General features: G+C 38.2%; 1 protein-coding gene across 2 annotated transcripts; it reads left to right on the top strand.

The window, feature by feature from the left end:
* The first annotated feature begins 36,083 nt into the window (after positions 1-36,083).
* Positions 36,084-140,508, top strand: RIMS4 (regulating synaptic membrane exocytosis 4). 2 transcript variants are annotated; one of them, XM_026697310.2, is made up of 6 exons: positions 36,084-36,880; positions 97,735-97,873; positions 125,376-125,488; positions 127,675-127,776; positions 129,926-130,065; positions 133,068-140,508. In XM_026697310.2, the coding sequence occupies exons 1-6, from the start codon at positions 36,784-36,786 to the stop codon at positions 133,284-133,286; spliced, it is 810 nt and encodes a 269-aa protein (XP_026553095.1). In that variant the 5' UTR covers positions 36,084-36,783; the 3' UTR covers positions 133,287-140,508. The 2 variants fall into 2 exon arrangements, with proteins under 2 accessions (XP_026553095.1, XP_026553094.1); XM_026697309.2 differs by having other exon boundaries at positions 36,085-36,880; positions 97,732-97,873.
* The last annotated feature ends 3,671 nt before the right edge of the window (positions 140,509-144,179 follow it).

Raw genomic sequence — 144,179 nt, 5'->3', positions numbered from 1 at the left:
CAGGGGAGACATGATTTTCAATATTTGAGGGGCTGCCACAGGGAGGAATGGGTCAAGCTATTTTCTAAAGTGCCTGTAGGCCAGACAAGGAATAATGGATGGAAACTGAACAAGGAGAGATTTAACCTGGAAATAAGGAGAAACTTTCTGACAGAACAATCAACCAATGAAACAGCTTGCCCTCGGAAGTTGTGGGAGCGCCATCACTTGAGACTTTCAGGAAGAGATTGGACTGCCATTTGTCAGAAATGGTATAGGGTCTCCCGCTTGAGTGGGGAGTTGGACTAGATGGCCTACAAGGTCCCTTCCAACTCTGATTATCTGTTATCTGTTCTTTTTGTCTGCATGTAGATATGAATGCCCTTCTGGAATTCTTCACCAAATTTGGAATTCTTCACCAAAGAAACTAAGGACTCATTCTCAGATTCTGCTCACTATGGAACAGAGTTGCTCTACAACTCTGTGAGGGATATATCTTCATAAGAAGAGTGCCAATGTGGTCTAGTGGTTAAGGCACTAGGCAAGAAACCAGGAAAGTTGAGTTCAATTCTTGCCTTAGGCATGAAAGCCAGATGAATCTTTGGGCCAGTCACTCTCAGCACAGTTCATCATACAGAATTGTTGTGAGGAGGAGGAAGAAGTATTAAGTAAGCTTGTCACCTTGAGTTATTTATAAAAATAATAAAGGCAGGATTTTTTTAAAAATGACATCTTTTCTACTCCATTCACAAACAGCTGCTGAGGCAAATTTGAGCTGTCTTTAGTTGTCTAATTTGGAAAGGTGGGAATCTATTATAGAAACCTCTACTCACCTGGCCACTGTGCCTTCACAGCCATTTTATCTTTAGTTGTAAGAGAGGCTAAATGTTTGTTGTATGTCGTGATATGTTTATATAAGCAAGATACATACCCAGATAAGTAATCCATCCAAAAAATGTAGAGAGAAGGTCTCTTTGGCTGGCCAACAATGATTCATAGGAGATATTGTCCTTAGAGCCGTGGTGGCCCAGTGGTTAGAATGCTGTACTGCAGGCTACTTCTGCTGACTTCTGGCTGCCAGCAGTTCAGCAATTCGATTCTCACCAGCTCAAGGTTGATTCAGCCTTCCGTCTCTCCAAGGTCAGGTAAAATGAGAACCCAGATTGGTGGGAGCAATATGCTGAGTAAGAGAGGGCTGTAAAGCACTATGAAGCCGTATATAAGTCTAAGTGCTATTGCTATTAGAAGGAAAGAAAGAGAGATCTAGTAGCATAATAGCAGGGGGTGCTGTCAGGTTGAAATTTTCCACTTTGCATTTGAAATCATCTCTTTCAATCAATCAGGCAGACTTTGGGGTGGCTGTGTATTTGACATAGGTATATCAATCTTTTATTTCTCTGACAAATGTATCACTCTCCCAGATTAATAGTTGTACAAAACAATTGCATAGATGCTGCTACTTAAAGGCGATGACTTGGGAGAATAATAGTCCTGTCAGAAGCGCACACAGGAAATCATTTTCCTACTTGTAGGTGATACCGGATGAGTTAGTAAAGTTTGGAGAGAATCCATCAGTTGCTGCCATGAAACACCCTGTTCCAGTGTGTCGAATTCTTGGAGTTTGCCTGCATTTTTTTTAGCAAAGTTTTTCAGAAGTGGTTTGCCATTGCCTCTTTCCTAAGACAGAGAGAGGGATTGACCCAAGGTCACCCAGCTGGCTTTGTGCCCAAGGCGGAACTAGAATTCACAGTCTTCTGATTTCTGATGCCTTTAACCACTAGACTAGACCAACTGAAACTGCCTTTAGATTGTATAAGAACAGCAACCCCGTCAGCCTCATGGCTAAGGTGGGGGAAGGGCAGCCTGTAGAGGCCGTGCCATCTAAGTCAATAGAGTCTCTCTCCAAGAATAGAAGGAAAGTGCATTGATGTGTATTTCCCAAAGGTCAATGGAACTATCCAAGGGGTTGATAAATAATGGGGATTGTGGGGGATCATTAAATGGCCGGAGGAGAGTCAATACATGGTCAATAAGGGTTGATTAATCTTTTGGGATCTCTGTAGAGCTTCACACCAGTGTCTAATCATGAAGGTGAGATGGCTATGAGCAAGATTGTATCGTCAAAGGATGGATGGTCAGTGGCCAACAAGAGAAGCCTTGAATTGTCCCATTGTTGTAACTATTATTATTATTAGGACTATTAAAGTATTTACTTGTTTTTATTGTTTTAAAATGTTTTAGTATTTTGCATGTAATAGATTTTTTTGAATTGTAAGCCATGTAGAGTCACTGATTACAATGGGTAGCTGTAGAAATTGATGAATGAATGAATGAATGAAATAGAATATTTCATATAATAAATGTTTGGAGGCTGACGAACAGCCTGAAACTTCATGAAAAAACTGATAAGCTGAAGAGTTTTTAGCCCCCTGATTTGGGCAATCTTTCTACAATATACTGCAAGTAAAAGACTATCATACTCCTTAAATAGAATTTCACCCAATTATCTTCTGATCTAATTTCTAGATCAAATTCTCTTTCACCAAGGTGAACAAAAATTAACTGATAGGAAAAATGGTTTGCTCCTAGTTCAAATAGGGAGGCAGGCAGGACCAGGAGTAGAGGCTGTATGTACTGATTGGGTTTTCACAGCCCATTAAACTGAAAATGGTTTGGGTAGCCTAGTATATTCAGTGGATTCAGCTATTGTCCTAGTATGGCCATCACTTTAAGGTGTAATATGTTTTTGTGGCACAATGTGTTATCTGAATGCAGAAATTTTGTTAATCTGCATTTGGTATATTGTGCAAATTCACAACAGTTCAACTATTTGAATCTAGAAATAAACTCAAAAGTTTCAGTATGCCAAGGAATAGAAAAGGAAAGCTTCCTGCTGAGTCACATGTGCTCTGTTTTCTGGAGAGAGAGACACAGTTGCAGCCTTTCTCCTGCTGTGCATTTTTCGATGAAAACAGTGTTTGGCTTTTTACAAACGGAAGGAAAAAAAAAATCATTAAAACTTCCCAAAGGGCATATTTTATTGCTGTTTAAGCAGTCATCTAGGACTTTGCACTTCAGCTTGTCCTTTGTTAAAGAGCACGTGCCAGGTTGAAAAATAATTATCAGCTATGCCCTGTTCAGTGCCATTCAGTTAAGACTAGAAATGCCAACCACTGACCCTAACTTTATCACTCAAAGGCAGCTGCAGGCCTTGGGGCTGTTAAGCTGTGAAAAGCAATGGAGACTGAAGCACAGCAATCCGGCTACCTCTGGCATTTGCATTTCAGAGACATGCAAGATTTATTTCACTCCTCTTTTAGTTTTTAATTTATTAGATTGCATTTAAAGAAATAGCTGTTTCTGTTTAAAATGGGGAGGGGGGAGGGGTTAATCTTGACAGAATGAAGCATGGTTAACCTAATCTTACGTAGCTTTTTCTCTGGTAATATCACACTACTAACTAGAGCATACAAAACATTTGCTAGACCAATACTCAAATACAGCTCATCAGTCTGGAACCCACATTACGTATCTGATATTAGCACAATTGAGAAAGTCCAGAAATATTTCACAAGAAGAGTTCTCCACTCCTCTACTCGTTGTAGAATACCTTATGCCACCAGACTTGAAATTCTAGACCTAGAAAACCTAGAACTATGCTGCCTTCGGTCTGATCTAAGTATAGTATATAAAATCTTACATTGCAATGTCCTACCTGTCAATGAATACTTCAGCTTCAACCATAACAATACAAGAGGAAACTCAAGGTTAATTGCACCAAACTTGATTGCAGGAAATACGACTTCAGCAACAGAGTGGTCAATGTCTGGAATACTCTACCCGACTCTATAGTTTCTTCGCCAAACCCCAAAAACTTTAACCTTAGACTGTCTACTATTGACCTCACCCCTTTCCTAAGAGGTCTGTAGGGGGCGTGCATAAGCGCACCAACGTGCCTACTGTCCCTGTCCTATTGTTTCTTTTATTTTTCTTATATGTACCCATTTCATGTATTCATAACTATGTATACACTTATACTTATTATCTTGTAAACAATTGACAAATAAATAAAATAAATAAATAAAAAATAAATGGTAAAAAGGAGGATTTCCTTTAAAAATAACATATTTATGTGAGGCCATCCAATAACATTAGATCTCTGTGTCATACATGTATTCTTTGTCAGAATAAGAAAAGAAGACATAGGACAAATCCCAAACAGTTCACCAACTTTACTGTAAAATGTTACCTAAACATTAAAATATATTACCTCCTATGATCTTTCTGCTATTGATGCAAAAGAAGTAAGCCTTGATGCAAGCAAATAAGAGTATATAAACCTGGCCTAAAATTTGGGGCTCTTTTTGTGTTGAAGTTATAAAATAGTTGTCGCTGGTTTTGATTAGATTTCAACTTCCATAATTCTCAGTCCACATTGTTGCTGATCCTGAAATATTATTGCATTTAAGGTTAAACTGCTTTGGAAGACTGCAGGTTGGTGAAACCTTGACTGAAATAATTAAAAAAGATAAACAGGATCAATTTTAAACTTTGAAGGGAAGTGCTTAGAAAATATGCCCATGTGAGGTTAGACTGGGAGGTGTGTGTGTGTGTGTGTGTGTGTGTGTGTGTGTGTGTGTGTGTACCTTGAAAAGGACAATGACAAACAACAGTATTTCCATACTGTTTTCAAGAAATATCTGTATTTAAATAAGTCAGCAGGAGACAAGCTCAGCTTAAAAAGTACTTTGCCTTTGTAGTTTCACAGCTTGATTACAAGCTATTAGCACAATTGAGTCAGACCATTATGTGTGGGTTTTGCAAGCGCAAAATATGAATCCTGGTTAGTCAGAATTTCTACCTCTGTAAATTGGGGGTTCTTTTACACTCAAATCCATCTCACTCAGCTGAAGAGCATTACTAGCTTATGAAGTATCAGAGGATCCCAACATGAATTGGAGCCAAATATCTATGGAGATTATCAGTCATCCAGGTCACCATTGTTCCAAAGGTGATTTTTCAAAAGGCAACTGGACTTTCTTTGTTCCAGTTGGAGCCCGTCATAGGGAGGGACTGAAAGTAGGTAATTATTTTCCACATCATGAAAATATTTCCCTTCATTAGAAAAAACTGTGTATAAAATGTCCATCAGAATCTATATGATTTATTCACAATTTTGAACACATTTATAATTTGATGAACTGATGCTTTGGGACACATGCAAAATTCATAGAATATGTTACATCAAATTGAACAGCACAGAAGATGTGAAACTGCCTCATAATAAATGAATTTATGATGTTATTTAGTCCATTATTGCCAACTTCTGACTGGCTATAGCTCTCCAGGGTTGCAGATAGAGGAGATGTATATTTTCCTGTCACACATTTCCTGTCATTACATTTTCTGATTCTTTTAACTAGAGCTTTCAAACATTGAATTTGATACTTGGGCCAGTTACTCAATTTGCAAGTTCCATAACTGAGTGTATGTCTCCCCAAGGAACCACACAAACCATAAACACTAAGCTTCATTTAGCCAAGTTTTGAAACTCCAGAACTAGTTTTTTGATCTATTACTATTGAGTTGCCACTGTTATGAGTTCTATAGTTTGGAATTTCCACCTTATTGTAAAGGAAAGGAACTCTAATTGCTAGACTTTACATGAGACACAACAATAAATCTCTTTATAGAAACTGAAATTTATACTCTGTAGTTAACTGCAGAAAGATGCTAAAACTAGTGTTCGTTATGAATATGTTTTCCAAAGGTCTGTTGAATTTTTTTACATAAAAGTGGAGATTTATGCAGGACCATCCAATGAGAAAAATAAACTGAATTTTTACATTTAATTAGCCAATGAACTGTAAAAATCAAGAGAGTTCAAGAATAAGATGTGACAAAGCCAATTATGTTTTTATAAAGTAAATGCATCTAATTAAGAGTTTATTGTCTTGATATTATCTTGAAATAACAACTGTCTTCTTAAAATCTAGCATGAAGAAGCTCTTGTCTATGAATAGGCTGGCACCACTTCTTAGCAGCTGACAGAAACGTTGGCTTCTCTGTATCTGTGCTACCTATTCACCCGTGCCTTCAGCTACTCTTGTGTAAGGCTATATTCTCATTAGTGACTTATAGCAGGGGTGTCAAACTTGATTTCATTGAGGGACTCATCAGGTTTGTGTTTAACCTCAGGAGGCCAGGGTGGGTGTGGCCAGGGTGGGCATGGCCAGCATGATATCATTTGTGTTGGGGGCACCTATGGTGGCCCAAATACTCTGCCAGCAAAAATGGGCTCCCAAGCTCATTTACTGGCAGAGGCATCGTGGGCTGGTCTTTTGCTATTTCCAAGGCAGCCCTGCAGGCCAGATCTAAGCACCCTGCAGGCTGGATTTGGCCCTCGGGCCTTGAGTTTGACATCCCTGACTTATGGCATCTTCCCTAGCATCACTCAGTATTGCAAATCTTGTCCCCCTCACTATAATTTAGGACAACAAGATTGAAGGATGCTAGAAGCTGCTATAAATGGCCAGTAGGAAAATGATCTAAGACATATCTTAGATGCTGCTGGACAATTGTGAAATAATAATTATTAATTCAACTCTCTACTGATGGAGTAAGGCCACTGGCTCTTGCAAGATTATACACACCAAACATGCTTATCAGCATAGTGAAGCAGCCTTTTTCAGTGGTGCTCTTCCAGAAGTGATGGACTCTAATTGTTAGTATCCCCTGGTAACATGGCCAAGCTGAAAATTCTGGGAATTACATTCTCAATTTAATGGGAAGATGATAGATAGGAGAAGGTTCCTGTAGAACCTGTGAACATCGTCACCTGGCTATAATAATGTAATATTGAATTTGAGAAGAAAAATAATCTACCTAGACATTTTGTACCTATGCCACCAGGAAAATGCATAAATGTAGGAATTCAATTCATTCCTGGTAACCCATTACTATACAACATATTTATTATTACATCCCTGTTTTTTCTCAATTACATCTATGTTCTTTTTCAATTACTCAGTAGTTTTAAATTCCTAAAGGGTGAACATTTATTTAAAACCCAATAAAAGAGCATAATACTTTGTGGTTCAACAATCCAACATGTACCTTTAAAAAACCCCATCATTTTACTATAAATTGAGAAATAATTTTATAAGTTGTCTTCTTTTTGCCTGGCTAGATTCTTAAACAATTCAAAATACTATTAAAAATCATCCCTATGGCCAAACCCAGTTCTTTGTATATCAAGCCAGACTTCAAAAAGTACACGAGGAAGAACAAGATAGCGTGAAAATCACTCTTAAAATATAGCAAGAGATTTTCAAAATATTTTTCTGATTATATCCAATCCATCAAAGAAACACTTTTTAAAAAAATTTGGTTGACCATTTCAGTAAAACTAAACTGATTTCAATCAAAGGAATTATATGGATTTTGACTGATTGAAATCTCTTATTTAAAGTAGCCTCATACTAATTATACTTAGGAAAGAAGTGGAATTTGGGGAAAAATATATTAGCTTTCTAAAAATGCTTCTTGGAACATGTCTGATTTCTGAAAAAGTAATTTATCTTCCAAAAGAATAGGCTGTTTTCACATTTGGGACACTTACTCATTCTGATAACCAGCAAGTAGCAGTCGCTAATTTTTCCATGATATATATTAGCTAAACTTCCAGGTAACTCATCCAATTCACTCTAGGATATTTTGATGTCTATTCAAATACCTAATATAATATGCTATCTGAACTTATTTAGGAATAGTATTAATGAAGTGCAGGTGCCCCAGTTTTAAGCCATATATGATCAATAGCCAAATGTTATATAATATGAAAAAAAGCTGGTGACTGTAAGAATTCATCTTCATCCCTACAGCCCATAAGCCATTAAATGTCTGAAGTAATAACTTTTATGTAGATTTCTTTCGGAATATAGATGTCAACCATCACATGCATATGGGCTAGGGGTAATATACATAATTGAGTAAGTATCCTAAACTTGTAATTTCCATTTTGATCAAGCTGAGGGATCTTCAACATTCTAGTAAAAATATATAAAGTAAAAAACTTTAGCCCTAGTTTTGTATGGTCCCAGCCAAGATTCATTATCATACCCCTCCTTTTTTGGAAAGTTTATGTGCTGTCAAGTTGATGTTGACTATTAGCAACAACATATAGTAGATTTTCTCCATGATTTTTCAAAATACTGTTCACTATTGAATTTTGATAATAACATTATTGAAAATTGATGGTGAGGCTTCCAATTATTTTGAGCAAGAAACTGCAAAAAAACTGTAGCATTATGCCTTAAAATAGCTTTTAAAAAACCCCTAATCAACCAAAGGAAAAAACCTACTACAAAATGAACAACCACAAAAGTTCAATCCAGTTCACTGTGTGACAAAACTTAGCTTACTTTTACACCATCAATCCAACCGGTACCATCCTTCCCCCAAATGTTATCTCGGATTCTGAATCACCAGAAGCTAGTCCATCCTTACTATAAGTCATCAATACTAGCAGAAGCAACATACATTTCAATAACGCAAAAGACTAAATATGCCAATGACTTAATGCTTAAGATAAAATTTTCTTTTATCTTCAGGCACCTATTTGTTTACTTCCTCTTATTTGGAAAAGCTGGATGAACTATGGTTTTTTTCCATTTCAGATGCAAACATTTAAGAGAGAGAGAAAAAAAAAACCCCGAATTACCACCATCCCGTATTTTTTAAAATTAAATTGGGCAGCTGTGATATAAATAGATTTTGGCCCAGATGAAACTTTGCTGTGATTTATAATTAGCCTGAACCATCACATGCTCTATTTGTACTTTGAGCAAGGGCACCATTAATTATTACACGGTCGAAGCAGACAGCACTGGAAGTTATAACTAAGCTGTAGGTAAAGAACAAGCTGAAGAAAGCTTAAATATAGCTTGTTTGCAGACATTTTGCTGAATACGCTAGATGCTGTTAAGTCTTGCCTGATACTTAAAGCTAATCTGTATTTAATTTGACTTTGTTTGACTCTGTGAGAATACATACATGGTATCAGGATAAACGTTAAACTGAGACACCTCCTCCAAATCAAGGTCACTCTATGCAATGACTTGTTAACTTTCATTTGATAGTAGTCAAATATAGTCATTAAAATATTTTATTATTATCATTTTGTTATTCTGTAAATATTTTATGTTTTACTACTTCCTGTTCTGCATAATTCAGAAACATTTAAGAGGATAGAATCAAAATAACAGAATAACAGAATTGGAAGGGACCTTGGAAGTTCTTCTAATCCGCCCCCCTCCCCTGATCAGGCAGGAAATCTATACCAGGGGTGTCATACTCACAGCCAGTGGTGGGATTCAATTTTTTTTACTACCGGTTCTGTGGGCGTGGCTTAGAGGGCATGGTGTGGCTTAGTGGTGGGTGTGGCTTGATGGGCATGGCAGGGGAAGGAAACTGCAAAATCCCCATTCTCTTCCCACCCCACTAACCTGCTTTCCAGCTCTGTTCTCCTGTGCAGGGCAAGAAAAGAAGACCCAGCTAATCAGCTGGGACTCGGGAAACAGAGAATAGATGGGGTCAGTCAGAGGTGGTATTTGCCGGTTCCCCGAACTACTCAAAATTTCCGCTACCAGTTCTCCAGAACTGGTCAGAACCTGCTGAATACCACCTCTGATCACAGCATCATCACGTGACATATCATGACTTCCCCCCCTATGCTAAACTGGGTATGGGTGTGCCCAGCACATGATGCATCTGGTCCGTGGGCCATGAGTTTGATACTCCTGCCCTATACCATTTTAGGCAAATGGTAGTTCAATCTCTTCTTTAAAATCTCCAGTGTTGGAGCACCCATATTTCTGGAGGCAAGTCATTCCACTGATTAACTGTCAGAAAATTTCTCTTAGTTCTAGGTTGGTTTCTCCTTGATTAGTTTCCATCCATTGCTTCTTTTTCTGACTTCAGGTGCTTTGGAGAATAAATAGAATAAGTTGATCCCCCCTTTCTTTGTGACAGCCCTTAAAGATTGGAACACTGCTATCATGTCACACACACCCTTTTTTTCATTGAATTACACATATTCAGTTCTTTGTATGTTTTAACCTCCAGTCCCCTAATCATCTTTGTTGCTCTTCTCTGCACTCTTTCTATAGTATCATCAATTTTCTTTATAACGTGGCAACCAAAACTGAATACAATATTCCAAGTGTATACCAAAGCGGCATTATACCATTGCTATCATTATAAAGTGGTAGTAACACTTTATGTGATCTTGATTCTATCCCTCTGTTAATGCAGCCTAGGACTGTGTTGGCTTTTTTGGCAGCTGCAGCACACTCCTGGCTCATATTTAATTTAATAATTTAATTGGATATCATGATTTGCGATTAGAGATATATAACCTTTTGAGGTTATCTTCTGTTATCTTAATTTAGGATTAGGATTTAGAGTTTTAGAGCTCAACCCCAAATATTTACAGATCTCTGTAGTTTACATTCCTAGTTCCTGAAAAATCTAATCTTCTGTAGGACAATAAATTCCATTTTCAGGACTCTGTTAACTATAGATCGTAGACTTTCTATCTATAACCAAGACAGAATCATCAAGCAGAATCTTATTCTTGCAAATGTCGGAGCTTTAAAAAAAAAAATCAAGAGAAGACTCTTTAACAGTCCAGAAGTTTCCTTTAGAATCAGTTGCATCTTTAGCAACAGCAGTTCCTGGATTCTGTTAATAGAGACTTTCCATCAGCATCAGAACCACCCAGTTGAAGCAATTCATGGTGTTTTGTCCCATTTTGACCAGAATCAGGGCAAAGAAGTTGAAAGAACTATGACATAATCCACAATTTTACTTTAATTTGCATCCAAATGTAATTAAACTAATATGTAATTCATTAAAACAGATTTCAGATCATTTCGGTGTTAATTTAAGCTGAAATAATTCTAAACTGGTGTGTCTTGCTCCCCTTTGACTTTTTAAGCAGACTCTCTAAATCATGTCATGAGCCCCATATTTTATTTAGGGTGGAAAGAAACAGTCTTACTAACAAATTAATGTGTTTGTTTTCACTGCCCTGAATCTGAATGCTTTCATTCATATAGAGATGAAAATTATCACATGTATACCTGTTTTGGACAAACCTGAATTTTAAAAAAATTCTTGCAGAAGCTTACCCTGTGTTTCAACACAATTTGTGGACAGTTTTATTTTAACAACAAGTTTATAAGAAGAACAGTAAGCAATAGAGATGTAGGCTGGTCCTAACAATATTGAGAAAGAAAAAATATTGATTCCACATTCCTAATCCAGACAGAAACAGTAAATATTTCCATTGATCACTGACTTGATTACTGACTTGAAAACAAACAGGCAAATCTTATTTTGTTTACAGAATGGAATTTCTTGATTCAAAGCTGAAAGCAATTTCAAATAACTCTAATCATTTAACCCACCTTTGCTTAAATATCTTTCAGCAGCAAGTAATTGAGGAACCAAATTAATACAACTTCAAAGAGGAAAATTCAGATGGTAACAATTACCAGCATTCATATGCTTCTTTTTTATCTATAGTCAAGAATCTTAAGTGATGCAGTTCTTTTGATGGCTGTGAAAATAATCCTTTTATTAAGCTGGCTAAGCTCAAGGTTTCTCTACCATAGAAATAAACATGATCATTTGATGTTATTAAAGTGAAATATCAAATTGCTTAATATTATCAGATATATAAACCAATTCAGTGATCACTATCCTGGTTTAGATATAAACAGAGAGACTAGTCACATTGTTCCTCTATAGTCCCATGGAATGAGGCAATGTGAAGTCTGTATCTCAAGAAGTCAAAGAATATTCAGTACCGTGGACAGCACACAACACGGCCTACTTGTGACAGCATTCACTAAGTCTGGGTCCTTAGAGTCCAACTCAATCCAGACCCCAAAATGAACCTTTGTGTGCAGTATGCACTGTGCCTGCACACATCACCTTTTCCACTGAATGAAATGTTAAATTGATTCAACACTGTTCATTTTTCATTTCAAGATCAATTGAAGTTCAGAAGAAATTATTGAAGGCATAGTCCTTTGAATTCCAAACTGAGGCACTGGCTTGCATCAGATTGCTATAATGGTCTGAATCAAGATGGTGCCTTGAAGAAGAATGGCTTTCTATAGTCTAAATCTAGACCATGCATAAATTTTGAGACATCCATAGAAAATAAATTACAAAAGGCTACAGCCTAATGTTTTGTTTACAAGTATATTAACCTATCCAGAAGGGTTTTTTAAGATTAAGCTGAATAATAGCTAAATAATACACTTTGGGAAGGTAGAGGTCAGGGAATCAATGAAGCAACCTCATTTCTTTATGTTCAAATAAGCAGATGTTGTTTGTCTGGCCCCTCCATTCTGATAGCCAGCTTGTGAGACTGTGATAATATGCTCGCAAAATTCAAAAAATGCTAATAGCCCTAGTATATACAAAGTAAGTAGAGGTAAATGGAGTTTGAATGAATCTTCTGTAGTCCAAAATACATATAACACTTGGTTCTAGAGTTAGAATGAAGGGAAATCCCTATATAAATTGACTTGTGCTCCACAGAAAAGATGGGATATAAATCAAGCCAATAAATTTGAAATTAGAAATAAGGTTACTGCTTCTCCTTATGTTTGAAGAGATGAGCAGACATTAACAACAAAAAGGGAGCTTTAAGGCCAAATGCACAAGGCTTAACAGCAGATGCAATAAGTGTCTGGTGGCATTCCATCTTGATATTCAGTCTCACCAGAACTTACATTAAGCTTCTAGGATTTAAGTTTATTTCATCTACATATTTTAAAAGTTTCTCTTATGATCGAGAAGGCAGTCTGTGCATGCTGAACATTCCAGATAATTGGAAAGATCTAACATATCTCTATTTCAAATAAATTAATGGGCTGTTTTGCAAATTCTGACATATCTGTTTCTTATTTTCCAATCTCAAATAGGATTTGTCTTCTTTGTGCTGATAAGTAAGTTTCTAATAGCTTGTATAAATATTTAGATAATTATGTGCATTTTGAATACATACATGTTAATGCCATTCAAAATGACCAATCATCTCTTGCCAAGAAAATTTCAAAGACTTACCCAGGTGGTCTCCAAGAATGGGACATAATGAATGGAAGGGGGGAAAGTTTACATTAGTTTCTCCAAGGTTTAAACTTTTGTGACTTTTTTTAATTGAAGAGACACATTGCAAATAGTATGAATTCTGAAGGGTAAATGAATGTCAGATTATGTATTCTTTCGCAACACTAATATTAGATAGTATCGAAAGGCAAACCATCCCCTTTCCCTGGTTTTTAGGAAGTGGCTCAAAGGTGACATGACTACTTAAAAACTGTTGATGTTGGCACGCTAACACTGGTAAACTGATGCCAGCCATTCCAAAATGCACTGCAGAAAATCTGGAGCAAATATGAAATTGGATGAGATTAGCAAAGCAGTTAAATTATTCTAAGCTAATAACAGACCTAGTCCAGATGGCTCATATACTAAACACCATTATAAAAGTGATGTTGCTTAAGTGAGGAGATACAAGGCCAACACTTTTCATACAGATCAAGAAATATCTCAGGCCCACACATCTATGGAAGCCATGCCCCTATTTTAGGAAGTTGTCCTCTAGCTAACAGTTGCTATTTTGCCTTTGGGAAAGACTTCGATTTTTATCACCCAAGCCTATCTTTCCAAAGAATAAATTACAAACATTCCAATACTAGTAAACAGTTGATAGGGGTTTTAAGTTTTTGATTGCTTTTTTAACATGTGAGTCACATTAATTATTCTGATTTCACTCTTCTGTGAAATGTTTGAGAATTCTGAATGGGCAAGAAAAACAGAGCCATGTCGTAGTATCTTGTGGCTTCCCACCAATGATGTCATACCAAGCTGAAGTCCTCTACTTATATTGAACTATAGCTGTCATCATCCCGTCTACCTGACCGTTTGGTGTATGTGGAGAATGCTGCTATCAGCCCTGAAGCCATATTTTGGGAGCATCTTCAGGGCTGCCACAGCGAGGCTAGATGGAGTTGTGGGAATGTAAGTGGGGAGGTAGAGATAGCTGGGGGGATGTTAGCCAAAATAACATTTTTTCCCTTTGGTAGCCAAAGACACTCTACCAGGTGTTGGAAGGGTGTGGACCAAAGCTAGCTGGAGTTGGGACTGCGACCTGATTGGACCATGAGATGGACATGTGACCTGGGGGGCAAGAACTTTGGGTTTTGATTTGAGTGGGGAAAGCCCTGGGTCCTTCAGAGTCAGGTTTTCACCAGCTGTGCCAATATGACATCCCAAATACAATTGTGCTTTGAGGAAACTCTAGGTTTCTGAGTTTTGATTGCTTTGGGGTTATTACATGGAACCCTGACAGCTGCTCTAGACTGAAACAATTTTATTCATCTAACATGTATGGTTCATACCCGCTAGGGAACTTTCCAGGAGTTGAAGGTTCAATACATCTTTGTGGAACCAAATAAGATAATGCTAGTAACTGAGAAATAGAGCGGAGAAAGGTTCCTTTTACAAACCCAGGTCAAAGTCTTGCATCTTCCCTTTCATGAAATCCATGATTATCTGATCCCAGCTGAAATTGCCTTTTCCATAGTGTACAGTCCTTGGATTCAGTTACAGAGAATTGTCTAAGCATTTCTTTCCAGGCTTTTTTTTTAAAAAAACAGCAACAACAAAACAAACACTTTAACTTAATTATAACTAATTACTGTGATACTCAAATGCCTTAGAATGCAATATTATTCCATTTATGATATGTCATTAGACAGTAGGTCTAATCAGTGTGGTGCAGTTCCATTAAGAATGTAGCTTCCAAAACAAACCCAATATGGGTAGATATTTGCCAGGCCATTGACGTATCTAATGCTTTAGCTTCTTTACACTCATCTTGATGTTATCTTTCGCTCTTTAATCATGATTTGTATGATATTGGAGAGCCCTCTAGAGAAAAAGAAATCACCTGGTGCATTTTTTTATTCCAAAATGCTACAGAATTGAGAAAAGCTTCATTTGCTAGTATTTTCATATCAATATTTGCATGTAACAAGTTTTTTTACCCTCTGAAGCAAAATGTCAAAAATATCTCTTGAAGTTAGCTACTATATTATTGATTAATTATCCCAGTCTTTTTTCAAAAATCTCAGGCTGGAACATATTCTTTTTTCCTTTGTCTCTTATTTTATCCATGCAACAAATTTTGTCCATTGAACTCCATCACTGAATGGGAAATAGAACTCAAGGCTTCTCACTTTGTGTGTGTGTGTGTGTGTGTGTGTGTGTGTGTGTGTGTGTGTGTGTGAGGCAAACTGCCCATTTTTATTTCAAACTGCCCAACTCAAGAAAGGAAGCTGAGCAAGCCCGTTCCAAGGAATGAGATCTGGAGAAGGTGCCACGTCCCTGAAGGACACGTGACATGGTGCCATGTGGCCTTGGCGAGTGGCTCTTAAGTGCTTCCTGCGCTAAAGTGTAAAAAGAGGACAAATTTTTTTTTTTCTTTCTCTTGAGACGATCCTTCCCTGCTCTGGAAACGTGGAAATGCTCCCACTGGACACGTCCCATGCCATGTGGAACCTTCTCTTGCATCTGTGGACACGGCAATGTCCATCGCCATGCCACTTTCTGGCCAATGTTGTCCAAAGTGGAAAAGTCTGATATAAAGTTTCCCACAGCGGGTTTGGGTTCGTTCGGCATGCTGGGAGAACGAGTCTTTTGTCAATAAATAAGAGATGGAGGGGGGAAAATAAGAAAAAATAAGAATAAGGGGAAAGGGGGGGGGGTTATTTACAAAACTATCCAGGGTTCGCTTTGGAGATGGGAAGGAAAGGAGCTATTCTCTAACCTCCCTCCATCCCGCCATCTTTTCACAGCAAGGCTTCTTACTCTTAAGCACTACACCATAATGGTTTCATGCGTAGGTTCTCTAGTTTCTATTGAATATTTTCACACCTACACAATACATAGAAAAAGGACAGTACAAACATAGGAATAAAGCATCACAGAGACCCAAATAGCAATTCTGGCCTTGCCTTTATTTTAGCAGCAGGTCACAATATAAATTCATACGTGGATTCATCCTCCAATGAGATGTCCCATCATCTGCCAGCACAGCCTTTTTGTATTCTTCTTCTTCTTCTTAAAGTTAAGGAATAAATGGTCACATATTTGGGATCAGAAATGGCAATGTTCAAAAATCAATAGGGAAACATTTGACTCACCTACAGAAATCTCTCAATAATATTTGAGATCGGATTTGAAATGCATTTTGAAACTGAAATAGCTTGCCTACAATGCATCAGGTGCTTTGATTCAATTTGCTGTGATGTGAATAGGCACAAATAATATTTTAAAGTCACACTACACTTGTTAATTAGCCACTAGTAAAAAAGTGTTCATGAAATAAACATCAGTCTCTTCCCTGTTTTCTCAGCTTCTTTTCCTAGTGCCTCCTCATCAGAGCTGTCTATCTTTCATTTGCCTCTTTACTTTAACTCCAGGACTTTGGTTCTGTTTATTCAACCTCTTCTTTGCCAGTGTATGGCTGAAGAATTCCCCAGAAGCCATCTTGTCTTCCCCCCACCTCCAGTCTAATGCTGCTTTTGAATATTAGCTGTTATTTTTGATTGGCAGCTTAGTCATTATGATGATAGGGGACAGGCCAGTAAGGAAGTGGGAGGAAGGCACCTAGGGGTTTTTTATCTGCTCAAGCAGGCTGTCCTTTCATGCTCTGGTTTTAATCTATAAATTACAGGTAGTTCTTGTTTATCAGCTACAAATGGGAACAACAACTCTATTGCTAAGTGAAATAGTAGTTCACTGAGAAATCACAAATTTGACCGTACTTTCCTTCTACTCACTCCCCTGCCCTTTGGAATGCTCAACTCGATGCTGGAATAATTGGCAAGAAGGGGATTAATTTGTGATTACATTAATTGGGGAGGGAGGGATTACAAGAGAATAAGCAAGCACACAATAGGGAATATACCAGGCTGTTTGTGAAGATACTTAGGGCTACTAGCAGCAGTGCATTGCTTTAGATGCATATTCCCCATTGTGTGCTGCTTAGTCTCTTGTGATTCTTTCCTTTCCGATCTCTTCACTCTGCGAATGGGGAAAAAGAGAAAAACACAGATCCTGCACAGGACAACATGTACTAACTGTAATGGCAATTGCACAACTCGGGATGCTACAAAGGTTATAAATTGGGCATTGGTTATAAAGATATTTTTTCAGCACCACCATAACTTCAAATGATTACAATGAGGCAGCTGGTAAATGAGGACTTGAAGGGGAGATAAATACTTGAAGGCCATCTTTTTTTTTTAAACAAATTTTATTCAGTTTTTCACATAAAAACAAAAAACTCTTTTTAGTGGACAACATATTTCCGGGTCATCACTTTTACATACAAATATGGCAGCAGTTATACATTCATATATGCATACTTAATTCTATTATTACCTTTTCCATTCCAAATTTTCAGTAAGGAGAGAAACAAACAAATTAATCCTAGCCTCTTTCATTAATCTCAATCAAAACATCTTTGTTTCATTTCAATTATTTCAAATATAATCCTTTAATATTTATTTTAAAAATAAAGATAAACAATATATGTTTGCCTAATAATAATAATAATAATAATAATAATAATAATAATAATAATAGGTTACCAATGTCTCCCCTTCCTTTTAATAGTCTATGTTAACTCATTAATATAAGTCGTTCTTTAAACTGTCATATTCCCTTTCCATCACACATTCTTTTTATAGATTCTAGATTTATACAAGTTAATCTAGTAATAAAGAAAAAAAAACTAGTATAGGTTTCCCCTCCTTTTACTGCTTTGAGTGTGACACCTCAGTGGTTAAAATATACCTTTATTCCCTCATCCTGATTCCCAATAAACCATTATTTTTAAAAAGTTACAATAATAATCATTACATCTTTTCATTTGGATTCCGCAACATATTTTCCCCCCTTAATTTTTAATAAGAGTTATCAGTATCTATCCCTTCTTTAATGATCTATATTACCCTATTTTCTAAATATTTTTAATTGCAGATATATTCTTGTTACCCCTTGTCACTCTGCAGAATCCCCTTTTTAATTCATCAACCATTATCTCTGAAGAAACTATTTCTTTTCATCATTTTACTATTTCTGTATTTCTTTATTTCATGCACCTGTTTCTCACTGCTTCTCCTCCCCCTCTTTTCCCCATATCTTTTCTCATTCCAGTTTATATCCCTCTCTTTCTTGATATCTTCCTTTCCCCTTTTCTGCTGGATCTTTCTGCCTCTCCTGACGTCACAGGTATTCCCCTTTTTGATTACCTTCTTAAGTCTCAACTTTTTAGCCTTCCTTCTTTCCCCACGTCTTTGTAGTGTTCTTTGTGTTAATTGTCTTTTTAAGATGTCTTCTCCTTGAATCGACTCCTCCTACTCTGAAGCTTTCTTCTTGTTCTTCAATCGCCATTTCCCTTTTTTCTAACACAGAGCAAAGTGATTCGCCTCTTTCCTGAAGTAATTCTCTCATATTTTTAAGTTCCATTTTTAATTCCCGAAGAGATATCATCATTACACACTCTTATATTTTATGATCATTAAACTCCACAAAAGTCCACAAAAAAACCCACTTTTACTTTCTTTCTTCTTTCAATTTTCTAAAGTTCTCAATTATTCCAGCCCAGGGTCTATACCAAAAACAACAATCAATCCCACAGTCAGTCTTTCCTTGCTTCTTTCTTTATTCTGGTTCTGCTTTCTCTTTCTAAGATTCTTACTTTGTTTCAATATTTCTTTAGTGTTATATCCACACAAGTTCATTCAGAAACAGGATGCTTTCCCTTTTGTTTGAGCTCAAGTTTTTGTCAAAAGGTGACACTCTCCATTATACAAAGTCTTCACCTTTTTATTTAGGGTTTTTCAAACCTCAATATTGCAGCACAATCCAGTCTCCAGTTTGTAAACTTTGTTATTATTATTTGACAATCTTAAATCCAGCTTTGTTTTATGCCTGTTTATTGCCAAAATATTTTAGTCCGATTTAATTAAATCTTTAGTTCCGGCTTCTTCCTTTCCCGGTTTGAAGCCCCGCTTAGCTGTCAAAAATAGTTTCTTATTTTTTTTCCTGTCACTTTGTATTTTCACTGCTCACTTTTCTTTTCTTAAAAGTTCAGTGTTACCTTAATCCCGGGGTACTTTTGTTTAGTTGTGTCACCCAATTGTCCCAGTTCAGATGTTATCCACCTCTTTATTCCCTCCTGCACAAATCTTAGTCCAGCTGAGTCCTCCTCTTCAGGGTGGCCATTTTAGACCACCGCTTCAGTCATCTTCGGGGGGGAAAAAGACCAACCCAGGAGGGGAGATGCGGCTCCCCTCAACCTGGCTTGCAGCTTCTCCTTACTCCACCACCCGTCCAAGGCAGCTTCAGCCCCTAATCGCAATGATTGGGGCTCTCCAATGAAAGAGCACGGACCATAGCCGCAGACAATCGTGATCTACAGTCCGTCAGTGAGGAGGGCTCAACCCGGAAGTCACTTCAAGGCCATCTTTATGGATCAACATTAAAATGTTTAATCTGCTTATTTCTGTCTACAAGGATGCTGCTTTTCTGTTTCCCTTGAATACCTTGCTTTTTAAGTTGTAATAGGGGGAGCACTTTTGATCACTATTCTTTGCAGTTCCTTACAACCCAGAGATGAATGTGCAAAGAATGGGAAAGCAAGCATGAATCATCCTGGTGAAGGTGTTCTGATTGCTTTTGTTTTCCAAAAACTGATCAGTTCCATTTGACAATTATAACTGAGACATTCAGTTTTCTTTTTTCTTTTTTTTTAGAATAAATAGCAAAGTTCCCAGTTATATAGTGAGCAGGGTGGTTTCATTTATTGAGTTCTGAAATGATATTGTGAAGAGGCCAGAAGCACAAAACAAATTAGTGAAATATTATGTAATCAATTATGGTGGATTGGAAATGGATCTTGTGGAATATTATGCTAGCCAAAGTCAGGGCTCTGCATGGGCAAAATCTCCAGTTTAAATTCCCACAGCTCACTTTCAAAATATAAGACTGCAGGTAGGATTGATGGTAAACATCAGTGTCTGAGACTTTGAGAATATATTGATAGACAAGTAAGAGAAGGATTTATTGAGTTACACTCTATTGTTTTGTTGGTGTATTTATTTATATATGCTGAGAAGACAATATAACCCCAATCCATAACTGTGGGGTTGTAGGAGAAATCTAAAATCATGACTATTTTGCTTACTGTTCCATTTTCTCCTCTTGGTTGTTTTCAGTGCAATACAAGAAAAGCAATGTCTGTGAATTTTTGGAATGTTAGATAAACAATCATTCAGATGACCCATATTGGTAAAAGTTACTAAATGCAATTGAAACAGTGTGGCAACAACTGCAAATGGAACAAAATCTATTAATTCATTCATTGATCTGGATGATACCAAATCAAGACCTCAAAGTAGAGTATATAACTAATTCTTGGTCGGTTTGCTTGCAATTTGGCTAATACAGTATACAACATGATCAAAATCCTAAGCCATTTCCCAGAAGGAAACAAATACAAGTTGCTCCATTAGCCCCAGGATACTCCCAAATTACTACTTGGTGGTAATTGCTCCCAGTTTAAGAACAACTGATCTAAGTGTGAACATAACCCATTTGATATAAGCATGCTTTTTAAGAATATTTGAAAAAAAGAAGGAAGGAAGGAAGGAAGGAAAGAAGGGAGGGAGGGAGGAAGAGAGAGAGAGAGAGAGAGAGAGAGAGAGAGAGAGAGAGAGAGAGAAAGAAAGAAAGAAAGAAAGAAAGAAAGAAAGAAAGAAAGGTCAAAACTGGTATAGTAACTAGGTGTATGACTGAACTATGATTCAGAACAACCCTGCTGAGAACATGCATTATTTAAACAAATCACTCTTTCTGCTTCTCAAGACTGAGGCTTTTATAAAAGGATTTTTCAAATAAATAATGCTCATGAGAGTCTGTTTGCTATAATAGTTAAAGTTACCAATCTAATAATATTTAAAGTTACCACTACCAAGAGACTATAAATTCTAGTCCTGCCTTATGTACAGAAATCAGCAGAATGCTTTTAGGCCAATCACTCTCTCTGACCACTAGGAAGAAAGCAAGGCAAACCACCTCTATAAATATTGCCACTTGTCTAGGCAATCACCAGGAGTCAAAACTGACTTTAAGACACACACAAAAAAGGAAATGAAAGAGTTCAAAAGAACTGTGAAAATTGAAAAAAAAGATATTTATATAGTTTTATTGCTCAGTTTTCAGATATAAGAAATCAAGCATGTACACATGCACAATTAAATTCAAATCTAACTTGAAAAGTTGCTTTTTGAAGCTCTGTTTATTTGGCATAAAAATAATCAACAATAAAGATTCTTTAGAATCCAAACAAGTAACTAAATTGTGCATGAATCAACCAAGATTTACAGCTAACAGCATGCTTGTCAAAATGTTTGTCTCTGTGTAAAACTCTTGCCACCATTCTCCTTGCCTGCAGGATAATGCAAATGTAAAAGCTATTAAGCCTTCATGAATGTACAAATAAATATTCTGCATGGTTAACATTTCATTGTAGTCTATTTAATACTCAGGAGAGCTTGTTGAGAAAAGGTCTGTACCTTTCTTTTGCCTGCTTCTGTATTATTTTCCTGCTCTTGGCTTTCGACTGCACTTTCTCTTCTCTTGGGCAAGACCACAGCTTGGGATTCTGTTTGAGACTTGACCAGCAAAAAATTAAAAATATCTCTTGAAAACCAGTCAAATGCCCAGCACTTTGCACAATTCCTCAGAACAAGGAAATGATATCATCTCTCAGCAAGGTAGAGATACGATTGGCATTTGTTTTTGTGAGTGTCATTATGCTGTTTCTATTGCAGGATAATATCCCCCATCATTATTGCATTAATATTATTTAACAAATTAAACAAATTTATAGAATTTCCCAATTCACACACAGTGATTCCAGGAAGTGTCCACATTAAAAGCCCACCGTTAAAATTCACAATTTAATATCCACTCATCCCCACTGGTGACAACAGAATCAAACAAGCCACATGAACAGCTATGGATGGGGGGCAGAGGTCCACTGACAAAAGCATGTCTTCAAGGCCTTGCATAAAAGAAACAAGATGGGGACCAATTATATCTTTGGGGAAAGAATATTCCACAGGGGCGGAACCATCACAGAGAAGGGCCTTTTCCTAGGTTCCACCAGATGTAGTTCCTTGATGGTTGGATCCACCCTGCTCTGGTGGGCCAGATATATATAATTGGGGAGAGGCAGTCATTAGGCATTCCCCAGACTCACAATATTGGTCCACATGATAGCACAAATATCTTCAGAAAACACAAATCCAGGGCAGAAGCAAATGCCACAACTCATGGCCAAAGGTGTTCCGGACTAGCAGGCTCAAAAGCCTGCAACTCTGATTGGCCCGCGAATAGCAGATCGTGATTGGTTACCGCAGACTGATCCGATTGGCTAGTAAACGGGCTGCCGCGATTGGCCCTGCCAAGAGCGGCAAACTCAAATCGCTTTCATTGGCTTCCTAGCTGCAGCCAGCCCTATATAAGGGGCTGCTGCAGCTGGGATTCTTCGCTCAGATCTGAAGTCACTAATAAAGAGCTGTTGTTGTTATCTGAGTCTTGCCTCCGTTTCTGAACCATCCTCCCAGATCTAACACTGGCGACGAGGATGGGATGTGGAGGCAATGAAGTCTACTGGAATTGAGCTAGCTAAAGGAGCACATGGCTGACAGAGCGCAACAACGGCAACATGGCCAGCAACGCTATACCACCCGCCCCATACGATCCAGCTAGCGAAGATTGGGACTCATACATGGACAGATTTCAAATGTTCCTAGAGTCCAACAACCTCAAAGATGCCACGCCCAGCAAGAAACGAGCCATTTTTCTAACCCATTGTGGACCAGCCATTTTTAAGATGGCTAAAGCATTAGCGAAACCAGCTGAAATTAAAACGATGGATTGGGACACCTTTACTCCCATCCTGCGCAACCATTACGCCCCAGCAGTACCAACTCTTATTCGCAGACACGAGTTCTATCAGAGGGACCAGCGTGAAGGTGAGAGCGTTGGGGATTTCGTGGCAGACCTGAGGAACCTGGGCGGTTTATGTGGCTTCGCCAATCTCGAAGAAGCCATGAGAGACCAAATCGTCCTTGGCCTTAGAGATCCAACTGTCCAGAGCAAGATCATGGCCAAGGGAGACATCTCGCTTGCAGATTCCATAGCAGACGCCACTGCAGCTGAAGCCACTCGTAAATCAGCAGCACGAATGCGCCGATCCAGCGGAACCAACTGCCAACCCACCAACGATGCTGGGAAACCTTCAGACAAGTACACATCAACCACCCATCATGAAGATGTCGAGTCATCCTCAGACAGCGAGGAGGAAGAAGTCCACAGACTCCGGTCAGAACGTGAGCAACGGGACCAGTGGAGTCGTAAACCCAACTACCAATGCGCCGGATGCGGGGAAAACCATCCTCGATCTGAATGCAGATTCTTAGACGCCATGTGTCATTTTTGCGAAAAACGAGGGCATATTGCGAGAGTATGCAGAAACAAAAGAAATTCCAGCCCCAGACGGAGAGGGAGCAGCCCGAAAAGGAATGATGGCAACTCCACCACACAGAGGGACTGCCCTAGCAAACAGTGGAACCAGTACAGCAGACCCCGAAGGTTTAATGGCACACCCAGACGAGAAGAGGCTCATCAAACCATCACCATTGGCCACGCTTCATCCCTAGATGCTAAAAAAATCTGTGTAAAGGTCACCATCGAAAATAAACCTTGCATCATGGAAGTTGACTCTGGGTCCTCACTATCCATGGTATCCTGGAAAATGCTCAAGCAACTGATTCCCAACATCTGACGCCAAGACCTCAGCAGTCAGAGACTCATATTGAAAGATTATCAAGGCAACCAGATTCCAGTCACAGGTACCCGCCATTTCCAGGTCTCTTTCAAAGGACAAAATGCAATTCTACCACTCACCATTGTAGACAGAGACCGACCAAGTCTATTGGGCCTTCAGTGGTTCGCGCCATTAGGAATCGGAATGGCTGGCATCCATCATACTGAAGATGATGACTGGGAGGCAGCCCTCGTCCACGATTTCCGAGAAGTGTTCAGCGAAAACTTAGGCAAGTACAAGGGGTCCCCTATTTCGTTTAATCTTCGCCCCGACATTGCGCCCATTCGCCTAAAGCCACGCCACGTTCCCTTTGCTCTCAAACCCAAAATTGACGAGCAACTGGACAAATTAATTGCACAAGGCGTGTTAGAGCCCATTGACCACGCCCGATGGGAGACACCAATTGTCACCCCCATAAAGCCTGACGGGTCCTTGAGAATCTGTGGTGACTACAAGGCCACACTCAATCACATGCTGCAGCAGAGCGCCTATCCGGTACCAGTCGGTCAGCATCTCCTGCATTCACTTGGGGGTGGCAGAATATTCGCAAAATTAGATCTGGCCCAAGCGTATCAACAGCTGCCAGTTGATTCCGAAACTGCAGAAGTCCAAACTATAGTCACACATCGTGGTGCATTCAAATGCAACAGGCTCCAGTTTGGAGTAAGCGTAGCCCCAGACATCTTTCAAAGACTGATGGAGAGACTATTACAAGGCATAAAAGGGGTCGTGCCCTATTTTGATGATGTACTAATATCAGCCCCAACAAAAAGTCAATTAGAGAAACGCCTCAGAACAGTCCTACAAAGGTTCAAAGATGCTGGCCTCAAGGTTAAGAAGGAAAAGTGCCAGCTATGCACAGAAAGAGTGAAGTTTCTTGGCTACCTTCTTGACAAACAAGGAATCCACCCTACAAAAAAGAAATTGGCAGCTATCAAAATGCCCCAAGACCTAAAAACAAAACTGACCTCCAAGCCTTCCTGGGACTTATTAACTTTTATAACATTTTCCTACCCCAGAAGGCGACTGTTGCTGAGCCCCTTCATAGACTACTCGATAAAAGGGCCTCCTGGATTTGGGGACGTCGGGAGGAACATGCCTTCCAGCGAGTAAAAGACCTCCTTACCTCTGATGCAGTGCTAATTCAATATAACGAGACACTCCCCTTGACTGTTACTTGTGATGCCTCACCATTTGGGGTGGGGGCCATCCTGAGCCACGTCCTACCAAACAGCTCAGAGGCACCAATTGCATTTTTTTCAAGAACTCTGTCAAAAACAGAAAGAAACTATAGCCACCTAGATAAGGAAGCCCTTGCTATTGTCTCTGCGATTAAAAGGTTTCATGAATATGTATATGGGAGACCATTTTCTATTATCACGGATCATAAGCCATTACTTGGCATTCTGGCGGGTGACAAACCTACCCCACACATTCTCTCCCCCAGAATGACGCGATGGTCGGAATTCCTAGCCGCCTACGACTATCAACTAAAATATCGCCCGGGGAAATCTATTCCTCACGCTGATGCCTTGAGCATCTCGCCACTACCCAAGCCACAGGAAGACCCAGCTCCCACGCTCCCAGTACTACAAATCGAGACAATTCCCTCACCTCCACTAATGGCCCAGGACATCACCTTTGAAACCAAAAGAGACTCTTGTTTGGCATGAGTTCTTGGCTGGGTGGAGAGGGGATGGCCAGAATACAAACCCAAGGAAACCTTTAAGCCATTCAAAAACAGACAGACAGAACTTTTCTCACAAAGAGGGTGTGTTTTATGGGGAGACCGAGTCGTCATACCAACTAAATTACAAAAAAAAGTCCTGCAAATGCTACACGATGGACACCCGGGCATCATGCGTATGGAAGCGCTGGCAAGAAGCTATGCCTGGTGGCCAGGTATGGACAAACAAATTGAATCCTGGGTCGCCTCTTGTAACAGATGCCAGGAAAACCACTCAGCCCCTCCAAAAGCTCCACCAGCAGAATGGGAAACACCCAGGGGTCCTTGGTCACGCATTCATATTGACTTTGCGGGACCTACTAGAGGCCACACTTTCCTAATAACTGTAGATGCATATTCTAACTGGCTCGAGGTCAATAAAATGAAAACAACCACTACAGAGGCAGTCATCAAGAAATTGAACAGACTCTTTGCCACACACGGCCTACCTGATGTCCTGGTTTCTGACAATGGGCCCCAATTTACTGCCTTAGCCTTTGAACAATATCTAGCTGAACGGGGTATCCGACACGCACTCACATCGCCGGCTCATCCAGCGGCGAATGGTAGGGCTGAACGAATGGTTCAGTTCACAAAGAAAACCCTACAGAAAATGGAACAAGGTAATATCCACGATAAAGTCACTAGAATGCTGCTTCTTCAACACATCACACCTAACAGCACGACTAACAAGAGCCCTGCTGAACTCCTGATGGCCAGGAAACTCAGATCACCTCTAGACCGCTTGCACCCTGCCTACACCCCGGAAAAGCCCCTGGGTTCCAGCAGCAAGCATTGCGCCTTTAAGGTAGAAGACCTTGTATTTGCAAAAAAAATTTCTGGGGATCCCCTCTGGATTCCTGCTCAAATAACTCAAGTCACGGGTCCCCGCTCCTACCGTCTACTGAGCACTGATGGCAGAGCATGGAAATGCCATATTGACCAGCTACGCTCCAGACTGACCACAACTTCCATCCCTGACCCCAGCCTCGACACCAGGGGGGAGGGGAAGCCATGCGCCTGGAAATAGAACCAACACCTGTTTATTCAGAACTAACACCGAGATCGCCACACCATAGCTTGCAATATTCACCAGCTGTAGTTGAACCTGGGCAGACGAACACTTCACCAAGAAGCAGCAGCCAAGCAGGTTCAGCGAGCCCGGGGAGCCATAGCAGTAGCAACAAAGCTGAGGACTCAATCACCCCAGGGGCATCAGAGGAGAGCCCCAACCATGGCACCGGTTCACCATTCCTGCTAGATCCAGCAAACAGTCCATCTGAACCCGAATTTGAACATGGACAATTGGAATTGCAAAAGTCAGGTAGACAGGTGCAAAGACCTGCCTACCTGCGAGACTATATAACTCCACCCCTTAAACGGAAACGAGAGGGGAGGGGTGTTCCAGACTAGCAGGCTCAAAAGCCTGCAACTCTGATTGGCCCGCGAATAGCAGATCGTGATTGGTTACTGCAGACTGATCCGATTGGCTAGTAAATGGGCTGCCGCGATTGGCCCTGCCAAGAGCAGCAAACTCAAATCACTTTAGTTGGCTGCCTAGCCACAGCCAGCCCTATATAAGGGGCTGCTGCGGCTGGGATTCTTCGCTCAGATCTGAAGTCACTAATAAAGAGCTGTTGTTGTTATCTGAGTCTTGCCTCCGTTTCTGAACCATCCTCCCAGATCTAACAAAAGGGATGCCATAATAGGGGCCTTTCCTTTGGGTGATCTTTTGGTGGCATCAAAATTCCAAGCTGAAATTAACAGGAAGATATAGCACCATTCAGTATATCAGTGGGCTTTTACATTCCAGTGAAGCAACATATTATAAAGCAGCTAGAAACTGAATGTGGATTCTCCTGACATCTTTGGAAGGTTGGAGTTTACTTAAAAAGGGCAAGGGAGACAGAGTTTTATTTCTTTAAAATAGAATATCCATATATTTATTGAAAGCAATAGAGTATTTTGGCACCTTAAAACAGTTTACAGCTGAATAAGCATTTCTAGATCACAGACCATATCATAAGATACATGGTGCATTATTCAGAGAGAAGAAAGTATTGCAGTGTTTATGTATGGTGTAATTGCTGGGAGGGAGGCGAGAGGAGGAAAGAAAAGGGGGAAAATAAAATTTCTTTAAGAATAACCAAATTATAAAGTAGCAGTTAGATATCATATAGATCAGTGGTGGCTAACCTTTTTGGGCTCCTGTGCCAAAAATTGTGCACGCACTTGCACGCTCGCACTTGTGTGCCAGCACCCAGAAAGTAATGCATGCCCCCCACACCCCCTATGCGTGCGCGTGCAATCCCTACCTACCCACCCACCCCTGCTACCCCCTTACCTGCACTGCACTTCACAGCTGATTTTCGGCCAGTTTGAGGCCTTTTTCATCACTTCCGGTATTTTCGGGAAAAACAGGAAGTGACAAAACAGGGCTAGTTTTCAGCCTGTAAAGCTTGCAGAAGCCTTCCTCAAGCCTTTGGAAGGCTGAAAAAGGCCTCAAACCTGCTGAAAATCAGCTGTGAGGCGTGTGCATGCGCAGTGAGCTAAGTTTGCCTGCAGCTCGCGTGCCAGCATAAATGGCTCTGCATGCCACCTGTGACACACATGCCATAGGTTCGCCATCACGAATATAGATCTTCTTGCGCTGAATAATTTATGAATATGTGTAAAAAGTAGCGACTCACTCTGGTTTAGTGGTTAAAAGACCAAACTAGAAAGTGAAAGACCATGAGTTCTAGTTCTTCCTTAGGCCCTCAAAACAGCTGGGTGACCTTGAGCTTATCCTCTCAGAACTAGGAAGAAGGCAATGGTGAGGGACTTCTCCAGACAGCTGCCAGAAGTCAACACTGACTTGAAGGCACTCGCCTCTCCTGCCCGCCCAAAAAATAGTGTAAAAAGATAAAAAACACATTCCAGTCTAGCTTCATCCCAGTAACTAAATTCATACAGTTTCCTTGGCAACATTATGGAAGTCATCTGTCTTAGCCAATCTCTGTATCACCATTAGAATATTTTTTATATGTTTACAGTAAGTTTAAATTAAGGAAAGACTGTATTGGCAGTAGCCATTTTACATAAGTAAAGGTCCTTTCTTGCTATTTGAAACAAATGGGTGCATCTTGTAGAAAAACTCCATAAAGGAAGTTATATATCTTATGCATACCTATGAAAAGGAAGTCATATATCTTATGAATAGAAAAACATATGTACAGATAAAATGCCCATTTAAAAACAAATCTGTTTCAACTCTAGATAAAAAGACATTTGTTTAACTACAAATAAGGAGGCATCTGCTTTAGCATTAAGATAAGGAAATATTTGTAAAAAGCTAACACATTCCATTGAAATGATCTGCTAAATCTCCACACTACAAAACCCTATAAAAAGGAAGGTGAGGGGCAGTTCTTTGATGCACCCATTTAAAGTTACTTGAGACCTTTGGACTGAATAAAAACATTTCTTTTGACTCTCCAATGATCATCTGGTATGTTTCCTTGGAATCCTAGTTTGGCACGACTGTGGAAAAAGAAAGGGTCTAATCCTGACAATAACAAAAGGCTTCAATTTCTTCAATCATCACATTTCAATTATTATCTTACTTTGGCTCTCTACACCAAATTCTGTTTGCTTTTCAGAGAGCTCTCTTGAACAGAATCTACTTTAGCTAATAATAAGGTAGGGAAAACATGCTGAAAACGGCTCCTGGAATTCTTTTTCAAACATTGTATCATCAGTGACTTAAACTCTCTTCTGCATAATGAAATAGCATGTTGCATCTCTATTTGTTTTTCTGAGCCGTGGTGGCGCAGTGGTTAGAGTGCAGTATTGCAGGCTACTTCTGCTCCTGCCGGATGCCTGCAAATTGGCAGTTCAAATCTCACCAGGCTCAAGGTCAACTCAGCCTTCCATCCTTCCGAGGTGGGTAAAATGGGAACACAAAATTGTTGGGGCCAATATGCTGACTCAGTAAACTGCTTAGAGAGGGCTGTAAAAGCATTCTGAAGTGGTATATAAGTCTAAGTGCTATAGCTTATTGCTATTGCTCTTTTGACATGTTTATATGTGGAAAATGTGTGATGAGAAACAAAGGACAGGCTGCATATGTTCCAGTCTGAGTTATATGACCAGGAGAGCAACTGTGAATGAAAGAATCAGTAATTCAACCATATCTTCCATAATGTGGACTGATTTTTTTTTTCTCCTGGATTTTCATCCTGCAGCCACCAGCTTGATCGGGGCTGTTTTCAAACTCAAGCTTTCTTGTGTATGCTTCTCCTATCATTTGAAATTTAGCCCTGTTTATTTTCAGAGAATTATTATGCTGATGGCCAAGTGGACATAGCCTCTTTGCCCAATTGAATTGGAAAGAATAACAAACAGGGAAAAAGTTTCTCTCAACCACGAAAAGGTTATCAGTTCCTATTATATGTGATGCATAATCTCAATCGTGTTTTTTTAATAAACATAATTAAGTAAGTTGTGATTTGGTTAGATTTTTCAATCAAGTCTCATATTAACTGCAACCCATCTATTGCATTGTGGAAATATTATGTCAAATTGATAAAAATAGGTTTATTTTCCAGGATAAGGAAACTGCTATTTAAAAAAAAATAAAAGTACAGCCACAGCTGTGAACGAATACCTCTGAAGAGTAGTATCAGTCACTTATTTTTTAATAAAAACTGTATTTGAAAAATGTCTATGGAGATTTTTGGTCATCCAGATCATAGTTGTCTCATAGATGCTTTTTCAAAAGGCAACTGGACTGGTTGGTTTGTTTTTGAGGAGGAGGAGGAGGAGGAGGAGGAGGAGGAGGAGGAGGAGGAGGAGGAGGAGGAGGAGGAGGAGGAGGAAAACACATTTCATTTCTCATCCAAGAAGCTTCATCAGTTGTGACTGGGTGGTCCTTCAAAAACTTTAGCGTCCTTGAAAACATTTTTTTTACATTTTGGTTCATTCAAATCCCATCATAAAAATAGCTTTTCCTCTCCAGATGTTCCCCTGAAAGTTTCAGAAACTGGTTTTGATAATTCTCGAAGTTCAATCTAAGCACAGAGAACTGAAGCAACAGCATGTTGTTTTGGGGTTTAACTCTGCCCTCATTTCTCTCTCCCTAGAGGAAACAGTGTGATTGTAAACTACTCACAGTAGGATCTTCATATTTTTTTTAATTCTTTACAATGCCCACTACAGAAATGGCATCATTATTAGTCATTATTCTGCAAGTCTGAATAAATTCATGTAGAAAGGAAAACGTAGCCAAGGAGGGTGTAATTGCAAAGACTTTTGATTGACACTAGAGTTGGCTCAGACACATGGTTCTGACATCACAGCTATGCATACTGAGCCGTATGAGTGACAGTTCTATAATGGGAACAAGGCAGCATCAACAGTATCTTGTTATTTTTCTGTCGAGGAGCTGACGTGCAGGGCAGAATTCATGGTAGCTCAGAGGAGTTAACCTTTCTGCTTCGGGGTTTATGGTCCCAATTATTAAAATCTCACCAAGAAATTTCAATTAGGAAGCACTATTCTTATTCCTTTTTTTGGCCTGAGCACAATGTGGATGAATAAAGGTATCCACTCCCTTAATGATGCTGTTCAAGTAGTATAGCTACTATTCTTCTTGCAGGAAGAAGGTTTAGTTCTCAGCTCCTACAGGGAATATTGAGAGAGATTCTGCTGGAAACTGGACCATCATTGTCAGATAGGGTTAGTATCATAAGCTGAGCTTCTCATGTTCTCATCTTTTTTAAGGCTATCAGACCTGGGCTGCAAAAATCTAGATCACCACAGGATGGCAGCAAAGAGCCAATCATGTCTGCTTGCTGGATTTTTTGCAGCCTGGGTTTAATAGCTCTCAATTTTAATTGCCACATTTTCAGATCAAAATTATAGGTGCCATTGTTCACATCTTTAGCCTTGCATAAACTGATATTGAGAAAAGGAGAGAAAAGAAAAGAACTAAATTGGCTGGCAAAGGTAATAAGATTCTAATACTGCTGAATCCACGTTGAAATAACTAACAGGAACATATATCCCTTTGGGAGAAGCCTTGGTTTCTTAGCAAAATATAGATGCAGGTAACATTGAAAAAGGTCCATCTGATTTGATCCTCAGTCTAAATTCAGCTGTCACTTAGCTAAGAGCTGTTCTTAATTTAAAGCTTTGCAATACAAAAATAAATTAAACTTAAACCAAAATAATGAGACAGTAAAATATTACCTCAGCAATATTCCACATGGCTGAATATTAAGGTAAACAACAAGTTTATTGGGTTAGATATCATTAATAGATGCCTGAAGAGTTTTAGGCTAAAACTCATGACAAGATTAAAGATGAAGTAAGCAAAAATCCTGAAAACCATAAGCAAAAGAATGCAAAATATTTCTGCTGATACATTGAAAATAGATAAAAGAAACAAAACAAAGAGAAAACAAAAAGCAAGACATTGAAGAAAATATGCCCAATAAAATCTGAATTCCAAAAAGTATCAAGGCTCAAAAATTCACATCAAAAGTGACTGTAGATATGAAACAACATCTGCTTCTTGGTTGGTCTAGTCTAAACCAAATTTTGAAGTGTGGAAACATCACAATTACAATAAAGAAGTATGTTGTCAGGGACTTGGGAAAATCCTCAGTTATAACTCGAATTAAGATAAAGCTAAAATATTTTGCTTTAATAGTTAAATAATATAAAGATAACACAAAGGCAGAGGTTATTGGAACACACTCTGATGATTGGAAAAGTGAAAAATAAAAAGTTACTAATAGGAAACAGGATAGCTAGGTACAGTCATTAACATCCTAAGGACAGCTTGTTATGGTTCGACAGCAGCCGGTGCAGATGGCAGCAGAGTCAGACAGTGAGGAAGAAAGGGGACCAGTCAGGAAATCTGGAGAGGACTTGGACGAGAGTCCTGCATCTGATGCAGGGATGGGGCCAGGACCATCTGGGAGTGGGGTGATGCCTTTGGAGCCTTTGGAGTCTGGCAGCAGAGAAGCAGAGGACCCAGGGGAGCCTATTCCCAGTGTGTGTGCGCGCAGAGCTGCTAGAAGGCAAGAGCAGCTGAAGCAGAAGGGGCGACTCAGGAGTAAGGCTGGGAGGTGATTGCCCCTCCCATAAAGGATAAAAGTCAGACCTCAGTGACAAAAGCTTTGTAGGAAGCAAAGTTGTTCGATAGATTCCAAGTCATTGAAGCTGTGGTTGGCTTTTTCTGGTATTTTGGTTGGTTTCTGTTATAATTGGATACTTCTGTTTCTGGCAACATTCCGCAGTACTGAAAGGTGTGTGCTTATCTTGGGGAATTGTTTATAAGTAGTTCTGGCTGGGAATGAAAGTAATACTCAGCATTTCAATAAAATAGGTTTTGCTTTTAAAATAAGTTTGTGTTTAAGTACGTTTGACGAAGCCTGTGTCAGAACACAGCTTACAATAATTCAGTAATTGCAGGGGTGGGGTTCTACCAGTTAGCACCTATTCGCTAGAACCGGTTGTTAACATTCTAAGTAGTTCAGAGAACCAGTTGTTAGAAGAAATTACTGGCCTAATCCTGTAAGGAAGGCAGGAAGGAAACATTCTGGTGTTGCTTTAAGAAACTGCCTCTCCGTTAACCCTTACTCTTGGCAGGAATAGACTTCCTGTCTCTGGAACTTCTGTGGAGGTTTTTTTTTCCTCCTTTGCTGGTACTTTGCTTGTGTCAAGTGAACATTCAAAGTTACAATGGCACTGAAAAAAGTGACTTATGACCGTTTTTCACACTTACGACTGTTGCAGCATCCCCATAGTCACGAAAGGCCAGGCAAGGAGATGCGTGCCTTGATGTGAGTGATGTTGAGTTGGCCATGCCCAGCCAGTAACATGACCACCAAGCCATGTCCACCCAGTCACATGACCACCAAGCCATGCCCACCAACAAAGCCATGCCCAGTTTAACCGGTTGTTAAAAAATGTGAATCCCACCCCTGAGTAATTGACAAGCCAGGTAAAAATATGTCTCTGTGGTCAGATAAAATCAAAACTGACCAAAGAACAATAAACTTTCCACTGATATATGTTTAGATAGGAGTGAAAATGATATGCTGAAATATTGGAGTTGCTTTGCATTAAGAAGAGACAACTACTGGAATGAATAAGCAGTGGGTGGGGGGAGGAATTGGACAGACTCAGGATTTAAAAAAAAGTAAAACTAAGTTGTTAAGTTTAGGTCAGAATTCTCTATATGATGCTCATGAGCATCAATTGATCTAGGTCCATCTCTGATACAGCTCATCTCCAGGCAGTTTAAAAAATAAAGATGGTAGATATCTTCTTTGACTGAATATATATACTATACAGAAAAACAAAGATAAAGATTAATTGAAATGATAAGGATCATTTTAACCTGGAGGAGACACTGGTAGCATCCTCACCCTGGCTATGTTTTGAAAAATGAGTGTTTTGTCAACATTCATGTTCACTATCTCAGGCATTTCATGCATATTTAAAGTTTTCAAGGCAGCCATTTTAAGAACGACCAATGGTACTTTTAGAAAGAAACAGATTCTCATTTTTATATCTGAATCTCTAACTTAATATGTGACAGTTTGGAAATATGTATAAAGAAATATAATAAAAGATTACAATATGAAAAGGTTTGTGCTATAACTCAGGGGTATCAAACTGGTGCCCTGTTGGCTGGATGCATCACATGCAGGCCACACCCACCTCAGTTCAGTAAAGGCAAAAAACAGTGTGATATATCATGTGATGTCGCATGATGCAATCAAGTTTGATACCTGTGCTATAACTGATCTTTAAGTTTGTGTTTCATTCTTTCATGACCCAAATTTGTTTATTTGCAACTTGTCTTTCCTTTACAGTTTTCTTAAAGCTCAACCACTAATCCAAAATTAAATATTCCAGCAAGGCATAGATATGTGCATGGATTCTGATTATTTCAGGGTTTATCTTCTACTGATATACATTAACTACTAATTCATTCAGCTGACATGTTCAAACTGATACCATTACCATCTGAAATCAATTCAAATAGATATGTGTATGATTTTAAAAGCACTGTTGAGAATAACGTACGTATATTATTGTTATTTCCTTAAAGGTCTTTAAAAGGTTTGGCCAAATGTGATCTCTTAATTTTTGTGCAACATTTTATCTATTTATTCTTCTTTTATCCCAGCCTCATGATTTACAGCTGTGATGGATTTAGCCTGCCCCCCCCCCCACTTTAAATCTCAGTTAGCTAGCTGCATTTGGAAGCGTAATTTCCATGACAATGATTCTGACATTTCTTGACCTATTGGTCATAAGAGGCAGACAGACTCAAGAATTTATTCTTTCTCTCCTCTATCACTTTGCCTCTTCTCTGTGACATTGTTTCAGGATGGGGTCCTTCTGCCTTTGCTCCCAGGCCTTCACACATAGGCTCTTGCTTTCTGACTCTCCTCCTGGCAGGATGCAATTAGCTAGGCTTTCTGTATCTCTATAATGTATATCCTTAAACAAATCTTTGTGTCTAGTTATTGCTCTTCTATTGCTCAGGTGGGATTCCCTGTCTAAGAAAGACTGAGATGTACCTACAAATTCTTTCCTTCTAACTAAACCTATGAGCAGGGCATCACTTTAAGGAAGGTAGCTGCACCCATTTATTTGGGGTTAAAGGTAAAAAATACACACAAACATCTCGAGGACTGTCCACAGCTTTCCAGTCTAGTTTACAAATGTACTGTGCTAACCAAATACAGTTTGGTTAGGCCTAACCAGGCCTAACTCTGTTTAGATCCCAAAGGTATATATAGCATTGGAAGAGACCAAAGGATTATCTAGTCCAAGCTTCAGCCATGGGCAGAACAGCAAATCATCCATGAGAGGTGGAGGTCCAGAAATGGGGAACCTACTACAGCCTCTCTAGACAGATTGTCCCACTGCTCTATATATCCTGCCACTATAAAGTTTCTTTCTTATAGTTTTTCTTTTTAAGTCCAAGGAGGAATAACCCCCATTGCTTTTTAATTCAGGGAGCTAGGTGCCGATTAGACACGGAGGGTTTGCCCTTAAAAACACCCTTTTCTCCAGCCATCTGATAGTTGCAGCCAAATAATCCCAAATGATGGATGGTATTTAATATTCCACTGTCGCGCTCTGGAGCCGAACTTCACGAGCCGAAAACTGGGTAGTGGACTCCGAAAGGGAGGGAGGGGGACGCTCGCGCCTTCGCTTTTCGCTTAGCAACAACCCCCGCCAACCAGTGTAGTAGCTCAGCCCCTTTTAAGACTAGCGTTTCTCTCTCCTCCTCCTCCCCACCAGCCCCTTCGTCTTTCGCCAGCCGGCTACGATTGGAGGCACTTGCCTTCCAGGAATGACTTCACGGCAGACTCCGCCCTCGACGCTGGAGTGAATGAAGGAGCGGAGCGAGAGCAGCGTTCGCCGTAAGGAGTTGCAAGGGACGTAGTTGACTGGGAACCGGGCGGCGGAGGCGGCGAGGGCGTCCGGGGAGACGGGACTGAGCAGCAGGTGGTCCTCTCCGCCTGCATCTCTGGAGCAGCGGAAGCGTCTTCGGTCTCTGGCGGCGCCGGCAACTTCAGCATCCCAGCGCTGCTGCATCAGTGGCAGTCGTAGCCTCTGTATCCCTCGGGCCGGGGCTGGCGGCTGCAGCATCAGCCTTTTCCCGATAACAGCAGCTCAGCCTCCCTCAACCCAGCCTTCTCTTTCCCTTGGGTACCACTAGCCGCGGCTTATTTCTCTCTCTCTCTTTCTCTCTCTCCCGCCCCGCCGGCGTTTTTGCGGCTCTTTCCACCCTCTCAGTCGCCCCCCTGGATCCCGGCTCCTCTTTCCTCGCCGTCTCCCCTTGACTGGCTTCACCTTTCCTCCTGCCGCCCTTTTTCTCACCTCCCCGAGGCCCCACTCAGCAGCCAAGACGCCGCGGGCTGTACTCCGAGTGAAGAATGGGGCGTCGAAGCTGGCCAAATCGCAGGCGGCGGCCGAAGCCCCCGGCGGTGGCGCCCCCGGCGCGGGGCTCTTCATGGAGCGTTCGCAAAGTCGCCTCAGCCTGTCCGCTTCCTTCGAAGCCCTGGCCATTTACTTCCCCTGCATGAACAGCTTCGATGAGGAAGAGGCGGGTAAGGTTTTTTTTTTGGAGGGGGGGGCGAAGATGACCAAGGGAAGGCGGGAGGACCTGTCCGCGTTTTGGAGAGGGAGTGGGGGAGGCAGGAGACCCCCGAGCCGCTGGAGTGAAGCCAAGGAGGTGGCCTACCTTACAGGCAATAGGGTACCTACAGCCCAGACTCTTCCCCCCTCACCAAATAAAAGGCACCAACTTTCTCCAACCAGGTAGCATCCTACTAAAAGCCCCTGAGCCTCAGGCAGTTGGATGGTATCCAGGAGAGGGTTGGTTTTGTCCTCCCTCCACTGTGGGATTTTATTTATTTATTTGGTTCTCCATTTCTGGCTGAGGGTTAGAGAAGAAAAACAGGGTGAGAAAAAGGCTCATCATCCTTTCCTTGTGGTCTACATCAGGGTGCAAAGGGAACGATTCTGTGTGGTTTTTCCTGCTGGGTGCATTTCAATCTCCCACCGTTGCAGCTTGGCAGCAGTTGAAAAACCATCGTGAACGGAACTAAAAAACGAAGAAGAAGCTTATCTTTTGGAAAGGCCGCTGGCTGGGGAAGAGTTCACCCACTTTTGTGAAAGCTTTTCTGCCCTGTGATGTGTGGAAGCAGGGCATTGGTGAAATGAAATAAGCTGGTCACAGTAGGAAATAAACAGGTTTTGTATTGAATGAGCCAAGGGCATTTTTTGGATAAACAACCAAGAAAGGGAAAAGTGGAATCCAGTCATGTCAAAGAAAGAGAGAAAGTAAGTCAGGGTGCCAGCTTTACCCAACTTCAAGCCTTCCAGAGATGTTGAGTGACAGCTTCCACCTAATGTGCCCATTAGCTGTACTGGCTGCTGCTAAGAGGAGTTGCTGTTCAATAATCAGGTTGAGGAAAGCTATAATATGCAGTGGTTGAATTCTAGAGAACGATGAATGGAAGGTGGGAGTAAATGGTAGAGGAGGCTGATACATCAATGAAAGTGTATTATGGGATAGTAGTGTTCAAATCCAGGATGTGAATAAGAAGCAGGTGTATGCGTGCAGTTTCCTTCTCTGAGTTTATAAGAGCTAGAGCTGCTAGCATAGAACCAGTGACTGCTTCTTAGCCTGTAAGACAACTGTCTGCAATCTGGTGGCCCCCAGATATTGAAGATCAGCTCCCATCATGCTCAGCCAGCATGACTAAAGTGCAGAATACAGGATGGACTAGATTTTGAAGTTTTTCTGGCCTGTCAATAGAAACGGTATGGTCATGAATGCACTGAGTCAATTTCTGCCTGAGTCAGTATGATGACAATTTTATTTAATCTGGCTAATTCTTTTTTTGCAAGCTTTTTGTACATGTTGTCTATGTGTCCTGTGAAGCATACTGAGCTAGATTCAGAATTATTATGCATAGGATTAAAGGGTCATTTTTACCCATAATCAAACCTTTTGATTTTTTACTGAATTCTGTGTATTTATAAAAGCATCACACATATTTTAATCCTTTTATTTTACTCCCCAGCCTTATGAGAAAAACACTGAAATGCAAAAGTTTAAATATGATGAAAAGGCCTCATCTGACAATGAATCTTTCCAAGCATCCTAAACTCCGATTGTTGTCATATACTGATCAAGAATATATTGATTTGGCTCTTTGCACAGGAAATGTTTTATACACATACATAGTTAAATCATGCTAATTGTAGAACAACATTTTAATGTTAACTTAAATTTGCAAATTAAAAGAAAACTTTATTCATCAATACAGGAATACACAGTAAAGATTTTGATTTAATTTTTGAGCAATGTGGCTAAAATTGAAGCAAATATATGCATTGTAAAAATAATATCGGATGTGAAAAATGCAATCGGAATTTTTTTACTTTAGGCTCTTTTTTATTGTTATTCCTTTGGAGGAGCAACAAGTCTCCCAGCTTCCTGAGGGAGAGATAAAAGCATTAATTAATGGATTTACTCAATTAATGGATTTACTCAAATTTAAAATGCCAGATGTTAATCTCATAGACATTCTCTTTATGAGCCAGTACTCTTCCAGTAATAGATTACATTTTGTGGTCCAGTGAAACTGATTTGTAGAATCTAAGAGGAAAAAAATCCCTATATTCTAAAATTAATTAATTATATATTCTTATATTTTTGGATCTAGTATTGAAGCTATTCTCCAGATTAAAGTGTTTGAATGTGGGAGAAAAAGTAGAAGCACCTATAGCGAAACAATCTTATCCTTAGTGTCTTTCCTTGGTATTTCTTGTGTAGCAGTTCTGTGCTTTTTTAAAATGAAACTATAAAATGGAAAGCGAGTTTGTAGATTTGCTTGCTACAGCTACATGCAAAGGGTTCTGTAGAATCACACTTGCCAATTAATGAAGATAAATGTTCACCCATGCTATTGGGGTCAACTGTGTTGGCTGCCTCATGCAGCAATAAATGCTTTGGGAGGGACAAATTCAAAATACAGTATTTTGAGAAGGCTATACCACCTGCCTTGCCGCTCTAGATTTATCTTGCCATCTTCAAGTACTGAAAGTTATCCATCAATACCTTTTTCTTTTTTTGAGAAAAACTGCAATATTATTGCATTTATTGTTGCATTTAAGTTGACTGGATGCACCCAATTTAAATTATTTGCCTTAATAAAGTACCCTGGATTGTATCCTTGCGTGTAAACTTGTGGACCTACATTAAAAGTTTCCATTTAGTTTAACAGTAACCATCTTTTGGTTTTTATTGCCATTTTCATATTTCTTTTCTAGCTATCATTTCTAATCCTGGGTCTCTCGTTTAAGTGATGGTTAATGTGTAACCCCTGTAACCATTATTAACTTTATTTCTAATTACAATTTCTCTAATGTGAAATCCATTGATAATTCCAAATTTCTTTGTCAAAGAGTCATTTTCTAAGAAACATACATTGCGTACGGAAAAGGGAAAGATGAGGCCAGAAAAAGGAAGAAAAAGGAAAAGTATCAGTTGTGGAAGAATACCGGTGTCCTAGGATAGTCACACAAATAAACACTCATAAATGGCATCACACAGAGATTTGTATCTGTTTGAAATCTGAACATCCGATAACTGGTCAGGACAGGACATAGAAAAACATGGGCTGAACAAATACTTTCTTTTTTAAAAAAAAATATGTATTTATTCAATGTTTCAACAATTAAAAACAAATTTCCACATTTTGCAATGATATTGTAACAGTGTTTACATTGATTAATAACATCCACAAGTATTTTATCTATAAGTATATGAAAGTCTTCCTTATTCCAAACATTTTTAGATATATATACATATAAGCTACACATAAGCTATATTACTTTACAATTTCTTGTTCTTTATTATTTGGCATCTTTACATCTTTTCCTTAGCTATTTGTACCATACATCCCATATCCTGAAATATTCTTCTTCTTCCTTGTTTTTTAATAACATCGTTAATCTAACCATCTCAGTGCATTCATATATCTTGTTGATTATTGCTATTTCTGAGGGAGTTGTAGCCTGTTTCCAGTTTTGGGCGAAGGAAATTCTAGCAGCAGTATTAGATATTGATATTTTTTTATTTAAGCTAGGTTCTAACATGCCCAACTGGTTTAAATTTGATCTTTTGTTTCGTTAGCTCCTCTAATTAGGTTTTAATTTTGAGCCAGAATCTCTGTGCTTGAGGGCGAGTCCACTACATGTGAAAATACGATCCCTGACTATGATTGCATCTCCAGCATTTAGCTATCATGTTGGGAAACATTCTGGCTAATCTCACTGGGAGGAGATGCCAGCGTAAAACATTTTATATAAATTCTCCTTATAGGAGATCGACATTGTTAACTTGTAATTTACTTGCCAGATACGTTCCCATTGCTCCAGATCAGTACTATAGCCAAAATTTTTAGCTCAGGTTATCATACTTTCTTTAACTGTTTCCTCCTGCATTTTGTATTCCGGTAGATAGTTATATAATTTACTGATCATTTTTTTCCAACCCCTTGTAATATTTTGTCTAATTCTAGTTGTGTTGTACAAAAACCAAATTGTTCCTTGTCTTTTTTATATCATGTTTGAACCTGGATATAAGGCCACCATCCTATTTCAATTCTTTGTGACTTTAATTGATTCTGTGTTTTTAATTCCCCCTTTTCATTTAGAAGTTCTTTATATTTTATCATTTTATTTAAATCTAGAGTGTTGGGATATATCAACGCTTCCATCGTCGATAGCCAGAGAGGTATTTTCATATAGTGGTTGTTTTTTTTTAAATTTCCCCCCAGACATGTAATAAGGTGTCTCTAACCCCAATGTCTTTGAAAATAAGTATGACACTTATTTTTCCCATCCCAGAGAAACGTGTGCCAGCCAAGCTGCAAGTCATAACCTAACGTTAGTATTCTTTTATCTGTCAAATTAATCCAATCTTTAATCCATGTGCTTACTGCCACCTGATAATATAGCTCAAAGTCAGGGAGGCCAAAACCTCCCTTACTTCTGTTATCTTGCAACAACTTATATTTTATCTGGGCTTTTTTCTTCTGCCAAATAAATTTTGCTGTTTTTTTGTTTAAATCTTAAAATAATTTTCTTCCTAGCTTGACTGGCACTGTTTGAAACAAATATAATAACTTTGGTAAAACATTTATTTTTATAGTCACTATTCTTCCCAGCAATGAAAATTGTATTTTAGCCCAATTGTCTAGATCATTTTAAATTTGAAATATCAATTTATCATAATTATTTTCTTTAATCGAAGAGCATTTCGCCATAAGCCAGGGGTTGGACTAGAAGGCCTCCAAGGTCTCTTCCAACTCTGTTATTCTATTTTATTCTAATTCTAAATAATGATATTAAACAAAATCATTTGGAAGGAATGCATGCATTAGGGTAGCTAATTGATCATAGCTTGGTGTAGACAATATGAAAAGAACAATATAATAGAGAAAACATTACATTTCTATTTTTTTCTTCCTTTTTATTAACGGAGCCAATAGTGTTCCGGACTAGCAGGCTCGAAAGCCTGCAACTCTGATTGGCCCGCAAATAGCAGATCGTGACTGGTCGCCGCAGACTGATCCGATTGGCTAGTAAACGGGCTGCCGCGATTGGCCCAGCCAAGAGCGGCAAACTCAAATCGCCTTCATTGGCTGCCTAGCTGCAGCCAGCCCTATATAAGGGGCTGCTGCGGCTGGGATTCTTCGCTCAGATCTGAAGTCACTAATAAAGAGCTGTTGTTGTTATCTGAGTCTTGCCTCCGTTCTTGAACCATCCTCCCAGATCTAACAAATAGTGATATTAAGTTAGTGATTCCAAAAGTTTTCTGTGTATCCTGTCTGTATACATTTGTATTGGTGCATTTGTGGGTGCATGGCTTTAACTATAGAACAGGTTGAATACATGATAAGTTTTTTGCGTTATTACGTGATCAGATGGGAAGTGAGCAATATAGTAAGCTCTAAAAGATTGCAGTTCAGTTACTACAAATCCTAAATTGTAGAGAGTGAGTTGGTTGAAAAGACAAAAACTGATACAGCAGTAATATATTTTAAATAACTACATGTTACTGGGCAATTGTCTTGTGTCCGCCCATCCTTTTTAATTGGGGGTGGGGGATGGGGAACAGAGTAATAAAACCAAAACAACCCTGTGTTCTGTTCTGCATGTGATCTGATGTTGTTCTAGAGATGTGCTAACTTAAGCAAATAATGTAAGATAAATTCCCTTTTAAAGCAATATCTTTACCCTGTAATGCCATCCCTGTTTTCATAATTTCGTATATTTTTCCTTGACACCATTTTTAATATTATGCTACATTTTTTGTGAATAATTATGCTTGCAAATTTATTTTTCATGCAAATATATAGGGATTATTGTTATATTGTTTTCAGAATGCTGAAAGGGAAATGGGGTATGTCTCAAGTTATGCTAGCCAATAGAGTGGCTTTAAGAGAGTCAGATTTTCTGCCAAATAAAATGATTTCATAACTGATATATATCATTTATTCTAAATTGTGCCCTGTGAAACAAGAGCATCTTCCGATTCATATTTCTTCCATTGCATCTAGGAAAGATAAGATAAAATGCATATTTTGACCAACAGTAAACCTTTAAGACTTTTCTCAAGGAATAACAGAATGAACTACTGTGGGATTAAAAATTATGTAAATCATATAAATATAAATATTTATAGACAGTTAAAGCAATCATGATAGTCCTGAAACAAATGGATAAAATAAACTATGCAGTAATTTAATAAGGGGTAATAGAGGGAAGATTAAAGAAGAACCACTCAGCTTTGTTAGACATTTCTGGAAAGACAGACTGCAGGCATCCCCATATAAAACAATGGTTTTATAGCATTTTTAATGCATCCAAAATACTTTTGCATATGTCATTTGAGAATCCTTAAGGTAGTCATGGAAAACACATTAGCATTATCATTCTTATATTATAGATGAGAGCTGAAGTTCATTGTTAGTATCTTATTCCAGTAGGTCAAAGCAAATGAACTTTGTCTAATGATCATGATCAGAGAAGCAGAAGACATTAATAGCAGATGGAAAACAGCAAGAACAACCAATCCCACCCATGACTTAAAAAACATAGGCGTTACTGCTGAACTTAGATAATAGACATAGAAAAGGTTCAGAAATCTAGGTGTGTATTATAAGTCAAAGTCCTGGCTAGACCACTTCCCCAAAGGCTGAAAATGTTATTTCCCCACATTATTTTGAGAGTTTTTTATATTAGTGTTCTCTGAGGCCTCCACTCCACTTTAGCTAATCCACATTCTTGCTCAAAATGCAGTGCTACGTAGGAGTAATAGCAGCTCTCAATTAAATTATTCCAACAGAACTCTTCCCTGCAAACGTTAAAGTGCCTTTAAATTTTATATGTATATGTATACATACATACTATATCTCCTAAAGTTGGTGTAAGATAATTCAAACTGGAGTTTCAGGAATCGGATCCTAGGATTATGAAAATTTTTGAGTTGGATATTGGGTCTGTGAGTGTAGTAGTTTGCAGAAGATATCCTGAAGCTGAGCTTCCTCTGAGAATCAGTCATTTAAGGGATCCATGAAAGATGGAGGTTTATCAAAGACAATTTTGTGTTATTGTTGTGATACACTAGGGAACTTCAAAGTCACAGAATTGTTGCTATACTTCTAACTATGATGTACTTGCTCTTCTGAAAGTTGACAGGCAGAGAACAAAAGTAAGAGTAAGCCAAAAAGCAACAAACTTGAAACTTGCTTGATCCAGTGGATTCACAAGCAAGCAAATGATTTGTAAGAGCAAGAAACCAAACAGTTGCTACTAAGAAATTATGTAAGAGCTCTAAACTTGGATCAATTATTTGTCGCATTAGAGCTGTAATCTGTCTTCCTTTTTCCCCCCTGTAATTTGCATTGAGGATTTTTAAAGAAAAGTATTCTATGAACTGGGCTGTGAGCCAGAGTTTCAACTGATCTGTATGGAGATTAGTGGCAGGGGGATTAAAATATTAATTCTTAAAGACCTACAAAGGTTTTTATGAAGGAAGATCTTGGCTAAGATGCTTGAAAGATATCTTCTTCCAGAGGATGCTAGTGGGTTGAGGCCAAGATCATTGCTGCATGGTAGAGTTTGGCTTGAAGAAAGTCATTGGATTTTCAGTTTGAAATGACCAGGTATCAAGTGAATGAGAAATCTGAACCCCTAGATAGTTCAATGAATAATATTTTCCTCATTGGTTAACTTTTTGTAATTATGTATTTTATACTTTTTATTTGTATATGTACTTAATTTCTCACATAGTGGAGAAGTAATCCAAAATATACCAAATAAAATTGTAAACATGATTTAAAGGTATTTAAGAAGGCTCTCTATGTTCTTTGGTGGTTACCTGGCAGATGTTCTGAAATAAATTTTAATAGGACAAATCCATGTATGCATAATACAGAATCACTGGTGCTTGGCTTTTGTATGTACAATGAGCTTCCATGCGGGTTGCAGCTAGTCCTGTTTTCAGTATACAGTCATTTATGCTATGGCTGCAAGGCTCTTTATTTGTTTATTTGTTTGATTGTTATGCCTTTATTATCTTTATAAATAACTCAAGGCAATGAATATACATAATACTCCTCACTCCTTCCCCACAACAACCTTGGGAGGTAGGTTGGGCTGAGAGAGTGACTGGCTCAAAGCCAATCAGTTGTCTTTCATGCCCTAAGTAGGACTAGAACTCACGATTTTCTAGTTTCTAGCCCAGCACCTTAACCATTACACAAAACTGACTCTCAATACTGTATGTACAAACAAATGCATTTACATGATAATTAATCCTAATTTTTTTAGGCTTCTGAATTGTTTCTACATATTTCAGCATGTTGCAGATATAGTTATAAGCATTTGCTGCCTCCCTCAGAAAGTGCATTTATTGCATGGGAGATGAAATTATTTATGGGAATAGAACTATAGATATTGAACGTATATTTTATACGCACCTAGGTTATCTTTGTAAAGGACTGTTTAGGTTGCACAAAAACCTAAATATTGAGTAACATCACCTTTCTCCAATTTCATTGTTATTTATTTAAATATTTTTTTCCAAGAGCTTAAGGCAGTGTGCATATTCTCCCTCTTCCAATTGTATCTCCATAGCACAATTTTGTGAGATAAATTCAGCTGAGAAACAGTGGCTGGCATAAACACATCTTCTATGGCAAGGATGGACTAGTCCATTTTCCACCATTTAAATATTACATCATACCGACCACACTTTGCTTCAATCATTTTTGTTCAACCTGGTATTCCCATGGTACCTTGGATGGTAACATTATTTTGAATATATTGCTGTCTTTAAATAAATTATAGCTTCAGTGGAACTGGAGAAGAGAAGCAGTCTTAAGATCTGTTTTGGTAGCTATTTGAGGATTATAGAACAATAACAGGGCAAAGATACTTTGGTATCTCTGTGCAAAGAGCATGTTCAACACTATTTTTTTAAAGATCAAAAGATCCATAATAATATTAACAGTTTATAATTTCAAGAATTTTCTGAGGGAATCAGGGACAAATTATAGTAAATTTTTAATTGTACAGTATGCAATATATCTGGGTTTTTTAAAGCATTATTTAGAACTACAGAGTTCACTAATACTTTCAGATCTTCAGACCTTTATGATAAATAAATAGCAATAGCACTTAAACTTATATACCGCTTTACAGTGCTTTACAATCCTCTCTAAGCAGTTTACAGAGTCAGCATATTGCCCACAACAGTTTGGGTCCTCATTTTAACCACCTTGGAAAGATGGAAGGCTGAGTCAATCTTGAGCCTGGCGAGATTTGAACTGCCAAATTGCAGGCAGCCAGCAGAAGTAGCCTGCAGTACTGCACTCTAACCACTGGACCACTGTTGCTCAAATCATACTTGATTGGAATTATTAAGTATGTCACATTTTCTAGTCAGTTAGGAAGAATGCCAGATTGTATATTAACACCTATGTTTGTTAGTGGAATATATAAGTCTATATGTGCTATGATTTAAACAGGAATAATAGAAGTTGATCGAATAACACATGCAGGCATAATGTGATAAAGATATAAAAGTTTTTTAAAATGTAGATATCTGTGTAGGCTTCATTCTGTTCTATAGGAAAATCATCCCACCTCTGCACTTTAGTGTTCCTTATATAATCAGTCATCTTCCATCTGAATAGCTTCACCAAGATATGCATTTTGTTGATATAAAATATTCCACTGAGAGAAGAAAAGGCCTATATTTTTTGTAAGAATTTGACTAAAACTTGTAAAATTTGCAGTTTATCTCTTCAGGAATTGTATATATGATGAGTGCCTCAAATCATTTGAATAAAATTCAGGGCTTGCTGCTGTTTAATCATTATGTCAAAGTGTCCCATTTTTCCAAAATAATTACACCTTCAATATGTTAATGCATAATTTATTCTAGTAGAAATCAATTTATTCAATTTTTTACTTAGGACTTTGCAGTTCCTTGAAAAATTTAAGAGAGGGCTGAGTAGAACATTCAGTTAATTTTTCTCCTGGGAAGTGCTGTTTCCTTTCTGTTATGTGCAGCATATAAAATGATTTGTGTAATCTTGGTGTTACATATTTCCCATCAGAAACACAAGAAAATGTTGCATCCCCATTCATATTACCTATTTGTGAAGCTCCCTTGTGTTTTGTTTTGTTTTTAATTATTTTTTAACCAGGAAACATCCAAACACCAAATGTTTAAGATACACCCCATTGGAAAGATGATCAGATATTGCAATTATATTTTATATACTAAATCTATACATTGTAAATAAAGATGAAGAAATATTTTAAAAATCCAGTGAGAATCATTTTATATAAAGGTATAATTTATTTCAGTTAAGGTAATTTGATGCATCTACAAAACCATCCATGCCTTATAATTAGCTTTTAGTGCTAACTAAATTAAAGTCTGTAGTGTCTTAGATTAGCACCTTTAAAAATGCACTGGTTATTGAAAAATGTGAATAATAAGAGAACAATTGTTTAGAAAGACATAAAATATAGTAGTGGCATCAGACAAGAAAAATATAAACCAAAACATAATTTTTCTACAATCAGCAAAAATAAAATGAAGATCTTTGTCATTCTTTCCATTTCAGTATGGAAAGAAAAGTGTTTTTATTAATATTGCCATTACCATTTTATTTTTGTAAATTCACTAATTAATCCCATTCTTTCTGAAGCTAATCCTTATCCTCATCCATTGGGCATATTTCTTGTAAAAAAAAATCTGCTTGGAGTTCTTTTAAGTGCAGTAAAAGTTTGCTTCCTTTTATTACAGTTGTATATGTATTACATATGACAAGATTTGGGAATATAACTCAAGGAAGTATACATCTGCATGCCAAATGTTAAAAGGCCAATATTAAAAATATACACATTGCAAAGCTTTTTCACAATTTCAGTGGTAACATCTACACATTTATCTTTAATTTAAGCATCAGACAAATCTGTATTTTCATTTGTGTTGTCTGACATGATTTCTATGCTTTTTTAAAAAAATGAGAATCAGGAGGGAAATAATAATGCTAAAACCAAAACATTTTTTTAAATATCAGAGAAAGTAAATCCCCCACCCCCAAAACCTACCACCAAACATTACCTTTTTTCCCTTCAAAATTATGTCAGAAATTGTTTTTCAGTTTCAAATATCAGTGTTTTAATAGCACTGGATATTAAGTATAATACTGAGGATCTCTTTTCTAGCCATCTTTTACATTATTCCTTTTGTAGTCAGAAAAGCTCTTTAATTGATTTTAACCAACAATCCATGTAATCTCCTCTTGTTCATGAGCACAGTAAAATACATCTTCCTGGGTTGATAATTAAATGGCCAGGAATGTCTGTTCCTGTTCCATCAAGGATGATGGAAGTGGAGGTGGAATTTAATGAGTCCTTTTGAATTGAAAAATCTATTGGTAAATCAGATATTTCATACCAAAAGGTCTCAATTAAATAACAGGATTTCTCTATTTTTATGAGCGCCAACAATTGCGCTACTGGTTTGTGTTTTGAACTTCCAGATACATAAGCTTTGTTTGTAACATTTGCATGTTTTTTTTGTAAAGTTGTTATAGTGGTTTCAGAAGTAGTTGAACTGTTACCCAGTTGGGAGAAAGAGGTTTCTATTTTATCAGTTCTGGTTCTGAAGCTAGAAGTACCACCAGTTGTTTCTTTCCTTTAAAATTATGTTTATTTAACATCAACTGTTTTGTATTTTTTGTCTTTACTGATGAATGAAGGAGGCTACTGTTACATGATTTGGAGGCTCCCCTTATTATCTCCCTTTTAAAGGCTTATAAACAATGATAGGTTATGAATAATTTCATTACTGGATTCACAAAGGAAAAGTTTAATCATTAATTTTAACGAAAGAGCATAACTCTTCTTTAGAAGGCAACAGATGCAGCAGGGTGATACCAGAGATATTTTAATTAGAAGTCCTGGTATATCATTTCTAAACACAGAGTTTGGGATTAGCTGTTTTCAGGGTGACTCTTAGTACTGTTAATTAAAAGAAATTCACCAATGTTTCTATGTTTGTCTTTTTAGTGGATTGTTTTAATGAAAGGCAACAAACTTAGTAGAAGGAATAGGAAAAGGGATTAATAAAATGATGTTAGTTACTATTTATTTATTACACCTGTTTATTATATCTTTTTAATACTTCTCTATGACCAGATTGGTCTATTAAACTAAAATGTGGAAGGTGTACCTGTAGATTAATCAATAAAGAGTATTACAAATAAATAATCACTCAAATTACAAATAATTTTGTTTATCTTATTTTGAACACATTGTGAAAAAACTCAGCTCTTCTGAAAAGTCCATAATCATGGAAGAAAAAAGAAAAAGTTGTCAATCAGCCATAAAAGTGATGGACATGATTTAAGCTTTTGGGAAGAGATAATTTTACAGAAAGTCCAAATCTGGTCAGTAAGACTCAATACTCCTTTGGTTGCAATAAAGTACAAATTTTCATGAAAATAAACCTCTTGCAGTCTTGAAATCTAACATAAAAGCCTTTATATTGTAATAGTTAAATCATAACACAGATGTTCAGTTTAATCACTTTGGTTTAAACCTTGCATTTCTGAGACTGGACAAGAAATCATTATCTAAACATATTTGTAATATAACAGTATGGTAAAAAAATAAATAAGATGGTTTAAATCTTATCAAATAATTTCAACTGTTTTCTCATAACTCATATTGTATTTATTCAAAAGGAATGTACCTTTGACAGCCCCATCCAAAAAGTAATATAATAACTTTTTAAAGATTAACTTTAGATAGCTAGAAGTTACAATATAAATATGTACAAAAGTCCCATATAATGCCGAGTGTTTTTATCCTGTGTTTTGATCCTGCTCGCTAGTGTTTCCAACTCCCAGTAAAGTCAATGCTCAGCATTTTTTTCTTACAACAAATTTGCACATAATACAACACCTGCATGTGCCAATAAATGCCTGCATGTAGTATATGCAATGATGAGAGTCTGTAACTAAAGTAGGATGGGCTAAAGAAAGGGAAATTCACTTAATATTAATTGAATTAATGACTATAGAATAAAATTAATTGCCTATAAAATACTGCACACGCACACACAGAGAGAAATATACACATTTTAGTAGTAGTAATTGAACCCCTACTGTATATGTATACAGGGAACCATGCTCACAGACCCCTATAATCTCATACATTCATATAAATAAACAGATTCTCACAAAGAGGAAAAAAATACTTTGAAGAAATATGGGCTCAGCAAGCATGACCTTATACTGTACTAGCCTACTTTTAATATTTATACTGTACTAGCCTCCTTTTAATATTTCTCACTGAGTTTGATTTATCTTCACTGTAATCAGTATGACTCTCAGGTGTTGACAACAAAATGCGACGATATAATAAAGCATCTATGATAAAAATAAATCTTTTAAAATGTATGCCAGTATGAAATACCAGTGCAAAATACCAAATCAGAAATTCAGTACTGTCCATTGATCATACATAGAAATCCTTTCTTTCTTTCTTTCTTTCTTTCTTTCTTTCTTTCTTTCTTTCTTTCTTTCTTTCTTTCTTTCTTTCTTTCCTTCCTTCCTTCCTCCCTCCCTCCCTCCCTCCCTCCCTCCCTTACTTACTTTATTGGCTGGCCATCTTGCTACATGGTAATCATTATTGGTAATAACTTGGGACAGAATGAGCTCTATCTTCAATGCTGTAGACAATGTTTATGTTCATATTTTCAAATAAAAATTAGTTATACATCAAAAGTGAATGTGTGATCTGACTGTTTTAATTGTCAAACTTTTAGCTCTGATCACTTTAATCTTGATGCAACATTTCTGTTTTTAAAGGTTTACCTGGGGCAAGTTACCAATTTGAATGGAAACATAATTCTCTCTGAACAGCTGTTGAGCATAGGAGATGCTGTCTATCTCTGTTGGAATTTATTTTCAGAGAATATGATTCCTCTGGAGTCTCTCACTGTATCTGATCATGTATTTAATGGAACTTCAAACCCAGCCATCTTGTTTCATCTATCCTCCTTGCCTATGCAGAAATGGAAGAGTATTTAGTTGCAACATTTACAATAGCACATGTTTGAAGGGGTTTGGAGGAAATTGCATGAGGTAAGATTACTTAAATCTAGAAATCATAAGAGTAAAGGCTTCTCAAAGAGAAATACAGGTTTAGTCTCTCTTTTGGATTGTGTTTCCTTCTTACAAATTAGTTCTGTATACATATATTCTAACAGCTTCAGATCAACAGTGTAGGCTTTTGTTCAATTTTAAATGAGAAAACATTGGCGGGATACAGATTTTAATGCTAATTACCTATTTATAAACTGAACATGAGTGAGCAGGAATGCATTTGATCCCCTGAATAATAACGTTGGTCTATTCTGCCTAAAGCAGGCAATATCCCTTGAAGCCGGAAGTGATATACAGCAGGTTCTGACCAATTCTGGAGAATGGTAGTGGAAATTTTGAGTAGTTTGGAGAACCAACAAATACCACCTCTGACTGGCCCCGCCCCCATCTATTCTGTGCCTCCCGAATCCCAGCTGACAAGCTGGGTCTTCTTTTGTTGCCCTGCACAGGAGAACGGAGCTGGAAAGCAGGTTAGTGGGGTGAGGAAGGAATGGAGATTTTGCAGTAACCTTCCCCTACCACACCCACCAAGCCATCGCCACCAAGCGATGCCCACATAACCTGCAGTAAAAAATAATAATGAATCCCACTACTGCAGCTATAACCTTACCAGCATTCAGGTGTCCCATGGGTAAAGATAACACTGCCCTTTCACAGAGGCAGCCAGCCACCTTGGCGATCCCTGGCTAAACATGTGCCATATGCTATATAAATAAACAAACCCCTTGAAGCTCACTATGGCATACCTTACAGAGGGAACAAAAACTTAGATCTATGTTTCACTGAGCTTGTTGTATTGCATTTTTCCACATTGTGTTGTCTCAGTTGCTCTCTGCTTCTCTGTTTTATGTTGCGTGTATCCTGAAATGGTCACAAAACATCTTTGAATCATTGAATAAGTACAACAGATTACAAAAATATTGCATTTTTCTCAGCTACTTAAGAGTTATAATGGCTGTTAAGCCAGTTCAATTTGAATGGTAAGAGAACACTTTTCAAATAATTATGGTCAACTAGGATGTTTTATTTATTTGTTTGTTTGTTTGTTTGTGTATTTATATTGCCTATTCGCCCATGGTGACTCAAGGCATCTTACAGAATATAAAACCACATTTAAAACAGTAAAATTAGAAGAATAAAATAAATTAATATAATAAAATCACCCCCCACCTCCCACCCAGCGACAGCAGATCACACCAGCCATTTAATGGGCTCCATCCTGCTCTGAATTTCTCAGGCCCACTGGCAGAACCAGGTCTTTAGCTGTTTTATGACCAGGTTTTATTACAATCTATCTATGTGTTCACTAGGAATTGAAAATGATTTGATGACATAAAATCAGTCAGGATATTTTAACCAGCAAAACCTAGCATTCAAAATGTAGAAAGCACAAGTCTTCTATTTTGCTTTGGCTCATTGAACTATATTAAAACTAATCCAGGCAGCCTTACTCTCTCAAATTGCTTCTGGAATTAGGATCAATCAATGTATTTGAAAGAGATTTCTGCAGAAGACTCTCGTGATACACAGAAATGAGCTGACTATAACTTCCAACCACGATTGAGCCCAAAATTTACATTGCTAGGTGACAAATTTATTAAGTGAGTTTTTCCTCTCTTTTATGATTTTTCTTGCTCATTTGTTAAATGAATCACTGCAGTTGTTAAATTAGTAACCTGGTTGTTAAGTGAATCCGGTTTTCCTCCTTGACTTTGCTTGTCAGAAAGTTGCAAAAAGTGATCACATGACCCCGGGGCATTGCAACCCTCATAAATGTGAGTCAGTTGTCAAGCATCCTAATGTAAATTACATGACTGTGGGAATGCTGCAATGGTCATAAGTCACTTTTTTCAGTGCCATTTTAACTTTGAACAGTCACTAAGCAAACTGTTGTAATCTGAGGACTACCAGTATTCTGAAGATTTCTCTGTTATTTCTTTCTTTTTGGAGTTGTATCTTTGATTTATATCCTTATGGTTCCTCTGGGAAGTCAAAATGGTATATGTATCATTCCTGCTTTCTCTTTTCTCTTACTTGTGAGGTAGGATGAACTGAGAGAGAATGACTGGCCCCAAATCACCCACTGAGCTTCAATGGCTAATGGTGAACTTGTCTAACTCCTCAGTCAGCAAACTACACTGGCTCTTCTGGATTTTTAGAGACAATTCTTCCTTTTTTATGGAGAATTCAAAAACCCTTTTTTTGCCAGCTCGGTGTATTTCATTGTTGGGCTATGTTGTCCATTCTCTTTTCATTTGCAAAAAGTAAATTTGCAAATGCTTTGGTCATGTAAAATTCAGTTATAGTGTCATTTTGGGAGATTTCAAAGCACTAAGGAAGCTTTTGAGAACTAATGCATAATGATCTCTCTGCAATTTCTGGTAACCTTACCCTTTATTCAGCAAATTATTGCAAAAGAGTCTTAAGTTTACAGTGTACCTCTATATCTACCTTTCTACATCTATACCCACCTACATACAAATCACATTTAGGTCTATAGGAAAAATGACTCTACCACTGTTGTTACAGCTTCCTATATTAAAAGGAATATGACAAATGACATAAAAATGACAAAATTTCACTGCCACTTCAAAGATATCTAATTAGATAAGAACAATGTTGGATTTTGTCATTTTGCAAGCAGAAAACTGAATGGGAAATCTAACACTTTCAATTTTAAAAGTTCCATTTGAATACAGGTAATAATGTCACTGTTTTGTAGGCTTGCGATGTTGGTGATTCCTCTCATGGGAGAGAAAAGCGTGTTTACACTGAAGACTCCTGCTATATATTTATTAATCAAGCTTGTATGTTACCCAACTTTCAACAACTTTGGGTGGTTTAAAATAAGTAAAAATAAGGAGAATATGGAAATAACCAGTTTAAAATAATAGCAGCAATAATCCCTCAGTAAGGCACTACCTTGAAGTATAGAAACAAAACAATAAGGTTGCCTGCATTGAAGTTCACACAAGTATTAAAAGATGCCAATACTATCAAAGATAAGTACCAGCTCACTGTAAGAAACAAACCAACTGATGTATGGCACAGCTGCAGTTATAATTGAAGATTATGCATGCAAAATCAACAAACAAGGAGGGAAAAGCCAAGCAGTGCCCTGCCAAAATGGAAATCGGATTGGAAAATAAGATCAGCATGCTAAGATTAAATGCAAGTAGGCTAGAACAAATGAAAGAAAAGAAGCTGAAGAACAAGAAGACCCAAAACGATCTGATCAAGAAATAGAGATAAGGAAGATCAAGGAAGCCCTGGAAATAATAAAGCAACCAATAATAGCCATAGCAAAGAAAATCAGCAATTATGAGGCTCCAATGGCACACTACAGGCAAAATCTCCAACTTCAGTCAAATCAGAAAGATTTCTACCCTTCCATCATTGGAAAGACTGCAATGAATCAACCAACACCTGGCAAAGAACAAACAGTGCAGTTCGGGACACAGCTATGGGTCAACCCAAAGAAATGCAATCAGAATGCAACTTGGATAAAGGAAGTAGAGAATGGAAAAAGAAACTAAAATGAAACAACTTGTAATTACAGTAGAAATGGTGAAGCAAAGGACAAGGAAGATCAAGAATTGGTTGGCACCAGCTAAAAATAAACTATATGGGTTATGGCTGAAATTCCTGAATGGTATGCACTGATGCATTGCCAAGCACTTTAACAAGATACTGCAAGGAGTTAAAATTGAAGATTGGTTAATATCTGGCAAAAGTCTGATTATGAGAAATCCAACAAAAGGGGTAGCACCAGCCAATTATATGCTAATTGCCTGCTTAACAACTTTCAACTTGCTTACCAGTATGGTAGTTGATGCAGTCTAACAACATCTAGTTGAAAACAAGCTCTTTCCATCTGAGCAGAAAGGAAAATGCTTAAACATCAGAGGGAGAAAAGATCAGCTCCTAATTGATCTAAAGCAGGGCTGTCAAACTCGCAGCCCACAGGCTGGATGCATCATGCGCTGGCCACACCCATGGCCAGTTTGGCAAAGGGGAAAAAAGTCTTGATACATCACATGACGACACCGTGACAAATGCAAGTTTGACACCTCTGACCTAAAAAAACAATAGCCCACCTAGTTAGTTGCTGCAAGAAGATCACACAGACTGATTACAAACAATGGTATGACTAAGTAGCAAGAATGGTACATTGGAATATCTGCAAGCAATTTTCCTGCAAGCAAGAATTGGTGCAACCACAAAATAGATAAAGTAATAGAAAATGAAAGAGCTAAAAAAACAGTCTTCAGAAGTCAGAAAAGCATCTGTCACAAAACACCCCAAATCTAACCATTGTTGATAAAAAGACAAATAATTTTGTAGAGTGGGCATTGGAATCCTGTAGACAGTAAAACAGGAGAAAAAGAACTGGAGAAACTGTCAAAGGGAAGCAAGCATTGTATCAATAATGTTAGGCTTCTTGGATGCAATCCCAAAATATCTGGAGCACCACTTGAATGCCAATGGCATTGACAAAATCACCATCAGTCAACTGCAAAAGGCAGTTTTACTTGGAGCAACTTACATCCTACGATGTAAACAAGAATGTCTGCCTATATCAGGTCTTTGGGAAGGATTCAATAGGAGAATAAAAATGCCAAATCCAGTCTAAACATCTGGCTGACTGTGGGATGAACCATAATAATAATAGTAGGACTCACTTTAAAAGAGATAAGAAAGTGAACATGAGAAATGAAATGCTGTCCTGTGTGGACACACTAGCACTGTTCATACAACACGTTCAACCCAGTTATAGATTTAACCTGTGTTGCACTTGCACAATATATAGAAGTATAAACTAGTCAAATAACTTGAGCTTGCACTTCAGGGTAAATCACAAATCATTACATTAAACCAGTCCAACTTCTCATGCTGCAGATTTGCAATTAGATTTACGAGTGACCTGGTTAAGCATGATGCGTGAACACAGCTATTCACTAGCATCAGACTTACCTAAACATATCTGAAAGATAAAACCTTTTGGAACATGCTACACACTAGGCAGACAAATCAGTAGTGCCCCTAATAGATATTGGGTTTTGTGATCCTTCATTTAAAAAGGATTTCTTGGGTGTTTTTGAGCTGAAAGCTTTCAGAATGGTGGGATCCAGTGGCCACACAGCTTGAATGATCTGTCTGTTGCTGCAGTAATTGTGGTGAACTACTGAGACGTTTTGATCGGAGTGGTATTCAAGCTGCTTGCAATAAAACTGCCTGTGTCAAAATGCTGCACTGTATGAGGACATTTCCATGGCAACGTGCAGATCCCAAGGTACATCGCCTTGAACTTCAGAATCAGCACAGGCTTCTGTAGCCACCTATACAGTCTTCTCCCAAAAGATTGCTTGCAAACAGCATAAAAATCCTAAACTAGGTTCTAGAGAGAATATACCGGGGGGAGATTATGAAACTTTGCCTGAGCAGGTGTAAATAAGGTCGGGCAGACTGTATTCAGGCAATCATATTTCATCCTGTGGTGGTAGGTATGGTGGCAGAGTTACAGGAAGCCTGACGCTGTTTACATCTGATCATACATGATAAGCTTTGCCTACTTACCAGCCGACACATTGCACACAATTTTTGTCTGAATATTCTGCTGCCTCTTGTATTGCCAGAATTCGTACTGGGATGATTATAGTAATTTATTTATGTTGTAAAAGATTTGTAGACTAGCCTTTTAATGCTTTATAACACAAACATGATAATGCCAAGCAGTCACATTCAAGTGTAATTGTAATTTTTAAAATGAGGCAACAAATAACAAAACTGGGAGGAATATAAATAATGCAAATTGAGATGTATGTGGAGATAGAGTTTCAGCTCCCTCCAGGACGAAAGCTTCAGTTAAGTGAGTCACTGCTAGAATGGATGAATTGCCTAAGGGAGATTCTCAGTCATCCAGTCATGGTTGTCCCAAAGGTGCTTTTTCAAAAGGCAACCGGACTCAGTTTTTCCTTGAAGACATTTCATGTCTCACCCAAGAAGCTTCTTCAGCTACAAATACTCTCTTTTGTTGACTTCAGTTAACTTTCACGCATTGCTAAGCATCTCTCAAATGGCAATTAGCAGATTCAGAAATTAGCTTGTTTTTGTGGTAAGTTATTGGTAGAACGTTTTTCAACATACGTGTGCTATCAATCAATAGTGATGGGGAATATAGGAGCAATTTCTTAAAATGAAGTTGAAAATAAGAACAAAAGCTGAAAAACCATATTCAGAGTGCTTAGGAACAGTTTTTTGAACTAGAGTTAAGTTTACCATGGGAGCCACAAGCATCTCCGAACTACTAAAAATTTCCACTACCAGTTCTCCAGTACTGGTCAGAACCTGCTAAATACCACTTCTATTGGTAATGTAACCGACTTACCTCAAACTTCAGGATCTGTTCTGAGTTGAAATTTTTATAGCAAAAAAAAAAAAAACCTCCCCCTTGGTACTTCCATATCTTCTTTGAGTTGAAATGAAGTTCTTACAAGAAAGAATAGGCAAAATATGAATCTTTGATAAAGATGCTTACGACAGTTCTCTTCATTTATTCAAAATGTAGTGAAATGAAATGACACGAAATGCAAAAGTATGTTACAATTTCATGGCAAACTCAGTAAAGGCAGGCAACAAATGGAGAAACCAAGGGGTTTTTGTCACCTTCTTCCCCTTTTAATTCTTTATTAAAAATCTAAAATGGAGAAGTAAAACATGGCTTTCCCACATTTCAATGGGCTGCTTGGGTTTTGAAGCCAGTCATCTGTAGCTCAACAGAGACTTGATAATTTTTCTTTCTATATATGTGATCAGCCAAAGTAGAAAAATTGTGAAGACCCTAATAAGCCAAAATGTGTCATTGGTGAGTATTGCTAAGTTTGGTAGTTAGAAGTTGAATTAGGCCTATTATTGAATTAGACCTATTATTGTTAATGGATGGTTAAATAGTAAATGTTTCCAGCTTTTTGAATTTTTTAACTTTGATTTTTGCTTTAACTTGTAAATTTTAACCCCATTTTCCATTTTGCTTTTAATTGTGCTTTTAGTTTTATATTGTTTTATTATGTTATTGTCATAATAAGTCATTAAGATAAAATGGGTGGCACAGAAATTTGATAACTAAATAAAGTGTGAAAGAACAGGATGCTTTTTAAAATTCAAACATCTGATCTTTTATGTAGTTAAAATCACATGAATGCAAGAGTAGATGTAAACTCTCTGGCCCAGATTCTTCCTTTTGTATCTTGTAATTTCCTTTTTTTATTATTGTTGCTTTTATGTTTTCTTCCTTCCTTCCTTTTTTCTTTTTTGGTCCTTCATAGATATAGAAAGTTTGAAAGGATCACCATGCTGCATTAGGGATATAATGATATTTCCTTTTTTTAGACATGGTCCCTATATCAGCTCTGGATAAGGGTAAGGGTCTGTGAGTGTGACTCTGGGTTTCTCTTTTTTCATATAATGGCTAACCACAGGAGTGGGAAGTGTTAAGTTTGAGCAATGAGAGGCTGAACCAGAGCATGAGTGCAACAGTACTTTATTTTACAAATAAAGGGCTGACCGTGCTAGCCAAGCCTGGAACTGGCTCGCAGCAATCAGCAGCCAGTTGGACCCCGCAGCCTGCTTTTATAGCTGGCTGCTGGGGAGAACTGACCAATGAGAATGGGGGAATAACGCCCACACAAAGTGAGTGGACCTGAGTGAGAACTCCTTGAGTCCTCAGGACATAACACCCCTTCCCCCCAGATGCGAACACGCATAGTCCTTGAGGTAGATGGGGGGTTTGTGTTGGCGCCCGGAGCGGCGCAACTCGGGAACATTGTCTGACTGTTTGGTATCAGTCTGTGACGGTTGAGCTGGCATAGTGTCGCCAACACTCTCTCTGGACTGGGCATCCTCGGAAACCACCGGGTTGGTTTCTGGAGTCAAACTCTCGTGGGTTGGATCCGGTTGATCAACTCTCTGGGCGCTGTTGTCCGAGTTTGGGCTGACCGGAACGACCGCTGGCGCAGACTGGTCACTGGGTGCGGTGTGGCTGGGTGGCGGATGGGACGGTTCCCCTTCGACTGGAGACTCTGGATTCTTGTTTGCGAGGTTGCTGAGGCGCCTTCTGAGTTGGTCTATGTGTCTCCTCCAGACACGACCATCCTCCAGCCTGACTCTATATGATCTCGGCCCGGTGACGGCGATGACCTCGCCCGGAATCCAAAGTGGGTCCCCAGCGAAATTCCTTGCGAATATCGGCTCCTGTAACATAAAATGTCTAACCCCCAAGTGGAAGCGAGGGGAGAGTCAGGGCAGTATTGTGGGTGCAGTCTATCTAATACAGTCCTCAGGCGCCGGCCCATCAGAAGTTCCGCTGGGGACTTATTGGTGACTGCACAGGGGTTGAGTGCTGGCTCATCAGGAACCGTGAGAGTTTGTGGTGCCAGTCATCTCTGCCAAACCTAGCGAGGGCCTCTTTGGTGGTCCTGACGGCCCTTTCAGCCAACCCATTACTCGCAGGGTGAAAGGGGCTGTGAAAATGTGGCGAATGCCTAGGTTGGCTGCAAAACGGCTGAATTCTACTGATGCGAACTGTGGGCCATTATCGGAGACCAAGGAGTCGGGTAGTCCATGGGTAACGAACAGGCGCGTTAACACGTTGGTGATTGCTAGTGTGGTGGTGGTGGATAGCTGCGCCACGTCTATCCACTTGGAATAAGCGTCCACGACCACTAGGAACATCTTTCCATGCACGGGGCCGGCCAGATCGATATGGATTCTAGACCAAGGGGCGCTGGCGCTCTCCCATCTGGTAGGGGTGGCGATGGGGGGAGCAGGACGGGATTCCTGGCAAATGCTGCAGGAACTTACCCAATTGACAATGTCCTCGTCTAGACCCGGCCACCACACGTAGCTGCGTGCCAACGCCTTCATTCTCACAATGCCGGGGTGTCCCTCGTGCAACGCTTCCAGGACTCGGGTACGCAGCGAGGTCGGGATGACCACTCGAGTGCCCCACAGTAGACAACCCTGCAAACTGGACAGCTCCTGCATGTGAGTCTTAAAGGGTGCGAATTTGTTATCAACATTGCCTCCCAGCCACCCCTCCTCACCCAGTCGAGCACCTGGGCGGCGTTTGGTCTGCCTTGGTTTTGGCGGCGATGTCAAGGGCGGTGATGGGCAGGTCCAACTGGGTGATTTCAAAAATGGCATTGACAGGAGCTGGGTCTTCAGCCGGAGCGGGTAAGGGGCAGCGACTGAGTGCGTCAGCGTGGGATAGAGTTTTGCCCAGGCGGTGGATAAGTTTGTATGAGTAGGCCACTAGGAAAAGCGTCCACCTTGTCATCCGAGGGGAGAGGACTTGAGGTGTCTGTTTGTCGCCGGCCAGTAGGCCCAGGAGGGGCTTATGGTCGGTGACCAGTTCGAAGAAGTGGCCAAAAAGGAATTCGTGAAACTTTTTCATGGCTGCAACAGCTGCTAGGGCTTCCTTGTCTATTTGGCTGTAATTTCGCTCCGTGGCCGAGAGCGTCCTGGAGAAAAAGCGATGGGGGCCTCGGCGCCATTGGCGAGTCGGTGACTAAGGACCGCCCCAATTCCAAAAGGGGATGCGTCTGCTGCTAGTACTAAAGGAAGGTTGGGGTCGAATTGGATGAGCACTGCCTCTGACGTAAGTAGTGATTTGACGTTAAACGCCTGGTCTTCTTTGTGCCCCCAGTGCCACGGTGACTTTTTGTCTAATAATCTGTGTAGGGGTTCGGCTACTGAGGCTTTATGGGGCAAAAAGGATGCATAAAAGTTTAGGAGTCCCAAGAAAGCTTGTAGCTCCGTTTTGGAGGTCGGTGTGGGAGCTTGTGGATCGCCCTGACCTTGGACTCCAGGGGTGAATGCCAGAGGCGTCAATTTTATAACCCAGAAAGTCCACCTGTCTAGTGGCAATGGCGCATTTTTCTTTTTTTTAACTTGAGGCCATGCTGTCTGAACCTCTCTAACACTGCTCGCACTCTCTGGAAGAGTTGGGGTCTGTCCCTGGCCGAGACCAAGATGTCGTCAGTAGGGTACTACACCAGGGAGGCCCTGTAAAATCCGCTCCATGAGGGATTGAAAAATACCCGGGGCAACACTTACGCCAAATTGGAGACGCTTGCATCGGAAGGCACCCCTGTGAGTGACGATGGTCTGAAGTTCCGCTGTTTGGTTATCAACAGGGAACTGTTGATATGCTTGAGACATGTCCAATTTAGCAAAAATACTGCCCGGTTCGAATGTGTGCAATAAGTGCTGAATGACGGAGCACGGGGTAGGCGCTAACTTGTAAATATTGATTGTTGTCTTGTAGTCCGAGCAAATTCTCAGGCTACCATCTTTTTGAGGGTGTGACAATGGGCGTCTCCCACTTGGCGAAATCTGTTGGCTCAATGACCCCTTGTTTTAGTAGTTTATCCAATTCAGCGTCTAGTTTTGGTCGAATAGCAAATGGAACTCTACGTGGTTTTAATCTGATTGGGGCTGCCTGGGGTCAACGGTGAACGAGATGGGGGTTCCATTATAACACCCCAGCTCCTCGCTGAACACATCTGCGTAGTCAGCGAATAAGGAGTCAGTGTCTGAGGTTGAGACAGCATGGACTCCTGTTAACCCTAGGCCGAGGTGGGGAAACCAATCGAGCCCCAATAAGGTGGGTAGATTGCCGTTAACTACCACTAGAGGTAGGTGGCCTTTAAAAGCTCTAAAACTGACAAAGAACTTGCCTCTGCCGATCACGGGAATGGCCTTCCCCTGGTAGTCCTTCAGACCGAACTGGCATCTCTGAAGCCGGGTAGTAGATAGGCTGGGGTGGAGTCTCTTGAGGGTGTTCCACAAGATTATTGAGAGCGCTGACCCTGTGTCAACCTCCATGTGGCACGGTTTACCTTCTAGGGAAACGGAGAGAAATTTTACTAACAGAGTGGCAAGTACGCCTGGCAAGGCGGTGCGTGCAACAGTTTAATACTTGCCTCTGTGGTCCCGAGTGCGAGGACGGGGGTCTTTGTGCAGCGCTTTGGGGGGCTTGGCAGACTCTCGCAATGTGCCCCCTCTTATGGCAGTTGTTGCAAACGGCTCCTTTAAACTTGCAGGTGGCCCTTTGATGTGATCCCCACAGGCTAGGCACAGGGTGATGTGCTTGGGTGGACCGGTGTATTCTTGTTTGGCCCCTACCTGCGACCGTCTGTCATTGGTGAGGCGATGGACATCGTTCTCATCGTTGTGGCCTTCCTCCGCTTCCACCTCTTCGGAATGGACTGGGAACGCTGCTAGCTTGGCGCTTGGGCCCTGAATTTCGGTGGCTGAGTTCGTTGCTAGCTCGGCTGCTAGGGCCTCCTCTACCGCTTGCGCGAGGTTGAGGTCTTTTTAGCTAGCAGTCGCCTCTGTAGGTTGAGATCCTTGACCCCACAAACCAATTGATCGAGGAGCATGTCCTCCAGGTATGTTCCAAACCCGCAGTGCAGGGCTGCTGTTCTGAGGCGGCCATATATTGGTTGATGGTCTCCTTACTTGATTGCTTCCTCATTCGAACGTGAACCTCCTGGCGATTTGTGAAGGCCTGGGAGCGTAGTGGTTTGTGAGGATCTCAAGCAACTCGGACCACGGAACGTTTTTAATTCTCTCGGCGCCACGAGTGCTGCAGCGGTATCGTAAACGGTGGCTCCGCAGTAGATTAGGAAATAGGATTTTTCCGATGCTCTCCCGCATCCGACAGGCCGACCGCATCGATGTAATGATTGAAACGGTTCTTATACGATTCCCACTTCTCTTCGTCTGGTTTAAACGCCGGGAATACTGGATTGGAACTCATGGTGCTGGAACGGCTGGGCTACCTGCGGGAGAAATCTCTCTGGGACTACGAACGCTCGTGAGTTACTAGTGATATCAGCTCTGGAGAGGTTTTTGCTACCCTCTCTTTCTCTCTCTCTGGGTTACCACGTTGGCTGCTAGCCATTGGAGGTGTCTTGATTCGCGCCAAAAAAGTGGGCGTTAGTGACTCTCTACAGCGCTGTGCTGTGATTCCTACTGGCTCGAAATTCAAATGACACCCGTTTGAATTTCGCGCCAAATGCAGAGCGGCTGCGGCTCGCAGCGCTTCACTTTCCCGTGGCGAGGCTAACAAGCGGCTACAGGCGCTTCTAACTATTTGACTCAGACCGCTTTCTCTGGCTGCGGATCTGCGTTTGCTCTTTTTGATCGCTCATTTCACTAGCTGACCGCTCTCTCTGGCTGCGGATCAGCGTTTCCCTTGTTGCCAGCCGATCGCTCTCTCTGGGCTGTAGATCGGTGGCTAGTGACTCAGCGGTTGCAAGGTGCTTCTGGTAGCCATCCCATCCTCGTCGCCAGTGTTAAGTTTGAGCAATGAGAGGCTGAACCAGAGCATGAGTGCAACAGTACTTTATTTTACAAATAAAGGGCTGACCGTGCTAGCCAAGCCTGGAACTGGCTCGCAGCAATCAGCAGCCAGTTGGACCCCGCAGCCTGCTTTTATAGCTGGCTGCTGGGGAGAACTGACCAATGAGAATGGGGGAATAACGCCCACACAAAGTGAGTGGACCTGAGTGAGAACTCCTTGAGTCCTCAGGACATAACAGGAAGCCTAAACAGAGCTTCTGTCTTTTGATTGTTGTATTTTAATCTTAGTCTTTTTTCCCCTACTTTAAGAAAATTTTTGCTTTTAGTTGGCTGCCTGCTCTGAAATATCCTGCTTCTCTCTCTTTTCTTTTTACATTTCTTAAAAGTGTCAAGTTTACCATTGCTTAGATCTGCTGCTCTGCAACCCATGTTGTTTTGCAAAAATTAGTGTCAATTTAGTATGCAAGCTGACAGGGCACTGACTTTGCAGCTGAATATCAGGTATTCCTTGACGCTGCTGACATTTTTCCTTTTACAAGGGATTTCAGCCTTTTTATAGTGTCTGCTTTCTTCCATCTTTTATCTACAATTCTCCCTTGGTTTTGTTATATCTTAATGTTTCTGGCATTGCTACAAATATGTGAAAGAATCCTGCCATTTTGGCATACAGCCTGATTCCTCCAGGAGTTTTCAGTTCCCATCCGTGCTACATCAATATTTTATGGTATTTGGTTTTTTTTAATATTACAGTACTGTAATGCATTTTCCCCATGGATACAGTTATTAAACTGTCTATTATGAAGGACCTTTGCCTGTTTTGGCAATTGTTTATCCTATTTATAAAAAAAGAATATGTTCTTTACATCTGTTATGTTCGTTAACAGTTCATCAGTATATAATTACTATTTCATGTGCATAAGTTATTTATTTTTAATTTGATCTTTTTTTTTCTTTCCCCCCAAAACATAAGGCTGCAGTACTCGGCACAATTAGTTGGAAGAACATCCGACTTAACTCATATTTTACTTCTACCAAAAATACTGAAGTGCCTACGCATCAGTTTCATCAGAAACAAAATAGTCTCTAACATTTCTGTATACATCTACTTAGAAATAAATCACAGAGTGGTATTTTAGGCTTAATCTTTTCAGTCTTGTACAGTATCCTGTTACATGGGCTTATATTATTTTAATTCAATGGCTCCTCTTCTAAGTAGAGTATTCTAGGATAGCTTTTGATTAAAGTATTGTTGAGACTAAGCAAATCTAGAATTTCCTTTAAAAAAATAATGATTAAATATTTCTGTGCCATCAGACAATGTAAGAGTACTAATATGTGAAGCAGAAAGTGTTCATTGAAATGTTGTGCATCAGAGAAGAGAGCCAGTCCAGTCCAGTAGTTAAGGCAAAAGGATAGTCCTGCCTTAGGCATGAAAGCTGGCTGGGTAACTGTGGGTCAGTCACTCTCAGCCCATGACATCAGGATCATACAATAAGCCTGTAGGTCAATTTCTGTCACAACTGATGGAACAAACACTCACTTCATTTGGGGTGAAGTGGGGGAAAGGGAGATGCTGTACTTGCAGGAAGAAACAAAAATGTGCCCTAGAAAAGCTACAGGGTTAAGTTAAACGTGTAACTTAACTGGATGAGCATGCTGTTGTATAGTTTTGGGGACAGAAAAATGTGGTCATTTCTAGTTACACACAGAGAATTCATTCTGCCTACATATTACATTTATTCAAGAAAAAAAGTAACCATGTATAATTAACATATTATTCAGTAAATCTTTATTTTCTCCTTCTTACTGTTGACTTGATGTATCTAACATATTAAATCCTACACCGTGGTTTATAGGACACAGTAACTAGAGATAACATTTTCAATAACTTCAGCACAAATGACATTTAAAATTCCTAGGTTAGTGAACCACATTTGAGAGTCAAGCAGAACAAAGAAATGGAATGCAATTATTTATACAATACACTATCAAAATCAAGCACAGTACATTGTTACTAAATTCTCAGTTTATTGTTCATTCAGTTTTACTTTCAGACATCCCTCAGAGGCACATATGGATTGCATCTCCCTTGTATTCTACCTACTCCAAGGCTAGATTGGTGCAGCTGAGGCTTTATGACACGGTGTTGGTCATGTTGGGCTGATTTATTAGTGGATTTGCTCACACATATCCAATGAAAGCCCAAGGTGTAGCCGTAGGATCTCTGTTAGCCTACAAAAGCATTATTGAATATTTAATCACACATTCTCCTGCAAATTGGCTAAGAGGTTTGGGAGAGATGATGTGCCAACAATATCCAAAGATACCATGCTCAGATTGTGAAGTCTCTCAAAATAAGGCCCCTTACAGCAGAATTTTAAATCCTTATTTTTTAAAAAACAGCTAACATCATTTGTGCAATAGTAAATGGAAATGACCTTGGGAGACAGGAAAAGGAGTTACAGACTAGACAACTACTAGATAAGAGGTAGATGTGTCCACAGAAGGAATGAGGGCATTGCAAATGTCTCAGAAGAGACCCTCCCTACCTTTTCGGCCTGTGTGTTTCTTGGACTTCAGATGTGCAAGCTTCTCTTAATGTAACCTGACAATAAAGTTAAACCTTGTGCCTGTGCTTCTTGTCTGGACCATCTCACAAGGCTGACAATTTGTCACACATTTCTTTCCAGGACCCCTTTTGTTGACCACTATGTGGTCTGCAGCATGGTTTGCTTCCTTCTTGTATGCTGCATGGTAGTTGGGTTTTTTTTCTTTTTTTCTGGCTATTTTGAATTAAGGAATTCTTAGCAACTTGTTATTTGCTAAAATATTCTGATTAAGCATCCCATTTCTTTGTTCTGCTTGACTCTCAAGTGTGGTTCACTGACCTAGGATATTTAAATGTCATTTGTGCTGATATTATTGAAAATGTTATCTCTGAGGATTTTTTTAAAAAAATTCTGGTATTCAGCAAATGGGCAAAGATGTAATTGCACATACCATTACTACACTGTTTTAATCCAGATCGTACTTTTTAATAAAATGGTAAGTGGACATCTTGTATTATTAGATGTTTACTGTCTGCTGATTTTTCTATATCATAGGGTCAGTTTGGTATTTTTCACAGTCATTAGCAGGGAATATATGGGTTGTAGGATTATATAGTAAAAAAAGAGCATAGGGGGAGAATTGGTGAGTTTAAAAATGTCCCTTTTATTCCCTACATCATTTCAATAAATGTCAGAAAATGCATTGATAAAGATTAAGTCCTTCTTCTGCTCTCACATGGCAGTCTTGCCTGTTGTAGTTTAGTAGCAAGTGCACCAAATAGCCAGTTAACTATTTAATTAGCAAATTAAAACCTCTCCATCACTCCTGGCAAACCTCAGTTCCTATGGAGTTCAAACCATACAGAAATTATTCTACAGTGCTCATTGTAACCCTAAGGGTCATATTTAAAGGTTATTTCAGTTAGTTTATTTGTTCTTGTGTGATAATATTTTCAACAACATTCTAATGGCTGCTTGTGGATAGTGTCATTACATAGATTATACTCTGGATTTTGCTGCATCTATTTCTTATAAAGTGGCAATTCACTTTTTCCTCTAGTTTTCAGATTGAGATCCAAATGATGGTGACATAGTGACTTCACAAAGTAGGATGTAACATTTATTACATCTATACATATATTCATGATTTGTAAAGCTTCAAAGGAAAAAAAAACCAGAGAGATATGGTTGGATAAAGAGAAGACAGGAGGCCACCTTGAGGGACAGGAGGAAGAGCCACTGCCAAAGCAATGGTCAGATATAAGAAACCTAAGTCTAGGGCAGGAAAGTAACATGGAAACATCTGAGATGCTGCCTCACACAGAGATAAAAGGAAAGGAGGTGCATTCAAACTTGCAATATTTTGATATTTTTAATAATAAAAATACTATTGGTCTACATGACCCTGGTTTCTAGTCTACCTTTAGTCTACTTTGAAAGTCTGATATCTTTACTATTGTTGTTGGTTGCACGGTCACCAAATGTTTAGGTTGGAACTGACATTTTTTATGGTATCTCTTGCAAATCCTTCAATGCACTATGATTGCTACTTTGTCATGCTGTAGTTTGTAATCAGTCTGTGCAATCTTCTTGCAGTGATCCACTGTTTCTTCAGCTTCTTTGCAGAGGCAACACTTGCTGTCTGTTGTTGTCTTCTCAATTCTGGCTTTGTATGCATTTGTTCTTAAGGCTTGGTCTTGTGCAGCCAGAATTAATCCCCCACCTTTTCAACTTTCCTGCTCTTAAATATTACTAAATCTTGTTGTTATCTGCTTTACCTAGTAGTTATCTTTTTTACAAAAATATACTGGCCATGTAATACTTTGCCTTGCTATGTCTCTTTTCTATTCTTCATTTGATCTTTCTTATAGGGCAGTTTGGACTCCTTGCTATTCAGTAAGCATTCACGGTGTACTAGCTTCAGTGCATCTCCTTCACTGTCCTTCATATATTCGTCTGATATCCCTTTTTTCTTCTTCAGTTGTCTGTAATGTACTTGCAACATTCCATGCCCACCTATGCCCCATAGAGTCTGTCAACATTGCTGCATAAATGAAGGACATGATTCATCGTCATTATTTTTCTGGGCTGTTTCTGTCTAGTTCAGCTTGAATCCATTCCACTATTCTAGCTGTATTTAAATGACTGGATTCAATGAGTCTTGTTTTTGTAAGCATCTTGATTCCTTCAGCTTTCGCTGTTTTTCTCCTGTTGGTGGTAAGGGTGGCACATTTCTCCAGTCAAAACTCCTTTTAAATATTTTGGCTACATATTTGGACAGTGTTTAGCAGTAATTCCATTTCAGATCATGTTTTTCCATACAGCTTCCAATCATCCATGTAAAGAAGTGGGACAGCTGGATAGACATTTTGGATGTTTGTTAGTAATGGCCCATCTTGTTCAGTATTGTTGATATATGAATCAATGAAATGGCAAACATTAGTGGTGATAGTGAGTCTTCTTGAAAGTTCTATCTCTTGATTTTAAACTCTCTCAGTCTATTACCATTGACTACCAATTGTGTCTTCCATTGTGCCATTGATCTTTGTACATTTTTGATGTTTCTACTGATTCTTCTTATTTCTTGATACTTGATTATCCAGTGAATCATCTTATCAATTAGCAGCTGATCGTTTTTCTCTCCACTATTTGGGTGGTTTCCTTTTCTGCTCAGATGAAAAGAGTTTGTTTTTAGCTATATGCTATTGGACTGCATTAGTTACCATACCAGTTAACAAGTGGTTCGTAAACAGCAAATTGGCCTGTGATTGCCTGATGCTGCCCTTTTTCCTGAATCTTTCATTATCGGGTAGGTTTTGCCAGATGTTCTGCTGTGCTGCATTCTGCTATTTCTAATTCTGGATGATCTTCTTTCAAGAAGAATGGTGCATTTTTTTCAGGTATCCTTTTCTCACTGGACTTGGTTTGTAATACCAAACCATTATTTCTTTGCTTTCAAACTTTGCATTTTTACAAAGTAAGCAATTTTTCTTGTAGTAGTTCTGCAGCTGTTGGTCTTAGTTGCTCAGCCAACAGTCCTGAATCCTGTATCCACTTGTCACCAGATGTCCAGGAACTCCAATGTCTAGTACAGTCCTTGTTGATCTGGACAAAGACTTATCTGGAGTAGGTTTCTGCAAATTACATCCCACAGTATCTTTAAGAGAGAGATACTCTTCATCTGGCTCCTCTGATGAGACTTGTCCAGTAGGGTTGAACTTATGGCAAAGCTCCCAAAGTATGCAAGCTCCACCATCTAGTGAGGCATAATAGTTATTGTCATCTAAGAAAACAAAGCCAAAAAAAAGCAGAAGCTGCAATATTTTTCTCCAAATTTAGATTTTGGCTCTACCATTTTATGGCATTTTCAAAATATCAGTATCTATAAAGAGTCAAATTTCAGCACTATTCTGTACTTTAGATGAATTATATGTGTACACAAGCAGCTCTGAATATTCTGATTGCTAGCATGTCTTTTTTCCCTTAAGAGATAAGAGAAGAACTTCTGTGTACTCATCTGTGGTAACTTATCAAGGTCAATGTTAAAAAAACACTGTAAGTAGAACTCCATGTTTGCTTAAGTCCTAACTCACTGGACTCCTGTTTTTACTGTTCATTCCCTATAACATAAACTGGCCTTCTGATCAGGGGTGGGATTCAAATTTTTAAACAACCGGTTCTGTGGGTGTGGCTAGGTGGGTGTGGCCATGTGGGCATGGCCATATGACCGGGTTGGGCCCTCTGGGCCTCATGGAAGCCTCCTGGGGGGTGTTTTTGTTCTCAGAAGGCTTCCCTGGGGCCCAGGAAGGCAAAAAATGGAGCCCGGAGGAGGGGGGCATGGGGTGCTGCCCCCCTCCATTTTTTGCCTTCCTGGGCCTCAGAGAAGCCTCCTGGGTGAAGCAGTAAGATAGCGAGGGATATCCCGGAACAGCTGATCATAGGAACAGCTGATTGTCAGGAGGGAAAAAAATATCTTAAGGACTGACTGGGTGGGGAGGGGTGGGCAGAGAGGGGTGGGATCAGCCAGAGGCATGATTTGCCAGTTCTCCAAACTGCAGAATCATAACAACCAGTTCTATAGAAATTGTCCAAACTGGTAGAATACCACCCCTGCTTCTGATCTGGAATTCAGATATAGTGCACTTGACTAAAAACAGTGCTGGAAAGCTATCTTGTTTTCTTCTCTTCCTGATTGCTTATTACAAACTGCAGAGAATTGGTTAGTGAGAGCAAACAGCCTGCCAGTGAAACTCCTCCTGTTATATTACTTTTAAAGGTTTTGAAATATTTTGAAGGCATTTTCACAGTACTTGTCTATGTAGTCCAATGTTTTCAACTTTGCCAACTTCAAGATGCATGGACTTCAACTCCCATAATTCTTCAACCAGCAAAGATTTTAAAGTTGCCAAAGTTGAGAAACACTAAGGTAGAATGTCTATAACCAAGAATTTAGAAAATAGACTACAATTATGGGGAAAGATAAGAACTGAAAAGTATTATTACTGAAAAGTATTTTGATAAATTATAGAGTTGAAAGCAGCCAGATCTGGATTTAATCCCCTTTTCAGTGCAGGGATTCCAATTAAGGTTGCCTCAACAAATCTGTGCATACTATATCTCTTTGCAAACAATCCCAGAGCAGTTTGTAATATTTCAGAATAAAATCTATTAAATCACAAGTATTGTATGGAGTTAACAACTGTGAAAAGCCAACATAAAAAGGTAGTTTCAAAGATGAGTGAAACATAAGGCAACCAGCCAGGAAACTGTACAATCTGTTTCATTGCTACACTCATTCTCCATCAAGTATGTAGTGCCAGAAGAAGATTCTGGATGATTGACTATCTGTGCCAGGAGGTTTGTGTAGTGGGAGAAGGATATTGGACTGTAGGGTCTGAATAGGTGAGATGCTTAAGTTTAATAGAGGTTGAGGCAGGCAAATATTACATATGGATATTTTGGCTCTATAGAGGCTCCTTTATTAAGTGCTGTAACTCCAGAAATGTTGCCATAGAATTTGATCAAATGCACAAGAAAGCTTGTCATAATTTTCTGTAGGAAATTACACTGATATATCTATTTCTGTAGACTGAAGCAAGACAAAGAATGGTTTCATGCTAGGCATAAATACATCTTTCTAGGGTCAAGTTTCATAGAATATTTCCTTATTGCCTCCTTTATATTTTTGGAAGGAGAAAAACTTAAAGTACAAAGTAAAATGTGTCTAATTATATTGATAAAAAATAACTAATTTCAATTTAACTAGCTTTTGTTCTGGTTTCTTAGTGCTTATATTGTAAGTTCTGAAGCTGTACAAGTAAGCTACTTTTATTGTTACTTTTTTAAAGGCAAAAATCTAGGCCAGATCTGGATTATATTTAACACTGTTCTGTTTCAACTTGACAACTAGTTATCAGGTTGATAACCAAATGAGACTTGAATCTGTGAAACATTCCAAAAGGGATGTGTTTGATTTCACTGGGTATATATAGCCATATAATTGTACCCACATTGAAGAAACAGCTTCATTAATTACTTTCACAAACAAATACCAGTGATTTCAAAGACATGGACATAAGAGGTATACAGAAAATGCATGCTTTTTCTTACAACCATTTTTTTTATGCATGGATTCTTTTTCTAGGCATTATTCTCACTTAAAATAGGTATTTTAATTGTTTTAATTCATGTTTGGAATAATGGAGCTGTAATTGGATACAGATCTGCAGGGTTCTGTTTTGAAAAATGGCTTAGTTGAATAAAAATGTTATTTGCTTATAAAGCATCTTTGTTTGGTAACGTGCAAACTAGATCATAATACTGCTATTATATTTAGTTTGTGAGTTTACAATTTTTGTTTAAATTGTATGATGAAACATGCTTTATAGTTTCATCCATCTGAGTAATTCTGTTTACGGTTTCAGATATGTAGCCTGAAGTCATCATGGACTGAACTGGTTTTTCATGCAAATTGTTAACTTTTGAGCTCTTCCCAATAGGCAGCTTCCCCAAAAAACATTAAAACATGATTTAATGCTATATAAATTAACATGTGGCTGTTCAATCCTTTGCATCTTTGATTTCAGGTCCTTTTTTAGTTATAGTTCATTTGATCCAAAATGACAAATCATGATCCATCCATGTCTTCTAAACCTGAATTGAACAATACCTTCAAGTCATATGCAAGGCAAGCCTATATTATTGAAACCAGCTGAGATGTAACAGCAACCCTTGGGCTCTGTATGACTAACTAAACATGAAGAGGTAAAACAATCTGAAACAAAAGAAAAAGCCAGCAGAGAAACAAAAACACATAATAAAATTCAGAAGCACTAATAAGGGCAATGAATATAGCCTACAATCACAGTAGACAATAACATACAATAAAGTAACTATAAAATGTCAAAAATATAAAACATCAAAATGGTTTTTAAAGACTTGGGAAAATATATTTTTTTTGCCTGGCACTGTAGAGCCATGGAGGCGCAGTGGTTAGAATGCAGTATCGCAGGTTAATTCTGCCGACTGCCAGAAATTTGATCCTGACCTGCTCCCGGTTGACTCAGACTTCCATCCTTCCCAGGTTGGTAAAATGAGGACCCAGGTTGTCAGGGGCAATATGCTGACTCTGTAAACCACTTAGAGAGGACCATAAAGCACTATGAAGTGGTAAAGCACTATGAAGTCCAAGTGCTATTGCTATTTCACCTGGTACTGTAAGCCTCTCTTGAGAGACAATTCCATAGATGGAACACAACCCCTGAAAAATGCTTCCTTTAGTCGCTGCCCATCTTGCCTTATCACAAGGTGAAAATCTCAAGGTTTTGCTTAGTCAATACAATTTAAATAGTGAAGATGCCCCTTGAGATAGTCCAAAGCCAACCTTGGATGTTTTCAAAAAAGATAAGTAAGGTTGGACCTGATTACTACTCTAAAGACTGAAGTTTCCAAATCTGGAAGCAAAGAATTTGAGATTAGACAAGACCAGTCACAAAACATGATGCAAGATGGATGAGATACCCAAGTCTCTTACATTAAGCAGTATTGTTAGATTCCACAGTAATCTAACTGTGATCTTCTTCATTAGAGTTTCTGATATCTATAATAAAAGCACATTTTCTGTTTGAGTAGAGTCTTTGATGCTTTTGCTGCTAGCACATCTGAGTGCTGGCTGAGTTTCTACCGTATAAAGAGATTTATTGTTCTAAAGGCACCCAAGAGTTAGACTAGAATGCAACATTTTAAAAACAACCTAAAACAAGCAATAATTATTTTCATAGTGTTGCCAAGAAAACTAAATTGATGTACCCATTAAGAGTTGATTTTAACTTGACTCATTTGAGCTATTCTTTAGGTTAATGCCTGTTTGAAGATGAATTTGTAGCCAGTACTGATGATAAACTATTGGCATAATAGGATTGTTCTGGCCAGTCCCAGTTAGCCAGTGAGTTAAATGAAGTTTCTTAAAGACAGCCTAACATAATATATTGCTTCCTCCAGTTTTCACCAGTGTTGTTAATATTTAAGAAGCAAGATTGCTGTGAAATATATAGTCAGGTGAGCCTAATACTTACATGAAGTCTCTCTCATTGACTTTATAATACTTGATTGGAGAAGAGAATGTCTCCCTCAAGATTTCATGTTCAAAGCTTGGGAAAATGATGGCTTAAATGCATAATATATAATAGCAACTTTACAGTCTCCCTTCTATAAAAGAGATAAAATGGTGTACTTTATTTTGCTTTAGATACAGTGATCATTGCAAAAGAATTGATTGTAAGCCATCCCATGAAAACCGTATGTCTTTTATGTGCTACACAAATAATTAAATGGATTAAAATTAGGTGCAAAACATTCCATGCATAAAATATTTTGTACATGGGGCTGCCACTTCTAGGTGATCCTTTTAAACTTGAAACAGGGTATTCTGGACTCAAATATTTTGGGGTGGAGTAACTGGGAAAATGGTACAGGCAACAATGGGTGGAGTGGTATGTGGCCATGAGGTTGGCTAGAGGGAAAGAAAGGTGCTGGGAAAATCAGGGGAGCAGCTTGTTTTCAAGGGTGGCAGTACATAGTGGCTAACGGGTGGTGAGAAATAAATAGTGTTGGGAGATAAAGATGAGTGGCAGGTAGGCTGCCACCCTTACATCCAAATGCAGTTTATCCCCCACCCCACAAATATATTTTGCACCTTCCTTTAGTTGCATTCAAGCAAGGCTTAGTCAACCCGGCAGTAGACAAGCCAGTCAGATATGCTGCCTTTGAATTCATTGGGGGTACTGATGGGTAGCAGTCATGGGAAGTATGGAAAAGAAGATGCTGTGAAGGTTGCTAAGTGGGCCAAGATATACTTTTTCCAATTTATTCCAATACAATTCCAACAGATAAAGGCAGAATATACAAATTATTACTGCAAACAGGAGGAAAACTTCCTATGTACAAAAACTACCCGCGCCTTCTACAATTTTGTAAACACCAAACTTAAAGAACCACCCCACCTCTAAAGGGACCAAATGAGAAAGACTGCAGCAACGAAGCTGTTAAGGCCAACCTCTTCAACACATTCTTCAGTTCAGTCTTTTTTTAACAGCAATGGCTCATGCCCCACATTTCCTAGTCGTACCACAACTAACTGCAATGATCTATTACATATTGACTTTACAGAAGATAACGTAGAAAAGGCATTATGTAATCTAAAACTATCCCTAACTATTGGCCCTAATGTATTATGTACATACATCTTTAAAAAGCTTTCCTCTGCCATAGCAGAACCCCTAAGCATTATATATGATATATCATTCAGAACCAACTCCTTACTGAATCTATGGTCCTCAGCTGTGGTCATCCCTATCTTCAAAAATGGTGACCCCAGCCTGGTTGAAAACTACAGATTAATCTCACTGTGTTGTGTCACGTGCAAAGTCATGGAATCAATCATTAACCAATTCATCACCCTCCACTTAGAGTCAAACAACCTGCTCTCCAAAAAACAATTTGGTTTCAAGAAAAAAATTGTCCTGCAACCTACAATTCCTACACTGCAAAAACAGATGGATTATTCTACTCAACCAGGGTAAAGCAATAGACACAATTTACATAGACTTCTGCAAAGCCTTTGATTCAGTGGTACATGACAAACTACTGTTAAAACTAAACTCTTATGGCATTTCCGGATCCCTTCATAAGTGGATTACTGCATTCCTGTGAAACAGGCAACAAATAGTAAAAATAGGGAGCTCTATATCAAACCCTGCTCCAGTTCACAGCGGTGTCCCCCAAGGCAGGGTTCTAGGATCCATACTCTTTATACTCTCTATAAATGACCTTTGAGATCACCTTATAAGCAACTGCGTCCTCTTCGCGGATGATATAAACTATCCAACACCACCGGCAATGCTACTGCTCTTCAAAGTGACCTTGATTATGTATCTGAATGGTCAAACAATTGGCAACTCCAAATCTCAACCAACAAATGCTCTGTCCTGCACATTGGTAAAAAAAATGAGTACAACAAATACAAACTAGGCGGATATGACCTCATTGATGACCCTCACTCTGTCAAGGACCTAGGAGTACTCATATCTAATGACCTAAGTGCCAGAGCTCACTGTAACAGCATTGCCAAAAAGGCAATAAGAGTTGTAAATCTAATCTTATGAAGCTTCTCCTCTGGAAATATTGAATTGCTAACAAGGGAATACAAAACCTTTGCCAGACCAATACTCAAATACAGCTCATCTGTCTGGAATCCGTACTGTATATCAGACATTAATACAATTGAGCGAGTCCAGAAGTATTTCACAAGAAGAGTACTACACTCCTCTGCTCTCAACAGAATACCCTATATCACCAGACTTGAAATTTTGGATTTGGACAATCTTGAACTACGTCACCTACAGTTGGACCTAAGCGTAGTACGCAAAATTATCTGCAACAATGTCCTACCAGTCAATGACTACTTCAGCTTCAACCGCAACAATACAAGAGCACACAACAGATACAAACTCAATGTTAACCGTTCCAAATTTGATTGCAGAAGTACGACTTCAGCAACAGAGTGGTCAGTGCCTGGAATGCACTACCTGATTCTGTAGTTACATTCTCAACGCCCCACTCCTTTAACCTCAAACTATCCACTATTGACCTCATCCCATTCCTATGAGGTCTGTAAGGGGTGTGCATAAGTGCACCATCGTGCCTCCCGTCCCTGTCCTATTGTCCCCACTTAATTGTACCTATTTTCCGTATTCTTACTCCTGTTTATACTTATACCTATTATTTTGTAAGTGATTGACAAATCAAATAAATAAATAAATAAATTTGTTTGAAAACTGTCTTAAAGTATGCTGCTTCGAGATGGAAACCCGAGGTTTTTTCTGAACAACAAAGGTAATTTGAACTATTGTTTTCTGTGATTTGGAAATTATACTTTCATTGATGTAGGCTAAAATGGTTGCTAGTGGGGTGTTATTTTTTAGAATAGAATAGAATTCTTTATTGGCCAAGTGTGACTGGACAGACAAGAAATTTGTCTTTGGTGCATAAGTTCTCAGTATAGATAAAAGATGTAAGTGATAGATCAGTTACATCATATGGTTGACTAATATACAGGCTATGGTCAACTATTATTCTAAGATCTTTTTTATAAGTGGTGCAACCAAACCAGAGATGCCTTGTTCTATATATTTTTTTCATTTGATTTGTGTTTCCATGAATTATTTATCAGTTGTGTTGCTTAATCTCTGTTCCATTATTCTCAGCTCTGCCTTAGCTGTCATGTTCAAATTTTATTTCTATTTTCTAAGATATTGTATTACTTATTCCCTCAGTATCATATCAGCTGCAGTTTGATAAACATTCTCCTCGCTTTCTCATTCAAGCCATCCATAAATGTTGAGGAATGATGGATCAAGATGCTTGTGGCTCCCATTGTAAACCTAACTCTAGTTTGAAGAACTGTTCCTAAGCACTCTGAATATGGTTTTTCAGCTTTTGTTCTTATTTTCAACTTCATTTTAAGAAATTGCTCCTATATTCCCCATCACTATTGATTGATATCACACATATGTTGAAAAACATTCTGATCAGAGGTGGTATTCAGCAGGTTCTAACCAGTTCTGGAGAACCAGTAGTGGAAATTTTGAGTAGTTCGGAAAAGCGGCAAATACCACCTCTGACTGGAGATTTTACAGTATTCTTCCCCTGCCACGCTCACCAAGCCACACCCACAGAACCGGTAGTAAAAAAAATATGAATCCCACCACTGGTTCTGATCAATAGAAGAGCCATTCAAAGAGTAGAAGAACAGTCTTTGCAACTTTTCAAGCCAGCAGGATAGTCATTCAGTTGTAAGGTTATCTAGGTTGCAAATCAGACGGTCAGTTTTCCAATCATTTTTTGGTATAATGCCTTGCTGAAAGATATATTTCCCCCATAGCACTTCTACCAAGGAAATTACCCATTTAAAGAATGACATTTTTGAACAAATCTATACTGATTTTTGATCATTAATACACTGTTTTCAAGCTCTCTATAATCCTTCTTTTTCTCTAGTCTGAATACAGGAACATTTCTCAAAAATAATAAGAGTTTCAGCCAGGCTATCAGCAATTTCCTTCAGCACCCTACAATGCAACTTATCTAGCTTCAGAGAGTCAAAATAATTAATTAATTAAACTCTATCTCAGCCCAAAGTGGTTTCTCTGACTGTATCTCAGACATGTATGTTGCCACTCCATCTTGCCTCATCATAGTTATATTTTTAATAGCAGGGAATTGGTGGCTGGTGTGTTCTGAAGTACTATTGTTTGTAGGGGATGATGAGTTGCATAATTTCTAGTATTCCTCTGATTTCACTCTTTTTATCTATTTTTATTTTCCTTATTTCTATTCTGCCCTTTTCCTCCTTCTGATTCATCCACTTGACATCTTGGTATGTTACTGTTTTTCCTGACATATAGTTATTAGGAGAAACTCAGTGATATTTTTCATTTCGAGCCATATCTGCCCTATTGGAATGTTTTACAAAATTTACAAACTATTATTCTCTGTAGCCATTATATTTGAACTATAAGGAGAACTCGTTGCATCATCCTCAACTTAGTTGGTTATAGCCAGCACTGGAAGCCATAATCCCAGCACATAAAAAGGCTGCTCCGGAGACTGGTTTTGTTTAAAAAGAAAGAAAAAAAGACAAACGTATTGATTTTTAAGGTGATTTATAGCACCATTTTTCCTCAATGTACATGAGTAGTGTATCTACATAATCCAAATATTCTAGATACATCTTTCTACAGATAACATACCTTGCATCCATCAGAAAGTCTTTTAAAATGAGTTAACAGAATATTTCTGTCATTTAGAGTCAGGCTCAATATAAGTATGGGCAAAAATCTTTGCTGATCTTTCCTATTTTCAGATGGGAAAGACTAACAGGTTGAGATGTAAGTGGGTCACTGACTTGCTCTCCACTCCTTCATAGTTTGGCTGTCTGTTATTCTTGTCAGAAGCACCTACCAAGCTAACCAGAAGGTGCTTCTGGATTGAAAGGATTTGTTGGTGACAACATTATTGCCCAGGGGACAACCAATTGCCAGAAGTAATGCAATCTTTGGGGTGGGTCCTTTCATGTCCCCCTTATAGTTTGCCAATGACACGTTTAGCAATCTGAATTATATTTGATGGTATCTTTCATTTCTATTGCATAAATGTTCAGAAATTGGTGATATACTGTGCATTCAAAGCATCAAGCCATTTTCTGGTGCAGATTTGGTGGATTTCATCAGCATGTGATACTGAAAGGTGTAATTAACAAGGTATGTAACACCAACTTGGAAACAGAGAGAGGTGAAAATAAAAAAGTATTTGAAAAGGACAAAGTGGAGGTTAATGATGCATGATTAATGCCAGGCAAAATTGTTCACTGAGCTATTGTGATTTAATGATGCCTGCTCAGATGCATAAGGAAATCTTCAGATGGTTCATGACTTTCCTATCTTGGATCTTAAAGAATGCATGGACAAAACTGGTGCTAGTAGCTTTCTTGAGCCAGAGGACAGTAGAAGTCATTACAAAGCTACTTAGTGTTTCCATTAGGAGAAGGTAAATGCAACTCCGGGTTGAACTGTGGCATCCTTGATGCTCTCTGAGCTTGGTTGTTTGCTTGCAGATGTTTCATTACTGACTAGGCAATATCATCAGTGCTAGTAAGTGAGGGGTTTGCTCCCTGACATATATAGTAAATATATATGTCATATATAGCTGTGCCAGTGTTGGTGGAGGGTCTAGTTTTCTCCTTGGTAATTCATTGATTAGGGTATTGTTTTTTTGATGAGGTTACCTAAATAAGTAATGAAACATCTGCAAGTAAGCAACCAAGCATCAAAAACTGCAACTATACATTATCTCTGTTAGCTGATGTATGAGATGAATCAGGAAATCTCTGGATCCAATTCTGCTTCTACCATAACAATCTTCCACAGTTCAGTGCTAAGCTATTTGTCTTTCTATCCAATATCCATGGAGATTCTCAATCATCTAAGTCATGGTTGTCCCAAAAGTGCTTTAATTTTTCCCCAAAGGCAACCGGGGACATTTCATTTCTCATCCAAGAAGTTTCTTGAGTCAGATCTGAAGAAGCTTCTTGGATGAGAAGTGGAACATCTTTGAGAAAAAAACAAAGTCCAGTTGCCTTTGGGGGAAAAAGTACTTTGGTGGTTTCCACCCAATATTTTTTCCCAAAAGGAAAGATACTTCCAGACTCTTCCCATCAATCTATGTCAGAAATACCATATTCATATTCATAAATCCAAAGGATTTATTCCCTTAAATAGCTACCTGAGAATAAGGGAAAGGTCATTTTAGACTCACTGAGGAAAGTGAAACACCAGAAAGTCCAAAATGATTGAAAGTTAAGCAAGAGAGAGGCTTCTGCTTGGAGCTTCAAAGAAGACAGCACTCTTTACTAGTATGATGACGATGTTACCTACCATTGTTTGGGTAATGAAACATCTACAAGAAAAGAAGCAAGCTCAGAGAGCACCAAGGACCCCTCATGTCAACCCTGAGCTACAAATACTCTTTTTTATTAAAGCCAATATCCTTCAATCCGTGAAGAAATTAAAGCTGAGAGAGGTTGGGTATTTTAACAACACAGTCTGAAACGTGCTTCTAAATTAATAATGAATTACAGATATTCCTCTACTTCCATCTAATTATTTTGCGACCATTCAAAGTTATAAAATGACACTGAAAACAGCAACTGGTCTTCATACTTACAGCCATTGCTCCATGTTCACATGATCAAAATTCGGGCAACCAGCTTGTATTTACAATCGTTGCAGCATCCCGGGTTCATTTGATTGCCATTTATGACCTTCCCAGCTGGCTTCCAACAAAGTCAATGAAGGAATCTGGATCCACTTAATGACTGAATGATTCACTTAACTGCATTCATTTGCTTAACAGCCATGGCAAAAAAAGTAATAAAATCAGGTGCAATTCACTTAACAACTGCCTTGTTTAGCAACAAAAGTTCTGATCCCAATCACCATAAGTCAAGAGCGACCTGTGTACTCACAAGATATAGCAAGATTTTAGAATGGCCTTTACAGTCCCCAGACTTGAATATTATTTAAACTCTGTGGGAAGATCAAATGTTGCAGTTTATGCAAGGAGACCTAAGAATATTTCTGAGCTAGAAGAGTTCTGAAAGGGAAAGGGTGCAAAATATAACATAGGTAAGGGGAGAAAAACTCTTGGCTGACCATAGAAAATATTTGGAAGCTTGTTATTTTTGTTATAGGAATATTTGAAGAGAAAGTCTAATCGTAATATTTGCACCTGCTGAATTCAAAGTTTTCCTATCTTGAATCCGTAAACAATTGCCATCAATAAATATTCATTCAAGTTTGGTGAAAGATGCTTTGTTTAATATTTTTGCCATGCAGGAGATGGAAAAACTTCTATTTTCTTAGGAAACCATTAAAACATGCAGCTTGATTAGAGGAATCTAAACATTTGCATGCAGCTGTACAATAGTTCATGATTATCATGCAATTAAAATACTGGGAAAAAACTAATTGGTTTGGCATTGGTCCTAAAGCAACATTCCTGACCACAACAAAGAAGATTCACTACTGACTTGTTCTATTATATACCTTGATGTCTTGAAAAAGTATTTGAAGTTATGGAATATGTATAACACAGAAAATATGCTACTTTGTGTATTTCAGATCCAAGCCATCTAGGTTTTAAAGGAAAAACGTAAGATTCTGATAAATACATGCATGCATTTGACAAAAAAACCCATCATATTTTATTTGCTTTTCAAAAAACTTTCCACAAAATCTTATAGGCATTAAAATGCAACTTTGGATAAACTGTAATATTCAAATTGCACCAAATCTAATAAATATAAGAGTCCCTAATGATTTACATGGGTGTAAAAGTCTGCCTCGTTACATTAAAGAGTTGTTAACTTTTTCTCTTATTTTTTGTTTATAGAATGTCATTATTACTCTTACTTTAATGATGGAGGCCAAAAGTGTTATTTCAATCCCAGTTAATATTTGTTAGATTGGCAATTTATAGCCAATCAATAAAAGCATCCCTGGGCAATTGGTTCCCTCATTGGTTAGTTATCGGCTTATGCACTTTTAGGTTTGTGCCTGGCTTAGTAAATTACTTTCTGCTCAATAATTCATTGCCCTCTAACTGTTTATTGTCATTTTGATTTATTAACGTGTTTGGCTGTCCTTGTACTGGGGGTGATCACATTTTGCAAATTCGCAGCCTTTCCTTTAAGAACACCATGCCATTTGTGGCTAAGAGAGCCTGTGATATGCCATGTGATCTGAAAAAGGGGAAAGCTACAATTTTCAATAAATGGCAAAGAAATTTGGAATTCTCCCACCAATAGATTTTTAATTGGACATCTCAGGCACAGATGGTAGGTTGAGTGAACTGATTCCATTTTGTCTATTGGGTTGACGATGAACCTTGGGGAGGGCTGTTTACAATGAGGCATGTCAAGCAACCAGTTGCAAATGATGGGGGTTGTTTGCAACTAGTTGCAAACTCCTGGTTGTTGTTTTCAATAACAAGGAGTGCTTCTGATTGTTTCTAGTTTGAAGCAAGGAAGCAACAATTTGGATTCCGATAGCAAGAATCTGATGAAAATTGGTTCAAAGTAGCCACAGATAAGAACCGCTCAGAAAGTTAAATTTAATAACCTGAAAACTCCTTATAAGGCAGAAAATACACCCCCTGAATATGCAATTAGACCTTAACATGATCATGCTAACAATATTAGTTCATAGACTGCCATTGCATATGTTTTATCCTTTATTTGATGTCACATCAAATGGACGATTGCATATTAGTGCAATTGTCCATTTGATGTGACATCTGAATTAGCTTGTATCTTTGGGTGTGCAACCTCTAAAGAGAAAGGAGGTAGCACAGGAATATATACACTGAATTTATACAAAGAATGCTTTTGACTGCATTTGGCCAGCTGAGATCCTCCATTCTCTGTTTCTCTCCTGTGTTGTCTAACTTTTAAAGCAAGTGTCTATCTCTAATGGTTTAAAATATATTTTGAAAGATATGCCAACTGATTTCAGAATCTAGTGGTGTGGCTGATAAAGTTTGAGTGCACCGCTTTGCTCAGGCTCTTTGCTATTCCCCAATGACTTCCAAACTCAGAAGGTATTGTGCATAATAAAGAAAAAAGGAAAAGGGGAAGAAATTATTTGTATTAACTCAGAATTATATATTATTTAATGAATATGAAACATTTTACCTTTTGTTTAAAACCATGAACATATTTGTCTGGAATCTGAAGCAGATAGCACACATTACCAACTGATGTTGTTTTTTCTTAGTATTTTCTGGAAATATGTAGTCTTCTCTTCCTCCTTCCCCTTTATTGCATTTATCTTCTTTACTTCCTTTCTTGCTCCTCCTGAGATGGTAAGGCTTTGGGGGTATATTTAAACATTAAAAATGGCCTTCCTGCTTGGCAATTCTTATATCTGTCATGATGCAATCAATCCGATATGTGATTCACTAATTGATTATGCCTTTGACTTAGTGCCAAAACTGAATGTGTTGCCTTACATGTTAATAAATGGCGAGAATTATGTTGCAGTAATTGCTCTTGCAATTCTGTGTCTGTTTAGGTAGAATGATTAATTTGCTCCACACAAGCTGTAACGTGCTAGCAGCAGCATTAGGGTAGATAGATAGGAGAAAATATTTAAAATGGCACACAGCTCCTATTTTATTTAACAAGTATGATTCATTGCTATGTTGTTTGGATTATAAAGAGGGAAATCTCATACTTCATGGTAAGCAGAAAAAGGAATTCCTTCTGCTATGCTTACCCTTTAATTGGATGAGAGAACAGGGCAACATGCTTCAACATAAGAGAAAATATAAATAAGTTGCAAGTGGAATATGATTAAGCTCTGAATATGTCTTGGATAGAATAGAAAGGCATTTGAAAACCAAGTAGGGGATTATGTGATTTCTCAAAGAACAAACTGCAGAGATTAAATAGCTCAAATGCCAAAAAAAGAGCTTCATTTAGAGCTAACCAAATAATATTCTGCAATAGAAAAAAAATTAGTTCAGCCATAGTTTAACATTATAGATAGTCCTCGTTTAGCGAGTACAGTTGGAATAATCAACTAAGTCTTAAGGGAAATGGTTGCTAAGTGAAACTGCTTCTGTGCTTATGATCTTATGTCAGCTTTCCTTCGCTTTACAGACCTGCAAAAGTCATAAATCTGAGTACTAATTGCAAACTTACTTTTTTATCACTGTAACTGTGAATGGACACTGTATACTGCAGTTGCTAAATGAGGACTACCTGTGCCCAATTATACACACTCACCCAGCACAAGAAACCCTGGATGCTTAGGAGTCTAGGTTAGGATGTTAAAACTTTTCCCTTACAGATACAGTATTCCAGTTCCTTCAGCTTCAACCAACATGGCCAATATTGCCAACAGTCACTGTAGTGTTGTTTTCTTTAGTGCAACAATACCATTAAAGTCAGGGTCGTCATTACTGCTTAAGGTTGAGTAGAGACAGCAGAGAAACAGCTACCTATACTTTTTAAAACAAGACAGAAATCCAGTTCATGGAGCTTATAACAGCAGGAGGGGAAAAAATCAGTACCCACTCCTGGCACAGCATAGTATCTGCACTCAGAGATTTGTGACTCATGCAAGAAATCAGGGTTTAAAAAATTATGGCCACCTTCTGTGCAGAACAATGATTTAACTTAATCAGGATTTGTTAAACTGACCACAATACTTTGGTTCATATTTCAGACTAAGTTATGATTATGATTTTAGAAAGGTGTGTTTCATGTAACATGCCAAGTTAAATCATATCATGGCATTGTTTGTGTTGGGCATAGATGTAGCCTCTTTCTTGTTGGGACTACTTCTACACCTTATCTTAGTGGGCTACAATAATAAAAAATCTTGTTCTGATATTGTTTTAGTGGATTACTGTGTATTTAATACCGACTTTAACTGAAACAGTCTAATGGTTGTTATAACAGATGTTCATCAAAACAAACGGTCAGTGTGTCTTTACTCAGTTTTGTAGTTTTCTCTTGCTCTGGATGAGCTGGCTCCAGCTCAGACATTTTATGGCCACTTGTGAGTCAAGTCAGTCACATTTGCATTTATGGAAATGTTCTGCACAGAATCCACGTAGACTTGGCAGAGGTCTGCCAGACTACACAGAACAAATTGCTATAGTTTATGATTTGGCATTGTCAACTGGATTCTACAAAAGGGTTATTATGAATGCAAAATCCTACCATGGCCAGTAGACTATTAGTGAACTTTGCACAAGTCACAATCTCTCTTATATGCTCCTGCAATTGCATAACCATAAAAGATAAGAATAATTGACACAATAATTGAAATCTGTCTCTTGGCAGAGATATTTTTCTAAATATGGGTGGGTAATTTTTCTTCCTACCTTCTTTAAAATTATAGTCTGGCTTGGTGATGTTTTACTAAGAGTAAACAGGCAGCACATTACTAACAACATAACAAGAGCCCATTGAGTGTAGCAATTAAAGGCATCAGGCGGGAAACCAGGAGACTGAGTTCCAGGCTTGACTTAGGCTGGATTAGTCCTCCTTAGGCCAAGGAAGAAAGCAGTGGCATGCCACTTCTGAAAAAAATTGCCAAGAAAACTTCATGGACTTATCCAAGCAGTCTCCAGGATTCAAGATTGACTTGAAGGCAAGAACACACACATACACACACACACACACACACACACACACACACACACACCAAAAAAATCAGCTTGATTGTTTATTGCATTAGAAATTCTGCACCACAAGAATAGTTAAGTTATTTTATTAATTAACTAAGGTGCGATTTAAGGTGTGAGTTACTATTGCTGTTTTGTTACTTTTCCTTGTCTGTAACTCACTGAACTTTTGGTAAAGCAGAAAACTTGCTTCTAGCTCAGAAGTCTCTTGTTTGAGCAGTATAAAAGACACAAGAGAGAAGTAACCACTGTCTGAGCTAAATTGGGGATTACAAAAACCCAACCTTTAAATCTGAACAATTGTGTACACAATTGCATCTTAGAACTAAGTCAGGGACTTATAATACAACTGAAACATAAACAAAATACTGTGGAATACAATAAGTACATACCATCTCATTTTCAGTCCATTTATCAATAATGCAAGCTAAAGGCAGTTTTGTGCTCTTAAGCAATGTTTACTTTTATGTCCATTAGTTTAAAATAGAATGTGTAACTTTTTGCAACCAAAGGTTATACTTGGTCTTAGCACATCAGGAGATACAATCCAAAATATGAGTGGGACCCAAGGAAAATCTGCTAAGTGATGACAAAAATTATATAACATTTAATTTTGATCAAGATGTAATTAAGCTTTAATTAAATTAAATATATTTTAAATGATTAAGTGATTATAATTATTTCCATGCATTTAAAAATTAATGTCACATTAAAACTAAAGATTTTGGAAATGCTGTTAGGAATACAGTCAAGGTTTCTGATGATGTATCTCTGCTTTAGAGATCACACCTGGTTGATTCTTAAGGAGAAATATCCTGAAATGAAAATAATATTGAATGCTAATGAGTTTTTATCCATGCAATGTTGGTAATTTATATTCCCAAATGCCAAATTAAGTACAAGTAAAAGTATGCATTCTTAACACCAATACACCAATTTCTCTATAGCTGCAGGTATTATCAGCATTGAATCAATTGGATGATAAATTATTCTTGCATTTCCTCTGGGCCAATGGTGTTTCAGTGCTTCCGCTGGATAGCTGCTGGCAGCCCCAGAGTATAGCAGGATTGGTACAGAACCATAACACAATTACAGTGCCTGTCACAAGAAAGTTCACGTTGCTCTAGATTTTCAGGCAGAAAATTTGTTGTGCTGCATATTAAATTAATTTTCTTTGTTGACAGCACCCTCCCTTCCACAGAAATAAAGAAAATTCCAATGTGTGTTAGAGTCCCAAAAGCTCCTCAGTTAATTATGAAAACCTGTAAACATGAATAATGACAAAAAGATGACAAGAATAAAGCAAGCAAGCTGCATCCCTGGCACAGCATCAAAATAATTTACAGGGCCTTCAATAATCCAGCCTCTCCGTATAGGCTGACCTTGTTTTAATCACAGTTTATTGCAGATTGTTTCCAGTGCACTCTATAAATCTGTCCCCATGAAATCTATTTCAGTAGCGATGGCAAAATGAAAATTCCCCTTTCCCCTCCCTTGAGACTGCATGCTGATACGTGACAAATGAGTTTCACGAGATTATATTTAGGCACAGGTATGACATGCTTCCTTCCAATACTGCAAATACTTGTGATGAGAAGCCTGAAGCTATTCCTGTTTTCCGAAAAAGCAGGATGGATTTTAGTTTTAGGGGTTGATTGCTTGCAGGCTTGACTAATAATAGGACAATCTCTTTCTGGGATCAGGTTTTGTTGTGGTGATCCATGGTTAAGTTTTGGCATAATAAGGCAGTGTACAAAGTTAGCACCCACCCCACTTCTAGATGAATGGAATATTTTGAGGAATCCTAAGGGAGATAGAAACTCAGAGCTCCAGCTCCCTACCCTCAGCAGGTATTTAGTGCCCATTAAGAAAGACTGGGCCATCCTTTCTACAAGCCCAAAGACCTTGGGCGTCAGGGTGATGGGATTAGCCCTCACTCAAGATCCAAACCAGGGCAAAGCCATTAAGACACAATAGGAATTGCCCAACACCCTTTCAGAACACAAGCCTTTGTTACATCATCACCCTCCAAACTTCAACCAAACCTGGGAGTTCGGACAACCTCAGCTATGACCCCTACATAGTCCCATGGGAGTTTGATAGCAGCCAATAGAATACATGTCCTTGCATAGTAACAGGAAGCTCAAGTTCAAAGCCCAAGAGTAGGTATAAATAGCCCTCACTCGCAACTCCATGTGGTTAGCTGCCCAGAACCGCTCATGTGCTTCTGCTTCACCATGAAAACCACCTTTCCGATCAGCCTCCATGTTTCCAGTGTCTTTCTCCCAGCTTGGAACTGAACCAGATGGATATTCCTTCCAACAGCAGCAAATGCCTGGCAGGGGAGCGGTGGGATAGGCAATAGGAAAAACTCTGGTTTGTCACTGGATCTGTCCAGTATCATTCACCTCACCTGTTGCACTCAGATGCAACAGAAAGGGCACAGCATTACCTGCGCTAGAAGAAAATTTGGCTAATTTTGGGACAAAATCTCTTGGGCCAGCAAGAAACTTGTGACCTCCCCTGAAAAAGACAAGAAAAGATGATGTTTTCTTATGGTACAGAAAGCTCTCCACATCCCAGCAAGTACTGCTATAACTGTTGTCTCTGCTTGTGACCTTCATTATCCATTAGCTTTCAGGTGCAGTTTATGGTGCAGCACTTCAAGCTTTAGAGCTTCTTCATTCTCAGGAGCTATTACATATCATTAGCTAAATTTCACTTATTGGCTTAAGCCAGTAAATAAATGTGACCATTTTCAAGTTCAAGTCCTTTTATTTTATTTGCACACCAAGTTCATTTCTATCTATCACCTTCTTCCCAGCAACCAGGGTCAAGGAATGTGGTTGAAAGCGTTCTGTTGTGCTGGAAAGATAGCAACCCCCATCATTTGTGTACCAATTGGGACAATTGCATACTGCTTATTTCTTCTTCTCTGTCTGAATTTAATTAAATCCCTATCAAAAAGCCTTTTGTACCTAATGCTCATATGAGCACATTTGCACATTCACGTCGGAATATTTCTCTGTTCCTTTTCTAAAGTGGATTCAGCTAGTCTGGAAATAGTTAAGAATTTAATTTTCTGCAATAATTTGCGTAAAATATAGAACTGTCTCCATCCAGAGCTTAGAATTATTTTCTCCTACGTTTGGAGTTGGTTGTGAGCTCTCCCAATTTAGCTTTCATGGAGAAATTGTTATGGTGGGGTTGTTGTTTTTTTGGCTGTGTTAATTGGCAACATTGTTGTTGTATTTGGATTCATGCAGTACAAAACTCCTAAAGAACTCATTCTATGGGTTAATTTGTATTCCTACACCAAACAGGATATTGGAGTCAATAGTATAAATGGCCCATTCCATTTTTTTTATCCTGAAAAAATATCATGGATACGTTCTAACATAATAAGCACATTTTAGTAAAGGCATTGGCTTCACCTGAGTTCAGATGATTCCAGATTACAGAAATAACATTCTGACATACATTCTAACAGATCAGTTTTACCAGGTTTGAAAAACCACATTGTGTTGTGACTTGTGTCACCCAAATCCATGGATAGTAATCTCTGGAATAGAAACTTAATACTTCAGAATCTAATGCAAGGTGGGGAACAATGGCCTTTTTATGACTTGTGGACTTCAACTCCCAGAATTCCTGAGCTACCCGTGCTGCTCAGGAATTCTGAGAATTGAAGACCACAAGTTATAAAGGGGCCATCATTCCCCACTCTGGTCTAATGGGTTGTCTGTTTTTGAATACTACTAATAAAAGTAAACATTCTGATGTGTTCAGGTTGAGCAATTGTACACTTGGAAATTATTACATTAATTAATGGTCAGTTGCCAGGCCACAGCTGAAGGTCTCAGGAGTCTAAAATGTCATTCCAGTGGATTTTGTACATTATTAGACTTGTTCAGATGCCTCGCACAATAATAGAGAAGTTTTAATGTAGTCATTTCCCCAATGAGAGTTTTTTCCCTTTACCCAGGGAATTCTAAGCATATAGAAGTATTGAGTCATTCTTTCTGATTTTGACATTTGACTCTTTTCATGAAAAGATATCTTCGTGTAGGTGGATCTTTTTGGTGTGTTCACAAGGTCGTTTCCTGGAACCAGGTTCCAAGATGAACAGGAAGAACTCAATAATAGTTTTTATTCTATTATACAAAATGTGGGCAGTCAGAAACATTGCCATGACTCAAGTTCCAGACTATTGTACCTGGATAACAGAATCTTAATTACATTATAGCCTTGGTTTGTGTGTTTTTTTTAAATGAAGCAAATAATCACTGATAATTTCATAATGATTTTGCTTTCACTTATTTTTTATATATGGGAAATTTTGGTCATTTTTAATGCTGTTTCTTAAAGTCTTGATCAACCTCTCATAGGAGAACATTTTTAAAAAAATAAGATTGCCATATGAAAAGGTCAGTCCAAAGATAATGAAACTGTACAGAATTCAAAAGATTAGTTCTGCCCCAGAGAGGGGTCTGGATAGGAAGTGGGGCAGTCATCTCAGCTAAGTTCACCTTAGTCTGGCAATAACCCTTCTTCCTTGCCATTAGAGGAAAATGGTTTGCATTTAGTTACTTTTTAAAAAAACTTCCCATCTTTTATGCAACTCTGATATTCTTTTGGAGTCTCCCTTACAAGTATTCATAGGACCAATCTTGTTTAGCTTTTGGAAGTTAGTCAAGGTCACTTATTTATTGACCCTAACTGGGCTTCTTAAGAATAAAAACTCTTAAATGGCTATCAGTGACATCTTAGCTCTTCTTACACACTCAGTCACTTAAACTGCATCGACTACATTGTTTTTTCATTAAACCTCAGGGGCATCTCATTAGAACTGAAAATAATTTCAGAATACATAAAGAATTCATTGTTAAAGGACATAGAAATGGCCAAACTGGCTTCGGTGGAATAAATGTAAGTCCTAATCATGGAGTCTAATGTGAAGCATTACATCTGATACCTAGATGACATCAATAGATTGCAGTTCCTGCATCAAAAGTGGAGAGCTATGATATAGCCTTCGTGGGATACAATTTGCAGCACTAAACACACACAAACATGCATACAAACACATCGGTCTGCTTCACTAGAGGCTTTTCGTTGTTGTTGTTCCTTTGACTTTCGTCATTGACTTTGGCTTCTCTCTACTAAGGAGTAAGGGTTTTTTGTTCATTCTCTTTCCTTCCTTGTCAAATTTATAAAATATATCCTTGTTTGCTCATGGTACACCAATCCATAGAGGTTAAACATACTAATACAAGAAAATGAAAACCTGCATAAAATACCCAGTGAAAACAAATCATTTTGTGAACTTAAGAGTGTGCAGCAGGATGTTAAGTATTCATGTCATTCAGCTGAGTTACTATTTTTATCACTTGAATTTTGAACAAAAGGAATTTTTTTTGATTCAGCAAAGAATGAATGTGTAATGAAATACCTCCTGGCAAATAATCCATTGGATTTCTGTTGTCTGCATGTGAATTAGAGAGAAAAGGAAAATTAAAAATATATGCTATCAACAAAATCACATTGAACCAAACTCCCTGAGACAAGAATCAAATTAAAGAACTGGAAGAAAAAAGGTAGCTGTTCAGGACTAGAGGAGGCTCGTCCTTAAAGTTCAATAGATGACCTTGAGTCGCTGTCCTTGTCACTGGGAAAGCTAGAGAGAACATTGCTCACTGATTTTTGCTCCTTGGAAGAAAAATGACAGATGCAAATGCTCAAAGTTTTGGATGTGATCTCTGAAAATAAAAACTGAGCTTGTTAAAGAAGGAAGGACCTGTTGGAATTCAGCAAAAAAGCTTTACGTTCTTAATTCACTAAGAAGCTTTAGGGCAGGGTCTCCAACCTTGGCAACTTTAAGACTTGTGGACTTCAACTCCTCAGAATTGAAGTCCACAGGTCTTAGTTGCCAAGGTTGGAAACCCCTGCTTTAGGGTATATTAATGTGGCCACTTTTATGCTGCCACATCAGAAGAAAGACATTAAAATTATCATAATGGTCATTTTTGTATATATATTTGCAAGGATTAATGCATCTTTTTAAAGTTTAAAAAATTAAGTACATCTATCAATAAGGTGGGCATTTATGCCCAAGTGACTGAAGAACCTGTTCAGTTTGCTGTGCAGGACCAACTATTGATTAAAACATCTACTAGAGTACCTTTCTATAGTTATTTACTCTTAAATGGACCTCCAAACAAGAATCCCTCCAAACAAAAGGTTCTTTTAAAGTTCCTTCTTTAAAAAAAATGTTTTTTTAATTGCAACTGAGCACAAGGGCAGTTTCTTCAAGTAGTCTATGAAAATAGGTTTTTTTTTTAAAAAAAAAAGTGGGGGGGAATGAGGATGAGAAAATCGGGATGAGAAAGCAGGCTTTCTTGTCTATTTCTTAAAAATAGCCAGTAGACACAACCACCAGAAATAAGCTGAGCTAGAAGACTATTTATTAGCATCATGGCTCCCAAGATATTTAGCTATTGCTGATGAGAACTCAAGTTGTTGCTGGTGCATTAATGAATTTTTGTTGAAAAACAAATGTTGCCCATATTAATGCACAGCGTGTGCTTTAAAGGAAAACAAAAATTCTTGGAAGCTAAGGCTCTTTACACCAATTTTTTTCCCTTTGTGTTTCAGTCTTGAAGCAGTAGTACTTCACTTAACTGTTAGAAAAGGTACTTCTCAAGTGAAACTTCTAAACAATTAAATAAATGTTATCTAGTAATATGAGAATAAAAGACAAGTATGGATCTGATGAAAACTGATGATCACAGCAAATGAAATTTATAACCAGAAAAGTCTAAAAGGGGAGATGAAAAATGATTTTTGGATAAAAAGAAGACATTATTTATTATGGCACAATTGAATAAAATAAAACAAAACAAAACTTTGGTCATATGTATGAAGTTAAGTCTGTGTTTTCACATATATTCTCCCAAACATTCATGTGTTCAGTAATTTATACATATTTATTTCCCGTATTTATTTTCTAGTTCAATGTCCATAAAAGCTAGTAGAAATTTCTAATTTCATCATAATGTTCATCTGCAATATCCTTTGGATATGGATTTGACCCCAAAATTCCTTTGCTTTTTCACAAGTCTACCATGCATGATAAAAGGTTCCCCTTTTATCACACAAATTTTCACACCTCCAACACTGATTTGATATTTCTTTGTACATTTTTGACAGCTTGACCAGTGTCATATCTATGATACATCATTTTATTTTTAAAAAAAACCTCTTACATTGTGATACAGTGTAAATTTAACACTACTTTCTTAACATTTTTCCCATGTATCCATATTTATAACTAGCTTTTGCATCCTGAAGTAAATGTGATCTGGATGGCATTACAATTAGGTTGCTTGAAAACTGTACTCAACCAGTGTTCATCAATAGTTATTCATCACATTGAAGTGGTATAAGGTAGTGTGCCACAAGGATCAGTTCTGGATTCTCTTCAGCATTTTTATGAATGACCTAGATCAATAGGAAGAGAAAATGCTTATCAAATTTGCAGATGTTACAAATTTGGGTGGCATCACTAATACTCTAAGACAGAAATACAATTAAATGACCTTGATATGATATGGAAGGATATCATATGAAAATAAGAATAAATTGGTAACAGAGTAATGTAGAAAATTTTACTTAGAAACAATATTTAAATGCCAGGTGTAGGATCAGATAATAGGAGTTGTAGGATCAGATAATAGGAGTTGTGAAAATATTGGAATAGTAGTCAGTGGCAAATCTGAGCCAGCAAAGTGAATTGGTAAAAAAAGAAAGAGAGAGAGAGAGGGAGGGAGGGAGGGAGGGAGGGAGGGGGAGAGAGGGGGGGGGGGAGAGAAAGAAAGGAAGGAAGGAAGGCAGTCCTAGGTTGCATCATACACCACGTATTATTTCCAGATCACGGGATGTAATCATTTCACTCTATTCTGCTTTGCTCAGATCTCACCTCAAGCACTATGTTCAGTTCCCAACATGACATTTGAAGGACTCTAAGAAACTGGGATAGGTTTAGGAAAGGTGAAGAAGATTGAAGGATCTGGGCAGATTTAGAATTGAGAAAAGACAGCTCAGAGGGGATATTTCGCATAGAAAGTAAAGATCTGTTTTCCATTATCCCAAAGTGCTGGATATGGAATAACAGATACAAGTTAGAGAAAAGCAGAAGGTCAACAACAGAAGAGTTATTCACAGTTCGGAAGCCTCCTTTTTATTAGCTATGTTCAAAGAAAGGCTAGAGAGCCATCTGCCTGGGATGCTTTGATTTGGATTCCTGAATTGAGAAAAATATTAAATGCACCAAGAGTAGTTCTATTGTATTTAATTAATTTGATTGGGTCAAATTTAGCAGTTCTTCTCTTTGACCTGTTCCCACCCATTTTTTGAACCTAGTAACCCTTTTTAAAATGCTCAGGGTGGTTTTAGCCACCCAAAAGTATACTCTACTCCCTTGATATAGAACTACTTAATGGGTTTAGAGTGAATGAGATTTTCACATCACTTAATCTTTTTTAATCACTGTGTGACAGGAGCCCCTGATAAGAAGCAGCAAACAAGTTCCCAGAAGACTGGAATAAATAATCATTACTGATTCTAGTTTTAGATAATGATGGCTTCATCCGTAATTACTGCTTGTAAGAAATCTCAGGGTGGATAAATTGATATACAGTAAGAAAGAAAGACATTGACAGGCTTTGACTTCAGCAGAAGCTGAAATTAACTGATATATTAGTGGGTCAAACATTCATCGTTTTACCAACCATCACTCAGTGGCACTGTGTAAGACCTCTTTTTCTCTCTTGAACTGGTCATATTTTGGTAAAATGGTTAATTATCCAACAAAAGCCTAATCTGAATACAGTACAAAATTAAGAAACAGGAAAAATATATTAAAATATGAACCACACTGCAAGACAGAAATAAAATAAAATAAGAGTGGCTGAAAAGAAATAAAATAAGAGTAGCTGAAAAGGAATTGTGACATAAATAATAACCTACTCCATCTTATTGGCTACATACGGTTTTCATTAGTCAGAGGGTATTTTTTAAAAATTTCCCAGGAAAAGAAGCAACAGGTATTCATAAAAATAAATGGATAAATCCAAGAGATAGATGACATCTCATATCATCTCTGAGTATACTGAATGGGACCGAAGGAAATTGGAAATTGGAAAATTAACATCTGGAAAGCTGCTGGTTTTCCATCCTTTATCTTAAAATTCTCCATAATATTTATGAATTGGCAGGAGAGGGGATGACTTTCACTTGCCTTCTAAACTTTGTTGGCTCCAAGTGTGAGAAATTAATTCAATTATTCATTGTTATCTAAGTCTTAGTATAGAAGATTTCAAAAACTGGTCTTTCAGCCTGCAAAAAAATTGATGTTGCATCAACTGGTTAGAGGTGTGGTAGCTCAGTGGCTTAAAGACATTTGAGAAGGCCTGTGCTCTCGTAATTCGAGTTCTAGTGCCAGGTGATGGGGTGAGCTAATGTCATTTGCCTTGGGTTCTGCCAACCTAGCAGTTCAAAATCATGCTACACTCAAGTAGATAAATAGGTACTACTTTGGTGGGAAAATAATGGCACTTCATGCATTAGTACAAACCCAACTGGTGCCAGATGTGCCCAAATGGGCCACCTGAAAATGAGGCAACATCAATGGAGGAAGAAAGGTGCAGAACGCTGTTAGCATTTCAGAGTGCAGAGCTAGTTCACCCTTTATGGTATTCTTCTGGATATGTTGTGGTTAGCTGGCAGCAGGTGCGGATGGCTGAGGAGGGCGAGGACTCAAATGAGGAGCCAGCACCATTAGGGAGTAGACTGCTACCTTCAGAGATTGTGGGGGCTGGCAGCAGTGATGAGGAGGTTCCCAAGGAGCCTGTGCCAAGTCCGTGTATGCTCAGGGCTGCTTTCAGGAAAGAGCAGCTTCAGCAGCACAGGCGACTTGGGAGTAAGGCTGTAAGGTAATGGCCCTTCCTTCAAGAAGATAAAAGCCAGCTGTGAATTGGACATTCAGGAAGCAAAGACGTTTTGAAACTCGAGCCTCATGGACATTGCAGTATCTTAGTTGGTATTTGAAGACTCTTGTGTTGTAAAATATTTCTAGGTAACTTTATCTGTTATTCTTGGCAGCCTCACACAGTTTTGGTGAGGCTCGTGCTTATCAAAGTTAATTAGTTTGCAGCAGCTTTTTAACTGGGGATTCGTAAGAATCATTAAAAGGTTTCTGTTCCTTTTGGTTCATGTTTGTTTTATTGGAAAAGGGTTTGGGTCAGAACAGGATATTGTGCAAGCATGAATTGAACAGACTAGCAATCATAGGTAGCCAAACAACTACTCTGTACATGAGTCTCCTGGCTCATGTACCATTGCCACATGCTAAATAAATGAATAATGCATCAACTGGTAGCTCTGTGTATCATTCATTTAATGGTTTGCCATGCCAAGAGCTGGTCTTTTCTCGGGAGCAAACATTCGAGCCTTACCACACACTCTTTGCATCCGATCTCTTCTTGATTGCACCTGATCAGCGATGTTTTATTATTTTAAATGGGTGGTTGGGCTATTTGCACTGAAAATGACATTTTTCAGACAGAACTGATTTTTAAAAAATATAATACACAAACATTTTTTCAATATAATCTCAAGGCAGAACCCAGAAAAAGTGAAAAAAAGTGAGAAGGTGTAGTAATTTCAACTGAACCAGCATTTGGAGCCAAAGCTTTGTTGTTGGGAGGTAAAGAAAAAAAGGTTCTTCTTTTAATTTAATCTACAAAAGCTGAAAAGTGTTATGGTAATACAGATAGTCCTTGACGTACAACTGTTCATTTAGTGACCGTTCAAAGTTACAATGGCACTGAAAAAAGTGGCTTATGACCATTTTTCACACTTATAACCATTGCAACATGCCTATGGTCACATGATCAAAATTCAGATGCTTGTCAACTAACAACTTTATTTATGTCCCAGAGCCATGTAATCCCCTTTTGTGGCCTTTTGACAAGCAAAGTCAATGGGAAGTCAGATTCACTTAACAACTGTAATGATTTGCTTAACAACTGTGGCAAGAAAACCCATGGCCACTGCATGTAAAGAAAATCTGCTCAAAATGTTCTATCAATGGCACCTTCCATCAGCCAGACTGGCCAATATGTTCAAAAGTCAGTCCCCAAATTGCTGGAAAAGTTCAATAGAACAGGGAATGTATTACCATGCGTGGTGGTGCTGCAATAAAGCGCAGGAGTATTGGCTTAGGACAGGGAAGTGGCTGGAGGAAATGTTGGCTCTTAAAGTAGATCACCTACCAGAATGCTTTCTATTAGGAATTATGTCAAAAAAATATAAGAAAGATGAGCTTTATTTGATTATACATATTATTACTGCAGCAAGGATAACATTTGGCCAGAACTGGAAAGAGACAGTTATACCAAGTGAAGAAGAAGTAAGAAACAAAATCTTACTATGCGCTGAAATGGATAAGTTAACTCTAGAAATGAAAAACAAAGATGGCATGCTACGCAATTTGGGATAAATTCTATCATTGTTGGGAGCAGAGAGGAAGGTCTTAAGTTGGGAAAGGAGTTGTTGAAAGGGTATATGATTGGATGAGATGAAAAGAAGATGAATGATGTTAGAAATGTATTATATGAATGAACAAATGTATAATATGTATATAGTTGAATAATTATTTATATTAAAACACACACACACACACACACACACACACACACACATATATATATATTTCTTAAGTTTTCGTGGGTACTTACATGTATGGCATTCAGCTTTGTTCGGGTATTTTCCCACGTCATTGTAGTTGTGCTTTTAAAGTTGTAGCGACGTTTCAGCAGAATCTCATCTGATGATGAGCCTGATGATGGCAGATGAGATTCTGATGATGGCAGATGAGATTCTGCTGAAACGTCACTACAACTTTAAAAGCACAACTACAATGACGTGGGAAAATACCCGAACAAAGCTGAATGCCATATATATATATATACACACATACATACATACACACGCAATATTGACCCAAAATCACATCAAACTGACTTTACTATGTTCAATATTTTTAATTGTTTTGTTTCATAAAATGTTTAAAAGAAAAAGAAAAAACAAAAGTCGTACAATGGAGCAAAACTCACTTAACAAATGTATCACTTTCACAACAGAAATGTTGGGCTCAGTTGTGGTCATAAGTCGAGGAACAGCTGTATATCTGAAAGAGATCTTCTTCAAATTAAATAGTGCCTGTGCTAGCTTCAAATTCCAGATTTCTAACTGTTGGTGTTTTAGCGATGCTGTTAGCAGGTAGTGTTTAATTACTGTTCACTTAATGTCTACATGACTAACCTTTTCTTTTTCTCTCTTCTCCCTTTCCCTTCCCCTTGCCCTCTCCCTCTCCCTCTCCCTCTTTTGCTTTAGAAGGAGATGGCCGGAAACTCAAAGGTGCTATCCAGCGGAGTACAGAAACTGGACTGGCCGTTGAAATGCCAAGTCGAACTATCCGGCAAGCCAGTCATGAATCCATCGAGGACAGTATGAACAGCTATGGATCCGAAGGAAAGTAAGTAGTGAGCAAAGAGATGAACGAGCACAGGTTGAAAAACAAGTGGCTCTACACTCTCTGCAATTCATGCTTTTGATGGTTTTCCACCAGAATATATATGTAAAGGTGGAGTTTCCTTTACTTCATGTGCATCACTTTATATTTGTTTATATGAACTGCATGAATCAATTTAGCCCCAGTTTGGGGAGTCTGTTTTTGAGTTCTTTATGGTTTTGTTTGTTTTCATCAACTGAAATAACTATTTAACTATTTTCTTTATTTATTTATTTAAAAAAAAACCACCCAGTTTCAATCATTGCTGCTCTTATTCCTAAGGCTGCCTTAAAAAAAACTTTGTTAACATATCCAAGTGTTTTCTAGACAGACTTGTCCTTCTGGATGGTTTATAATGTTATCTTTAACCAACATGTGATATCTAAAAGTCACACATTCCGATAAACAAAGCTCTGAGAACAATCTAGTCACGTAGAGAAAGCAGTGAAGTTTCATATATTAAAACGCTATTTTTAAGGATCAGAGTTGCGTCTGCTCTGCTCTTCCCTAACAATTATATTTTTTTCTTTATTCATTATTGATATTCTCAGTTTTAGCAGCTGCGGCCTCTCAGTGTCTTTTTTATGGAAAAATCAGCAATACGCTGAATTCTTTCCTCCCACAAGATCCACATCACTCTCGCTCAGAGCCATTCTGCCTCATAAAAATCTGGTGGCAATCTGGTTGAATCTTTTAAGATCAAAGAAAAGTGATAAATCCATGCTGGTACCTGCCAAGTAATGCTTGCATTACATAAACCATGTGCTTAATAATCTATTGTATCGATATCAAACTGATCTCGTGCCCTCTTTTTTCTCCTTTTTGAAGATAGGAACAACATTACCCATTCCTTGGTCCTCTGGAACTATCCTCATCTTTTTTGAGTTTCAGAGTTCGTGGAACAGAACCCTGAAATGGCATCTTTCAAGGTCTTTCAAGACTCTTGGATGCAAATGATTTGGTCCTAAGGGCATATTTATGGCAGTTTACTGTCTCTTTGCATATCTACAAGTCTTTGCTTTATATTTTCTTGTTGCTTCTGCCTTGAGGTCCTGGGAGATACTTCCTCTTGCAGGGCAAGATTGAACCAAAGTATATACCCCCATCACCTGTAAATATCCTACTATATTATCTGAGCAGCATTTACATTTTTTTTTTAAATCAGTTTAAATTCTTTTTTAACTCAAGATACCCCTTTTTTTGCTCTTTTAACCTACATTCCTTTGGCATGTTTGCTTTTCTGACTTGTTTTTTCTAGGTATGAGGCCCTTGCTGGTATTTCTGCTTGATGATTTCACCCATCTTCCATTTCCTACACTTTTCTTTTAACTCTTAGCTTAGTCAAAAGCTCCTGCACATCCATAGCATTTTTAATCTGCTCCTCACATTGCTTTCTTATTGGAATAATAATAATAATATTATCTGGATCTGCAGAGGACACAATTTTCCTCTTCTTCCTCCTTTCTCCAATTGCTCTTTATTGTATGTTCTATCCCCTTAGCAACAATTGTTGAGGTAATTCCCCGTTAGTAGAATGAGCGCATACAGGGAGACGTATTGAGAGTAGTGTTTGAATAATACACATACAGCACACAGATACACTGTACAGTAAATGTAGGTTTTTACTTTCAGAAACATTAAGCAAAGTTCAAAACACAGTCCAAAGTCATTCACAGGTTAAATCAGTCAGTTTTCAGTCCAGGGATAATCCAATAACAAAGTCCAGTGTCAAAAACAGTTCAGTATCAGACTTACATCAAATCCATAAATAACAGTCAATTAGGAGGAACGGCAAAACTCTCCAACAGAAGGAAAACAGAGATTCACTGAGGCTTCTTCTGAGACTAAGATTAAGACAACCCAGGTTTCTGGCCCCATCTTATGGCTGTTTGAGAAACCACACCCAACTACAATTTTTACATTTTCTTAAGATACAGTATTAAAATGTCTATCCTGGTTTATATATTTCCAACCCAAATAACTGTTAGGTGACTTATATTCCTAACATTCTCCCCTTTTGGGTAGGACAATATATACAACCTTACATTCTAAGTCCATAATCTTCACAGCAAGCCTTATGCTTTGTAGAGCCTTGGCCCTTTGTAAAATGATCTGCTATATTGTTTTCTGACATACAGTATTCCAGCTTAATCATTTTACTTTGCACACATTGTCTCACATCTAAATATCTTAAATCTGTGTGTTTCGTTCTTGTCTTAACAGCAATATTTGAAGCCATCTGTATTGCTGATTGGTTATCTTCGTAAACTACAATAATTAACACATGGTTGCTACACATTATGGCCTCACCCCACAGTGTTTCAGGTAAACCTGAATCAGATAACATAGTGCGAGTCATAGCTTGTAATGTTTGCCCGCTTCGTTCTACAAACGAGTTATGTTGTACTCTGTAAGGTGCAGAACGTTTATACTCGACGTCAGCCAATTTCAACATAGTTTGGAATCTTTTGTTAACAAATTTAGTCCCATTATCAGTAATTAAAGTAATTACTTTACTTTTCATTTTTCTCTCAGCAAACCTTAGCCAGTTAAAGAAATGTTGGAATGTTTCTGTTTTGTTTTTTATAAGATAGCAGAAACCGTATCGTGAGTAATGGTCCATAATACTCAAAATATAGCAGGCACCTCCTAAACTTGGTTTCTTAGGACCAATTATATCAGCAAAAACAACCTCTAAAGGTTCTTTGGTCTTAAACCCATTTAGTCTGTTTGCAGGAATAACCTTACTTTTCTCTTGGCTACAAGCATTACAGTTTAAATATTTGCTACAGGGTTTCAATTTTACTCCCTCTGACAATTCAACCTTTTGTTTGAGCATTTTGAAAGTAATATGCCCTAGACATCTGTACAGTAAATGTATACATTCATCATGTGGCTTAACATTGTTATAAACTGAGTTAGCCATCTTCAACTGGTCATCATGTATCGCATATAAATCATTCTCTAATGTAGCAGTAACACTTTTACCCTCTTTCTCTACTGTACAGTTATCTCCCCTAAAGGTGACTACATAACCAAGATTAACTAAAGCCCTTACTGATAACAAATTAAATTTCAGTTTAGGTACATATAACATAGTTAAATATTCGTTTATACAAGAACAATATGCAGTACCTTCACCTGATGCGTTCATCTTCCATCCATTTGCCAATGATACATGTTGCTTACTCGTAGACATCTTTACAAACCTTTCTCTATCTTTAGTAACGCACTGCGATGCTCCACTATCAACAACCCACAAATCATAGTTTACAGTTGAATTGCTAGACATAGCTAAACTAACATTCTTCTTAGCCTTCTGATGTTTACTAGTATTCTGTCTTTTTCCTTTCTTACAGAATCTATGGTTTATATATTTCCAACCCAAATTACTGTTAGGTGACTTATATTCCTAACAACAATCTCCTAGCACCAGTTGCTGGGACTAATCTTCTTCTCAATGTTCCAATTTCTTGGACCACTCTGAACCAATGTCCCCCTATGCTGCAAATTTTCCCCACCAATTGGCTTAAAAACAGACACTTAAGCTAGTCAGCCTGTAATTATCTTGATCTCGTCTCCGTTCCTTTTTAAAAATGGATGTTAACACTGGCCACATTTAACAGATAACAGATAATCAGAGTTGGAAGGGACCTTGTGTAGATCATCTAGTCCAGGGGTCACCAACCTTTTGGACCTTAGGAACCACCAAACTCATAATTTTAGATCCCATGGACCACTAACTAGTTCTGTGGGTGTGGCCTAATTTGTGGGTGTGGCTTGGTGGTCATGTGACTGGCTGGGCATAACTTGTATGTAAATATTATAAATATTTATATAAATATTGAATTTTTTATAAAAAGTGCAACTTTTACCCAAAATCAGGCAAAGCAGGCAGGCAGATTGAGTTGTTCACAGAATCACAGATTCATTCAGAGATCTATCTATGCCATTGGCTAGCTCGGTCTGTCACATAAAATTTGCTTGCAAGCAAACTCATAAAATTAACTCACATCACACCATGCATGTAAATATTGAATTTTTTATTTTAAAAAAAGAGCAACTTTTACCCCAAATCAGGCAAAGCAGGCAGGCAGATTGAGTTGCTCACAGAATCACAGATTCATTCAGAGATCTATCAATCCAAAAAGAGATCACTCTGGCGGAAAAACAAATCTGGTCACGTTGCCAATTTCAAAAGCCGATACAAAAATTTATGCCACCAGATAAAGACCGAATGCACCAATTATCACATTAAAAAAGAGGAAAACCTTCTAAGCACCAATTCCACCCGTGCTTTTTACAATTTTGTAAACAACAAATTAAAAGATTCAAGGTCCATCCCACCCCTGATAGGACCTAATGGTAAAGACTGCAACGACGACACCATTAAAGCCAACATCTTTAACACATTTTTCGGCTCAGTATTTGTAAACAGCAATGGATCATGCCCAGTATTTCCTAGCCGAACCACAGATAACTACAATGATCTAATACATATCGATTTTACAGAAGACAATGTTGAAAAAGCACTTCACAATCTAAAACCATCTCTATCTATTGGACCGGATGGAATATGTGCCTATTTCTTAAAAAAGCTACCCACTGCCATAGCCAAACCTCTAAGCATAATCTTTGAAAAATCTTTCAGAACCAGTTCCTTGCCTAACCTATGGTCACAAGCCATGGTCATCCCCATCTTCAAAAAGGGAGACCCCAGCCTAGTTGAAAATTACAGACCAATCTCCTTATGCTGCGTCACCTGTAAAGTCATGGAATCAATTATTAACCAATCCATTATCCTCCACTTAGAGACAAACAATCTACTCTCCAATAAACAATTTGGTTTCAGAAAAAAACTATCCTGTAATCTGCAACTCTTACACTGCAAAAACATATGGACTATACAACTTGATCAGGGCAAAACAATAGATGCAATCTACATAGACTTCTGTAAAGCCTTTGATTCAGTGGTACACGACAAACTACTCCTAAAAATAAAATCCTATGGTATCTCTAGACAACTGCATAACTGGATAGAAGCATTCCTATCAAACAGACAACAAATGGTCAAAATTGGGAGCGTCCTATCAAATTCTGTACCTGTCAATAGTTGTGTCCCCCAAGGCAGTGTTCTAGGACCCACTCTCTTCATACTCTACATAAATGACCTCTGTGATCATATTAAGAGCAACTGCGTTCTTTTCGCTGATGATGTAAAGCTGTTCAATACCACAGACAATACTGCTACCCTTCAAAAAGATCTTGACTATGTATCAGAATGGTCAAACAAATAGCAACTTCAAATCTCAACAAATAAATGCTCTGTCTTACATATTGGCAAAAAAATCAGAAAATAAAATACAAGCTGAATAGTCAAGATCTTGTTGATGATCCAGGCTCTGTAAAGGACCTTGGAATACTCACCTCTAATGATCTAAGTGCTAGAGCCCACTGCAACTACATAGCCAAAAAGGCATTAAGAGTTGTTAACCTAATCCGACGTAGCTTTTTCTCTGGTAATATCACACTATTAACTAGAGCGTACAAAACATTTGCTAGACCAATACTTGAATACAGCTCATCAGTCTGGAACCCACATTACGTATCTGATATTAGCACAATTGAGAAAGTCCAGAAATATTTCACAAGAAGAGTTCTCCACTCCTCTACTCGTTGTAGAATACCTTATGCCACCAGACTTGAAATTCTAGAACTAGAAAACCTTGAATTACGCCGTCTTCGGTCTGATTTAAGCATGGTATATAAAATCATACATTGCAATGTCCTACCTGTCAATGAATACTTCAGCTTCAACCATAGCAACACAAGAGCACACAATAGATACAAACTCAAGGTTAACTGCACCAAGCTTGATTGCAGGAAATACGACTTCAGCAACAGAGTGATCAATGTCTGGAATACTCTACCCGACTCTGTAGTTTCTTCCCCAAACCCCAAAAACTTTAACCTTAGACTGTCTACTATTGACCTTACCCCTTTCCTAAGAGGTCTCTAGGGGGCGTGCATAAGCACACCAACGTGCCTAACCGTCCCTGTCCTATTGTTTCTTTTATTTTTCTTACGTGTACCCATTTCATGTATTCATAACTATGTATACACTTATACTTATTATCTTGTAAACAATTGACAAATCAAATAAATAAATAAATAAATAAAAATATCTGCCATTGGCTAGCTCAGTCTGTCACATAAAATTTGCTTGCAAGCAAACTCACAAAATTAACTCACAACAGACCATGTATGTAAATATTGTCTTTTTTTATAAAAAAGAGCAACTTTTACCCAAAATCAGGCAAAGCAGGAAGATCAGTCTCTCAAATTTGCTTGCCATGAGTCTGCACTGAATTTGCTTGAAAGCAAACCTTCAGTGCTAAGATTCGGCTGTACTTAAAAGCAGAGCCAAAGATCTAAAGACTAGCTAGAAAGCAAGAAACCCAACCATTTCCTGCTTCCTAGCTAATCTAAATCTCCCAGCACAGCAGAACAAATGATGTTTGGAAAAAGGAAAAATAGAAATTTAGCAGGAAAGTTTACCGGGTAAGGAGTGAGTGGGCGGGGTGGGTTCTCACGGGCCATGTGGACGGCGCAGCCATGTGTTTCTGTGCAGCCTGGATTAATTGCTTTGTGGGAGTGCTCTGGGGGTGAGATTTCTTTGCGGCCCACCAAAATTTTCTCGTGGCCCACCGGTTAGCGACCGCTGATCTAGTCCACTTTCCAGTTTTCCAATATAAAGAAGGGCATGTTACCTGTTTTTATTTAAAAGTTCAAAATTTTACATTCACATTTTTGAAGATCGTATAGATGACTCTTATGTGGACCTAGTGATTGTCTTCAGTTTGTCAGTAAAATCTAGGTTTTGGATCATGTCAATATTTGCATTATTCTTCTTTCTTCCTGAAAAGACAGTTGCAAATAATTCATTCAATCTCCTCTGCAGTCCTTATTTATTTTTTGTCAACCCTTTCACTGTCTTATCATTCAGTATTTTGTCTGCCTCACTAGTTAATTTCCTTCTAACTGGTACATAGACAAGTGACTCAGTTAATTTTTGAAGGATGATTTAACACTAAGAATCTTTACAGGGTTGATTTTTCTCATCATCATATTACCCTCATCACTACCATCAAGTTGTTTTGCTGGACAACTATAATACAACTTACATTCTCCATGAAAATGTCTCCAGCAGATGATTCTCCTGTGTAATTTTAATAATGCAGCTCTGCTCTTTGTATTACAAAGCTGAGATGAAATAGGAATGCTTTTTTATGCCTTTAATGGTGCTAAAAGCTGTTTGCCACGTGACAGCAGATCTTCCTATTCAGGATTTTCTGACTTTTCCTCAGAAACAACAAACACCTTGCATCATTTCAGCAGCTTTATTGCACAGTGTGCTGCTTTTACTTTCCAGCTGTGATCAGAGGGGAGAAGGCAATAACAGTGCAATTCTAAAAATAGTATTGCATCTGGATAAAATATAAAGTTGTTCCCTTAATGGCATGCACCTGTGGTCTTGGCAGTAAAGTCATGAGAATAAGAGGAGGAATGAAAGAATTTTAAAAAGCTGCCTTATATTCTAGACCTTCTCTTGTATTGATCCATAAGGGTTCTTTTACATTATGCTGAAAATGTCACATTTGAGGTATATTTAAATAAATCAATGGGATGTAAGCATAGTGGTGTGAATTTGTGCTTACCTGGAAACGCTTATTTTCATTCTTGATAGTTTGCTTCCCTGAGGGTTATATTTTCCTTAATGTAAAATGTCAGTTGATAGACATTTATGCCTCTGAAGTATTCATGTCATGGGATTAATAGCTGTTAATACAACAGACAAAATGATGGCTCCATAAAACACAATAAAAGCAGAATTATTATCTTATACAATTCCTTAGTGAAAGCTTTCAAATTAAAAGGTTAAGGTTCCCAAATTCAGACACAGCCTCAGGTTTCTGATAACATCTCATTGTTGCAAAATTTATTGGCAGTTGGTGTGAGATGTGAATTCTTAAATTTATTCCAGGAGCAACCTCTCTTTTATTTTCTAGATTTGACATCGTTTGCTGTACTAGAGAATATTCTATATTATTGCCTTTTCTGTGTTCAAAGAAGGAAGGCACTAAATAAATATTTGCCATGGAATCTCCATTTTGATTTCCTTTTCAACTGATTGCCAAAACCAATCAATGCTAAAGGATTAATAAAGAAGTGTTTGAAGTAAGATTTCAGTTAAGGCTGACTAAACCTATATCATGGGAAATAGTATTGTGCAATTATTTATTTACGACAATATTTGATTGATTATGTGCCATTAAGTAATTTTTTACTCCTAGCAACAACATATGTAGATTTTCTCCTTGATGATCTGTCCTTAACCTGTTCTTTCAAGTCTTCCAACAATGCACTGATTGCCACTGTAATTTATTTAAGGTAATATTGCTAAAGAACAAGTGCATTGTAATTATGGAGTCCTTGATGCTCTCTGAGCTTGGTTGTTTATTTGCAAAAATTGATGTAATTTCATTTTTCATAACCTATGGCTTGAATTAATGCATTCAGAATATATGTGGTAATAATGACAATGCATCTTCTGTCTACTTTCCTCCATGGTCATGTGTTGGTATGGTTTAGTATAAGAAGTCATGCTTTCCATGTTAAAAGTTCAAGATACAGTCCTGGCATCTTCACTAAGGACTTGAATCTTTCCTGATAGAAACATTGCTTAAAATACTAGGCTAGATCTGACATGTTAGAATGCAGTTTTCAACCCTAACTTTAATATTCTTTCAAATAGGAGATTTGAATTCATAAAAGAATTAATTTCTTGAGTAAACTAACAAAGAGTTACATTGGCTCGCCTCTCTTCTGCATTGCTTCTACCTTGACATAGTTTATATGGAAATAAGTGTCCTTCATACATAAAGCCATGTAGCTATTAGCATATATATCTATATATCTATATCTAATCTATATATCTACTCTATATCTATCTATCTATCTATCTATCTATCTATCTATCTATCTATCTATCTATCTATCTATCTATCTATCTATCTATCTATGGACCTGATGTTTTTGAGGCTGCCTTCTGATTTCCAAATCATGTCTGACAGTCAGGAAGAAACCAGATCAAGTTACTGCAAAGCACCCTGCATGGGGATATCTTTATAAAGTGTTTATTAGTTTCATCTAATGTGAAATGCAGAGCTAAAATGCTCACTGTTATTTGCTATTTACATTTATCTTGATCCATCTGCATTTGTTTCAAAGGTCTGAGTACAACTTATTTGCAGGTTTACAGTAGTTTTTCCCACATGAATCTGCTTCCATACAGCATGATTTCATGCCAAACACATGAATTACATCTTACTCATGTAAGAAAGTCCACAGGACAGAGGTCACTTTGTGAAATTGCATTATCACGTTTATATTGAGGCACATACTGAGGTATGAAAATAAATATCCACCCAGTTAGAATTCTTCCTTTATTGAGGGCCATACCTGGAGTAGTGTTTACAACTCTAAGCAACATATTTCCAGAAAAATGCTGACAAAGGATGGCAACAAAGATGGTACAGGGACTTCAGGAACAGAAGATTGAAGTAGACATGATAACCATGCTTGGATCCATAAAGAAAAGCTATAGGGAAGCTTCCTGGGAACTATTTTCCATGCCCACAGAAATTAGAACCAGAAACAAAGAATTTAAATTGTAGCCAGCTAGATTTTTTAAAAATATAAGGAAAAAATTTGCAACAACAGAACAAAGTATCTATGGATGCTTTGGGTTCTATAGTTCTGGAAGTTTTGAAGAAGAGGCTCTCTTGGACAATTATCCTATATATTACAGTGCATTATTCAGACTACTACCGTGTTTCTCACAAAATAACGTCAGGCCTTATTTTTTTTTGACCCCCGAAAAAACAGCTAAGCGGTCTTTTGGGGGGTGACTTAATTCCCCCTCTTGCATCCTCAGGTGGGGGGGCAGCGGTGGCTTGGATGTTGACCTCGGCATTGGTGGGGCACTTCGTATCGGGAGACCTTCCGCCACCGTTGCTTTCCTTTCTCCCCGTGCCGCTGTGGCGTTTGGAGCCTCACCGCATCGTTTGGCACAGCCATGTGGCGTTTGGTGCAGCCATGCGAGGCCGGCCAGGGCCCCTTCCTGCAAACTGAGCCAGGTGCGGACACTTGGCTGCGGACAGGGAGGTGAGGCCCAGCGCAGATGACAGACAGGTCCTTCTGCCCAGTGGCGGAGCTCTGGCCAAGGCAGTGATAGCACCCACCCGTCCGCAGACAGGGAGGTGAGGCAATGGCAGCGCTGCTTCCCTGGCCGGCAAGTCTGGCGGAGAGAACCCGAAGCTGTACATCCTTTCCACCCCTCACCCATCCCATCCCCATCCCCACGCATCTCCAAATGTGCCGGCAGCTCCAAATGCTGTAGCAGCACGGGCATCGGGCAGAGGCGCTCACTCGGCGGGGCTCAGCTTGGAGGAGGACACGTCATGGGCCATCACCTCACCTCCCTATCCAGAGGGGTGGGTGCTATCACTGCCTCGGGTGGCCTCTTCCGGTTGCCCTTCGGGGTCAGGCTGGAGGGACTTGGGAAGCCAAGCTCGGCCTGGCTCTTTTGCTTGGCAGACAGGCACACATCTGTGGCTTGCTTTCCCAGCTCTGCCCATCCTGCCCGGCTCCGGCATGGCCCTGGTGGGATGAGCAATGGGCCCAATGGCTCACTGCCTTGGCCAGAACTCCGCCGCCAGGCAGGAGGGCCCACCTGTCAGTTACGCTGGGTGCCCCAGGCAAGCTCTTCGCGATCTGCCTGATGCCTGGCAGGGATGGCGGCTGGGTGCTTCTCCCAGGGTGGGCCGATCTTGCGCTGCAGCCCTGGGAGATTTGCCTCCCCACGTGGGGTTGGGCTGCCCTCTCGGGCAGGGGAGGCTTTGTTGTACCAGTGGTAGGGTGTTGTTTTTAAAAGAATGGGCTTTGCCTTTGAACAATGCCCGGGAAGGCGGCGACAGGAGCACCTGAAGCCAAGTGTCTCCGCCGGGCTCCGGTTGCAGGGAGGAGCCCTGGCCAGCCCTGCGTGGCTGTGCCAAATGCTGTGTGGCTACGCCAAATGCCGCAGCATTGCTCCAAACGCCGTGGCAGCACAGGGAGAAGGGAAAGCAAGTGGCAGGATGTCTCCCAATACGAAGTGCCCCACCAATGCTGAGGTCAACACAGACAGCACCATATCCGGGTGTGCAGCAAAGTACTTGGTGACAGTAGGGAGGTTGGTGGCGAGACATGGCGCTCCTAACAGCAAGCCCCCCGCCATTTCCCCCCATTTCACATGTTTAATATAGGCCTTAATTTGGGGGCGAGGGGCTTAATTTCATTTTATGCCTATAAATCATGCTGGGATTTTCTATTGGGGGAGGCTGTATTGTTGGAGAAACACGGTAGATGATCTGTGTGATTCTATTATGACCGTTCTATTATTCTAGTTGGATTGTATGTGATATATCAATACATATCTAAAATTCCTTTATAGACTTACAGACATCATTTTAGCTGGGATGCATAAACTTAATTCCCAAATCCTTACAACCCTTTGCATATTTAGTCTGTATAAAGACGGTCTTCAGAATCTTTTTATGACTTTCTTTCATGTATTGCTGCCTTTAAAACTCTGGATACAGTGAAGAGAAGGACAAGATTTATATGAGAGTATCACTGCTGTTCTTTCATATTTGGAACCAACTCTGATAGAAATTCAGTAGGCTTTTGTTGTTTTGTTTTTTCAGCAGATTATTTTTGTTTTATTGTCTCTGTGGGATGCTTGCATCTTCCTACCATGATTAGAAATTGTACTGAAACGATTTATTTAGCCACCGTAGGAATAGACTGCTGAAGTAGACCTTTGCACTCATTCAGCACAATGTTTATGATGCTTTTATGAGAGTATATGTCTGAGGGAAGTTTTATTATTTTAATTACAATAATTCTTTTGAGAAGGAGGTTGATGTGGCCAGAAAGTGGAGTATAAGTGTTTAGATGAAAGAGCCCTAATGTTTAAGAGAGCTTATGGAACATTGCAAATACAGAAAAGATAATTTTTCCACACTATCCTACAACATTTACCTAGCCTACAATGTGCTAACCAGTCCACAGGATACCAACAGCACAAAAGTCTCATACATCCCACATTGCGTAATATTTAAAGGCTTTGTTTTCTAACTTACCACTGGCTTGTTTTGCTTGCTGAAGATAAGAGAACCTTCTTTAGAATAACTCAACAGTCTGTCAACTGCATGAAGAAGAGAAGAGACATCTTGTTTGATAAAGGGAAGTAAAAAGAAACCCATTATTCAAGGACACAGTCACTGTATTCCGCCTTCCCTTTCAGGTTTTATTTGAACTCTTAAAACAAAATGTTCTCTTGCTGCTTCCCTAGAGATTGTGTCAGCTTGTTTCTCATTTACTCCACTCAAAAAGGCAACTTGAGTGGCTGAAGAGCCTGCAGCTGTTTGTTACACATCTACTTGTGACACCATTTCTGTTCATAGCACATACATAGGTGTGCTAAACACTAGAAAGTTCATCTGTGTGAAGCCTCCATCCAGTTGGACTAGTAGATAAAAGCAACATGAATTATCCAGACTGCAAGAAGGTGTGTTTCATACCAGTACTAAGGATAAATAGAGAATCTGGGAAACTGAACATTTATTAAAAATAGGTTTTCTCAACATGAGTTGAATTTATTCTTCCCAGGTTTGCCATGTCAACTAAATTCTCATTTGAAATAAACTTCCAGTAGATTTATCTACTCTCTTTTTGGTTGTTTATGTCTAAAGTTCCCTCCAACTTTATCACACTGGGCTACTTAAATGCAAAGTAATGGTAGATCCAACCTTGGATTGCAGAATATAAGGGGGATAAACTCCTGTAGACTTAGTTGCTCTCCTTTGGTTATTTATGTCTAACCTGTCTTCTAGTCATACATATCTAACACTTTTATTCCCAAGGAAACACATGCTCACGTCTATGTAGTGGAACATGACTCCAGGTGGGGGCCTTCTCTATGTAATTAGAAATATTTCCTCTCTATAGATTTATAATGGTCATTAGTCACTGCAGAATCTAGCCAGTTCAATTTTTAAATGGGATTTCCAACAACTTTAAAGGATAATTGGCTGAGACATGCTGGTTTAGAAAAAAGAACTGATAAGGTGGTCCAGGGCTGCCTAACAATAAGGAGGAAAATTCTCTTGAAAATTGCCTGGGAAGAAGGGAGAACAGAAATACATTTAATTGTCTGAATTATATGACATCAGCAACAAGAGCTAATCCCTTTTAAGGAGCAAAGCAGTAAACAAAAAGCCAGTTCTAACAGATTATTTGCTCCATTTATTACATTAGGTAATCAGGCAACTCAGTGCCCACAGATTTTGTAAAAGACCAATTTTAGGGGAAAATATTTGGTGATGCAGCATTTAACAATTAAGACCATGATTTTCACTGTCTTCTTTTCTGATCATTCATGTTTGCTTTATAAACGATGGCCCTTAATAAATAGTCTTCAGGAATAAGAGGAAGTTACTGCAATTCTCTTTCTTTCGACTGCATATAACTACCTTTTATTCAGCTTCAATTCTCAGGTTGAGGTGATGAACAGAAGTATGAAATTCACAGCAATTATAAACAGTATTCTTGGCATTGTACATCCATTAGCATGCTCTCTGTTATATTCCTTCTCATTGGTGATGGCAATTTGAATTCACTTATATGTTGAAAACTCACTTACTTCACTTCCATTTGGCAAAATTATTGGGGCTTCTGACAATTAAATGCCCATCTGCCACAGTTGCTAGTAAATTTTTAGACCCTTGTAGTTTTGATGCTATCCAGAAGTCATCCATAATTTTGTAATTCATAACTGGTGTATAGTTATCTTCCCGACCAACCCAAAACACAAAACAAAGATTTGAACTTCTCATACTTAGGTCTCTTTCAGCAACCTGTTCTGTGGGTGTGGCCTAATTTGTGGGTGTGGCTTGATGGTCATGTGACTGGCTGGGCATGGCTTGTATGTAAATATTATAAATATTTATGTAAATATTGACTTTTTTATAAAAAAGACCAACTTTTACCCAAAAGCAGGCAGGCAGATTGAGTTGCTCACAGAATCACAGATTCATTCAGAGATCTATCTTTCTGCCATCGGCTACCTGAGTCTGTCACTTAAATTTGCTTTCAAGCAAACTCATAAAATTTGCTAGCAAGCAAACTCACAAAATTAACTCACAACACATCATGTATGTAAATATTGAATTTTTTATTTTAAAAAAAGAGCAACTTTTACCCCAAATCAGGCAAAGCAGGCAGGCAGATTTAGTTGCTCACAGAATCACAGATTCACTTAGAGATCTATATATCTGCAATCTATTGCCTGAGTCTGCACTGAAAAATAGAAGCTTCAGTCCTAAGGAAGGTTCAGCTGTGCTTTTAGATTAGCTAGAAAGCAAGTAATCCAACTATTTCCTGCTTTCTTGCTAACCTAAATCTCTCAGCACAGCAGAACAGCTGATGGTTGGGGGGTGGGGGAGGAAAAATAGCAACTCAGCAAGCAAGTTTGACAGCATGCATGCCAGGTAAGCAGTGAGTGGGTGGGGCGGGGCCAGCCAGTGGCACGATTTGCTGGTTCTCTGGCAGGTAGAATCCCACCCCTGGTGAGGGTGTGTTTTGCGCCATGTGTAGACCATTTCCAAAAATCCTCAATGGTGCCACCCAAACAGCTGACAAGTGCTGCGCGTGGCTGCACAGCGTTTCAAATTCCTCTTCTTTCCTGCTTTTTCAACCTCAGCTGTGCCATGCAAAGCAGCTGAGGTTGAAAAAGCAGGAAATAAAGGACAGCCAAGAGCCTGAGTGGGTGGCTGGGCCAAACAGAGCAACAGACACCAAACCAGTTCTTCAGAGCTACTGGTTCTATAGAACTGGGCCGAACCAGTAGCATCCCACCTTGGTCTCCTTCTATTTCATTTTACATCCAGCAGCAAGCCTGTAATTCTTCCTGCACTTTTCCAATGTCATGCTCTTGTTTTAAATTAATGACCACTAGGCTAGAATTTTCTTATTATTCTCTTTCAATTTGGTAGGATTAAAAAGGGCTTGCTGGATGGAATATTGACAAGAATGGTGCACAGAGGTGCTATTCAACCAGTTCGCACCTATTCGGGCGAACCGGTAGCAATTATTTGGCATGGGTCGCTGAATTGGTGGCAATCACTGGCTGGCCACGCCCCCAACCCGGTCACCCGGTCGCTCACTTGCGATCGCTCTCCTAGCTTTCTGTACCCTACGTCCTCTTTCTCCCCGGGGAAAAGGAAGAAAGGCATGGACGCTGCAAGTATCACTTTCCCCGTGCAAGTTAAAGTGTCTGGAGTGAGAAAGTGTGGTCTGACAGAGTGGGTGGGGGAATCCACTCACGCCTTGGAGAAATTTAAAGGAGCTGCTTCCAAAATGCTTGTCTGTTAAGTGCTCTGTGTGTGTGTGTGTGTGTGTGTGTGTGTGTGTGTGTATGAGAGAGAGGGAGGGAGAGAGAGAGAGAAAGAAAGAAAGTAGAGAAAGAAAGAAAGAAAGAAAGAAAGAAAGAAAGAAAGAAAGAAAGAAAGAAAGAAAGAAAGGAAGAGAGAGATAAAACTCTGCGCTATTATTTTTAATTGTTCCATTATTTATCATGTGTTAATATTTTACACTGTCCCTACACCTAGAGTGATTTTTCTGCCTTTCTTTTGCCCAGGGCTACCACATATTTTTCAGGGTTTACATGCATTCAGTGTCAATGGTCCAGAACATAAAATACACATGTGTTTAACAAGAGTTGAAAGGGACCTTGGAGGTCTTCTAGTCCAACCCCCAGCTCAGGCAAGAAAACTGAGGATGCCAAACTCTGAGTAGAAATCCTGGGAAAGGTGTCAGAATAATACTTAGAAGGGACCTTGGGGTGAACCCTATACCATTTCAGAGAATTGGCTGTCCAGTCTTTTCTTCAAAACTTCCAGTTATTGAGCACCACTGGTTAATTGTTCTCACTGTCAAGAAGTTTCTCCTTAGTTTTAGGTTGCTTCTCTCTGTTCAGTTTTCACCTGTTGCTTCTTGTTTGCATTCTGCTTCTTTGGAAAATACATTGTCCCCCTTTCTTTATGGCAGGCCCTTAAAAGTCTGTTGCCTATCACACTCTTGAGTAAAGCATGTGAGCCATTTCCTCCTTTCAGTGGTCCATGAAAGTACATCTATAGTATGCAGATAATAAAGTCAAAAAAGGTGAACAACATTTTTACAGAGCTATAGATAAGTTGAGGCTGGGTGACAAGGAATGGCTGGGAGGAGAGGGGCCAGGTGAGGCACCCCTTGATGTGAGTGACATTGAGTTGGCCATGCCCACCCAGTCACATGACCACCAAGCCATGCCCACCCAGTCACATGACTACCAAGCACGCCTATACCCAGTCACATGACCACTAAGCCACACCCACCCAGTCACATGACCACAAGCCACACCCACCAAATAAGCCACACCCACAGAACCGGTAGTAACAAATTTTGAATTCCACCACTGATGGCGCAGGATTTTGTCGCATGCTTTAGTTTTAATCTGGTGATATGAAATATGGGAATATTCTCTTTCCACATAGCATCATTTTCCCAAGGTCATGATTGGAATCTTACTGAATCTTTAATGGAAGATCCTTTGATTGAACTTGAAACTCTTTACACAGAAAACCAGGGTAATCTTACTAAGTTTAAGGCCTTTGCTTGCTACAAAAATGCCATAATGTAAGCCCAAGTAAGTAACCAAAAGACAGGACTTTTGAATGTCAGCGAGGAAGATCATCAACCTGCTTTTGCTACATGAATATTTTTTTGAGATATGGATCAATAGCTGATTGGGAGAATTTAAGATGCTGAATACTAAGTTCTTGGTCTGGCACTGCATAGCAGTGCTTGGCATGCAAGATCTTAGAAGAGCATTAAAAATAGATCTGAAAAGAGGTCACAAACTCCACACAGTCAAGAAAAGAAATTAATGATATGTTGGACTAAACTTAGCTGTGCAAAAGATGCTTTCCACCTGCTAATGTGTCACATTTGGCACATTGAAGGGGAACTGCTTCCACTTGGGATTTCTTCAAAGCCATTCCATGCTGCAGGCAATTTCTTTCATTAGGCTCTTTGAAGACTATGACTTTCCAAAATAAGAGTTTAAAAGCAGGTCAAGAATACAGATAATTTATAAGTATGGAAAAATATCATTAAATCCAACAAAGACAACAAAGTGATCTGTTTGAATATCTATCTGATTTATGGCACAGAATAAATGTGATGCTGAGAGACATTGGAGAATATTTACATATAAGAAATGTCAGGTTCAACTAGGACAGGGGTGTCAAACTTGCATCGCCACAGCAGCGTCATGTGACGTATTGCGATTTTTTTCTCCTTCGCTAAACCAGGCGGGGATGTGGCCAGCGCATGACACATCTGCCCCACGGGAAGCGACTTTGACAACCCTGAACTAGTAGCAGAACAGCAGGTCAACCAAGGTGGGATTAGCCACTAGGTAAGCATTAGTGAATTGATTAACCTAGTATTGTCATGAATAACTGCAACATCTGTAACACTATTCTGTCTGTTTAACTTTATTGTTGATGCTGCTGTTGCTTCTATTTGTACATGGTTACGTTTGTTCCACAAGCTTTGTTGATATTTAATATGTTTGTGCCACTTTCTGTAAAAAAGCCTCTCAAAATGATTTACAAAACAAAGAATGACAGAAAGACACTAAAAATATATGAACCATAAATGGAAATGGGAAAAACACTGGAAAAATGTAATCTAACGTTCAAATAGAGAATTTCTAGGTGAACAGTGGGGTTTTCAGCAGAGATCTGAAAGATGATGTAACAATTGGCACCTCATGAATTTCAGGAACAAGATTATTTTGGAGCATAGATGCCACTCAAGATTGGTCTTCCATGAAAGTGAAATCTGTAGATCTGTGAAATCCCCATATTATTTAGCTGTTCTTTCTGACACACAAACTTCCCAATTTGCACACTGAAGAACTACATGATCTTGTCATGATTTATTCTTAGTTTATTGGCTCTCATCCATCTCATTGCTGTCTTCAGACTCTAGTTTGGAACATGTTGACATTCCTGATTCATGTTATATGGAGGAATATAGCATCATCAGCATATTGATAACACCTGCCAGAGATCTTTTGATATACATGTTAAAAATCATTGAAGATTAATAAGCTGTGTGTGGTACTCCTGTCAATCACTTAATGTTCATGTTTATGCCTGCAATTAAGAGCAGAACTAGTGGGCACTTTCATAACATCAGGTTTTTTTTACTTGAATTCTTCAAAAGTAGTGTCAATCAATAGAGAATCCCCTTCTCTTCCAACATAGGAAAAAAATAATCATTGATGGTAGCCCTGGGAAACAAAAATCCCCTAACCTCCCAATCCATGCCAAAGGGAAATAAAACATACTGCTTATGCCCATTCCATGCTCCCATCTATGTCAATATTTCAGATGGTGTGCATTTGTCTGCTAAAAAAATACCAGATCATTTTAAAATTCTAAAACTGGGAGGCAGGAGGAAGCAAAAGAGAAAATGGTCTCCTCATTTTAAAAGCCTAGCTTTTAAAACAAGATACGAGCTGTACTACAATTTCAAATAAGAAATGGCTAGTCCAGAAATAAGTCAGTTTAGCAATCCATCACGACCAATCATGAAAGAATCAGAGATTATTGCAAATTTGCAGATTCCAGACATGCATTTGTTCTTTATGTATCCTCTGGTTAGCATGACATAGTAGAACTACCCACAATCATCCTCAAAGTACCATTTTTGAAGATGGTCTGATCCAAGGTTTCAGCTTGTAATTTTAAAAGTAAGAGACAGCTTGAAGCTATCTTAATTCAAATGAAACTGCAAGTCTGCTTTCACTAGCCTGATTTTCCCTGGAATCCGTGTTGATTCCTAGTGACTGCATGGATTAGTACCTGCAATTTTCTTAGAGTTTCAGAAATGGTTTGCCTTGCTTCCTTCCTAGGAATGAGAGGATGGCTGGCTGGCCAGATCATCCAATTGGCTTCCTGCCTAAAGTGGGATTAGAAATTATCATTTCCTAATTTATAGCCTGGTACTTTAACTACTACATCAGACTGGTTCTCCAAATATTTATATACATCTATAAATCAGTGCCTATAAACCTGGATTATACCACATTAGAATACATTTTATTTTTTTATTTTTTTAATAAAAAATTTATTTGGGTTTTCACAAAACATAATACAAGTAAAATTTCTTTTTTTTGAGAATAGCATGGTCCCGAGTTATCACTTCTCCATACAGACACAAATTCAATTTCATATTCTTCTTTGTGTTCTATTTCATATCTTATTACTATTTTAACATTTTCTCAATAATTTTTCCCTTCCCTTAGTTTTCTCAATCTTACTTTTAGTTATCTCATTCCTTTATAAATTCAATTTTATATATATATATATATATATATATATATATATCTTTTTCTATATATATATCTTTTTCTAAGTTTCAGTATCTTTCTAATCATTATATTTATACTTTTGTCTGTCCTGTTTCAATTTCATATTTTTTTTTCTCATTAAACAAAATGTTCCCCTGTAGTTACTGATTGGAGTATGACACCTTTACATCTTTTAATTTTTATCCCTTCAACTCTTATTTAAACTTCAATTTATGCCTTTATAGTTATAATATTCAATATAACACATAACTTCCAGTCGAATTCTGCTTGGTACATTCTTAAAATACGTACTAAGTTCTTAAAGAAAAAGTATATATATAATAATAATAAATAAAATACTTATTCTATTCCAATTCAGCTCTATCATTAATGTTAGTTATAATCTTTAACATCTTTAACACTTCTTTTCAATAGGATATCATACTTCTAGGAACACTTATAATATTTCCATAATTTTTTCATATTTCTTTCATATTCCTCTTCACTTAAATTTTTATAACACATTAATGATAATTAAAATGTTCCCCTCCTTTCCTCATTCCATTCTCTCATTCTCTTTATTTCATTTATTTATTAAACATTCCATTACATTACAATGAGTATTTTACCTATCATTTAAATCATACTTGTTTCATATTTTCAAAGTTCATTTTTATTTCTAATATAACAATACAATCTTATGTACCCTTGCAGAATCCCCCTTTCAATTAAATTTTCACCCATTATGTCTGTGTCTTCTAAATAGGCTTATACCCTTAATCTTTGTATGTTTTCCCCATTTCTCTATGTCCTGTTTCTGTCCTTTATAATTTCTTTACCTTTCCTTCTTCCCCCTCTTCTTCTCCCTTCCCTTTTCCTCCCCTTCTCTCTCTAATTCTGATTCTCTCTTCTGCAGTCCTCTCTTCTGTTTCTTCCTAATATTTTAATTACTTTTCAAACTATTCTTTTTGGGGGTTCTTTTTTCAAATCTTAAATTTTTCACTCTCTTTCCCCCCTTTCCTTTCTTTTCCCCGCATAGAAATACTTGGTCATTGAAGATCCCTTCTTCTTTGTCCCGCCCTTCTTGTTCTACAGGCATTTCTTGTTTCTCATAGTTCAGGATCTCCAGAACCTCTTCCTTCTTGTGCATCTTCTTTCTGTTTTTTAAGTTCCATTCTCAATTTTTCCAAGAGTGATACCATTTTAAAAACTTTTAAACAACTACCTGATTAATTTTAGTCCTTTAGATCCAATAGCCAAAAATCCAAAAATCACCAAATAATCCAAATAATCCAAAGGTGTTTTTTCTTGCTTCTTTTTTCCACTTTCTCTTCCTGGGGTTCTCTTATCTTGTTACAAAGTTTCAGTTAAAATGTATTTTTTAGGAATCTTGTTAAAGTTTCACTGTTAATTCCTTTCACTTCCAGGTGGTCTCCTCCCTTTTTCCAGATCCCACCCTTTTGTTTTTTTCCTTCTTTTAAAAGTTTTTGAGAATCCAGAAATCTTTATTATCCCTTTGACATTTTATTTTCAGCTTAAATATCTGTTAATGTCAAAGTGGATTTTTGCCAATTTCTTGCTTAAATCTCTTAGTTCGCTGCTTCAAAGTCTTCCTTGTGAGCAGTGTTATTCTTTATAATTCAAATTCCAGGGTACCTTATATTGTTTCTTTTTCAGTTCAACCCGGTCAGCCAAAATTTTCTCTTCTTATCTTCCTCCTGCACATTCTTTTCCGGTCAAGTTCTTCTTTGAGGTGGCCATTTCTGACCACCGCTGCAACTGCCTTTGGAAAAGGGAGTAATGGCCAGTTGGGGAGGAGAGATGCGACTCTCCTTGACCCTGCTGGCAGTCTCCCCCCACTTCACCACCTCTACGGGGTGGCTTAACTCCAAAACCAGCCAGCCTGGGGAGCTCTAGCAGCGAGCACATTTCAAAACCATGCACAATCACGGATTTCGGTCTGTCACCGAAGCAGATATTAGAATACATTTTAGTAGTATAGTGTTCTGTGATCCCAGCAATGGGAAGTTGTACCTTTTATCTAACAGTCTGGTTTTTTTCTTTTTATCTGGCAGGCAGTAGGAGATGCAGAAAATATGAAGTGGAAATTGCAGTAGCCACAGCTGTCTCATAAAAACTTAGGGTTAGAAGGGATCTTGGACAGGGGTGGTTTTCAGCCGGTTTGCACCGGTTCAAGCGAACTAGTAGCAAGGGTTTGGCATGGGTTGCCGAACTGGGGTAACTTCTGGCTGCCAACACCCCCAATCCTGTTTCCTGGTCACCGCTCACTTGCCCCGCCTGCCCGATGCTCGCCCGTCCAGTCACTCCTTAAGATGTTTCTTTTTTTTTTAACCTCCCAACCTTCTTATTGCTTCACCCAGGAGGCTCCTCTGAGGCCAGGAAGGCCTCCAAACAGAGCGTGGAGGGGTGCTGCGTGCCCTTCCTATGCTCCATTTTTTTTCTTCCTGAGCCCCAGGGGAGCCTTCTGGGAGCAAAAATGTGCCCCACCAGAGGCTCCTGAGGCCAGGAAGGCCCAAAAACGGGGTGGGGGGGTGCTGCCAAAAAAAGAGCCATGCCCACCCAGTCACATACCATGCCCACCTAGCCATGCCCACCTAGCCATGCCCACCTAGCCATGCCCAGAGAACTGGTACTGATCTTGGAGGTCTTTTAGTCCAACCTTCTGCCCAAGGCAGGAATCTGCAAATCATTCAAATAATTGCCCAACCTTTGTTTAAAAACCTCTAGAAATAGAGCAGCTATGATTCTAGGAAACAGGCTGTTCCACTGATGAATAGAAAATTCACAGAAAATTCCTCCTCATTTTGGGTTGGATCTTTCTCTATGAGGTTTCCGTTTGGTTGGTTCTTGTTTTAACTTTCGGGACTACAGAGAATAAATTCACATTCTCTTCCTTGTGATAGTCATTCAAGTATTGAAAGATTGCTATCATCTCTACCTTTAAGATAAAGGAAACCTGCCCAGTTCTTTTAGGAACTATAGGATTTCACTTCCAAGCACTTCATGTCTCTCTATATCCTTTCCAGTTTCTCAGCATCCTTCATGGATTGTGGTGACCAAAACAGGATACAATCTTACCAATGCAGCAGAGCCTGAAACTACACTTTCTGTGATCTTATATCTTATATTCCATTGGTTCTTTTGGTAGATATGGCACTCTATTGGTTCATGTTCAATCTTCAGATTCCTAGGACATCCACATTCTTTTCACAAGTACTATCATGCTTTTTCCAAGTCAGAAGCCACTTATAATATTTATAACATGGGAGAAAATGCAGCAATGCTTTAATTTGTTAACAGCTCCTAATTCTAGTAATTGATTGTCTAAAGTGGCCAAGTGGTCAGATGAATGTGGGCAAAAATTATATAGCCAAATCAGAAAGATTTGGGATTGCTATTATTACCCATTTTCTAATAAACATGATTTGGATCTTTACCTGTTTTTTCCACCAAAAAAAGGATTCTTATTTTGCAGTCATCTCAAAGTTCCATTAGCAAAATGATTTCTACTTCCCCTCTTCAGTCTTCTCTCTCTTTCTTCCCCTTCTGCAGGGTGCTGGAAAAATGGAAACCTTATAAGGTCACTGAAAATTATATTAGGTGTGTCTTGTGATCAAATTTCAAGTGAGATTATTTAACATTGTGGTGGAATGTTGTTCAGAGACACAACAGGGAGGTACGTTTCCCAAGGAGCAAGGGGGCTGTTCAGTGTGGAAGTTTTGATGTATAGGAAGAGAGCCAAGGTAACCCTCCCTAACCTTTTACAGAGTACATGTAATAATTATGCAAATTTGTGCTTAAGTCTGGCAAGATTCCTGTCTATAGGTGAGCAACAGTACTTGGAAGTAACTTCTTGTGTCATTCTTGATTCCTTGCACTCACAAACCTACAAAAAAGTCCCCAGTGCTTGACTGAGGATAATGTGACCTTATTTCTCATCCACACCCTCATTTTCTTGCTGATAGCTTTCTTTCCGCTACAATGGCCCAGCAATCCTCTCTGTCCTCTGCTGACCTTGTTCAAACCTGATGATACAGCACTTATTGGTTCATCAGCTGCTCCTCAGGGCAGGTTTTTCCATCAGTATAAAGTTTTGAGGAGGACTTTTCCTAAAGCCATCTGATCTAATTTTCTTTAAAAATCATTAACATGCTGCTGAAAATGAGTACATTATTAGTTGTACTGACTAGAAGGCAAAAATGATAGAAGGCAAGAGATTGAAGGGATTTAAAAGAGGTGGCTCATTGAGTTTAGTTTAGTTTTGTTCCTTGCTTGCATATGTAAAGATCAGAAAGCCAAGCACAGAGGACAAAGCCTTTGTTAAATAAAGAATGCAGAGGTTTCTTCAGGTCTGGTAGAATTAATAGAACTGTGAACTTCATATTTTATGTAATAGAGAATGAGTAGAGCCCCTCCCCCTCCCAATCAATTTCCTTCTTCCCTGATTTATCTTTTCTGGAATGTACAAGAAGCAATTTGTCTTAATCCTTTTGCTTGGGGTTCTTTTTTTTTGGGGGGGGGGGGGGTCAAGTTGCACAGGAACCTGTCTACAATTTAGTTAAGTGCATCAAGTCAGTGTTGACCTCCAGTGACTGCATGGATAAATCCCATCTCAACCTGTCTCTAGTAATAGTCTGGACCTTCTGGAGTTTCTTTTAAGAATATTTTCACTTAATATCACTACTCCATTTTGTTTCTTTAACTTCCCTTTATTTCCAGTTTCCTCAACCTAAACATGTACGTACACACAAACACATACATATATGTACACACACTATATATATTAGGGCCATTAAGCATTTGCATCTTAGGTACAAAGTATGGTAGTTTGGAGTCCTTTTCCTACTGCTGATTTAAGGTGATCCCCAACTTGATCCAAGATGGCGCCAACAATTGCTGCCTCGGTGAAATGCTCTTTAATGGTTTCTTTATTCTTTATCATTCTCTGCAATTCACTATGGATTTCATACTCACGAGACTATCTGCCAAGAATTGGGCAATGTTTCTTTAAGGAGCAGCTTTCTGATTCCTCACCCACCCCCCACCCCCCCAGTCTTTGCAAATGCAGAGGAGATTCTAACTAATTCCCTGGTACTATGGATTACAACAAACAAAGGAAAGAAGCGGCAGTGCCAAAAAAGGAGATGAGATAAAAGAGCAGGAATTTTAAATAGACTAAAGAATGTCGGGGGGGACCCTCTCCCTTCAATCTTTCTGACTAATTTACGCTAACTTGCTAACAAAATGGATGAAATTCTCCTTTTAAATAGATGCAATTCTAATTTCTACAATTCAGCAGTTCTCTGTTTTACTGAAACCTGGCTTAATGAAGAAATTCATGATGACAACAGCATATACATCCCAGGATTTCAAATATTTAGATCAGCCACTCTCTTTATATCATCCAAACATCATTGTACTGACATAACAGTAATGAGGATAGGTTTTGTACTATCTCAGTGATGGTTAGATGATGCCATAAAGATGTTTTAGCTTTCTAATGAGGAAGGGCAGGAAGTGTAGCATAAGGCAAAAACAAATGGTAGAACAGGATGTATCACTTTAAATTGTAAATAAAAATATTATTCATGAATATTTCTTTACATAAAATTCTGAAGCTCCTTAAACAGAATGCTAACTTAATATGCTGGGATGAAATCTTTCAGCGCCTCACTATTTTTTTTTTTTTATTTACAAGGGATTTGGAGGTAAAGGCTGAAATCTCCCCTCCCATTTTTAAAAGGATTCCCACCAATTGATTAAAATGGTATAATTAACTTTCTGCTATTTTCTTCTGTGAGATGTGTTGATCAGGCTTCTGACAAAGGAGCTTACTGCTATAAATTTCCCAATAAAATCAAACAAACATATTGAAAGCAAACATTACAATATCTGTCTGATAATTCTAAAAACGCAAATGTGGAGATGATGTTTTCCTGAGGCCAATTTCTATAACATTAGAAACATTATACAATTCCAGTTTATAAAAAGGACCCAAAAAGGAAGGTACTGGCTTATAGTCTCTTCTAGATAATTGTTGCAAAAGTTAATAAAGACCACATTATCAAGGAAAAGTCAAGGACAGATCTTAAAGATCAATATGGCTTCTGCAAATAAAGTCTGCAAACTTAATATTTAATAAAGTTTTATTTCATCAACACTGTCAAAAGCATGTAGACTAAAGATTTTGTAGTTATTATTAATCTGGATTTTCAAAAAAGCATATGATTAAAATTCCTCCCAAAACAACTCTTCAGTTACCATATAGCACCGAAATGGAGGTTCTCTACTGGCCAATATTTAGTTGAAGAACATATATAAGTGGAAGAGTTTTATAAAGTAATAATCCCTTCATGTTCTGTTAGAACTAGAAATCATTAATTATTTCATATATGATGGACAGTAAATGACAAGAAGTGGTCCAGGTTTGTTCAGGAAGATTAAAATAAAACTGAAGAAGACTAAAGAAGATTTAAGAAGATTTCATCAAACTGATGGAACAGACATCCGTCTCAACCTTAGTTATGAATAAAAAGGTCAAAGTAATGTTTTGTTTTGATTTGCAACATGATGAACAGAATATAAAAGCAAAATAACCTTATTTAATTAAATTAACTAGGAACCTGAAATTGGTAATAAACAGCTGTTAAACCTCTGTTGTGAAGTTAAACCAGGGGATTAAAAAGTGATGTATTTTTACTTCTCATATTCATTTTTAATAAATAGATTTGTCAAGGTTTTATATTGTGGTTTTGTTTTGTTTGTTTTGTTTTATTCCTTTGCTTTTATTTTTGTTGTTATTTTATACTGTATTGGGGTCATTGGTAGAAAACTGAGTCAGCTGTCCAAGAAATAGATCTTGACACTATAGTTTATGGCTTGATGAAACTGTTCATTGGATGTGATTGCTGTGCAAAATGCAACTTCCATGTTGGAAGTTCTTAAGACAGGAATTGAAAATAGATCAATAGATAAAATAGTATTTTAAACTGATTGTTGCCTCTCAAATGATTGTATTATATTATGCAGCTTGAAAAGACTGCATAATTAAAATGATAAAGAGGATATGAGTAATGATTTGGGAGCAATGAGTCCAATTTCCCCCTCAAAAAAACAATGAGCACAATTTGGGAGGCATTTTACATTAGGGAAAAAAGCACCCCTGAATAAGATGAGGAGTGGTATTTGATTATAAAATTATATATTAATTGGGTTTTTTTTTTCCTCTCCAGCTGAGTCAAAGAGGTGCCCAATTTTTTTTAAGAAAATTATCAGCCTATTCCATAGCAGATTCAGTATGTCACATTCTGTTATTTTAGTTTCTGAACAGAATCTTTAAAAAGAATAACAAGCTTAGTTTTTTTTAAATTCTATAAGAGTAGATAGATTCCCCCCCCCCCCCAATCTCCAGCACTTTCACTTAGTATAAATAACAAATAGCTGGTCTGTGCAATATTAGATTTCTTCTAAAAATGTATACTTCAGAACAGAAATTCATTAAAACATTAATTGCAAATTACTTGGCTCTGCAGGATAGATTTTTGTATTTTTCTGCGGAATGGGGGTGGGGGGGAGTACAGCTGAGAAAGGGCAAACATCTAATATTGGTGTAGAAAATTATATTTTCCTCAAATTCTTTTACCAAGAAGAATTTGCCTGTAATTATCTGTACCTGCTCACACATATATAGTTCCTAAATTAGAAAGAGAAATTGACTGAGAAAGACATGTAACAATCTGAGTGAAAATCAGTGAGAATGGTATCTATAGAAATAGTTATTCATTCTATGCATATCTTCAAGTAATTGCCGACTATTTAATTATCAGGCCATTGTAAAAACTTGAAATAATCTCCAGTACTAACCTACTGATTTTTCAGCTTGAATTTCAATGGAGTTCATCTGGCATCCGCTGGGCAGTTCAGTGATTTCTTGGGCAGCATGGGACCAGCACAGTTTGTGGGTCGCCAGACCTTGGCCACTACCTCCATGGGTAAGAAACAAAAATATATATATTTGTCTGAATGTAAGTATTCATTTAGCCTAATCTATCTCTGTGGTGCTTTAGAAAGGATTGGCTAGATCAGGGATGTCAAACTCATGGCCCGCGGGCTAGATTTGGCCCACAGGGTGCTTAGATCTAGCCTATGGGGCTGGCCTGGAAATAGCAAAGGACTGACCTGCAGTGCCTCTGCTAGTGAAAATGGGGCATGGAGTGGCTGCCTGTTCTCCCTGTGCCCCATTTTCAGCCTGGACAGCCTCCTGCAGCCTCCTGCCAGCCAAAATGGGACTCAGGAGGACTGTACGCAGCACCCCTTGTGCCCTATTTTGGCCGGCAGAGTGCTGCAGGAGATGTCCTTCCCAACTGTGGTCCATCCTGTCTCCTCCCCTCCTCCCCAGCCGGCCCGTGGAGGACAACTACAATGCTGATCCTCAAAGAAATCCAGTTTGACACCCTGGGCTAGATGAATCCGTATCACAAGAGGTCAGGGAAGACAACAGGGAGAGATATGGAGAAAAAGAGGAAGGGAATAAGTCCTAATTTCAGTAATATACTTTGCCTTAGCAGTTAAAAGGATAAAGAGATTAAAAGGTTTTCCAGTGTTCATAAGGAAGCAACCAGTGCAATTGAGCCGGATAGTTTAAATTGAAGGAAAAACAGATGAAAAGGTTTAAACTATATTCTCTTCAACTTAGTGATCTGCAGCAGTAATCTTTTGTTCCCTGAATGCTGTAACATTCTGTTTATTAAAGCAGACCCATTTTCTTCCTAGCTTGAAACACATCCTTATATATAAGATGGCTAAGGGGTCCAGGCCATCCTTTTCTCTGTCATCACAGGCCCTAATAATGGGCATGGCATTGCAATCGGAACCTTGCTCATATTGTGTATGGATGCAAGGTGGAATAACCTCTGTCACAATGCCAGGACCACCATCTTATCGATTTTGCCACTCTAGCCACACTATAGATATCTTCGGGTGACCAACTTATATGGTAATCTGTATTAGTTTAAAAAGAGCTATGCCCTACTCTGTAGAGTTGTCTATTACCATACTTTACATATTTAGAAATTTTGTTCTATTACAACATATTTAATTATGCTATGAAGTTCGGGAGGGATGGAGGGAAGAAAGAAGGAAAGAAAGAAGAAAAACGAATCTTCTGCAGAACAATCCCTGTAGCTGCAAGCAATTCTTTGTAACCCTGTCTCCAAAATGGGCAAGGATTCCTGAAATTAGCTGAAGCAAGGAGGCAAAACAGAATGATTAGCAGTGTTTTGGAGTATTTCTTGAGGAAAAGGTCAAAGAGAAACAGATGGAAAAAGTGCAAGCATGTTCTTTCTGGGCAGATGGTCTCTTTCCCCCCCTCTCTTTTCCTTGTTGATTCAGATAATATCTCTAATTGTAGCTGTTTTTTCCCATCTTATTTGCACTATTGCCACTGTAGTATTGTTAGAGGAAATGTAGCAGTTAAGATGCTGCCCTGTAGATCAAAACAACTCAGATTCAAGGCTTCACGTGACCATAGAGCTCCCAGAGTGATGGGGGCAGGGGAGGGGGGGCTGGTTCTTCTTTCACAGCCTAACCTATCTCAAAAGGTTGATATTAAATAAAATAATGGGGAATCCTCCATGCAAACTGTCCTCAACTGTCCTGTTAGTAAAATAAACAGCAATTGTATTTAAACTTACATACTGTCCCATAGTGCTTTACATCACTCTTGTTTACAAGGTAAGCATTATTTGCATACTGCCCCCAACGATCTGGGTCCTCATTTTACTGACCTTAGAAGGATGGAAAGCTGAGTCAACCTTGAGCCCCAACAGGATCAAACTCCAGGCTGTGGACAGACCTGTACCACCAGGGCTCCAATAAACAAGCACAAATTTTAAAAATGAGGATTTGGGTCTCACATGAATACTCCTTCCTCATGTTGTATTTAGTGCTAAATTGCTGAGGTGATGGGTGAACACAAAATGTCTGGAAGGAACTGTTTGGAAAAGCTATCTCTAAATGTTGCAATTTCTCTTAGAAATAATCAATGCTCAATAGACCCTGTATATTTAAAAGCCTTTTAAATGTAAAGAACCTGTTGAATATTGCTCTTTTCTATGGGATATTGGGATTAAACATTAAAACTATTTGGTTTTTAATTTACACCTTGCTTGGTGCACAGGAGATGTCGAAATTGGATTGCAAGAACGAAATGGACAACTGGAAGTGGATATTATTCAAGCCCGAGGATTGACCGCAAAGCCTGGCTCTAAAACCCTTCCAGGTACTATATTTCAATCTCAGTTCTTTCTTCCTTTTAATAAAATGTTGTTTCATCACTGTTGTTTCAAAATGTTGGACAATAGCTGCACCCTTGTTGTTGTTAGTAGAAGCTGCTTCATTCTAGAATGAATAATCAGTAAGGACAGATGATTTTACAGCAATTTATTTCTCTGTACAGTGCACCTAAGTGTTTTAGGGATAGCTGAATGATTTGAAGTCCTTCTGTGAGATATTTTCAGAGATGGATAAACACTTTTAAAGATGTTTAAAATAAAACCCACACCTTTTGAAAAGTTGCAATCCATTGTAAAATATTCCCAGACCCAAGCAAGTCTAGATTAAGGCTTGAAATATTTTGCCAATATTCTATTTTCACCAGCTAGTTTTTTCCTGCCAACCCACTCCCAAAAGTGCCCCTTCACCTTTCCTTAATATTGTGCAGGTTATAAACTGGGGACTAATCTGAGAAGACATTGATTGGCCAATTTTGCCAGTGACAATTTACCTGAACAATTCCTGGATTTGGAGTGATGTTCCTAAGCATTCAAGAACTAATATGGCTGGATAGGCAGGAATGTTAGCTACTCTACTAGGTAATGTGACTGCATGGAGTAAGCAATCTATTAGGGAACTGTTTTGCTTGCAAAAGGGATGAAGAAAGGTATGAGAAAGGGAAGATCAAACCATTTTGTTATTCTCCTTATACGGTAGTTCCCACATTTTTACATTTCTGTTTCAAGGCATTGAGGAATATTATTGCAAAATGATGGGCCATGAGCAGTTCACCAACTGTTAAAACCTAGCAAGAATGGTTGGTTCCATGTCATTGGTTAACTTTATTATAAAGTCTCTTATAGAGATAAAAAGGTGTGTGCGAGATAGTGAGAAAAACTCTTCCAACCATTGCTAAGAATTGGACTTTTCATTATAATTGTGAACTGTCATTGTAGCTGTAAATAAATCAAGCTATCGCTATGGGAAATCAATTGCACTCCATGTAACACAATTTAATTACACAGGAGTGGTCTTATGATGTGTGATCCATAGCAGAAGCACAGTACACAAAGATTAAAGTGTATCTCTTTTCCCTCCCTGCTATTATTGGAACAAAAATTCATCCCTTTATGCAACTAGGAACCCTAGGAAGAAAACCCCCTTCTTACTTTTCTTACTGGGAAACTTAATAATGACAAGGTCTCTAGCTATGAGAATGGAATGAAATTTTTGTTCCAATAAGAAGAAATAAGATGTTCTGTCTCCATTCACTGCTTTCCCAGTAAAGACTGAACACACATATATATTTGCATATCCACTAGCAGCCAATGCAATTCACAAAGATGAATGTTAATTCTACTGAATTGACTAATGTTGATCACTGTATGAGGAGTTGTATTTTGCACCAACTGCAACTTCCGAGTTGCCTTCTTAGAAGGCAGGCAGCTTAACTGGGAGATGAGTCACTGTTTTCTGCACTTCATGGTCCAGGAAAATTTGCAACTGACCGAACAGCCAGAGCTGGCTGAAAGTTCCCTGGCCATAGATCCCAACTTGCTGCTCTACTGAAGCAGTGAAACCAGAAGAACCCTCAGTTTGTACATCAGCTTCTTCAGATAAACACAATTCCATCAAGAGTAATAAATGAAGCAAATAGGGCCCAGAAGGCATTTGTATAAACAGTAACATTGTCTTAATGGGAGTCAGTTTCAGTTTGCTCACCCTCGTCCAATCCTCACAATCTTAAGGTACTAGATCAGGGCAGCCATCAAGCGAAGTTCAAACGGAAATCTTTAAGTAAAGCTCAGCTTCCGTTGAGTTTCTTGTTAGCAATGCAGAAATGTTTGCCACTGCCTTTTTGTAAAATATATTTTGATTTTTCAGCCTAGCTTACAGCCTTGGTATTTCCTTGAGATTCAAGTAGTAGTCAGTTTTGATCTTGCACAGATCAGTTAAGCCAAGTATTAGCCTTTGCTGAGACACACAAGTGAAGAAACTTTCTTTTTTAAACTTCTTAAAAATAAAGCCAGTAACTATACAGGTAACTCTTTCCACAAAACAACTTCCTGCCTGTGAAAAAAGCCACATGAGCTTCATGGGTGGATTTTTTTAAAACAAAAAAAGTCAGCTTTGAACTTACCATGCTTTTCTTCCAGCGGCATACATCAAGGCCTATCTCCTAGAAAATGGGGTTTGCATTGCAAAGAAGAAAACTAAAGTGGCTCGCAAATCTTTAGACCCCCTGTACAATCAAGTGTTACTTTTCCCAGAGAGCCCTCAAGGCAAAGTACTTCAGGTAAGGTGCAATTTGTTCACTTTATTTATATTCCACCTTTCTATTAAAATTGTTTTCAAGACACAATAAAAACTAGATAAAATAACATTATGATCAAAACTTTTGTGGGAAGAAATATCTATCTGGTTCAGTTCCAAGCCAGGAGGAAGGCACTGGAAATAAAATGGAGGCTGGAGGCTAGTTGGAAAGAGGGTCCATTTATTGATAAAGCAAAAACACCAAGCACGTGTGATTCTGGGCAGCTGACAAAATGGAGTTGAGTGTGGGGTTTTATACCTTCTTTGGGCTTTGCATTTGAGTTTCCTGTTCCTGTGCAAGAACATGAAGTCTATTGCCTGTTGCCAGATTCCTATGGGGTCATGTAGGGCTATGTAGAGGTCATAGCTGGCTCTATAGGCAAAAGAGGAAATGCAAATCCTAGGTGTGTATCTGAGTTCCCAGGTTTGGTTGAAGTTTGGACTGTTCTGAGGGTGATGCAATTCCTATTGTGATTTAATGACTTTCGTTCTGTTTTGGCTATTTGGTGAGAGTATTTGCTTATGAATGGAGCTATCTGGATACTTCTCTTCCTTCAATAAGCTCTTTATCTCTTAAGTGCTGACATCTGCTATGGGCTATTAAGAAAAGATGGGGGCTGCTTTCTGCCTCTAAAACATATTTCTCCATTTCTCATTTAGGAAAATATAATATTTTGACTTTTTAAAATATTCCTCAAAATATTTCGTTCTCCTAGGAGAGGGTAGGTGCTGACTTTCTACACTCTTTAAATGAAATGAAAAGCATACCAATGGAGGGAGGAGGCAGGGAAGAAGGTACCAAAATCTAATTAAGGAGCAAGAGTTTCAAAAGCCCAATGAAATGTGTTTACTTGCTGGCAAAAAGTCTGGAGAGTGCACACGAGAGTGCTGCTGCACTAGTCAGTAAGTAATTTCAGATCTTAATGTTTACACAACATCAGCAAAACAGCTTCTATCTGGCTCTTCTGCAGAGTGAAACTAATATTTTCCTGCTGCAATGTTGTGCTTGTTTGAAATGGGGTAGCAGAGAGCTTCCTTCTATCCTTCCTTCTGCCTGCAGAGATCCTCTAAAAGAGATGGTATTCTGAGGGCTTTGTACTTCCACTTAATAATCCAGCCAAAAGAAGCAGAAGTAAATTTGATCAAACTTTTCTGTTTCTCTTCAGCAGAACAAACAAAAAAAAAAGATCTTAGAATCAGAGGCTGCTTCCTGCCACTCCAGTGAAAACATTGTTGAGGGGAAAAAAATATTCCTACAGGATTCTGAGCAGCCATCTTAGAATTTTCTCAATGTTCTCAGCATTTCAAGTCAATAGAATAAACATATAATCACAATCGGTTTATAAACAGCTTTTGAGAGTTTGAGAAGTGAAAATATTAGTCATGTCAAGTACTTGAAATCAGAGCTACATTTCCCTCCTTTTGCAGAGAATTTCTGAAACCATCTCTGGTATTTTTGACAAATATACTCCCAGCTTGTTTATTTTATTTGATGTATATTGCTAACAGTATGTAAAAGTAACGTTGGGCAACTTAAAGGAACATGAAAAAACTAAAAATAAAACAAAACACATTCTAAAAAGGTACGGCATTGGAATGTTAAAAACAAACAGAGTAATGAAATAGAAATATCAACAATAACAGAAGCAGTTGAGGCTAACCAAATCTTGGTCCCACAAATCTCATTCAAGGGTCTTAAACTCTGTATGGATTCATCCCATGTTCTGATGCAATTTTCAGGGGGAAAGTCAGAGATTTTAGGGCCTTGTGAAAAGAGACATCTTGATCTATTCCAGAGCTTAGGGAAAAATAGGTTTACAAGAGTCATTCAAAGGCAGTTCAAACTTCTTGTGGACTGCTATTGTGTACAGCAGGCAATGGGACAGAAAATACGTATTTCCTAGGATCCATTTGAAAATGTTACTGGATGAATGGGACTCAAAGCATGCCTGATGGGTCTTACAGAATGGGCAGAAAGAGTGGAGAAAGGCAGTCCCTTGGACAGCCAGGCCCTATAGTATGAACGCCATGTACTGTACATATGTCATATAACCAATACTTGAATTGCCTTAAGAAAAGAAATCAATGACCAGGGAAGTCATATACTTCCCACAATCAGCAGTCTTGCTGCAAAATTCTGAGGCCAGCTGGACTTTCTAAACAATATTCAACGATACAACCCAGCCCTGTAGTTAAGGATGGTGGAGGTATAATCAAATCAGTAACAGTTACTAGCCTGAAAACATATTGAAATATTTATAGTCCTTCGTTTATTTATATTTATGAATGACACAGTCCCCAATGATTCTAGATGGTATACAAAATGTAATTTTCAAAAACATTGTTCAGTGTAGCTGATAAAAGGATAAACCTCTACCAACTGGCTTGAGTAATTCATATGCCTTAAAGGGGGGGAATATAATAATGAAACATTCCCCACTGCTTTCCATAATTAGGAATCGTTCCTTTTCTCAACTGTACACTAATTTGTTTTTCTGGTTGTAATAGAAAATGACAAAAAGTGGAAGGAACCATAGCTCAATATGTAGTCACTTTCATACAGGAGGTCTTCAGTATGTTATAATTAGAGAAAAAAATAGGTCAGATAGTAAGAGACAGTGAGACCCCCAGCTAGCTATTGTAAGTAAGAATAAACAATGTTGGGGCTTGGAGGATCAAAAAATATAATGTAGATTAAAAGAGATGTCTATATTCCTATAGCTAGGCTGTTAGAAATGCTAATGCTATGTCAAAAGTAGAAATGCAGGAGACAAACCAATAGGTTTTTCCATCTTGACAATACTGGAACACCTGGTGTCAACTTCCTCTGATATTTTGCTCAAGTTTCTCCTTTTGATGTTGATTAGATCACAGCGTGTGACAAAGTTTGTCAAAAGAAAAAAAAAATCCTATATTAAAAATCTCTCAGGATCCATCATTTGTGTTCCTGGATCAAACTCAATCCATATCCTTTTTGTTCCCAAGGTGATTGTCTGGGGAAACTACGGGCGTATGGAACGCAAGTACTTCATGGGTGTTGCTCGGGTCCTCTTGGAAGAACTGGATTTGTCCACTATGGCAGTTGGTTGGTATAAGCTTTTCCCAACCTCTTCGATGGTGGATCCTACTACTGCTCCCCTTCTGCGCCAGTCCTCACAACTTTCCCTGGAGAGTACAGTAGGACCTTGTTGTGACAGATCTTAATGAGCAAGGAAGTACTAAGGGTACTGATTCTATTTTTAAGATCATGATCTCAAGGTTTTGTTTGCCTGAACGCTGTCCTCAAGTGCATTGCATCTTCAATCAGTCCCTGGGGGAGTCTGAAGGTGAGGATAGCCAAGTAACCTTGATGAAATCAAAATGGAGGCCACTGACCTTTCTCCATCCAAGTAGGAGGAGCTGTGGGGCACAAGTCCTAATTATGAAATGATGCTGATAAGACACACTTTTCGGTTTTTCATTTATTCACTGTCATCTGCACATCTTCAGATCAATGTAACATCTTGAAATGTTGCAACCATTTATTTTCATTGGGGAAGATGTTCTTTTTTAATACTATTTTACAAATTTGAAAATAAAATGAACTTTGGCTATTCTTAATTATTCAAAGCAAACATCTGACCTAAATAACAGCAGTTTCAGGGAAACTTTACGGGGTTTGTAAATGTTCTTTTTCCTTTTAAAGAGTGGGGAGGAGGGAGAAAGAACTGCAACTATTTCTTAGAGCAAGTTGCATTTAAGGTACAAGTACCATTGCTGTATTTTTTTAATACTGTGCCAAATTACCAGCAGTGTCTTCTACTACTATAGGACTTAGGTCAACAATACTGCTGAAGAATTATTTTGTGGGAAGAACTAGAAAAGATTCTAGGTCAATCGGTTGTAACACAGAACATAGCAAACCACTTAAGTGGAACACTGCGCAAAAATTTAAAATTGGAAAATTTGTAGAGATTAGATTTATTATTGGATATGAACATTGTCAGCACACAAAGACACACACCATACCTTACCTCAGCTTTTGCTGTGCTTCTTCTCGTTGTGTCTTCTTATTCCCATATTCTAGCCATGCTTTGGATTTTTAGTGCATATCTTTTGATGTAGAATAGGGTTTGGTTTCAAGGACAATAATTTATTCCACTATTGCAAGTAAAATTACAATACAAAGGTTTGCTTTATTTAAGGGACTGCACTAAGATACAAGAAGATGACATTCCATTTATGGAATATGTGCAAAGGGTCTTGGGAAGCTACATTTAACAGAAAGAAATTTTATTTGATCCAGTGTTGAGAGGCAACCTGGGGGAAGAAGAGGAAGAGTTGGATTTTTTCAAAGTTCAGTTGCAGGAAGTAGTAAAGGCATTTTCACAAGTGACTCTAAAAGCATTATGAGGTCTTTGAAGTTATTTGTGTTCATATGTGAATTATTATAATGCACTTTTGAATTAATGAGTGCAGGGAATAATTAAAATTGGCATTTTGGCTTTCATGTGGCTTTGTATGCTTGTACATATAGCTAATCTATGAGTGAACATGTCCTACTCGTATTATATTCTTGATTCGTCAATGCATCATTATACAATTGTACATGTTCCAGAAGCAGCAAATAAGGATATGGCTTCTACTGTGCTAGATATACTGATCTACATCTAGCATAAAGAGAATGTTTACTTTTTAGCAGAGTTAACTTTAAATCACCTTCAGTTTGCAGATGGAATAATGACTTTCTAACAAAAGTCACTTGTGAAAATGCTCCAGTTATTGCAGATTACCTTTGGGAGAATTTGAAACCTCTAAGAATAATAATAATGTAAATATTTTAAATTAGCCAATAAAAAGGTTAGCTATATATACACATATATAATATACAGCTAGACAATGATTATCAACAACAGTTGGTGGTGGATAATTTAATCACTATCCTAGATTACCTGGGCATTGTTCTAAATGAAGGCAGTAGAATTGCCTCTCCAATCTGGTCCTCACCAAATGTTTAGATTACTTGGCCCTAAATTCCCAGCCAGCATGAAGGATGTCCATATTTGGCTGGGAATTCTGGGATTTATACCCCAACACATCTAGAAAGAAACATTCATAAGAAGACTGCATTAGAGACAGCTGTTTAAAATCGTGTTTCATGCCAGGATTAGAAATTCTATCTAGATGTTATCATATATTCCTTTTAGTTTCTACTCTAATGATTGCTATGTTTTCTCTGTTAGAATGGCAACAGTTGTCTTCATTTCACAATTCAAGATTCCAAATTATGTATTAATATTTTGGAGCCATTTGAAAATGGCTTCCTAACCTGTTATTACAGCAGAAAGTAGTAATCAGGGGACACACACACAAAAAAAAGCATGGCTAAAGCATGACTATAGGGATACCCATGGAATGAAATCTAGACAGTTGTATGTTATATGTAGCATTTTAATGGTTTGTAAAATAGCAATCAAATGTTGATTGCAAAATCAATAGGTCGAATATGAACTCTGCTAGAAATAATCTAATATAGATAATAGAATACAAGAATGATATTAATTTTAAGCATTTACTATCATAAAACCTCCAGAGTTTCAGTCTGATTGTCTAAATCTATTTTATTTATGTGCTTTCCAGGGAATTTCTTTCAACATTCATATCAGAGAATTTCTGTGTATAGACTGAAAAAAGATAGTTGCAGTATAGACGCTGGTCAAATTATGTTATGACTCTTTAAGTTTATTTTTAAAAACCTTATACTTCAAGTTGGTATATATTCATATTTATGTATAGTAATTATTAGGCAATATTGTACAATATCTGTATGAATTAGAATAGTTTAGGTTAGATTTAATAGTTGGTAGCCAATCTAACTATCTTGTTGTTTAGAAGAACTATAGGAAACTGATGCATTTCAGGATTGGGAACTGAAGGGCAGATGGTTGTGTTTTATCAATTTAAAAAATGTTTTGGTTATTCAAACTTATAACTTTGATTGTATTTCGTATGTGTTCTGCAATCAGCTGCCAATTTTTACTGCAAATTTAAATATTATTTTTTCTTATATTCCTGGGATAATTGTCAACAAAATAAAACAGGCAACAAAAGCTACATCAGGAAAAAAAAACCCAAAGATTCCAGTAAGAGATTCTGTTAAATATAGCAAAATAGAAAATTAACATGATTAAAATTCACTTCTTAATAGATTAAAGTCCTAGAAGCATAAAAAAGCGCCTTGCATGCCTAGGGCAAAAACCATTGCTAAAAAGTTGAATGGGATAAAGATGATGAAATTTTCAGTTAGTTCTCATCCTCAGAAATTCTGCCTAAAGCAGTCTTGATTGAGAAGTATACATTATGGCATATGATTTAAGATATGTAAATGTACACCCTGCATTTGGAAATAGGCAATGAAATATAAAGTTAACTTATACATTTGTGGTTTATATATTTATTTACTGCAATATACAGCTGTCTGACTTGGAAGGTTGGGAACAACAATTAATATGCAAACTTGTACAGGAAAGTATGAAAAGTATAGAATACCAGCTGCATTGAAATATTTCTGTTAATTCAAGCTCATTTCAGTCCCAACATGAAGTCCTGGTGCATGTCCGACATGTGAAAAATGGGAGGGAAAGAGGTACTTGTAGCCTTTTAAATTTATGGAAATTATTTAGCCTTCTCATTCCTAGCATACAGAACAAAAGGCTTTCCCTGAATATGGCTATATTATGGGAATGGTATTATTAATACCATTCCCATAATATAACAAAACATAATATAATAAAACTGTGTCATCAGAGGGAATTAGCAATGCTCATGGTTGCAAGAGTCCAGCAATTATCATAAATGAAAAGGGAGGTATATAGATTTGATCTGAAAATAACCACTTCCAACCCCTACCTACATGCCTACCTTAAAAAAGGTCTTGTTCTTTTTTGGCATCAGAATTAAGTTATATTTTTAGGTGCAGTTTTTCTTCACCCTGTATACATCTGATAAAAGATGAGCAATTATTCTTTTTAAAACTGAGAGAGCCAAAGATGGTATAGAAAATTGCAAGAATAAGGACAGGATTTATCTTCCATCTTCCTAAAGGTGGAAAAGGAGAAACTAAGATTTGTTTAAGAGTGAAAAGATCTGCCGATAATAGTATTCATGGCACAGGATATACCCAGATTCAGAATTGAAATCTGTTTTTGAAAGAGGAAACTGAATCTGGGTTTCCAGTGCCTGAGAGTACCTGATTATTCTTTGTCGATAAGTAGAATTTATTTTGAAGATGAGAGATAAGACAAAATCCAGTAGTTCAACCCATTTCTGGCTCTGTGGTAAGAGTTCTGAAGAAAGAACAGAACAAATCACAAATGGTTTTATTATATATATAAAAACGCCTTTTTAGTGTTTCTAATACTGGATCTCTTCTAAATGTACTGTTTAAAAAGTAGTCATAAATTAATGTATAGAATGAAATTCTGTAGATGTTGAGGCATTAAGAATCTCAGTGTAAGCATGTATAGTAGAAACCATCTTAGATAGCAGGTCAACTTTTTAATGAAATACATTCTAAGTTTATTACAGGCTGTTTGACACTGGAGAAATATGTTCTTTAAAAACAAAAATGCTGTATTTTTTTTTTACAGAAGCTATAATTTAATCTTTTTTTAAACAGAAAATGTTTTGTGCTCTTGGTATAATATTGTTTTTTCTTGTCCATAGAAACATTTTTGAAACCTACTAGAAATAAATGGGTTACAAGATCATAGTAACTGATTTGTCCATTAAAACAGAACTTCAGCACAACTAATAAATTAACTTTGAAAGACTTTATTGATTTAATATTAGATACAGTATATTATAATTTAAACCTTTTAGTCTGGAAATGCAGAAATATGTAAATAGCTACCAGGAAATCTTCCTGTAGAAATTTCACTTGAAATTATAATTTAATAATATTAATATTGTGTAAGAATATTTGCAATTCTTTATTAAATCACTGCTAACAATCTTAAGAACTAAGCCTTTCTTGAAGGAATTGATGTTGTAATTTGAAGCTGAGGGAGAAAAAAGAGACTTACTTTGCTAATTGTCCTAATCCTATATCCCTATAAACAAAATAAAAGAGTCTTTTTATAATAAGTTTAAATAGTCTTACAAGCAATAATATCTTATTTTTTGGTGTGTATTGATTGTGATGTAGAAATGGCAGTACATGAATAGAATCTACAATTACATTCTTTGGGATTTCAGCTCTGGAATAGCCATATTAATCACCGTCCTTTAAGTGTGTTTTTGGTAATGCTCTGCCAATGGTCTAATTCTCAATTTACTTGTACAAGCAAATCCTTTCACTGACCATCACATTTGTGTAAGTTGAATTTCATAATACAGGGTTCAATATAAAATTTACAGATGTGTCAGATTTTCTAGTTTTGGGATCATTTAACATTTGTTGTTGTTATTCCAGGCTTTGCCACTGCCAAAATGTAAACTCTGAATTTTATAGTAGCACTGCCCCCTCTAATGGCCTCTTTGGCAAATGTTCCTCACTGAAAGAAATAAGTTGCAGTGCATTATTTTTCCTTGGCTGTATTCTAATATTTCTAACATGACATCAAAGCAGAGAAATACACGCACCTTTATAAAACCACAAGGATGAATCAACAGCCAAACCTGCAAAAGTTTATTGATAATGATTTCTGGGAACTTTTATCTAAGGCTTCTGCCTGATGACAGCTGTAGAATCTACTTTGCTGTTAAATAGCATCCAAACAACCAAATCAGCCCAATTTACAAAATAAATATTCTGTTCCATCCAGTGCTAAATAGAAGTGCTGAAATGCAAGGAGAAGGCAGAAAAAATGAGCAGGCAAAATCCCATCGAAAATATATTTTACTTTCTTGTGCTAAAATTTAGCTCAAATAGCCCTATTTTTGGCAATCCAAGGAAAATTAAATACCTTTGTGCTGATTAATTTAATCACCAGCTACATTTAGTGTGCCAAATTTAAAATAGCTGTCAGGGAACCATTCTTCTCAGGCCAGATCTGTTTTGTTACTTCCATCTGCCAAACTCAGAGCCCAAACACAACGGTAAATTATTTTCTCTAGAGAAGTCCACCTCTCTAATGCCAAGGCCTTCCCTAAAAAGTCACATTATGTATACTGGTGTTTCTCAACCTTGGCAACTTTAAGATGTGCAAACTTCAACTCCCTAAATTCTCAAGTCAACTAACTTAATAAGCCTTGACTAGTTTGATTATTTTAGTGTTTTAAGTTAATGTGTAAGAAGTGGTATATTAAATAAATAAAAACTGTATTTGTTTTCTTTATATGATCTGAGGGGAAAGCTTGTGGAATTCCTATGTAGTAAATGAGAACATTAGGTCATCTAGTTTGGGAAAAAAGCCTCTCCAATATTTCTGAGAAGGGTATAAGAGGTATCTTTTAAAAATTAGAAAAACTAGTGATTAACCTGGAATTGCTTATGCACAAAGCAAGTTTAAGCCAGAGCATATTTATTGGGTAAAATAACATGCCCAGAGCCAAAGTTAACTACTAGGAATGACTTGAAGCCATTTGATATATCTTGCATTTATCTCACAATGAAATTTTCAGGGGTGCTGCTTTTATGAACATCCTAAAGCTGATCAATATATATTGGACAACTTCCCTCAAAAACCCACATTGCTCAGCCCATATTGTCTTGTAATTATGTGATTTCCCTCCTTCTGCTTTTTCTCCCCCCAAATAAACATTAAGTATGATTACATAGCCAAGGGCTCCAAAAGAATAAAAACTCATATAGGTAAGCATATAGTTCGTTTCATGTGAGGCTTGATTAAGTCCAGCCTATTCTGCCCTGTACACAATAATTCTAGATATGAAGATAGTCAATATATACTATGTAGAAGTGTGGAAAAGAATGAGATATTGGCAGTCATCTACCTTCCTGCTCAAGGTAGGGTATCTCAGGTCCATTGCCATGCTTAGCTGGTGTTAGAATTAATAACCAGCACATGAGAATTCAGTTTGAGTAAATAAATAGATTTGGTTTGCTTTATTGCCAATTTGCAACTGCAGCACACAGCACAAGCTCTCCCCCAAAAGACCAAAGCACTAACTTCTACTAATGAATACTATTAAAGTTTTACTAAGGTGCATGAATTTCCCTGGTTGGAATTTTCTGTGGCAGATTGTTCTGCACACAATCGCAATGCTGTACATGTGGCAAAGTGTGATTTCACACATAGTGTCTGGCACCTTCATGTTGGATACTGTCTTTTGTCTTTAAGGGAAGATTCTGGTATACTGTTTTCTTCATTAATTTTATCTGGAAAATACACAATGGTTGGGTAATTTACAATTAAGTGTTAAGCTAAAGAAATTGTTGAAAATAATAATAATAAAATAATAAAAATCTTCTTTCATTTTTTAAAAACACGAATCTGAGGCTTTTATTGAATGCATGCTTTTTAACACATTGCATCAGAATTAAGGACACATTTTCCTTGTTCAGGAAAGAAATGAAGTAGAGAGAACATGCCCAATTTGCACCATACGTATTAGGTTCTCACTGCTTATGAGGATTTGAAATATGCTCACTTATTGCTGATTCCATTTAGGTTTAACTGTTGTAAAGTGCATTTTTATATTTTAAATGAAAGTGTTGTATAATATTATAACCTGTCCAAAAGTCTGTCCAAAAGGACTTCTAACCCAGATTATTATTGCTGCCATAATCCTGGACATTTTCCAGGTTTAAAAGGTATGTTCTCAACATTAGTTGGAAGAAAGTGGGAGCAGGAACTCTAACATATAAAACAAAAGAAATGTTGGAATTGAGTGAGATATTAGATGAGATCAATTCAGAAAATCACCTTAACTGAATGGGGTGCTCAGGTTTTTCCTTTCTAATGGGTTGCAATGTTCTCATAAATGTTATATAATATACTGACTAGGTAACATATACATGTTTATAAACAAATAAGATGTACGAATGAAGGAGAATATACACATCCCAGGATAATATTGCAGGATCCAATCTGGGTCTGTTACCGGGGCCAGAGGTTTTGTCTTCTGAGCTTTCAGACTCGTGGTGGAGGTCATTTTCAGGGAACTTAGAAGTTTCTTGAAGATGAGTTTTAGCACAAGTCCGAAAATTCAGAAGGCAAAACCTCTGGTCTAGGTAACCAAACCAGATTGGATACTACAAATAAGGTGTACATTGGTATTGCTTTCTGGAAATGTATTCGTTTCATAACCATCTTCAAAAGCAACAGACCCAATAACCAAACATTTGCATTCCCTGAGAAACAGCAAGAAAAAAAAAAGAAGATAATTGTGTCTAGTACTGCAAACGCAAGAATCTGAGATGGGGTGTGAAGCCAAAGTGGTATTTAAATAAACATTCCCAAGATGGAAGCTTCCTTCAGAAACGTGGATATAAATGTGAAAAATGTGCAGAATGGCCATTGATGAAAACTCTGGAAGCTAAAGTCCATTTGTGAAGACAATGGTCTGTTAAAAGGGAGACCATACTTGAAATTCTAAAAATGGGTCTTTATAGTTCAGGCCTACTTCCATGGCATTTCCATTCCTGTCTGCCTTCCAATCAAAGCAGTTTTCTCCTGCTGTCTCCAAATGACTACATTTGACTACAAAACACATTCAGATCCTCCTTGACTGAAACGTCCAGTCTTAGGGTATTTTTCTCCTAAATATTTTTAGCATTTCTTCTAAACATGGTGTGGCCCCAGTATTCCTCCTTGATATGGATGCCATAGTAAAGACATTATTGATAAGCCACATAGGCTGATAACACCGTTACGTTATCACTAGGCCAACAAATCTAAAACGTTGGACAAAACTGAGTATAGGATAGAAATGCATTGGCGAATGGTGAATGCGTTGGCTTTATCTGGAGTCAGTTACATACACATCCAAAGGTTTTATTCAAATTAACACACACCCCTTTGATCACAGCAATGGAAGATGGAATAAAATGTTGAAAGGAATGAGAGGACGAAATAAAAACCAGAAAGAATAGCAAAGTTAAGTAAGAAATGATAAGTTTGCTCTATTCTTGGTAATCAAAAGTTTAACATAAGAATGTGAGAGAGCCACTATAAAATCCCCTACTCCAGTTTCCAAAGGCAACATCAATTTCTGACAGTTGCTAAGCAACTAGTAGCCTTAGCATCAATATTACCTAGCAACATCAGCATGGTAATGGCAACAAACAACATTACCATGTTTTGCTTGATGGTTTGCCAGATTCTATAGGACCTATAGGAGTTCTATAGGAGTCACACTGCTTTGTGGAACTAACACAGCCCACTGGAAGCCCCACTTGGAAACTCCATCAGTTCTGGAGAGACTGCAAAATGACAACAGAATAAAAGAGGAATAGCAAGCGGTCTTTGTGTCATAGAATCTGTTGCTGCATCACTGTGGTCATAGGTATATGATCCACAAACAATCATTCAGGAAAAAAAATCTGGATCCTGATTCTGCCTCCTGAAGATTCCTTTTAGCTACGGTACATTAGGTATCTGTAACCTTTGTGGGTTACAAAGACTTGTTTAGATCTTTGAGAACATGTCCTCAGAGCTCTCACAGAAATAGTTGCCAAAGAACCTGCTATAGGAAGCTGCTATAGGAAATGTAGCCATTTGCAACCTCTTCAAACCTACCATCTTAAGATGTTTTGCTACCCTTGCTTACTTTTTTGTACTTCATAGCAATGTCTACCAATCATTTTTATTTTCTCAGAAACCTTCCAGAAGCATTCTTACAAATTAAGATGACAGAGGCTACTATTTTTAGTTTTATTGTTTGCCAGTATCTCTTTAATATTTTAATGAATTAATTTCGATGTAGGAAACTGAGTGAGGCAAGGAGCCCAAGGAGTCATCAAGATAAATCAAACCATGGTTTACAGCGTGCGGGTTCAGACTGATTCACGTAAGATCCAAACTAAACAAAGTACATTATGTCACAGTACAATTTTAAGCTGTTTTATTACATTATGAGCTACCCACCCACTAATTGTATCAACTGCAGATGTAACCAGCTTTCCCTAAACCACTTCATCCAAGTCATTAGTAAAAAATAATGAATGATTGGCCAATTCTGATTCTTGTAGAACTACTTGATACCTATGTCCAGTTTGATGATGGACCATGGTATAGCCCTGCAAGATTTTTTTCCTGACAAGTCCATGCTGATTTCCGGCCATATGCTATCCATTTTGTTATGGAGATTTAGCTTAATTCAAAATAATTAAGATGTACTTCCTGATCATATCCCTAAATATCTCTTAATTTCAATCCTGCCTTTCATCTTGTTCATCACAATTTCCTGGTGGAGCACAACTTTTGTTTTCTTTCTGAGAGGAATAATCCAAAAGGACAGTTGAGTAACACTGGTTTTCCTTTGTTACCTTGTTAGAATTTTACCTTCTTCAATCAGCACTAATAAACTTCATATTTTTTTAAGAGAAACTGAGGGAAACTTGCATCTTTTTTGTTGTTGTTATTCTTAACATCCTTTGCTAATGCCAAGTTTTTGCTTTCCTGGCACCAGTTCTATAGTAACAGGCTACCAAAAGTTCCTTTATTAAGCCTGCAACCATTAAAAGTAGTGCAATCATTGTTTCTCAATACAGAATCCAAGGTGCTGCTATATTTAGCATGTCAGAAACACACCAACCCATTCTGCTTAAGTCTACTGAAGTGGAAGACTCGAAGAAATAAAAAGTGTGAGAGAGAGAGTGAGGGTGAGGAGGGAGAGGGAGGGAGAGGGAGAAACACTGTTGGCAGTTGGGTCAAATGCCAGTCTTGTGGGGTTTTTTTAGGGATGAAAATCAGGAGAGGTCTCCAGCCTAAGAGGTCCTTTGGGCTAGCTCTGCAACCATGTCAAAAAAAAAAAAAAAAAAAAATCTTCCAGCGTGACAAATTTCTGTAATCACAGGAGGTTGAGTAGTTGTTCTGCCTGTTGACCACAAGATGTCACTCATTTCTGTGAAATAATAACTCTTCTTTTATCAAGTATTTCCTTACTGGGGTTTTGCCTTAAAGAGTATTTTCTTCTCACAAGAACATGGGTAAC

The sequence above is a fragment of the Pseudonaja textilis genome, chromosome 3, assembly GCF_049901715.1.
Source record: "Pseudonaja textilis isolate UNSWEBS1 chromosome 3, rPseTex1.2, whole genome shotgun sequence".
Classification (NCBI taxonomy): domain Eukaryota; kingdom Metazoa; phylum Chordata; class Lepidosauria; order Squamata; family Elapidae; genus Pseudonaja; species Pseudonaja textilis.
This window is presented reverse-complemented; position numbering and strand designations above follow the sequence as displayed.

Coding starts and splice junctions, on each gene's coding strand:
- RIMS4 (XM_026697309.2), top strand. CDS start 36,784: ATGGAGCGTTCGCAAAGTCGCCTCAGCCTGTCCGCTTCCTTCGAAGCC. Junction 125,489..127,674: donor CTTGGCCACTACCTCCATGG/GTAAGAAACAAA, acceptor CTTGGTGCACAG/GAGATGTCGAAATTGGATTG. Junction 130,066..133,067: donor CTCAAGGCAAAGTACTTCAG/GTAAGGTGCAAT, acceptor TTTGTTCCCAAG/GTGATTGTCTGGGGAAACTA.